This window comes from Mesoplodon bidens (assembly GCF_964165515.1).
Source record: "Mesoplodon bidens genome assembly, chromosome: 13".
In the NCBI taxonomy this organism is placed as follows: Eukaryota; Metazoa; Chordata; class Mammalia; order Artiodactyla; family Ziphiidae; genus Mesoplodon; species Mesoplodon bidens.
Window position 1 is genome coordinate 55,856,986 of NC_138169.1, and position 144,179 is coordinate 56,001,164.

A 144,179-nucleotide genomic window follows, 5' to 3' on the forward strand; every position below is an offset into this window, starting at 1 on the left:
TCACTTTAACTGCAGATCCCTCTACTCTCTGGGCCTTGCCAAGCTTGAAGCCTCCCTGAAGTCAGGGACAATGGTCTAGCACTCTCTGACATAAAGATAAGAAAGAGGGAGCTCAACAGCCTAGATCATAAGGAAGAAATCTGCCATTCCTCTTTAGAATGTCATTTAAGACAATTTGACCTTAACTGCCTTCTCCATATTCTTTAGCACTCTAGTTTGGTAATATTTTGACCAACTGGGAAATAGCCATGATTTTCACTATTCCTTTGCTAATTTTTAAATCTTGTCCTTTTCTGATAGTGGCCAATTTGTTAGTTATCTTTGAAGCTGGAAATGCCCCATCTAATATGAAGTCAACAATATATCTTGGGAATTTCACACATTGGTTATAGCAGTCACTCACTTAGCAGATGTGTAGTGGGAAGTGATGGAGTTTGGTCCGGCTGCCTGCAATTGAGAAATTAGTGATAGCCCTGAGCTTTTGGCTCATGCACAGTGATGTGATATGAGATGATGTTTTTGTTTGTTTTGTTTAATTTTTACTTTTTATTTTGAACTTTTAATCTTGCAGAAGAGTTACAAAAGTAGTATAGAGCTTCACCTTATACCTTTCACCTAGCCTCTCCTAATGTTAACATGACCATGGTACATTAGTAAAACCTAAGATTTTAATATTGCTGCAGTACTATTATTAACTATAGACTTTATTTGAATTTCACCAGATAGTTTACTATTTTTTTTTCTGTTCCAGATTGAAACCAGGATCCCAATTTCCATAGTTACTATGACTCTGTAGTCTCCTCCCATGTGTCAGTTTTTCCATCTTTCCTTGTTTTATGCCACTTTGACACTTTTATAAAGTACTAGTCAAGGATTTTGTATAATGTTTCTCAATTTTGGTTTGTCTGATGCTTATTGTATTTAGACTGTGGTTATGGATTTTAGGGAAGCATACCAGAGAGCTGAAGTGCCCTTCCATCATACAATATCAGTGGGTATGTACTAACATGACTTAGAACTGGTGATGCTAACTTTGTAATTTGGCTGACGTGATGTCTATTAAGTTTCACCATGTAAAGTTATTATTTTTTCTTTCTGGACTTAATTTGTTGTAAATCAGTCACTAAGTTCAGCCCACATTTAAGAGAAAAGAAATTAAGATGAATTAATCTCTATTTTCTGGAAGGAGGAGTATCAAAAAATTGGGGGATATAGGTTAAAAACATGACAGTATTTAACAGTATTGTGGGGAATAATTTGAGGCTATGGAAAATATCCTATTACTCCTTAATATTTTCTACTTTAGCTGAAGCCAATCTGAGAGATGGACATCCTCAAACCAGAAGGATATAAGCTAGTAGATCTTTTTCCTTCCATTTCCAGTTTTTTTGAGAGTTAATTATTCTCTTATGTTTCCTCTGTTTTGAAATGCTTTCTAGTGTCTTAACTAGTTTTTATAATATAGTCTATTGAAATTTTTATAATTATTATCTGTGGGAATGCATGTATACACTTTACCTTGCTGTCATTACTAGAGGTTTCAAGGCTCAATTAATTTGATTGGTTTGCTTGATCTATTTATAATGATGATGTTCAATCCCCCCAAAATAAATTTAAACATATTTCATATAATATGTTAACTAAGGTACAAAATGACCTTAACCATTTCATGACATTAAATGATTAAAAAATATTTCAATGATGACAGATGCAGTCATTCCTAACACACCATTTCTTAGCTAATTCAGAAAACTGAGATGTTATTATATTTCCCACACTTTATTAATATAATACTGCAAGTGCTAATTCAGTGAAATTAGCATTTGCAGTGTTTATATGTTGTAAATATAAACAACATACTGGTTTTCTTAGCTTTTGTTTCATTTTGAATTTTCATGTCTCTTTTAGTATAAAATTCATTGTTACACTAACATGAATGCTCAGGGCTCTTTCATTTCCCAATATGCTGTGATTATGGACATTTTCAGCCTTTGTTGTTGGTGTGGATTTCAAAACTGATCACTGTAAACAGAAAATCTAGGAATGATTTTCCAGAGGTTAATGTGATTCTTTGGCTTGAAATAACCGAAGTTACCAGATTGCAAAGCAAGGTGCTTAAGTACTTTTGGCTTCCTTTACAAACAACTAGATTAAATAACAGGTACAGTGATTCAGCTGACTGTTGGTGAGTACCTATGGTAAATTCTTGTGCACTCATGCATGTGTAAGTCTCTGTTAGCAGACAGTCGTGTGTACATATGTACCTGTGTATGTGTGTTTGATGGGGCTTAAAGAAGGACAGTTCAAGGAATAGAAAAGGAGAAAAGATGGGGTGGGAAGGAGATGGTAAAGAAAGAGTTAAATCAAACCAGTCAAAAAACCATTGAGTGGCTACCCTGTACAAGAAAATAAACCAGCAAGTGTGGTGAATATAAATCTCAGGCCAGAAGGCCTCTTTTTTCAATGGGTAATGTTCAGGTAACTAATTTGAGCAGTCTTTTCAAGACACAGAGCAGCAATTTTCAAATTGTGGTAATATTACATTCACAGGTCTTAGAGGATGGTTGGGAGCCAAATGGGGCCTTGAGCCTAACTCCTTCTTCAAGAAGAAGAGCTGAGCTTTATTTTCATCTGTTTTGTACAGTTGACATCTGAGTAAAATGCTTTGAATAAAGAGTTCCTTTAAGAAAAACTTGAAAATGATTCATAATTTTGACCTCATAGAAAGCAGGGATACACCCTGGTGGTGCAGTGGTTAAGAATCTGCCCGCCAATGCAGGGACACGGGTTCCATCCCTGGTCCGGGAAGATCTCACATGCCCAGGAGCAACTAAGCCCATGTGCCACAACTACTTAAGCCCCCGTGCCTAGAGCCCATGCTCTGCAATAAGAGAAGCCACCACAATGAGAAGCCAATGCACTGCAACGTAGAGTAGCCCCCACTCGCTGCAACTAGAGAAAGCTCATGCACAGCAACGATGGCCCAATGCAGCCAAAGATAAATAAAATAAAGTAAATTAATTTTTAAAAAGTTAAAAAAAAAAGAGAGAGAGAGAGTGTCCTCACAATTCCATGGAGCACACAAAAGGAATTCTTAAAATAGTCAGTGGATGTAGCAAGTTTAGAATACAAGTGAGGAAATAAAATGTATGTTATGCAAATGAAATCAGAACATGATGGTATCATATTTCATCTCTTATAAGTAAGTAGCAAAGTCAGGGATTGGTTATGCAAATTTAAATATTCCAATGGTTTTGAAAGATTCTGAAGCTTTATGGAAAAGGAGATATTTGGATTATTCCTGGTTCACAGGTTGAAAAGGTAATGATAGGATACAGGTTGATATATTCATACATTAATTTACATTGCCTTATAATTATAAACTTCTTTTCTTGTATATAAACATGCAGTGTGAAACTTCCTAAATAAAGACCATATTTTCCAAAGGATTTTTCATCATACTGGTATTAGATCCCATTAATATAATTTAACTTTTGAAAAAGCATTCAAAATACTGGCAACATTACATATTTGTCCTTTACATAATGCATGATACTATGTGTTGCTAGAGAATAAGATAGAATCGTATGAAAATTACAAGAATTACACCTTTTGTTTCAGAAATCAAACTTAGGAAAGGAAGCCTGAGAATCAAGTAGCCCAGTTTTATGAGTTTATATGTCAAAGCTTCATTTATTCCTAATGCAGCCATCAACGCTTTTTGTGATCTCAGTAACTAAGAAGCCTGTTTGATTCCTCTGATTATGGACTTCCTAAAAGCTGTCTGCTAAGTCATAAAGGAAATAGAAAGATGCTTTGGAGAACTAATGGCTGCCCACATGTGCTGAGTCAGTCATGAATTTTATGGGAAGCTATGCTGACTTATGCAGGACTGCTTTATGTCTCTGAGATGATCTATTTTAACATGTTGATTGCTTCATGCTGGGCATCATTTTCCTATAGAGACATGGGCAATTTATATAGTTTTACAAAATTAATTCTATATGGGAGATGAGCGGAATCTTAGGTAGAGCAAGAAAGGAAATTCTAAAGTGAAACTATGTATGTGGAGATTTATATTAAACAAAATAATGTAGAAGTGGGAGGATTTCTGTGATATTTTAATTGAAGAGGGTAGACTGGTGACTCCATTATGGACATCATCAGTATAGTCACGTTTATTGGAAAAGAGTAGAATGATATGAGGACTCTTCATGGAAATACTATTTTATCCCACTCATTACCTTCCCACCCATCTCCAATTTTGTTTATGTCTTTCTTAATGAATGCCATAGAGCAGAGAAAACAAGAAAAGAGGATCAGATGGGTCAAAACAGTAAAGAAACATGAATCACCATGATGGATTTCATTAATTAGAAATTGAAATTAAATACACTGACATGTGAAAAATTGTACCTCTGGAGGTTGTTCCAGGACAGTGTCTGTTCTAATTTCAGAAGTTAATTTGACAGAAATGTTTAAAGTATTGTGTGTAAGAGAAATATGGTGACCCAGAATAAAAATCACAGTGAGAGAAAAAGAAGTTTTATATCATTTTCCTTTCCAGTGTATGCTTTGATTAAACAAGCACCAGAAAGCCATATTTGGCACACTGCTGAAGGTCCTTGTATATAAAAAGCTAAGAAGGTTTTCTGTTCATTTTTCTGCCTAGGAGTCATATGTAGATATTCAACTGATTTTTTTTATTTGTGGAAGTTTCCTTCTGAATAAGCTCTTCTGAATCATGAGACTCACTGATGAGCAAATAAAAAGAGGGGAGAAGGTGGGAATAGAGGGGCAGAGGAATGAGGAACAAGGAGGAAAATCTTAATTGTTCTCTAAGTGCATATTAAATACTATGTGCTCAATTAAAAGAAGTGCAATCACAATTAACCAGAGTTCAATTACTTAGAAATTCAAATAAACTGAAACTATTTTTTTAATACAGTATAGTTCCTCAGATAAAGTGAGGATAAGTGGAAACAATAATAATAATTATATTAACAAAAGAGTAGGACCAGCAACAAGATGCTGGTTATTCTTTACTGCCATCTTCCTTGACACCTCCATTTTCTCCCCTGTTCTTTGCCCTGGGAAGTTGACCCAGTTGACTATATCTCTCAGACTTCCTTGTTCTCTTAGCATGAATAAGGTTCTGCCAATAGAAGTTGCTAACAGGAGATTAAATGGCAAGAAGAGAGTGAGGTTAGGGTATTTTTCCCCCTGGTTCCTTCCCTACATCACAGTGATTGTTGCATTTTTTGCCTCTTCTATGACACCGTTTCTGCCAGGCAGCTTCTCTTCTTTTGTCCAGCTCTACAGAAACTATTAGCTTTCTTCTGCAGTGTCTTAACTCTATTGTCAGAAATATAAGTATGATTTTTATCAGGTTTCTGGTAAATAAGTTATTTATCATATCTATTAGATGTCTTTATAGAAACAAAATCAGATAAGGGTGAAGGAAGTCCTAATTCTATGTTTAGCACTTCAAGGATTCCAAGTAATTCCACTAAAATAACATTTTCTCAGTCTTCCTGCTACAAATGGAGACGAATCAATGTGTCCCAGCCCCTGTCATGAGATAGAGAGTCTCAAAAATGGCCAAACTCTCTACCCTGCTCTGTATGTATACGCAGCTCCTCTCATGTTGGAATCTAAACCATGTCTGTAACTGCTATGACTGATAGAATGTGGAAAAAGTGACCTTCTGAGACTTCTGAGTAAGGTAATAAAAAAGTTCTTCTCCTCACTATGGATAAATTACAGACTTTCCTGGTGAAGAGAAAAACCAAGTAGAGAAGCCCTAGAAAGTGAAACATGCCATAAAAAAAGAAGCCACCCAAAGGAGTTCTGAGGTACCAGATGTCCAGCCATCTGACAGCATCTGCCATTTTGCTGTAAATGCATGAGAGACCTTGAGAAAGATTAACAGAGGAACCTCCAACCTGGGCCCCAGCTGACATACAAGTTTGTGAGATATAATAAAATATGGTTTAAACTACTACATTTTGGGGTGATTCATACTGCAGCATTAGATAACAACAGCAATAGATATTCTACTTACTAGCAGTGTGACTGTGAAAGGTACTTCCACCTCCTGAGGCTCAATTTTCTCATTTTCAGAATGTGAATGACAATAGTTAACTATACTATAGGTTACTTTGAGATCTAAACTAAAAATGAGATAAAATTTTAAAGTAATCATTCAACATAGAGTTTGAAACACAGGAAGTATTCATTTTGTTCTTATTGATATCATTATTATTACGTTTTTTTAAAAAATCTTCACCTCCTCTAGGAGGTTCTAGGATTAGTAAGAAAGTACTAAAAAGATTAAGATACTCTCAGCAAGAGGCTGTAGGGACAGGACAAAGGGAGTAACTAAATCTAAGGCAGAAGGAAAAAAGAAAAAAAAAACTCTAAAAATGATAGAAGCTACTTAAAATGAGAGTTGAATGATGAGAGTTTGCTTGGGACGGACAGGTCTAGAAAAAAGCAATCTTAACAAATGTAGGAATCAGAAGCTATGGATACCAAAACATGAGAGATTTTGAATGTTAAAGGAAATGGCCTTCATTGAGGACTGGGAAAAGTTGTATATAGCTGGAGGAAAGACATGAGGGATGAGGGGTATGGGTGTTGGTGTGAGACCAGGTCATAAAGAAGTTTAGGGGTGATTTTGAGACTTGTATATTTTGCTCTGGATATTGGAACATATCCTGAAAGCACAGAGCCTTGGCAATGTAGGTCAAAACTCTCAGTTGTGTGAACAATGGATTGGATAGAAAGAGGTTAGTGACGTGGAGGTAAGGGTGACAAGTAGAGAAAGGCTGGCAGTAAAGCAGCAGAAAAACAAATGGACAGTGATTCTTGATAATCAGAGATATTTTGAGGTAACATCAATACAATCTGGTAACCACTCATTGAAGGAAATAAGCAAAAAGGGGAAGGCAAAAGTGGGTCTCAGGTTTCTATCCTGTGTTATTTGGTAAATGATAGTGACCTTTGCTAAGACAGGAAATACAAAGGATGAGAAAATAATATTTCTCCACTATAGAAGAACGGTATCGGTAGGAAGGGTGAAATCATCATTCTTTACTGGATACTTAATATGGGCTAGATACTTATACAAAGACTTTTAAATACAAGTTTTTCTAATTATCTAAAATATAAGTGTAACTATACCCATTATATAGATAATGACACCGAGTTTCTTAGTTTAAGTTACTTGCACAAGACATATATGGCTTGAATGACAAGGTTTTATAACTTGAAAGTCCATACACGTTTCACTTTTAGAAGTTGTATATAAAGCTCAGAATAAGAATGGAGAGGCAGATAGATATTGATAATGCTGTTGATGCTGTCTTGGGAATAGATGAGAATGGGTAGAGTAAGAAATGAGGAAATAAAAGACAGAATCCTCTAAAGTATCAGCAGTTAAAAATCCAGAAGAAGGTGAGTTATTGTGTAAATGGAGGCAATACTGATGCAGAGGAAGAGGTCAGCAGAGAATAAAGCCTAGAGCAGGGGGAGGGGCATGGAAGAGGGCAAACCAGAAGAAGGGAGCAGACGCACAAATGATACAATACAGAGTGCTAAGGAGGTTGAGGAATGAAAAGTGACCATTAGGTTGACAGCTAGGAGATATAAATAGTTGAAACAGTCTGGTAAATCTTAGTGACCCAGCTAGGATTGTGACTGCCCGCCCCTTAATTAGCTAGTCTCTACATAGCAGGGAGGAAGGAAAAGGACACTCTACTCTTGGGGTGTGACATTAATAAAGTGGCAATAATGGGAAAGCAGGAAGAGTATAAGGAGTTGTGTTATTACAAATTCATCTTCTAGGCAAATGATTTTTCACAATTCTGATTCCTGTTTCTATGTATTTTTTCATAACCAAGTTTTTGCATTAAATCTGATGACCTTGGCCTGCATGACGAGAGACCATATGTGTCCACAGAAATTATTTGAGTGTGGTTATACAGGGTTAAGCCAGGTCAAGAACTGTGAAGGGTCTGAGACTTTACCCTACTTGTAAACTAACAATTTGATTGCAACTTTCATGTATATGTTGGCAGGAGACATGAGATTCCTGGGTCAAAGGCAAAGGATTTTCTTAAACATGACAATAGCAATACTCAGAATACCAGCATTTTCTTGCACTAGTTCCCTGAGCCCCAGATACCATAGGACATTGCAAAGAGGACCAGGTGACACCTGTACATGCAGTGGGTGGCGTTTCAATAGAGAAGTTCTGAGTTCAGGGAATCCAGATGTTTTATAACAAGTAGTATGTACCTATCTTTTGTTCCCAAGGGCAGATGTTAATTCCTTGTATTGAGCAGTTGGCCTCCAGAAAGAGACACTGTATCTTCCAAGGCAATAAGCAAACCTTTCTTTTCTCTGGAGTGGCACACTCCGTCTTCTAAAGCTGTTAAACAGATAGCCTGTAAAAAAGGCACTCAGCCCCTCTCCTTGTAATGCAGAAACATGAGAAACCCATGGAGAACTGTCTCCCATTAAGCTGACCTAAGCCTCTAATGGTGAGTTCTTGGTTGTCCCAAGAAAAGAAAATGACAATCACCACAATTTTTATATATAAAATTCATATGGGCCCAGAGATTCAATATCGTTCATATACCAGCACATCTACTCTTAGCATACAAATTAATTTGTATAATTTGTTTACAAAACCCCACACTTCTGTGTTTTAAACATTTTTGCATGTATATGTGTTTAACATTTCACTTGATGGTCCAAACAATTTTTGAGGTATATATGGAGAGGTATCATAAAATCATTACAAGGAGAAACACTGATAATAAGAAGGATTATATTCTTCTCCAAGTCACAAAAATAAAGAGCAACTGAGCTTTAAACCCAATGGTTCTTCCTCCCAGTTTGCTGTTTTCTATCTCCATACATTTTCAAGGGTGTACCCTGCTATAGCTAAGTTGAATGGAGTGCTTTTGTTTCCCCTACTCACTGGACCCATTTAATGTACTATGTGAACTTGGGCCTGGCACCTTCATTTTCTCTGCCTTGGTTTAAGCTAGAAAATGGTAGCAAGCACATATATTTTGCATCACTGCACCACTGGGGCGAGAATTATATAAGGTAATAGGCATGAGTGTTCATCACAGTATCAATCACTCAGTCATTCCTTTAGCAACATCCTCTTTCCCATCTCACTCCATTGTCTCCAGAACACAGTCCCAAATCTCATCTAGCCTGGCAGACATTCCTTGACCTGGTCTTTCTCTCCCTTCCAAGGCTTATTCTGGTAGCATACGCACTCCAGTATATCTGCAAAACCTTCCTTGTTTTGTTTCAAATTTCTCTCCTTTGAAATTGCATATCTTCAACGAAGAACTCCAGTGGGACTTTTCTATTGAGCATCCCTCTCTTCCTCTGTTAGGAAGTATGACCAGCCATCTGTGGGCCTCTGTTGGCATCTTCTTTATCTTGTAATACATATTGTGGTATGCTATCATTACATATGGTTATACCTTGTGTTCAATAGACACCGCACATTTCTTGAGGGAAAACCACGTCTTCCCACTTATGGTTGTGTCTTTATCCCATATGCAATGTCATACTTACCTAAATATGAGGTGTTTTTTTGTATAGTGATTAAGACTGCAGGCTTTAGAGTTAGGTGCTCCTGGAATACACTCTCAGTTGTACCATTTATTAGTTGTGAAAGCTTGGGCAACTTTGTTAAATGTTCCAAGCCTCAGTTTCCTCATGTGTAAAATGGTAATGATTATGTATTTATCAAAGGTTTGGGGAAGTAGTATTTTTAATATTCTTTAGCAAAATATAACCACTCAATAAAAGTTATTATCTTATGAATTTAAATTTTATTCTTATTTTAAATTTTAACACTTTTGACTTTAGGCTCATCATGGAGAAATGACATTCCAGAAAATTCAGTTTATTTTCACTGTTCTCCACCTTCCAAACACATTCTTTATGTTCCTATTTCTAGAGATGACTTGTTGAAATATTTTTAAATGTGACTTTAAAGTATTTCCATTTTTAATATTTCATATAAGACCAATTCATGTTTTATTACTCAAAAGTTACAGAGATTTTGAGGTCTCTTTACAATTCAAATTCTTAAAAACCTAACTGAAGTGCCTTTGTTCTTTCAGTAATACCATCTGCAAATAAAGAAATTGTAGCTATCCTCCACATCATGAAGTATAGCTGTCATCCGAATCCTTAGACAGGTATGTATGCAGCCACCAATATAGGAATCCATATTTGGAGACCACTGGCTCGTGAACTGGACTTTTTCTAAAATGAGTATTATTTAAGCTTCTAGGGAGATGGCTGCATCACTGCAAGCCTCCTTCCTCCCTACTTCATTTCCTATGACATATAGCTTCCCATCTGATGGTCCTAAGATGCCCGTTGCCTCAAGCCATCATCCTGCCTTCCACTTGTCAGTAGTTCATCGTTGCTTAACTAATAAACTCAAGTGCCCCAGCTTCAAAGTCATTCCCATCACAATCAGCACACAACACAATCTTATCCTGCTTGACTTTATAACCCTGTGCCTTCTTCTCCATGGTGTGGCTCCACTTACAACACATAAACTCTCATGTGATGTTTACTCAAACATCCATCTTTCTTTTTGCGCATAGGAATGCCATCACTAGTATTCTTCATTTACAGGGATTTCAACATTGTGATAAATTCTTCTCTCCCCCAGAGGGTCCTCCCCAGCATACATTGACATCTCTTCTCTCTGACCTGCGTTTACTAGCTGTCTACAATATTCTTAAAAATAATACTTTATCAGTTTATGTATATATTTTTTTGGTTTTAAAACTATTTCATGTGTAACTAATTTTCACAGCTGAAGTCATTATCACTCATTAAACACTGAGTTGAAAATAGCTTTCTAGCTTAATTAGGCAGACATCTAACAGTCTTCTGAGAACTTTTTATTTTACTTTTTTTGTTTTTCAATGTTTATTTATTTTAATTTTATTTTTTAATTTATTATTATTTATTTTTGGCTGCATTGGGCAATGCTTATTAAAGTTAACTAAACATATTTAAATTACACATGTTACAAATGTTATATCAAAGTTTTCTTTGTCACAAATGAGCACACCCAGATAACCAATTCCTAAGATACAGAACATTATCAGCACTTCAGAAATCCTTTTTGCATTCTCTTCCAGCACACTTTATTTCCAACATTTCAAGCATATGCATCTAAAAATTACAGTAGGATGATTTAAATATGAAGCATTACATTGCTTTGTGAGGAGAAACTACAGGCCTTTGTCCCATACCTGTTGACCAAATAAGCTACTTCCAGAAGGAGCCACCTTTAAAATGTTTAATGATTTCTCCTGAAAGCTTTCTCTATTTCTCTAAGGTATACACTCCAGCCACTATCTCTTGATATATGAAGTTTAGACATTACCTATGAATTCAGTTGTGAATGATGAGGATTAGTTCATTTATATACCCACATCCCTCCTTCATCCTCCAATTTTTATTGTCCTCAATTGTTAGTCATTGTAAGTGTATGGAATATTATTTTTTGGTTTAAGAACAATGGGTAGTACCTTTCAATGTCCCACTTTTAAAGCTGAGGACATTTTCACCTCAAGCTTCCCTTTACCAATTCATCCTTTCTACTTTCCTACACCTGTCACTATACTGATGACATTTCCTATAATTATTTTATGTTTGGTTTATAGCCACATTTCTCAAACCCAACTGCACATCAGAGTCACCCGGGACTGTTGACAAATAGTAGTGCCCAAGTCTGATCCTCAGAGTTCTGATTTAATACATCTGAAGGAGTTTGGTATTGTTACTATCAAAGCTCCACAAAGTTTTTAATTTGCAGCCAAGATTGAGAAACACTGTCTAGAGGGTGATTCAATAAGTTAAAAATCAATAAATTGATTTTACATGAGCATGGTTACATTAATGTTGTTCATGTCAGCATCACTATTGTAACATGACTGCATATTTTACTTTGACACACAATTTTCTTTTGAAAGTTTTAATTCCTCTTTATTATTCCACCATTTGGTTTATTTTTTCCACAAACTCTTCACCATTTATTTTATTGGATTTACTCTTATTGTCAGAGGTCTTCTTCCTAGAACCCTCTGTCCTCTTGTCTTAGTCGGGTATGGAGATGTTTTCCTGGGATTTTCTTTCACTTCTTTCCAAATTTAAATCCTTTTTTTCTGATATCTCATGTCAACCTCTCTATAGGTGGACACTCCAGGTCTCACTGCAGCTCATAAATGAGTTAACTGTTAAGAAACGGCAACCGGAATTCTTGCTTATTTCACAATATCTTTGTTCTGCTCATAAAATTGGTAAAAAGATTAAGAAATATAATTTGAAAATATTTTTCTCAGTACTTTGGTATTATTACTACATCATGTTTTGGGATCCATCTTGCTGATAAAAATTTAATTACAGAATTGTTTTCATTCCTTTTACTCAATAAAAGAAAGTGGGATATTTTATATCCAATTTTTATGAGGACACATTTAGGTAATTAATGATCATTTTTCTATTTATTGTGTTGAGCCACTGTGATTCATTTCAAATTGAATACTAGGAAGTCCTCTTATATTTTTCCTTCAAAATTTTCTTTACTTAGTTTTCTGTGTTTTCTTTCTTTCTGTAATTCATATAGAAGTGCAATTATTTTTTGCCTCAACTTTTCTATTATATTGGAAATTCTTGTCTTTTTTTTAAACTTTGGAGAATATTTTTTTAACATTATCTCTTACATTTTATTACACTTTGCTTTAAAATTAGCAATCATATTTTTACTTCAAATATCTTTTACTTGTTCTCTCGTTCTTCTATTACATCCTGTTCTTTTTTATTTAATGGATTCCATATACACTGAAATCATCTGAGAATATTAAAAGATATATATTTTTTATTATTTTCAGTTCGTTTTTTCCCCTCATAGATTTATTTTTCTTTAAAGGGCCATTTTTCTATTGTTTTACTCATTCTTTTTCCCACAAACATCTCTTAAGTGTTGCTTAATTATATTTAAGTAAAAAAATAAACAGTAGAAATGCTGTGATTTAGACCAAAATTTGTTAAATAATTGGTTTTCTTTCAGGATGCATAGACTAGGAAATAATATTTATCATTTCAGACTCTTAATTGCTAGAAATTTATAAATATCTTTGCATCTGAATGCCAATCACCTGTTATTTTTTTTTTTTATGATTTGATGTACAAAATAGTTCCAGTAGTTTTCTGGTGGCATTCTGAGGATTTTCTATGTATAGTATCATGTCATCTGAAAACAGTGACAGTTTTACTTCTTTTTTTCCCAATTTGTATTCCTTTTATTTCTTTTTCTTCTCTGATTGCCATGGCTAGGACTTCTGAAAATATGTTGAATAAGAGTGGTGAGAGGGGACATCCTTGTCTTATTCCTGATCTTCGTGGTAATGCTTTCAGTTTTTCACCATTGAGTATGATGTTTGCTGTGGGTTTGTCATATATGGCCTTTATTATGTTTAGGTATGTTCCCTCTGTGCCCATTTTCTGGAGAGTTTTTATCATGAATGTGTGTTGAATTTTATCAAAAGTTTTTTTCTGCATCTAGTGAGATGATCATATGGTTTTTATTCCTTAATTTGTTAATGTGGTGTATGTATCATATTGATTAATTTGCACATATTGAAGAATCCCTGCATTGCTGGGATAAATCCCACTTGATCATGGTGTATGATCTTTTTAATGTGCTGTTGGATTCTGTTTGCTAGTATTTTGTTGAGGATTTTTGCATCTATGTTCATCAGTGATATTGGTCTGTAATTTTCTTTTCTTGTGATACCTTTTTCTGGTTTTTGTATCAGGGTGATGATGGCTTTGTAGAATGAATTTGGGAGTGCTTCCCCCTCTGCAATTTTTTGGAAGAGTTTGAGAATGATCAGTGTTAGCTCTTCTCTAAATGTTTGATAGAATTTTCCTGTGAAGCCACCTGGTGCTGAAGGTCTGTTGGAAGATTTTTAATTATGGTTTCAATTACATTATTTGTAATAGGTCTGTTTATATATTTTTTAAATTTTTTCTAGATCAGTCTGGGAAAATTGTACCATTTCAAGAATTTGGAAATTCACAGGATTCTAATTCTGATTAGAATTCTAATTCTAATCAGAATTAGAATTAGAATTAGGATTCACAAAAGTAGAACAAAAAAATTTACAATTCTTATGGAACCACAAAAGACCTTGAATAGCCAAAGCAATCTTGAGAAAGAAAAATGGAGTTGGAGGAAATAGGCTTCCTGACTTCAAATTATACCACAAAGCTACAGTAATCAGGAGAGTATGGCACTGGCAGCAAAACAGAAATGTAGATCAATGGTACAGGATAGAATGCCCAGAGATAAATGTAAGCACATATGGGTGCCTGCTTTATGACAAAGGAGGCAAGAACATACAACAGAGAAATGAAAACCTCCTCAATAAGTGGTGCTGGGAAAACCAGACAGCTACATGTCAAAGAATGAAATAATAACACTACCTAACACCATACATAAAAATAAACTCAAAATGGATTAAAGACTTAAATATAAGACCAGACACTATAAAACTCTTAGAGGAAAACATAGAAAAAACACTCTTTGACATAAACCACAACAAGATCTTTCTTGACCCACCTCCTAGAGTAACAGAAATGAAAACAAAATTAAACAAATGGGACTGAGTTAAAGTTAAAAGTTTTGTGCAGCAAAAGAAACCATAAACAAGACAAAAAGACAACCCTCAGAATGGGAGAAAATATTTTCAAATGAAGCAACTGACAAAGGTTTAATCTCCAAAATATACAAACAGCTCACAGAACTCAAAATCAAAAAGACAAAGAATCCAGTTAAAAAATGGGCAGAAGACCTAGGTAGACATTTCACCAAGGAAGACATAGAGATGGCCAAGAGGCACATGAAAAGATGCTCAACATCACTAATTATTAGAGAAATGCAAATGAAAACTACAATGAGGTATCGCCTCACGCTGGTCAGAATGACCATTTTCCAAAAATCTAGAAACAATAAATGCTGGAAAAGGTGTGCTGAAAATGGAACCCTCCTGCACTGTTGGTGGCAATGTAAATTGATATAACTACTATGGAAAACAGTATGGAGGTTCCTTAAAAAACTAAAAATAGAAATACCATATGACCCAGCAATCCCACTACTGGGCATACACTTTGAGAAAACCATAATTCAAAAAGAGATATGTACCAAAATGTTCATTGCAGCACTATTTACATTAGCTAGGACATGGAGCCAACCTAAATGTCCATCGACAGATGAATGGATAAAGAAGATGTGGCACATATATACAATAGAATATGACTCAGGCATAAAAAGAAATGAAATTGAATTATTTGTAGTGAGGTGGACAGACCTAGAATCTGTCATACAGAAAGAAGTAAGTCAGAAAGAGAAAAACAAATACCATATGCTAACGCATATATATGGACTCTAAAAACAAAATGGTACTGATGAACCTAGTTACAGGGCAGGAATATAGATGTAGACATAGAGAATGGGCTTGTGGACATGGGGTGGGAGGGGGAAGCTGAGGCAAAATGAGAGTAGCATTGACATATATACACTACTGAATGTAAAATAGTTAGCTAGTGGGAAGCAGCAGCATAGCACAGGGAAATCAGTTTGGTGCTTTGATATGACCTAGAGGGGTAGGATGGGAAGGATGGGAAGGAGGCTCAAGAGGGAGGGGATACAGGTACATATGTATTCATATGGCTGATTCACTTTGTTGTACAACAGAAACTGACACAGTATTATGAAGCAATTATATTCCAATAAAGATCTATTTAAAAAAGAAAAAAAAATCAATCTACTTATGAATAATATGAACATACTTATTGTAGTGGTGATGAGTTTTTTGAATGTTTGTTTATTTGTCTTGTTTTATTTTTCTTGAACAACAACTCCTGATTGCACTTTCTAACTCCCTCAACTCATGAAACTGCATTAATGTGATTCCAGCATCCTGCTGCACCTATGTACCTGGCAGAGGCGAACAAAATTTTCTCTAAAAAATAATTTTAAAAACCCATAATCCTATTCCTCAATTTTTTTTCTATAATTTTGCATTGCAAATTTGTATGGAACTATTCATATAGCCTCAAAAATAAAGAAGCACATATTATAGAACCAGCATTAGAAATAACTTCATGCAATTACTCAGAGTAACTACAGAAAAAATAAATAAAAGATAGAAGTTTGGAAGAGCACAATTAGTATACTCAACCTGTACAACACTGCACTGGACAATTACAGAATAAACACTTTTATCAGGGACATAAAGTAGGTCTTAAAATTCTCAAATAATTTAAATCCCAGCTAAAATCTTAGTAGTTTTTTTTTTCTCTGTGTGTCTCTGTTTTATACAGTTTGTTATATAGTTATTTGTTATATACAGTTCTAAAACTTATATGGAAATGCAAAGGAGCAAGAATTATGGAGACATGTTTGAAGAAGAACAACAAAGTAAGGAAAAGTGCTTATATCTAGAATTATTATAAAACTAAGGTTATTAAGACTCTATGATACTGGTACAACAATAGATGAATAAAAATGGAATAAAATAGAGAGCTTACAAACAGACACAGTTACACAACAGAACAGAAACAGACACACAAACACCTGGTTTAAAGAAAGATGGCACTTTAGGACAACAGGAAAATGCAATAGTTTCATCAAATGGTGCTGGAATAATTAGATATTTCCATGAAAAAATTGTCATGACATTTACTTTTCACCATATACAAAAATCAATTCCAGATTGATATATTTAGATGAGAACACAAAACAATACACCTCTTGGAAGATAATATAGGAGAAAATCTCTAAATCTCCAAGGCTGTGATATAGGAAAACACTTTTTCAACAGGACACACAAAATACTAACCCCCCCCACCCCCCAAAAAAGTTTGATATATGGAACTAAATCAAAAGGGAATGTATCGGGGCTTCCCTGCTGGTGCAGTGGTTGAGAGTCCGCCTGCCGATGCAGGAGACATGGGTTCATGCCACGGTCTGGGAGGATCCCACATGCCGCAGAGCAGCTGGGCCCATAAGCCATGGCTGCTGAGCCTGCACGTCCAGAGCCTGTGCTCCGCAGAAGGAGAGGCCACAACAGTGAGAGGCCCGCGTACTGCAAAAAAAAAAAAAAAAAAAGAGAGAGAGAATGTGTCCATCAAAAAACACCATTAGAAAACAGAAGGACAAAACACAAAATAAAGATTTTTGGGAACACGCTAACCACAAAGGACTCATATCTGAGTAAATAATGTACTCCTACACATTAATAAAATAAGTGCACTAAGAGAAAATAAGCAAGATAATTAAACATACATTTCACAAAATATATTAAAAACATTTAAAAAAGGCCAAAGTTGCTCAACTATATTAGTAATAAGACTTATTCAAACTACACTCTCAATGAGAAAATCCTTTGATGAATATAACATTTATAGCACTTTTCTATAAATATTATATTACTGAATATGAAAACTTTTCATTAAAAGAAAGGAATATACAGAACTACATATAATTGCCTAGAGCTAGAACATTTTCAACATAGGGTGGGAATGATGCAGAACATCAATATGAAATATGAAGACACATGGTAATGGGTAGTTCAAATAATAGCTGGCCTGGAATTATAAGCTCTGGGTTCTACAATGGCTACAAAAATTTCCTCTGCTACTCACCAGCTATATAACAGTGGGCACATCATGTACTCATTGTAACTTTTTTTGTACTATCTTTTTAATTTTTTTATTTTATATTGGAACATAATTGATTAACAATGTTGTATTAGTTTCAGGTGTACAGCAGAGTGTTTCAGTTATACATAAACATGTATCTATTCTTTTTCAAATTCTTTCTATTCTTTTATTTTAAATTTGAGCTCAGCATAGACACTTCTGTGCTTGTGGTAATTGTTAAACAAGATTATTTGCAATGTGTTAAATAAACATGTGGGTGGAAACTTAGGAAAATAGAACAATGCATCAAGACTTTATCTCTTTTCTAATTTTATTTTGTGTTAGCTTTGGATATTTTATGCTGTTGGGAAAAGAGAAAAGGAAGAAGACAGGGCATGAAAAAAGAGTAGATGCAATTCTTTCATGGGTCACAATACTGATAGTTCAGGTTCAGGATACATTCTTTAAAGCCAAATTCTTAAAAATCTTCTAAGTTTTTGGTAAAATAATATTGTCAAAAGTGGCCCTGCAAGTTCATGGATGGCATTTGATGTTAAAAGAGAGTACATCAATAGGAAATCACCAATTATTTAGCTGATGTCTGTTCACTTAAAAAAAATTACATCAATAGAAGTCAAAGTATTACAGAATGAGAAATTTCTTTTGTTTATAAGAACTGGATCCAAATCCATTTGATGAATTGACAAATACAATAGTAACAAAGTCTTTGCACTCCCTCTCACCTCTTATCCCTCTCAGTACATGTTTCTTCTCATAAAAATGTTGAAAACTATTCCCTTAGCTGTGTTGTATCCTAATCATGATCTTTTTCTCTCCTTTGAGATTTATTATATTGAGTTTCTAGAAACAAATGATGATGATAGGACGATAATAATGAAATGTCATATTATTGTTAATGATATAATCAAGAATACCAATAAAAAATAAAACATATATAAAAGTAAAGAATTTCAGATGGTGATGGCTGACTGTTCATTCTGGAATGACCAGAACAGAATTATTGTTTAATACAGCCAAGATGGAACAAAGCCTTCTGAGAAGGAGAGTTTACGGGGTCTTTATTCTGGTTCCTGAGTCTGGCCTTTCTGCAGCTCTATTCTCTGAAGCAGTTCACTCCCACACCCTCTGTGCACACTCTTTATGAGCACCTGATGCACCAATTAAAGTTTACACTTGCAGTGGCCAAACTTCCATCTCATCAAGTGCCACCTTTAACACTCTCCACAGCTTAGGGGAACTTCCGTGCCCAGAGAATCAATACAACATGGCAGCTGCCCCCAGGAGTCTGAATTGCTAAGACAAAAGTACCATTTTGCACAAACAAATTCATCTTCTTCTTCTTGGGGTTACCAGGGCATCCATTGTCACCTTGGGTAAACATGTTCACTTGTGTGGCACTGAGTAGAAGAGTTTCTTTCCCCTCGCAAATGATCAGTGATTGAAAGATGTTAGAACAAGACACACAAGTGACTTGTTTGTGGAAATGGGACATGAATAGGGGAGAGCAGAAGTGGGGCTGTGACTTATTTTTGGAAATGTGACATAAATAGGGGAGAGCAGAAGTGGGGCTGGTAAGTAGATTCTTTTCTATACCTTGCAGGACCAGGACTGTCAGAAAGCTCCTGCTGGATAGTGCCTCTTTTAAAGTCTTGAATTGTAAGTCATGAGAAACAGATCATCTCAACCATTTCAGACCACTGCCTGTACATGTTACTTTGCATTATCAGAAGAACTCAATAGCTCTCACTCTCAAGATGGCAGACCTCCTATTGAAATCATCAAAGTCATGTCTAAGTTACATGAAAAATGGGACTATTTCATTCATTTTATTTATTTATTTATTTATTTATTTATTTATTTATTTATTTTTTTATGGTACATGGGCCTCTCACTGTTGTGGCCTGTCCCATTGTGGAGCACAGGCTCCGGACGTGCTGGCTCAGCGACCATGGCTCACGGGCCTAGCCACTCCATGGCATGTGGGATCTTCCCAGACAGGGGCACGAACCCATGTCCCCTGCATTGGCAGGTGGACGCTCAACCACTGCGCCACCAGGGAAGCCCAAGTTAATTTTTTTAAAGTGAATTATGATAGTGGTTAGTTATGGTCCACAGACTATGGAGATCTTGTGTAAGTTTTCACCTCTAATCAAAGAATGTAGCCTCAGAAATTAAATCCTAAATTGTCAGAATTTCCAAAATTTGATCTGCCACACCAAATTTGCATTGATGTTCACCAAGTTCATTACTTTATTATAACTCTAGGCCCTCCTAACTTTTTCATTTTTTGTAATTTTTTCTTAGTTCACTGAGTTGAGACAAAGCAGGATGCAATAATCAGCAAAAATACTTGAATCATGTTATCATAAACAGTATTTGTTTCTGGAAGAAAATATTTGTATATACAGCCAGACTCCCTGGGTTCTTTTTATTACTATCTGTGACTTTGGGCAAATTTTCTTAATTCCTCTGATTCAGTTGTTTTCAACTGTAAAGTGGGTGTGGGAATAATATCTAACATAAAGGATTTTTATGAGGATCAATGTAAATCACTCAGAGGGGGGCCTGACACATGTACATGTAAGTCATTGTTGTTGTTATTATTATTACCATCACACAGTAGTACTTAGTTATGTTCTACATTCATTATTAACTCAGATCTCCATTCTACATACCCTACATTTCCCAATCCTCTCTCCTTTCTCCTAATGCTCTCAAAGGGGAATCATAAAATCAGATCACTGGATCATAATTGTGTTGAACATGCTTAGTAGGGCCAAATATAAAGAATAATATTATCACTAAAGCAGTATCAACTTAGGATGGTTAAGTAACAAAATGTGGCAAAACGTTGACTGCCAATTTCTTGGTTAGTAGGATTCTGTTTGCTTTTATTTCACTGTATTTTCCTGCATCTCATTTTTTTTCCAGTAGCTGCATTTTATTTTTTAGGAAAATAAGAAAAAAACCCACTATTTTCATAAAAGAAAATGCATGTAATAAATTACATGGAATTTATAACATTACTCAGCTGTTCCTTTGGAAAGTGTAATAAATTTTCCAAGAAGTCAAATTCCAGGAGGAAGGTCAGAGATATACTTAACTGGGGTAAGATAATCAAAAAACACAGTATTCTAGGCAGAATTAACATTCATTTGCAAAAGCATGTCAATTAAACTACTTTTTTTATTTAGAAGGTGAATATTTATTAAGTCAAAGTTTGAGAAATAAACTAAAAGGAAATTTTCACTCCTCAATACTATTTCCAGTTGTCATTGGATGGAAAGTCATCATGCCCCCTGGTTTCTCTCTGGAAACTATATAAAAATATTTGTACTTAATTGAGAGTTGATTTTGTGATGATCACAGTTCAGAAAATTTTATTTCCTCCTGAATAAAATTTATTTTGGATCAGTCTCCATCAGTTTCCTAGTCTTACATCCCACATTTATTTTCTGATTTTATTTTACTGTTTTGATGCCTGCTTCCAAAAGGATTTATGGAAGCAACATTGACTTATGGATTCATTTACATATTGATTACAAAATTATGTATTAAATACTTCTCATACTCCAACTACCATACTCAGATATTGAAGAAAACAATGATGCACAAAATACATTCCCTTTAATCAAAAAATTAATATCAAATGAGTTATAACAACAAATATAAAAGTTACTGAAATAAATCACAATAAGGTTATGACTATGAGGGTAAAACACAGCGGTCTTCTCTGGAAATTCATTTGCAATATTTGTTATGACATTTAGAAGCAAGAGTAGGCCTTTGAGATTTAAAAAAAATCTTTTGATTTGCATTTGTTTAACTTCACCTTACACTTTAGACAATTTATCCAAGGGGCTTAGAGACATAATTTATAAGTCACTAAATAATTTCTCAAAAAATTTTTGTTTTGTATGAATATTTATATGAAGTAATGTTTTTCTGAAAGTAAATAGAATAGGAAATAAATTTGCACAAATGTGAAGTAGGATGAGTCATACATAGGTGTTTTGTTGTTTCCACAAAGTAACTCAGTTCATTTTAATTCAAATATTTCAGTATATCCCCCACCATCTATGTACCCAAAGCTCTGCTAAGTGTTGTAAGTGAAAAATAGTAAAAAAGCACTTAAAATTTAAATGAGGTAAAAAAATTATATCTTAGCTGTTTTGAAAAAAATTGAGACATAAAATACTGCTTAATAGAATATCTCTAAGTGTCAACAATATTAGAGAGATTAGTTACTGGGGTTAAGGAAAGTTACTGGGGGAAAGTTGAGATGAGTTTGGTAAATTAATTCTATTTCTATATATGTTAAAAAGGAATTGTGTCTCTATCTCCATATGCCTCTCTTTAACAAAATGTCATTTGTTTTCCTACATGGCCTTGATTTCTGAAACACTCTGCTTGTACCCAGGAATGATTGGTCATCTGGCCTATCTACTATCATTCTTTGAAAATATTTCACTGTACTCTGTATATCACATGGCTGAGTCAGAAGGTAGGTCAGACTTATAGGAGAGCCTGAATTTCCATTATCATGTTTCTCTTTACGTGAACTTGCAGACAAGCTCTCATTATGAGGAAGGAGAAGTGTTTCCTGCCATAATGTGATGCTGTCTTAATAAAATTTTGTAACCTGCAGTCTTTATATTTTGCTTTTCCCCTTCCTCTCCCTTTACTTATTTGGGAACATTTCATCTAGATCATTGCTAGTTGGACACTCCTTTGTGAATCATAATGTGCTCTGATACCACTATCAGTGAAAATGGTGTTGTCAACATTTATGTCAACAGTGAGGTTGTAATTTTTGATAGTAATGTTCCTTGGGCTTGATCTAAAACTCTCTGTTCAGGTTGACAGATCTGCCTGTCAGTGTCCCTTCTGCCTGACACTTCTAAATGACTAAGAAGTTGGTGGGACTCGCTCTAGGAAAAAAATCTCATTTCGAGTTCTCCCATTAGGTCCAAGTCTCATCTGAAAGCACTGTCCATGTTACTCAGAGAGAAATGAATGTATACGAGCAGGAACTTGGGTCAGCAGAAGGTTGCTGTATAATATTCATATATATCTGTGGAAATAAAATGCACCAGGGGTGATTTTTCCTGAAGGCTGGATCTTGTCAAGACCTAATACATAAATCTGAAACCCCATTAAAGAACATTGGTATTACTTCTTGTTTCAAATAGTATGTTTCAACATAACTTACTTCTTGTTTCAAATTACAAAATTATGCTCTAAAATTTTATGACTTGTATGATTAAAGTGATCCATTTTGAACGTTTCTGCTATACCATACTCATCACTATGCCCCAAATGTGTTGTGTTCTTTCCCTCATCCATTTTTTTCATCAAATATTTCACCTTCCAGAAGTTACTTCGACTTCTCTGTAACTATTGGATTAGTAATTTTTCCTTCTTTCTTTTTTGCTGCACTGCCTGGCAAGTGGAACTTCCCTGACCAGGGATCGAACCCACATCCCCTGAGATGGAAATGCAGAGTCTTAACCCCTGGACCACCAGGGAAATCCCTAGATTAGCAAAATTTAAGGAAGTATAAGATCACAAAAAACTAGAAACTGGTACACTCATATATTACTCCTGACACTGTAAATTGGTATAAGCTTTTCAAAAGCAGTTCATGTTTATATAACAAAAGCTGGGAGGGGGGGATGAGTATATACTATATATACATATTAGTATATACGAAGTGTATGTATATGTATATATACACATCCATATTTTTCCAATAATTCTGCACTTGAAAATACATTCTAACAGGATAATTCAAAATAAGATAAAATCTATATTCACAAAAGCATTCATTGCAACATTATTTATAACAGCTAAAATTGGTTATAAGTAAATGTCCAATAAAAAGTGCTAAGCACATCATATTACTTCAAATTGATGAAATCATGAGAAATATGAAAATGTATTAAACTCCCTTTATTATTTTCTACCTCTGTGACCACACCTCCTCAATCTTTCTTTTGAACTGCTTCTTCTTGTGCAGCCCAAATATAAACATCTAGCTCTATTTATGCACTATTCTGGGTTATACATCAACACTGAGAATCATTCCAGGATACCACACTTCTAACTATATTATGAGTATTACTTAAATAGAAACAAACGTTTTGTGGACAAGAACTGTGCCTTTTATCACTGTATTCTGGAGACTAGAATATTATAGACTATCAATAAGTATCAACTGAATTGCTCCACATTGAAAACAAATGGCTCTAATTCTTTGGTAAGTAACAAAAACAAAATATAAAAGAATATTTACAATATTGTAAAAGATTTAAGTGCATTGATTATAGGAACCAGGAGTCAAGAGGTAAGAAGAACGAAAATATACCAAAATTAGATTGCTGTGATTATGAGTAATTTAAAATTTATTTCTTTCACTGTTGTTATAAATACAAATTAAAAAGTGATACTATGTTCAATACTCAGATGTATATAATAGATCTATAAATTATGAGTCAAATTCTATAAAACAAAGAGGTTATTTCTTTTTTTTTTTCTTACATCTTTACTGGAATATAATGGCTTTTAAATGGTGTGTTAGTTTCTGCTAGATAACAAAGTGAATTAGCTATACATATATCCCCATCTCGCCTCCCTCTTGGGTCTCCCTCCCACCCTCCATATCCCACCCCTATAGGTAGTCACAAAGCACCGAACTGACCTCCGTATTCTATGCGGCTGTTTCCCACTAACTATCTATTTTACATTTGGTAGTGTATATATGTCCATGCCACACTTTCACTTTGTCCCATTTACGCTTCCCACTCCCTGTGTCCTCAAGTCCATTATCTACATCTGCGTCCTTATACCTGTCCGGCCCCTAGGTTCATCAGAACCAGGTTTTTTTTTTTTTTTTTTTTTAGAATCCATATATATGTATTAGCATACAGTATTTGTTTTTCTCTTTCTGACTCACTACATTCTGTATGACAGTCTCGAGGTCCATCCACCTCACTATAAATAGCTTAATTTTGTTTCTTTTTATGGCTGAGTGATATTCCATTGTATATATGTGCCACATCTTCTTTATCCATTCATCTGTTGATGGACACATAGCTTGCTTCCATGTCTAGGCTATTGTAAATAGAGTTGCAATGAACATTGTGGTACATGACTCTTTTTTGAATTATGTTTTTCTCAGGATATATGCCCAGTAGTGGCATTGTTGTGTCATATGGTAGTTCTATTTTAAGATTTTTAAGGAACCTCCATACAGATCTCCATAGTGGCTGTATCAATTTACATTCCCACCAACAGTGCAAGAGAGTTCCCTTTTCTCCACACCCTCTCCAGCATTGTTTGCAGATTTTTTGATGATGGAATCCTGATTGGTGTGAGGTGATACCTCATTGTAGTTTTGATTTGCATTTCTCTAATGATTGGTGATGTTGAGCAACCTTTCATTTGTTTGTTGTCAATCTGTATATCTACTTAGGAGAAATGTCCATTTAGGACTTCTGACCATTTTTGGATTGGGTTGTTTGTTTTTTTGATATTGAGCTGCATGAGCTGCTTGCACATTTTGGAGATTAATCCTTTGTCAGTTTCTTCATTGGCAAATACTTTCTCCCATTCCAAGTGTTTTCTTTTCATCTTCTTTATGGTTTCCTTTTCTGTATAAAAGCTTTTAAATTTCATTAGGTCCCATTTGTTTATTTTTGTTTTTATTTCCATTTCTCTAGGAGGTGGGTCAAAAAAGATCTTGCTGTGATTTATATAATAGAAGGTTCTGCCTGTGTTTTACTCTAAGAGCTTTATAGTGTCTGGCCTTACATTTAGGTCTTTAATCCATTTGGAGTTTATTTTCCTGTATGGTGTTAGGAAGTTCTAATTTCATTCTTTTACATGTAGCTGTCCAGTTTTCCCAACACCACTTATTAAAGAGGCTCTTTTTCTGTACTGTATATTCTTGCCTTCTTTATCAAAATAAGGTGACTATATGTGCGTGTGTTTATCTCTGGGCTTTCTATCCTGTTCCACTGATCTATATTTCTGTTTCTGTGTCTTGATTACTGTAGCTTTTCATTTTTTTCTGTAGCTTTGTAGTATAGTCTGAAGTCAGGGAGACTGATATCTCCAGATCCATTTTTCTTTCTCAATATTGCTTTGGCTATTCGGGGTCTTTTGTGTTTCCATACAAATTGTGAATTTTTTTGTACTAGCTCTGTGAAAAATGCCAGTGGTATTTTGATAGGGATTGCATTGAATGTGTAGATTTCTTTGGGTAGTAGAGTCATTTTCACAATGTTGATTCTTCCAATCCAAGAATATGGTATATCTCTCCATCTGTTTGTATCATCTTTAATTTCTTTCCTCAGTGTCTTATAGTTTTCTGCATACAGGTCATTTGTCTCCTTAGGTTGGTTTATTCCTAGGTATTTTATTCTTTTCATTGCAATGGTAAATGGGAGTGTTTCCTTCATTTCTCTTTCAGATGTTTCATCATTAGTGTATAGGAATGCAAGAGATTTCTGTGCATTAATTTTATTTCCTGCTACCTTACCAAATTTGTTGATTAGGTCTAGTAGTTTTCTGGTAGCATCTTTAGGATTCTCTATGTATAGTATCATGTCATCTGCAAACAGTCACATTTTCACTTATTTTCTGATTTGGATTCCTTTTATTTCTTTTTGTTCTCTGATTGCTGTGGCTAAAACTTCTGAAACTATGTTGAATAATAGTGTAAGATTGGGAAACCTTGTATTGATCCTGATCTTAGTGGAAATGGTTTCAATTTTTCACCATTGAGAACGATGTTGCCCGTGGGTTTGTCATATATGGCCTTTATTATGTTGAAGTAATTTCCCTCTGTGCATACTTTCTGGAGGGTTTTTATCATAAAATGGTTTTGAATTTTGTCAAAGCTTTTTCTGCATCTTATTGAGATGATTATTGGTCTTATCCTTCAATTTATTAATATGATATATCACATTGATTGATTTGTGTATAGTGAAGAATACTTGCATGCCTGGGATAAACTCCACTTGATCATGGTGTATGATCTTTTTAATGTGTTGTTAGTTTCTGATTGCTAGTATTTTGTTGAGGATTTTTGCATCTATGTTCTTCAGTGTTATTGGCCTGTAGTTTTATTTTTTGTGACATCTTTGTCTGGTTTTGGTGTCAGGGTGATTTTGCCCTTGTAGAATGAGTTTGGGAGTGTTTCTCCCTGTGCTATATTTCAGTAGAGTTTTAGAAGGATAGGTGTTAGCTCTTCTGTAAATGTTTTACAGAATTCACCTGTTAAGCCATCTGGTCCTGTGCTTTTGCTTGTTGGAAGATTTTTAGTCACAGTTTCAAATTCAGTGCTTGTGATTGGTCTGCTTATATTTTCTATTTCTTCCTGGTTCAGTGTCAGAAGTTTGTACTTTTCTAAGAATTCATCCATTTCTTCCAGGTTGTCCATTTTATTGACATATAGTTGCTTGTAGTAATCTCTCATGGTCCTTTGTATTTCTGCAGTGTCAGTTGTTACTTCTCCATTTTTATTTCTACTGCTGTTGATTTGAGCCTTCTCCCTTTTTTTCTTGCTGAGTCTGGCTAATGATTTATCAATTTTGTTTACCTTCTCAAAGAATCAGCTTTTACTTTTATTGATCTTTACTATCATTTCCTTCACTTCTTTTTCATTTTTTTTTTCTGGTCTGACCTTTATGATTTATTTCCTTCAGGTAACATTGTGGTTTTTCAGTTCTTTTTTTTCTAATTACTTTAGGTGTAAGGTTAGGTTTTTTACTTGAGATGTTTCTTGTTTCTTGAGGTAGGATTGTATTGTTATAAACTTCCCTCTTAGAACTGCTTTTGCTGCATCCCATAGGTCATCAAAATGATCCATGATCATTTTAGATAATTGTGTTTACATTGTCAACTGTTTCTAGGTATGTTTTGATTTCTTCAGTGATCTCTTGTTTATTTAGTAGTGTATTGTTTAGCCTCCATGTGCTTGTATTGTTTAGCCTCCATGTTTTTGTATTTTTTTAAGTATTTTTCCTGTAATTGATATCTAGTCTCATAGTGTTGTGGTCAGAAAAGGTACTTGATATGATTTCAATTTTCTTAAATTTACCAAGGCTTTACATATAGCCCAAGATATGATATATCCTGGAGAATGTTCCATGAGCACTTGAGAAGAACGGGCATCCTGTTGTTTTTGGATGGAATATCCTATAAATAACAATTAAGTCCATCTTGTTTAATATGACATTTAAAGCTTGTGTTTCCTTATTTATTTTCATTTTGATGATATGTCCATTGGTGAAAGTGGGGTGTTAAATTCCCCTACTATTATTGTGTTCCTGTTGACTTCCCCTTGTATGGCTGTTAGCATTACCCTTATGTATTGAGGTGCTCTTATGTTAGGTGTATAAATATTTCAATTGTTATATCTCCTTCCTGAATTGATCCCTTGATCATTATGTAGTGTCCTACTTTGTCACTTGTAATAGTCATTATTTTAAAGTCTATTTTGTCTGTCCTCAATTCTTTGCATTCTTTTTTTCGTTATTCTGCCCTGTGGTAGTTATTTCCACTCTTTTATCTTCCAGGTCACTTATCCGTCCTTCTGCCTCAGTTATTCTGCTATTGATTTCTTCTAGAGAATTTTTAATTTCATTTATTGTGTTGTCCATCATTGTTTGTTTGCTCTTTAGTTCTTCTAGGTCCTTGTTAAACGTTTCTTATATTTTCTCCATTCTATTTCCAAGATTTGGATCATCTTTGCTATCACTCCTCTGTATTATTTTTCAAGTAGACTGCGTATTTCTCTTCATTTATTTGGTCTGGTGGTGTTTTACCTTGCTCCCTCATCTTCTGTGTACTTTTCTGTTTTCTCATTTGGCTTAACTTACTGGGTTTGGGGTCTCCTTTTCACAGGCTGCAGGTTCTTAGTTCCCATTGTTTTTGGTGTCTGTCCCCAGTGTGTAAGTTTGGTTCAATGTGTTGTTTAGGATTCCTTGTGGAGGGGACTGGTGCCTGTGTTCTGGTGGATGAGGCTGTATCATATCTTTCTGGTCAGCAGGACGGCATCTGGTGGTGTGTTTTTGGGTATCTGTGAACGTAGCATGATTTTAGGCAGCCTCACTGCTAATGGGTGGCGTTGTGTCCTTGTCTTGCTAGTTGTTTGGCATAGGGTATCCAGCACTGTGTCTTGCTGGTCGTTGAGTGGAGCTGGGACTTAGCATTGAGATGGAGATCTCTGGGACAGCTTCTGCCATTTGATATCACATGGGACTGGGAGGTCTTTGGTGGATCAATGTCCTGAACTTGCTTCTCCCACCTCAGAGGCTCAGGCCTGACACTCAGCTGGAGAACTAAGACCCTGTCAGCCACACGGCTCAGAAGAAAATGGAGGAAAAAAAGAATGAAAGAAAGAAGAAAGAAAGAAGGAAAGAAAGGTGAAGATATTAAAATATAATAAAGGTATTAGTATAAAAAATATTATTAAAAAATAAATAAAAAGTAGTAATAAAGAAAGAAAGAAGAGAGCAACCAAACCAAAAAAAACAAATCCTCCAATGAAAATGAGCACTAAAAACTATACTGGAAAAATAAAAATGGACAGACAGAACCCATGGGAAATGGTAAAACCCAGCTATGCAGACAAAGTCTCCCAAAGAAGCATACACATGCACACTCACAAAATGATAAAAGAAAAAAAAATTATATAAAAAAAAATTAGAGAGCAACCAAATCAATAATCAAATCTTCCATTGATAATCAGTTCTAAATATTAAATTAATATAAAAATAAAACTAGAAACAAATTAGATACAAGAAGCAAACCTCCAAGTCTAGTGTTGCTCCCAAAGTCCACCCCCTCAATTTTGGGATGATTCATCATCTATTCAGGTATTCCAGAGATGCAGCGTACATCAAGATGATTGTGGAGATTTAATCCATTGCTCCTGAGGCTGCTGGGAGAAATTTCTCTTTCTCTTCTTTGTTCACACAGCTCCTGTGGTTCAACTTTGAATTTGGCTGCCCCTCTGTTTGTAGGTCACCTGAGGGCGTCTGTTCCCTCATCAGACAGTACTGGGTTAAAGTTGCAGCTGATTAGGGGGCTCTGGCTCACTCAGGCCAAGGGGACAGAGGGATATGGAATACAGGGTGAGCTTGCAGCGGCAGAGGCCGGCATGACATTTCAACAGCCTGAGGCCAGCTGTGTGTTATCCCAGGATAGTTGCCCCTGGATCATGGGATCCTGGCAGTGGTGAGGTGCACAGCCTCCCGGGAGGGGAGGTGTGGGATGTGACCTATGCTTGTACACAGGGTTCTTGGTGGTTGCAGCAGGAACATTAGCATTTCATGCCCATCTTTGGTGTCCAAGCTGATAGCTGAACCTTGTACCCATCTCTGGAGCTGCTTTAGGCAGTACTCTGAATCCCCTCTCCTTGTGTGCCCTGAAACTATGGTCTCTTGCCTCAGGCAATTCCAGACATTTTCGTGGACTTCCTCCTGGCTACCTGTGGCACACTCGTCCACTTCAGGCTGTGTTCACACATCCAACACCTGTCCTCTCCCTGGGATCTGGACTCCTAAGCCTGAGGCTCAGCTCCCAGCCCCACCCACCCTGGCAGGTGGGCAGACAAGCCTCTCAGGCTGGTGAGTGCTGGTCAGCACTGACCCTATGTTCAGAAATCTCTCTGCTTTGCCCTCTGCACCCCTGTTGCTCTGTGGCTCTGAAGATTGCCCCCTGCCCACCCCCTGTCTCCACATGAAGGGGCCTCCTAGTGTGTGGAAACTTTTGCGCCTTCACAGCTCCTTTCCAGATGTCCAGGTCCCTTCCCTATTTTTTTGTCTCTGTTTTTCTTTTTTTTCTTTTGCTCTACCCAGTTATGTGGGAATTTTCTTTCCTTTTGGGAAGTTGAGGTTTTTTGCCAGCATTCAGTAGAAGTTCTGTAGAAGTTGTTCCACATGTAGATGTATTTTTGATGTACTTGTAGGGAGGAAGGTGATCTCCACGTCTTACTCCTCCACCATCTTGAACTTCCACCCTCCAAATCAAAGATGTTATTTCTTAACATTTTTTAAACTTCCATTTTCTGTAAGTCTATGACATATAAGAGTTGGGCCCCTTAAATAAGTCAGTGAGCTCATTTGAGAGCTAGTTTCCTCATCTACATAATGGAGATAATAATATAAAACTGACAATATTTATTACAGTAGCAAAACAATATGTCTACTAAATATGTACCAAATAGCATGGAGGAGCTCTTAAGTACCCAGGAAAGAGGTGACACTATAGAGGAATTCAGTTCAAAGTTCCTAAGAAGGTACCCAAAGTGAGAAATACTTCATATTCCATGTCTGACACAGGAGAACATAATATCTGGTTTAGTTTTAATCCACAAGTAGTTATCTGTCTTGACACACAAAATGGAGAGTCCTCTGCTGGACACCAACTCTTCCTCTCTAAAAGTTGAAAACTGAGGCTGTACTTATCTTGTGCTCACCTGTCTTCAGTTCCTAAGACCACATTTTGTCAATTAAATTTCACTGATGTAATCTCAAATTCTTACTTAATAAAACTTGAAGTGATCACTTCATATTAAAACAATACATAGTAAAATCCAACATTTTTTGTATATATTTCTATGAGTTTTCAGCCATTAGTCTTTACATCTCTCTCTCTCTCTCTTTTTGTTTTTTTAATATACATGTTCTACATGATGAAATATCCACTACCTCCCTGAGACCCACTCCATCATGGGGCTGTTACAAAATGCATCTTAATTTAGATCCATTAAATGTCTGGTTGAGGATCCACTCAATAAATGTCTTATCAATGGGAAGAGGGGATGAAAAATGACTGGGTGAGTCTCACAAAAGTTCATTCCATGCTCCCTAATTTCTATGTTGATCTCGTTCAATGGAGTACCAAGTATGGTAATGGGATCTTGTATTAGTTTCTCAAATAGGGCTCTTTATGATTTTAATGTAATTTCCTTTAAAACCCAAATGTAAAAACTGTGATTAACAAACCAGAAAATGATTAAGAAGCTATTTGTTCAGAATAAACATTCTTTTCAAGTACACATGGAACATTCTCCAAGGTAGATCACATGCTAAGCCACAAACAAGTCTCAATAAGTTTAAGAGAACTGAAATCCTATCAAGCATCTTTTCCAGCTACAATGGTATGAGAAAAGAAATCAACTAAAGGGAAAAAATAACTACAAAAGCAAAAACACATGGAGGCTAAAGTGTATACTACTAAACAACCAATGGATCACTAAAGAAAATAAATAGAAAATCAAAAATACCTGGTGACAAATGAAAATGAAAACACAAGGGTCCAAAACTCTATGGGATGCAGCAAAAGCATTTCTAGGAGGGAAGTTTATAATGATGCAAACTCACCTCAAGAAACAAAAAAGAATCTCAAATAAACAGCCTAATCTTACACTTAAAGTAACTGAAAAAAGAACAAACAAAACCCAAAGTTAGTAGAAGGAAAGAAATAATAAAGATCAGAACAGAAATAAATGAAATAGAGACTAAAAAAATAATAGAAAAAGTCAAAGAAACTAAGAACTTATTCCTTGAAAAGATAAAAAAAAAATGTATATAAACCTGAACAAGACTCATAAAAAAAGAAGCTCAAATAAATAAAATAGAAATAAAAAAGAACAATTACAATGGACATCACAGAAATGCAAATGATCATAATAGATTACTATGAACAATTATATGCCAATAAAATGGATAACAGAAGAAATGGATAAATTCCTGGAGTACCAAGACTGAATCAGGAAGAAATACAAAATGTTAACAATTTCATTGCCTGTAGTGAAACTAAATCAGTAATATAAATAAAACAAACAAATAAAACGAACCAAAAATACAAACAAAAACTCCCAACAAGGAAAAGTCCAGGACCAGATGGCTTCACTAGTGAATTCTACCAAAGATTTCAAGAAGCATTAACTACTATCTTTCTCAAAGTATTCCGAAAGCTGAAGTGGAAGAAATGTTTCTGAACTCATTCTAAAAGGCCATTATTACCCTGATACAAAAAACCAGACAAAGACACCCCCAAAAGAGAAAATTACAGACCAATATATTTGATGAATATAGACACAAAATCTTCAGCAAAATATTAGCAAATCTAATTCAATGATACACTAAAAGGATCATACACCATAATCAAGTGTGATTAATTTCAGGGATGCAAAAATAGTTCAGTATCTGCAAATCAAAAATTTGAAGAAAAAAAACCTTTGATCATCTTCAACAGATGCAGAAAAACCTTTTGATAAAATTCAGCATTTATTTCTGATAAAGACTCTCAAAAAATTGAGTATAGAAAGAACATGCCTCAACATAATAAATGTCATGACAAACCTACAACCAACATCATGTTCAATGGTAAAAAGCTGAAAGCATTTCCTCTAAGATCAGGAACAAGACAAGGATGTCCACTCTCACCACTTTTATTCAACATAGTATTGGAATTCCTAGCCACAGCAATAAGACAAGAAAAAGAAATAAAAGGAACACAAATTGGAAAGGAAGAATAAAACTGTCAGTGTTTGCAGATGACATAATACTATATATAGAAAATCCTAAAGATGCTAACAAAAAATGTTAAATCTAATAAATGAATTCAGTAAAGTTGCCGGATACAAAATTGTATACAGAAAGCTGTTTAATTTCTATATACTAACAATAAACTATCAGAAACAATTTTTAAAAATCCCATTTACAATAACATCAAAAAGAGTAAAATAGGAATAAATCTAACCAAAGAGGTAAAAGACTTGTATTCAGAAAACTATGAGACATTGATAAAGAAAATTGAAGAGAGCACACAGAAAAATAGAAAGATATACCATGCTCATGGATTGGAAGGATTAATATTATTAAAAAGGTCATACTACCCAAGGTAATCTACAGATTCAATTAAATTTCTAGCAAAATACCAATGGCATTTGTCTCAGAACTAGAACAAATATTCTAAAATTTGTATAGAAACACAAAAGACTCTGGATAGCCAAACATTCTTGAGACAAAAGAACAAAACTGGAGATACCAGGCTCCCTGATTTCAAACTATCACTACAAAGCTACAGTCAACAAAACAGTATGATATGTTCATAAAAATAGGCCCATAGATCAATGAAACAGAATAGAGAGCCCAGAAATGAAGCCACACTTAAATGGTCAGTTAATCTATGACAGAGTAGGCAAGAATGGGGAAAAGACAGCCTCTTCAATAAATGTCGTTGGGAAAAATGAACAGCTACATGCAAAAGAATCAAACTGGACTAATTTCTCACACCATATACAAAAATAAAGTCAAAATGAATTAAAGACTTAAACATAAGATCTGAAAACATAAAACTCCTAAAAGAAAATGAAGTACACAGTTTTATATCAGTCTTATCAGTAATTTTTTGGCTATGTCTTCTCAGGCAAGGGAAACAAAAGCAGAAATAAGCAAATGGTCATACATCAAATTAAAAAAAACTTTTCCATAGCAAAGGAAACTGTCAATCAAATGAAAAGACTGCCTATTGAATGAGTGAAGATATTTGCAAATGTTATATCCAATAAGAGATTAATATGCCAAATATACAAATAACTCATACAACTCAACATAAAAACACAAACAAGCAAAACAAAAACAACTCAATTAAAAAATGAGCAGAGGACATGAAGAGATATTTTTTTCAAAAAAGACAGCGATGGTCAGCAGGCACACAAAAAGATACTCAACAACACTAATCATTATGGAAATGCAAATCAAAACTACAATGAGACTGGGCTTCCCTGGTGGTGCAGTGGTTGAGAGTCTACTTGCCAATGCAGGGGATGCGGGTGTGTGCCCCGGTCTGGGGGGATCCCACATGCTGCAGAGTGGCTGGACCCGTGAGCCATGGACACTGAGCCTGTGCCTCCAGAGCCTGTGCTCCGCAACAGGAGAGGCCACAGCAGTGAGAGGCCTGAGTACAGAAAAAAAAAAAAAAAAAAAAAAAAAAACCTACATTGAGATATCACCTCACACCTCTTAGAATGACTATTATGAATAAAGACAACAAATAGCAAGTTTTGGCTCAGATGTGGAGACAAAAGTACCTTAGTACACTTTGGTAAGAATGTAATTTGGTTTAGCTTATGGAAAACACTAGGGAGGTTCCTCATAAAATTAAGAAGAAAATTACCACACAATCCAGAAATTCCCCTTTCTGAGGAAAATTTAAAAAACTAATTTCAAGAGATATATGCATACTTATATTCATTGCAGCATTATTTATAAACACCAAGATACAGTAACAACCTAAGTGTCCATCAATAGATGAATGGATAAAGAATGTGTGGTAAATATATATACAATGGAATTAGAAGGTATTATGCTAAGTAAAATAAGTCAGACAATGATAGACAGTTATCCTATAATTTCACATATAAGTGGAATCTGTAAAACGAAACAAGTGAACAAACGTAAGAGTCACAGATACAGATAATGAGCAGGTGATTGCCAGAGGAGAGAGGAATGGGAGAAAATAAATAGGTGAGGGAAATTGAGAGTAGACTTCTAGGTAGAAAATAAGTAAGTCAAGGGGATGAAATGTACAACATAAAGAATATAGTAAATAATAGTGTAATATCTTTACATGGTGTTGGATTGTAACTAGACTAATGATGGTGATCTTTTTACAATGTATCAAAATATCAAATCACTATGTCGTGCACCTGGAACTAAAGTAGAGTTTTAGGTGAATTATACTTAAGATAACTGAAACAAACAAGCTCATAGAAAAAGAGATCAGATTTGTGGTTACTGGAGGTGGAGTGTGGGGGAATTAGATGAAGGTGGTCAAAAGGTGCAAACTTATAAGATATATAAGTACTAGGGGTGTAATATATAACATCACTAATATTATTAACAATGCAGAATATTATATATGAAAGTTGTCAAAAGTGTAAATCCTAAGAGTTCTCATAACAAAATAAGTTATTTATTTCCTCCTCTTATGCTAAGGCTCCATTCACTTTGCAGATAAGTCACTAATACTGGGGACATTACTCTATGCCTAAATGTTTTTTGAAGGTTTACTTTGTAAAGACACTGTGTGAGTTGCTCAATAAATGTTTGTTGAACTGAACTAAGGATAAATATACAGAATTATATATTCTAAATACAATCTATAACTTATGTTAAATAATTTAAATATTTCATATCTAAAAGTCACACTGGGACTTTTTACCAAGTACTAATGGCATGCTAGACATAGTTGATGATTAAAAAGATGAAAAACATAAACCCAGCCTTCAAGGGTTTGTGATTTTCATTGGAAGACATAAATATATGAACCAAAGGATGAAATATGTACTAAAATGTGTTAAGTTACATATTGATGCTTGCACAAATGCAATGATTGAACTGAATATAACCCTGGAAATGGTTTCCCAGCAGAGCTGAACTATAAAGGGGCATGACAGATGGAGATGTTAATAATCATATTTTTTTCTTTTTGAGCCCAAAGCACAATGGGACACAAAAATCAACATGGAAAAGACATTGAAGAAAAGAGTATTAATTAGATCCTGGGGAAAACAAAAAACAAAAAACTATCACCCAGGAGAGGAGAGGAAAGCAATGGGGTTCAAATATGACAGTTATGCCATTCTTCAGGTGAGATACAGATGTAAGTGTCAAGAAAGTTTCCCAGGTAAACAGAACACAGAGGCAGGGAACTAGTGCCAGTGATATTTAGAACAGCAACTGAAGACAGGTAATGTTGAGAAAATCATCCCATGGCCAAAAGAGTGGGCAATAAGATTGAGAGATAGGCATCAATTCTAGAAAAAAAAAAGAAAAAGGTGCAGAGCATAGGAATAAGGAACCATGCAAAAATCTATCTTTGGCTACAAGACTACAGCTCTGGGAAGGGAACTAATTTTGTTTTACGTGGTCATGGTAGGAGGATGAAACTTGAATCAAGCTGCAAGTGGGTTTAGCTGAGGGAAGCTAGAAAATACTAAATTGGGAGAATCTAGACATAATTGACATTAATGAGCATGGCTGCGGTCATGGAAGCAACCTAAATGCCCATCGACAGATGAATGGATAAAGAAGAAGTGGTACATATATACAATGGAATATTACTCAGCCATATAAAGGAATGAAATTGGGTCATTTGTAGAGACGTGGATGCATCTGGAGACACACAGAGTGAAGTAAGTCAGAAAGAGAAAAATAAATATCGTGTATTAACGCATATATGTGGAACCTAGAAAATGGTACAGATGAACTGGCTTGCAGAGCAGAAATTGAGACACAGATGTAGAGAACAAACGTATGGACACCAAAAGGGGAAAGTGGCAGGGGGTGGTGGTGGTGGTGTGATGAATTGGGAGATTGGGATTGACATGTATACACTGATGTGTATAAAATTGATGACTAATAAGAAAATGAATAAATAAATACATAAATAAATAAATAAACATGAAAAAATGAGCATGGCTGTAGGATAAAAAAGTTATAGATAGTTTTGATATATGATATATAGGATATTGGTGAAAATAAGTTGATGGTATCCCTCTTTCGTGTGTATTTTACCTCTACTTAGAATAAAAGATCATATTTTGTTTCACTGGTACAGATCTAGTCATTTTCAACTGGTAATTACATAACTTCTTCCTCCTCCCCAAGGAGAGAGCCCATTTTAGAAATGCAATATACAAATAAATAAAGGCACCAGTGGAGGTAGACCTGAAAGCTTTTAGAGAGCTGATAAAATCTGATTAAATTCTTCTTTTGTTGTTATTATGTTTTCATCACCTTTGTCATTGTGTCTACACTTCTGAACTCCACTTGGGAGCAGCAGTAACAAGGTATCACAAAACTGGCTTTTTTCACTCTAATTCCAACCTGCCAGAAACAGCAAACACAGGAAATCTCAGGAGAAAACACCTTGTCATACAATTTACTGCCCAATTTTACAAACCCGAGAGGTTTAGCTACTAGTAGTTTCCAGTGTTTCAAATAAGCTTACTAGTTTAGGGCTATTTATCCATAATAAACTTCTAAATATTCAAGGTCAAAACTATGGGTTTTCAGCTTAGACTAGATTGATGAATATTCTTTGATTATTTCAGGGAAAGAGAGGAGTTCAATATATAGAAGGTACCATATGGTTCTACTTCTATGTTACTACCTAATATTTATAGTGAAAGCTGTACCATTGCAAAGCTAAAAAGAGACCTTGGAGATGATCTGATTTAATGAGTTCATTTTGCAAAAAGGTATGGAAATGAGTTACCCAAGATCACACAGTTATTTAGGGGAAGAATATAAATAAGAATCTGGGTTTATAACTCTGCACAGGTATATACTCCATTCAGAAATTGAATTGAATTCACTTCAACAGGAGCCCATAGCTGTTCTACAAAAGAAGCAAAAGGCATAATATTCTTCCTCAATAGCCTTACTCTGTCTACAAAACACCCATGTATAAAGCATATGATTTTTTTTCTTTATAACATCTTTATTGGAGTATAATTACTTTACAATGGTGTGTTAGTTTCTGCTTTATATCAAAGTGAATCATCTATAGATGTACATATATCACCATATCTCCTCCCTCTTCTGTCTCCTTCGCATACTCCCCATCCCACCCTTCTAGGTCGTCACAAAGCACTGAGCTGATCTTCCAATGCTATGTGGCTGCTTCTGACTAGCTATCTATTTTATGTTTGGTAGTGTATATACGTCCATGCCATTCTCTCACTTCGTCCCAACTTACCCTTCCCACTCCTCATGTCCTCAAATCCATTCTCTATGTCTGCATCTTTATTCCTGTCCTGTCCCTAGGTTCTTTAGACCTTTTTTTTTTTAGATTCCATATATATGTGTTAGCATTCGATATTTGTTTTTCTCTTTCTGACTTACTTCACTCTCTATGACAGTCTGTAGGTCCATCCAACTCACTACAAATAACTCAATATCATTTCTTTTTATGGCTGAGTAATATTCCATTGTATATATGTGCCACATCTTCTTTACCCATTCATCCAATGATGGATACTTAGGTTGCTTCCATGTACTGGCTACTGTAAATAGAGCTGCAATGAACATTGTGGTACATGACTCTTTTTGAATTATGGTTTTCTCAGGGTACATGCCCTGTAGTGGGATTGCTGGGTCATATGGTAGCTCTATTTTTAGTTTAAGGAACCTCCATACTGTTCTCCATAGTGGCTGTAACCAATTACATTCCCACCAACGGTGCAAAAGTGTTCCTTTTTCTCCACACCCTATTCAGTATTTATTGTTTGTAGATTTTTTGTTGATGGCCATTCTGACTGGTGTGAGGTGATACCTCATTGTGGTTTTGATTTTCATTTATCTAATGAGTACTGATGTTGAGCATCCTTTCATGTTTTTGTTGGCAATCTGAATATCTTCTTTGGAGAAATGTCTGTTTAGGTCTTTTGCACATTTTTGGATTGGGTTGTTTGTTTTTTTTATATTGAGCTGCATGAGCTGCTTATGCATTTTGTAGATTAATCTTTTGTCAGTTGCTTCATTTGCAAATATTTTCTCCCATATGTGAAAATATGCTAAATATCATTAGTCATTAGGGAAATCTAATGATACCACTGCACACCTATTAAGATAACTAAAATTAAAAACATCAACAATGCAAAGTGTTGGTAATGATATAGAATGACTGCTTTGGAAAACAGGCCCTGTTTTTTTCTTTTTTGAAAAGCTAAACACACACCTACCATAATATCCAAACATCCTACTCATTCCTGAATATTTATGCCTCCACACAGGGGACAGAAATCCTATACTAAGACTTGTATAGGGATGTTCATAGTGACTCTGTTTGTAATAGAGAAAATCTAGGAACAATCCAAATAAGTAAATGGATAAATAAATTATATAGATATAATGTAATATTATTTAACAATAAAATATGAGGTAGTATTGATCCATACCACATGGGTAAATATAAAAATAGATATGCTATTTTGAATGTACACTATATAACTCCACTCATAAATATTAAGATATAGTAAATGCAAACTGATCTATAGTGACAGAAAGCAGATTCATGGTTGCCTGGAGATAATTAGGAGGCAGTACAAAGAAGGGAAATTAATCTTTGGGAGATTATGGATGTGTTCACGATATTGATCATGGTGTTTTCACTGGTGTGTACATATCTCGAAACTAAATAAATTGTGCTCTTTAAATATGTACATCCTATGGTGTGTCAATTAGATCTCATTTATATATAAATAAATATTCCATATTCAAGTTTCTTAATTGTTTTGCTCTTTTTCATTTTACCACTCTATTTTATATTCCAATTTTTCAGCCCTTCTACTGATATAAAAAGGCTTGCATCTCATAAAATAAGCAAGCAGTAAACTGAGAAGTTTTAATTAAGTACTAATACATAAAGCTAGGTATAATTAAACAACAACAAAATCTCTCAACTGTACCTGACTATAGTGTTAAAATCATCAGTCTTTTTTTTCCCCTCTCCTCTAGCAGACTGTATTATCTCTGAGTGTCTTATTAAGCTTTTTAGTATAATTCTGACAAGGTCATCTTTCAACATATAATTTTAAATGAATGAATGAGTGAATAAATGCATGAATGATGCCTAATCTTAAAAAATATATAGCAGTTTGGTATTGAAGACAATACATACATTTTTTTTTAACTTATGTAAGAGCTGTAGAAGCTCATATCACATCACATGGGACCAAATAGGCAAGGAATTACCTAGATCTACAACCTGGGGCAGGCAGGTTGAAACAGCATAGGTTACAATTATGGCAACAACAAAATCCCAAAAGGATGAAGGAGCAATGCGTATTTGAGGTGGGTGGAAATCATCTGACTATTTTACTACATAGCCATGTATCCCTTGCCCTTTCTACTCGCCGGACACTCCTCTCTCTTTTAGCCAGTCAGTTGAGTGTTTTTATTATCTACTTAAACGGTTTCCTGTTGCTCCTTTGTGCTCTGCTTGGCTTCTGCCATCTCTCTTTCTCCTTCACATGGCTACCTCAGAAAAGTGGCTTTTATGCCTAAGCAATGGGGTAAACACCAGTGTGAGAGACCACCAATTCCTATTCAGAAAAATGTTATTGAAATTCTAGCTGGTTTCCTGAAGATCTCACTGAAGTGTAGCTACTTCTTCATTCTTTTTGCTCCAGAGGAGAATTTTTTTCTTACGACACTAGCTGGTCTGTTAAAACCTTTTGCTCTTAAGCTGTACCACTGCATGGTTTCCATTATGAGCATGGTTAAATAATTCTTAATGAATCCTCTTTTATCACTAATACTCAGCTCTTGTGTGGAGGGTTTACTACTTTTAATTCTATATGGAACACAAATGGGTCACCAAATTTTTCTGTGCTATTACTGACAAGATATGTTGCCATCAGTTAATTACATTAAATTTTGAATTTTTGAGAGTCTTCTTTAATGTATGTGACTATACATATTGGGTATAAGGGATATGAAAATAAAATTGTATCCAGGGTCCTGAATTGGACTTGGAGAGGCAATTATTTAAAAAAGGGCTGAGCTCTTGCTGGGTTTCTGCCAGACAACATGTGAGTTCAGAGTGAAAGCCTTCAGAGAAACCTAGTGCTTCTCAGAACTGGTAGACAGAAGCATGCATTAAAATGGTCATAAAGTCATAATTATGCAGCATTTAGGGATGTTGTTATTTGAAGACAGATCATTTAGAATTCTAGTTGAGGAAAGGCTCCGAAGACCTACAGTGTACTTAGATGATCTTCCTCTGAAAGTGATTCCGCTTTTTGGCCTGTATAAATCATTTGTTAATTAATCACATAGTATGTTCTATAGGAGACTTGAATTGTAACTAAAATATTTATCCCTGAGAATAAGGATAAGTATGCTTATCCTGTGTTTCCCCAAACAAATTATAAGATTCTTAGGGGTAAAGCCCATATGTGCTTGGCTTAAAAAGGGAGGTTGAACAATCCCTTGCTTATGGCTTGTGCCCAATAAATATGTTAATTGTTTATAAGTTACTGAAACTTTGGATAGTGCTTGTATGACAAATAAGTATAATAGAATTAAAGAGGGTGTTACAAACTCTTGACAAATTTAAGGCACATTAAAAAGAAATCCTGCTTTAAGGATGAAATGTAGAAGGGACATAAAACCTCCTACTTTATGGACATTGAATTAATTCAAAAGATGGGGAAAAATAGCTATTAATGGAAGAAAAGAAAACCCAAGTATTTAGGAGGCTTTTCAAACTTCTGAAGTTAAAAGAATGTAACAATAAGTACAACATCAAAAATCCATGGATTTTACTAACTTTCCTAGATCTCATGAGAACTTGCATCTTGGGCTTTAGACTGGTGTATTCTTATGATCTTGTTAGACTGATAAAATTGGGCAGATAATAGATGACAGATGTCTTTATTTCCTGTGGCTGCTGTAACAAATAGCCAAAAAGTTGCTGGCTTAAAACAGCAGAGTTTTTTTTTTTTTTTTTCCCCTTTTACTATTCTAGAGGCCAGAAGCCTGAAATCAGTATCATTGTACAAAATCAAGGTGTAAGCAGAGTCACTGGCGTTTTTAGGAGAGAATCTTTTTCTTGCCTCTTCCAGCCTTTGGTGGCTACTGGATTTCCATGCTTGTGCCTGGGTACTAGGTAAAGTAGTCACATTGCCTTCTCCCCTTCTGTCTGTGTATCAAACCTCTCTTGTGCCTCTCTCTTATGAGGACACTTGTGGTTGCATTTAGGGTACACCCAGATAAACCAGCATGATCTCTTGATCTCAAGATCTTTCATTGAATCACATATGTAAAGATTTTTTTTTTTCCAGAAAAGGTAACATTTAGAGGTTGCAGAGATTAGGTCCTGATATCATTGGAAGTAATTATCAGTCTATCATAACAGCTGTCTTTGCTTTTGCTGTTATTAAAAGTAACATCATGGGGCTTCCCTGGTGGCACAGTGGTTGAGAATCTGCCTGCTAATGCAGGGGACACGGGTTCGAGCCCTGGTCTGGGAGGATCCCACATGCCGCGGAGCAACTAAGCCCGTGAGCCACAACTACTGAGCCTGAGCGTCTGGAGCCTGTGCTCCACAACAAGAGAGGCCATGATAGTGAGAGGCCCACACACAGCAATGAAGAGTGGCCCCCACTTGCCACAACTCGAAAAAGCTCTCACATGAAAACGAAGGCCCAACACAGCAAAAATAAATAAGAAAAAATAATAAATTAATAAACTCCTACCACAACACCTTCTGTAAAAAAAAAAAAAAGTAGCATCACCTTTATAACTTTGACTTTGTGGTTAGACAGAACTTAGCTCACATCCCTGTACAATCAAAGTCACATTGAAGAAATTACGTACCTTCATGTTTCAATTTCCCCATCTGTTAAATGGGATAGGCATGAGTAGTGTCTCACAATATTGTTGTAATGATTCAATAGAACAGTGTATATAAAACAGTCCAAAACAGTTTGGACTTAGTAAGTCCTCAACGAATTATAGCTTTAATTATTTTTTTTAATTAATAAACACTCTGATTTATTCAAAACAAACTGCCGGTTAATCTAAGGCTTACAAAAAGTCATTAAGCTTGGCTGCCATTTGCAGAAGCTTACAATCTAATTGGTGAGTTAAAATTTACATGGATAAAAGAATAACAGAAACGTAAGAAGTGCATGCTGGAAAGCATAAATGTTAGAATTGTTCAAAATAAGTACTAATCAAGGGCATGACAGGTTTTTATATAAAGGGTTTGGATTGGTGGGGGTGACATGTAGGCAATGCAAGGTCCCATGGGAATAGGGTTTATGTAGTGGTAGGGAAAGATAGGGAAGGTTAGTAGGCACAGACTAGAACACAGAGGGTGCATGAAAGGCAGTAGTAAAGTATTAGAATGGTAGGTTAAAGACATATATTATGGTCAGTACACTGGCCCAGAAGCTCCATGAAGTCAATGGCCATTCCACCCTTCCTCCTCTTCTCTTTCTCTCTCTCACAGACAAATGCATGCACACAAAAATATTTTATCTCCTGGTTTAGTACTTAGCTCCTAAGAGTTATTCAAACAACATTTGCTTCATGATTGAATGAGAAGGTAAATGAAGAATAGAACAGAGATAAAAAAAAAAAAAATAGTGTCTTCCTGAAGCTGGGAATACCTGGACAACTAGGGTAAACTAGCATTTCTAAACCATGGCACTATTGACATTTTGGGCTGGATATCTTTGTTGAGGTGGGGAGATGCTGTCCTGTATATTGTTCAATGTAGGATTTTAACCATCCTTAGCCTCTATCCACTAGACGCCAGTTTCATTTTTCCTCAACATGTGCCAATGAAAAATGTCCCTGGATATTGCCAAATGCCCTTAAGGGGATAAGGGCAAAATCACACCAGGTTAAGAGCTATTGAATTAAACCAAGAGAAGCTTTATGGGAATTAATGTAAAAGTTGAGAAGAATTTCAAATAAAACAAATTGGAGTAAAATCAACCAAATATACTAATTGCAGAAGACATGTACTCTACTGATTTTACCTAGTGAAATCTAGAACTTAATTCCCCTAGTCATATAATAAAATAATTTTCTAAAATTCCAAATAATTAAAAAAAAATCTGAAGACCACAGCTGAAATGTTTCTTTAGGTATTGTTATAGCTATTACATTTGGAGAGGAGGATCTCCATGAAAAAGGAGGTCCCAGTCAGCCAGGGTTGCTTTGAGGGCTGTATCCTGCAGTTCTACACATCTTGATTGCCCTACAGAGGATGCAAGCATACCCCGGGGTGTCAGTGCACATCCGGTAATCAGAACTAGACAAGATTTAAAAGGAACAAAGAAAACACACATACTGATTTCTGCTGCATGAAATATATTTGTGCATCAAAGGAAAAGAACACAGAAATGTTTCAATTTGAGTTACATACTTAAAATTCCATTATTAAAAAAATTCCACGTTCTCCAGCAAATTTGGTTATATTTTTATACTTTCATAACCAAATGGTTTCTTTTTTGTGGGCTGTGTTTTCTGGAATACAATGAAACTGGTCATGGCCTTTGGAAAACAAAATATGTAATTGCCTGTTTAGCATAACAATACAAAGGAATGCATTTTGAAACACTCCATAAAAATTTGATATTAGGAACTTCAGATAGAGTTACTTTTTATTAACTCACAGTAATAGAACAAAATGTGAACCTGGGAAAATTAGGTTTGCAGATATACAAGGATCCCTGTGTTTTAAGCATTATTTAAATAAATTCTAACTCCAGGTAAAATTATAAAGTTGCTAATATCTGGAGGGTACAGCCTCCATTTCTCCTTCAATAACTTCTTTTCTTTCTTGAATGTGCCAATCCCTGGACATCTAATTATTTGATGCTTTTATGTGGTAATTTATTTATTTACTTATCAAACAATTATTTATTTAATATTTATGGTGTACCATAAATATTATTCGACAGTGATATTATCAGAATGGATAACTAACAGAACTCCTGTTCTCCCTGACCTTGCTTTTCTACTTAATTAAAGTTTTCTTGCCCATTTTTATTTCTTCCAAAAGTAGTTTTCGTTTTACCCACAGTGTTATTCTATTTTAAAGATGATATGGTGAATGAATTATTACTAGCATATTTCTTGATATATGACCCCTCTTTGACAACAAAATCATAGGATATTTTAAAATGACAAATAATAAAAAGTAGAACATTTTTAGCATTATGACTTGAGTGGGGCCAGCATTATTTGGGAATAAGGCTTATTATAGCATCCCTCTAATCACGTGTCCTAGAGAGACTATATTTCTGATTACTTGGAGTATATGCTTCCCAATTTCACCTTGTTTAGGAGCCCATAACCTACTTTTCTCGTCTTTTGAGGGGAAAAGCATTGGAGTATTTGATTGCTTGGCCAAAAAGACTTAACAAATGATGGGAAAATAAACAAACAAAGAGAAAGCAGATAAATGAACTGATTAATCATCTCTGTTTCTGATACACACTTGATTTTTTTTAGGTCAAAACACTAACTTCCCAGTGGCCCAATCTTATTGAATTCTTGATAACCCAATGAAGAACAATCTGTAGTTAAAAGTATCAGGGGATGGCAATATAAGTGAGGAAATGACTGAACAGTGACTATTTCCAGAACTGTTCTAGGCCCTGTGGAAGTGCAGAAACCATGTCATAACTCATTTCTCTTAGTGATGTAAGCATGAAATACTCCAGAGTGTCAAAGTGGTTGTGGAAAAACATGAGTCGCCATGCTCAGGGATGACTCCACGGTGAGCTTTGATATATCCTTTAGCTGTCTATATGCCATAAAGAAAGGAATTATGTGAAAATAAGCTTTAAATGATTAAATCACTCCAATTTGCTTTTATTTACAGTTGTATAATTCCTGAGGACAGTGTTTGAACTGAATACATTCTGACAGCACAGCAATACAATTCCAATGTTCAGTGTAAAATTACACACTGCTATACAGATCTCTTACCTGCTTTGCTGTCTTTTCCTCTATCTGGTTATCTATGATTCACCTTTCAGTAGATAATTACCATCTTATTATATTTCTATCTTAAGATGGAACAAGCTAAATAAAACAAGGGAATATGAACAGAATCAAGATGATTCCATTTCATAGCACCACAATGAAATGTAATTTGTATTTTTCAAGATTTTGAATCATTGTTTGTATTCAAGAACACTTGGATCTCAGTGTTAGTAGAAGGCAAGTAAAATAATAAAGTATTATTTTGCTGTACTCAAAAAATTTGGTTCATATTGCCCTCTCCCCAGATTTACTCCAGGTATTCTTAAAGTTCTTGGGAATTTGTTTAAAAAAAAGAAGTTCTAAGATCTCAGACTGTCCACAAAAGGGCTGTAGTACTATGAATGACAGGTAGGTAGTTTTTGCAAACTTGATTTCAAATATCTGAATCTTTGTATTTTGAGATGGTAAGAGGTCATACTTTTCTACCATGAGTAATGACATGAGCTGGTATCTCTACTTGATGGACTTGTGACCAGAAAAATACATCAAATAAAAAGTGCTCCCTGGGCTTCCCTGGTGGCACAGTGGTTGAGAATCTGCCTGCTAATGAAGGGGACATGGGTTCAAGCCCTGGTGTGGGAGGATCCCACATGCCGTGGAGCAACTAGACCCATGAGCCACAACTACTGAGCCTGCATGTCTGGAGCCTGTGGTCCGCAACAAGAGAGGCCACGATAGTGAGAGGCCCACACACCACGATGACGAGTGGCCCCCGTTTGCCACATCTAGAGAAATACCTCACAGAGAAACGAAGACCCAATACAGCAAAAATAAATAAATTAATTAATAAACTCCTACCCCCAATATCTTCTTAAAAAAAAAAGTGCTCCCTTATTAATCATATATTGCATAGAGTCAGACGTCTCTAAGAGTTCCTGGAACAATTTTTTTTTTTCCTTATGACTCATGCTTAGTCAGGTAGGGTCATAATTTGAGAGTATTCAGATGATTCTCTGTTTGAATACATTTCTTTTACTAGTATGCCAAAATTATAGAATGTCTATCATTAGACATCCTCTTTAGTTAAGGCATTAATGTTTCTTATTAAAATGAAAATATATTATTAGACATTAATATCTTATTATTAATTAGTTAATCAATTTTATCCTGACTAAAAGAAGGACAATGAGACAAAGGGATATAGGACCAGGGTAAGAATATTTATGAGGTTAAAAATCAGTAAAGGCCTGAACCATGGGGCGTTGTTGGGAGGGAGGTTCAGATGAGTCAACACAGAGGAGGGATTCTAGGAAGGCACATCATATTCTGGGAGCACTGAGAATTTCAGATCTTTCTCAAATCTTGATACCAGGGTAATCGCATATGCTAACTGAGCCAGTGACCTAACCTGAAATGTGTGTGTGTACTGGAAGGAGTCAATATCTACATGGCTCATATGGATTTGCATTCTGAAAATTTAAATTTACTTTGGAGGAAAGATGTGAGACAGATTTTATGACTTTTTATGTGCATATAGAGTACCTAAATTTCAGCAAATAACATGGCCACAATTTGGAGCATATGTGTTTTTGAGAGATACTGAGAAAATAAAGTAAAACAAAAAAAAATAATGATAATAATAATGATGATAATGTTTATATAACAGCCAGTGCACAGAATGAGACCCTGTAAAGATCGATGACAGCGAAATGTGAAAGAGAGTAGAGGAAAGGCAGTTGATGGTCATGAAAGTTGTCCCAGGGTGTGTCACTCTTGTCCTTCCCACACACATCCCCAGAGAACAGTCCTCTCTAGGTAGTAAATCCTAGTTCCTGTGGTCCCTACAAATAGAATATTAATTGGCATGAGGGAAATCATGGTCTACATTAATAACAGCTAAATATTTTATATGTAAAGTAATATAAAATCAGGGACTCTTCCATGAATTTTTTATGGAAGGGCCATTTCGGGCTGGTTTAAAAAGCCAGGACAGAAAATAAATTACAGTTATCTAGAGAGACCATCTCCAAAAGTGGAAGGGTAATTAAAGGTGGAGAGTCCAGTGCTTCAGCCTGACTTTCCAGACATCATGATAGAAAGACACTCCTCTGTCTCACATTCTAAATAATAATAACTAATACTTTATTATCATATCACATTACCAATTCACTCACTATTAATATTTCGCTTCCTAGAATATTTATATGCTTAAAACTTTAAATTTCTTATTAGTTCTCAAAATAACTTTGGAATTAATGATAAGAAAACCGAGACAGAAATGAGTAAGGCAATTTTCCCAAGTCACACAGGAATAAATTATTGGAGCCAGGTTTAAACCCAGGCAAGAGGGAGAACTCCTTATTACAAGACATAGTGAATGAGTTTATGGGCCTTTGCTTGGTGTGACCTCAGTAAGTCTCTTAACTCTCATTGGTCAAGTCTGTAAAATGAAAAATGTGGCATTGGAATTCTAAAGTCCTTTGTAACTATTAAATTCTATGACTTAGTCCTAGTTAATCACTCTCATATCTCACTAGAGGGTCAAAACATAGATTGCCATAAAGCAGAAACTTGCCTCTGTATTATTTCACTTTTAGGAATTCAATCCAAGATAATATAAAGAAAAGATGAGAATACTTCTCTGAGATTTATATATACTAGCACACAACTTGGGAACAGCTTCAATATCTAATAGAAGGGGATCATTTACATTTTGTTACAAGGTCATACTCATTAAAATCATATTTTCAAAGAATAATTAATGATATTGAAAGACTCACAATACAATAGTAGGCAAAAAATAAATAGAAATAAAATTATTAATATAGGGCTATCTGGTCTTGATTTATATTTATGTATGCATTTATGCAAGCATTAGTTTTTACTCTGGTAACATAATTATACATGATTTCTATTTTCGAAATTTTGTCAACAGGCATTTATTTTTATGATCAGAAAAATAAAATATTTTTGAAACAAAATGTATTTAACGACCTATATCAAATTTCATGAAAAATTTTCTTCTCTCTTTTCCACATCTGATCATCTTAGAGAATCAATGAAGATCTAAGACTGACTTTCCCTGGATACCCTAGGAACCTGTGACATTCTTATTGCAATCACTTGTGTAAATCCTTGAAACGGCCATATACTTTTGGAGTGACCATATACATTTGGAATGATCATACAGATTTCCTTCCTGGAGGGTACGTTGATGGCACCAAGTTATCCATGGCCTGAGACTCTTTCATGAAAGTATGTGTAATTCTGTTAAACCCATGGTCATCTGATGCTTCCTCTAATAGTATGTAGCACATTGCTTGCACTCAATAAATTTTGTCATAGTAATCAATGATAATGAGGTGATAAAATAACTGAATTTAGTAGCACTGATACAGTAGCTCTTTATGAGCTGCTGGTAGGGAAAACAAGTTGTGAGCAAAAACAGGAAGGCCTTGGTGTTCAGCATGATAGACCTTACAGAACAACAACCTGTGGAGCGGAACCAATCTCAAGTGTGCAAATATGTTGGCCTGCAGTAGTATCTGTTTGCAATTCTCAGAACTAGGGCTGATTAAGTAATATACAGAGAACTAGAAAATTTTTCTTGACTCCAATTATCTCTGAATTATATCTACGCTATTATGACAATAGGATTTAAAATATCTGAAAATGTCATGGACTTGGTTATGTTATATAGGCAGATTCAGTGTGAATTTGTTCCATTGCAATTCATATCTTTCCCAAGGAATCTGTCCCAATCACTCCAATTTTAGTGTTCTTTCCCCTTTCCTACTGTTGTTAGCACTTATCACCTTATTGGTGCATTCAGATATTTTATTTTGTACCTTGGATTACTTATGCAATTCTCCCTCTATATCCTCTTTGTGAATTTGTAAATTAGAGGATCATAGGCTTGATTTTTTTCTTTTTTTCTTTCTCACCAAAAGGTGATGTTAGAAAGTTATGGCTCTTATGAGCAAGGCCCTGGTCCACTCCTAGGAAGTAACAGTGGCCTGGGGATTTGATATGTAATTATTTATCTCTTTTATTACTTTCTTCTCTCTTCACTACAATTTAAGTTGTAGGAGGGTACAGTTTTGTTTTTATTCATAATGTAACCCCACAACTGAAAAATTATCTGGAACATAGGGAGCATTCAATAAATATTTTTGAGTGAATGAAAGAGTATTTAGAAACAATTGCTCTTCCAGAAAACATACATCACTTATGAGAGTTTACCTCATCATTTCTCAAAAAAGGCCTTTCAAATCCATGGGGCTTGACTAGGCTGGCTGGGGTGGAGTAGGCTGATTTGAGAACATTCAGCCTAAATGTTACACAATTTCCTTTGCATTTATCAGAGAACTGTGCTAAATTCATTCATTTTTCCCAGCCCCTGACATTAACCTGATTACTTCCTGACAGTCAATTGTGACAGACGAAGTATTTCTCGTACCCACCTTTCATCATGCTCTTTAATCCAAGTTTAAACTTGTTTAATCCAAAACAATCACAGTTGACTGCCCCACCCCCCAAAAAAAGAAAAAAAATCATGGGATTGGCTACAAAGGGGATACTCACTAAATACCTGTTGTGTAAAATGGCATACTCTACTTGGACACCAGCCATAACAGCAAAGAAATTCCTATGTGTATAAGACACAAAGTAAAAGACTTATAATAATGATAATTGTTATTATTCAATAATCTGTCTTTGCTTTCAGTTAATACACAGAGGAAGTGGATTATGCATTTTTGGTGAGCTTTCAGTTATATAGTTGTAGATAGTAAATATGAGATATGCATATGCTTAAGAATTAAGACTATTCTGACTTCCCCCAACACCTATTTTTAGGTTTTACTGAAAGTCTCTGTGTGACCAAGGAATTGAATAATAAAATACATAATCAAACAAAACTTAAAGAGGTTGTTTTCTATTGTTGAAATTATACTCCATGAAGAGCCAGCTTACTCATATATTCTAATGCCGTGTGTGTGTGTGTGTGTACTTTTTTACTGAAGATACCATGTCTCTCAGAATGTAAGTTGTTTTGGTTGAAATGCCTCAAAGTGTAACCCAGAGCTAGGCATAGGACTAGGTACTAGAAATGTCTCCGGATTGCTAGGCTACTGTTTGAAGATGTTTTATGTTTGTGATCCCTATATTGAACAAGGAGAGTTACTGTTCATCTACTCCAAAAGATTTACCGTCATCATCCTCAAAATTAATCATAGAGTTCCTCATTTGAAAATGTCCTTAGGGATCATTTTTGCCAACTCCTGGTTTTGAAACATGAAATTAATTTACCCCATGCTGAATGGGTGATCATCTAACAAATTCTGGAATGAGGACATGTAAAAAGTAGAAATTCAAGGCTTGCATGTTAAATATGAAATAGCAGCAAAAGCAAAGAGGCACCAGAATTCAGGAAGAATAAAGGACAATTGACTTTTAGAAAATTTGAAAAAGAGAAATGATACCAAGTCTGATACTAAGTAGATCAGTGTCAGGAAACATCACCCTTTACGTGAAAGTAAATCGACAAAACCCCTTCCTTTCCACCTGTGTCTTTTTCACAGTCCAATTAAAATCACGTTTTCTTTGAACACACAGAAAAAAGAAAGAAGCGTCTGGGCACGTAAGGGACATCAGTCGTCTGGCTCTGCCGACAGGTGCACTTGTCATGCCCTGGGGAGCAATGACAGTGCTTTCAGCTTATTAATTGAGAAGATTATACACCTATGATATCGATATTTTCTCATTCCCTTTCTTGGATAGGGAGATGGAGGAGAAAAATGGACATTCTACAGTTAAGAAGAAAAAAGAAAACCTCTTTTTTGGTTTTATTGCATTCTAATTAAGCATGAAATAAGTGAGAGGTCTTACAGCAATGCAGCAGGCTTGAAACACTGACAAGGTCAATTATCTCTTGATAAGCCCTGCACCAACAAGGATTAATAATATGACTAATATTAATTGAATGTGAGTTCATTGAGTTTTATTTCTTATTTTAAAGTCTCTTGGCTGGTGTGCACGCCATGGTGTGTGGAGAATGATGGATGGAAGTGATAGAGTCACTAATAAACCCTTAGATCCCTGTGGCCTGCTGGGCACACAGAGGATGCAGGTTTGATTTTCTTGTTTGGTTTCTGGCCACCACCATCCTGGCAGGAACTGAAAAAGGGCTAGTTTTATAATGTAATTTGTTCCATGAATGAAGAAAGTGCAAAAGACTTCAGACCTATGAATTCAGAATTTCCCAAATGAAACTGAAGTGCAACTAACCAATGATGTCATTTAAGGTGAAGTAGGTCTACTGGATTTGTATAGAAAAAAAGATAGCAGGTACTACTATCTGTAATTGCCTCCATCATCACAGATGACTTGGTTATTATGAATAAATATGTATAATGTTTGCTTTAATTTTGTGCACCACTGTTATGAATTTAGGAATGTATGCCACAGACAAGACTTGTTTTGAATGAATTGAAAAATGGAGGCTAAACTTGTACTGGGCATTGAGATCTTTTAAGTGATTTTCCTGACTTGGTGATTGAGATGCTACTATTTTCATCCAATTTCTTCGCCACACATGACCTTTCTTTTATATATAGAGATAGCTAACCTCCACTCACTGATCACATGAATTCACATCTCTCCTTTGCAGAGTTGAGAGAGAATGTAAGAGGTTGCAGCACCAAGAATATACTAATTCCTTGTTTTTGAAACATTGGGTCTATAAAATGATATAGCACTTTATTTTACTAATCTTTTGTGTTTGAAATTCATTTTGCATTTTTTTAAGAATATAGTTAAAAATGAATGTTACTCATAGAAATGAAAGTGAGAGAACCAATGAAAATAACTGTAAGTTCAACAAAAGTCACAAAGGGCTGAAAACTGATTTGAGTTCAGCTTATTGAAGCTTCAGAGACATTAACTGCACATGAGATTTTAAACATAGTGTCAACCTCCAATTTAACTCATCTTTAAATTATTCCTATCTGCCTCAGCTAAATGTTAAACCTCCCTCCTCTGAACTGATAGTCCAAAATTTACTAACCTTAATTTGGCCAGCAGAAACTAGCTTTACTATTTGTATCTATGTCATATTGCAATTCAACCCATATGTCAGTGTGTTTGATCTTTCATGTGTGTGGTCTTATCTCCTCAACAGATAAATTCCATTTCTTTAACAGTTTCATATCTTGCAGAGTATCAGGCAAGGCAGAGGATGCACTAGGTGCTAAATGTTTAATTGAGTAAATAATGCTCCCACTTTTTCAGGACTAAGTCTGTGATGGGAAATCAGTGACAGGTATATGCAAGGTGCATGTGGAGTTGTTTTTCCCCACGTTATCCTGATATCTCTAGAGAATCATCTGGATTTAGCAAATACTGATCATACTGGGGTAAGAAGTAGGAATCACAGGACATGGTAACTACTATTCAAAACTATCACACCATAGCATGAAGTGGGAATAAGGGGATGAGCGAAAAAACAACTTTTACTGAAAAGAAGAAAGGAGAGGAGGCTCATTAGTGGCAAAACAAAGCCATAAGCCAGACTCCTCCAGAGGCACCAGAAGTTCAGAGCAATGAAAAAGGCGCTGGAGACGTTAGTGCCATCTGTAAGTTTACATGTTGATAGCTTAGGGGGGAAACAATTACAGTTATTCAGAAATACTGTTGAGAAAGTCCATAATTAAGCAAAGCAAGATTTAAATAGAATATAAATAGTTGGAGGTATTGTTCTCTGTTTTGATTATTTCCTGATTTTTCTTGGGATCTACCATTTAGCATTGTCCAGGAAGAGTGTGAGATCCAGGGCCTGATGATACAGTTTCTGATACACAATCTGCTCAGTGATTTTGTCTGCACATTTTCCCTCCTCTGTGAATGGGGTTGGCAACTACATCTGCCAAGAAATGACAGCAGTCGAGGGCTAGAATATTAAAGTCTGATACGTGTGACTGGGGTTCAATGAAAATACATGAGGGAAGATGAAACCCTTCCAATTCAGTTGCACATATTGCTCTGCAATTTTCAAAACCAAAGTACCTGGAATCTTATTGAAACACATTGCAATGTCCCATCACCCTTGTCTTTCAAAATATGATCTGACATTGCCTTCTCCGTTTCCCATTTTCTCAGTTAAATGCAAAGCATATTTGTAAATGATATTTATTTTACTGTGAATAAGGTTTGGATTCCTTTCTACTTCATGGCTGTGTGCTTTACCTCTGCCCTCTTAATGCATTTCTGTGAAGTACATAAAAGTGGTGCTCATCATCCAGACAAGCATCTTCCTAGTTACTATGATGAAGAGAGTGACATGGTAGGTTCAGAGTCATACTTTGTGCTTATATTTGGAAATATACATTGCAAAAATGACCTTTAACATTTTTTTTACATAATAATCTCTATTTGTCCTTACAGAATTGTCTATATCCCTACTTTTTCTAATTCTGTTAGATGATAAGAATCTAGTTGGGTTGTAGAAGGTACACTTGATGTAAGAAGCAGACAGTTCTACATTTTTGTCTGATGGTTGAAGAAATATGACAGATTTCTCCTGCCCATGGCTAAATATTGAAGCCTGTATTTTCTGTTGGTACCTGAAAACCATACTACTCATTTTGAAGCCTGTCTCCTCAGAAAGGGGAAGAGGCAAAGTTTTCCTGTCCATTATCCATTGTTCTAGCACATTCTCTTTGTGTTTCTCCCCTCCATAGTCCTGAAAATGAGATCCTTGGGCAGTATGAAGTGAAAGACTCTTCATGTGGTGGTAGGTGGAGCATAGTCAACTTTGAATGGTACATAAAGCATTAACTTTGAAAAATAAGTCTGCAGCTTAAGATCTATGTGTTTTGAGGTAAGTTAAACGCACCTTCTGAGCCTCAATTACCATCCTTAAAATGAGAATATTATCATGTATTTTAGAATGTGAGAATTAAGGGAATTATGGGAAAAATCCATGCAGAGCAACCATTTCTAAGAAAGGTAAGAAACAGATAGGGGTTACTTAAGTCATCTGGAATCCAAATTCCTTCATTTGAAAATGAAAGTATTCAAATAATTAGTACTGCACACTTTAATGGGCCTGGCATTAACCTTGTGCTTCATCAATAGTAGCTCATGGAACATTCATTTCAATTCTATGAGGTTACATCATAATTGTTTCTGAGAGATTAGGAAACTAAGGCTTAAAGAAGAAATTAGGTGCCCTAAGTTGCACAGCTGGTTGATAGGGCTGAAACTATCTGACTTCAGAGGGCTACTATCACTCACTGCAGCATGTTTTATAGGTATTATTATTCCATTGAATAGATAAATAAGATGTATTTTGGTGAAACACTGTTTAGGATGAGGGAGATAGACCCATGCCATATAAACACTGAAATGCTTAAAAAAATATCATTGGGAAATTTATCTCAAAGATAACCCATAGATGTAAGAAACTATCTTATGCAAAAGTGAAAGTTTACTTTCCATGAAAATATGAAAATATAGAAGATTTTCTTAACTGATGCTGTTATGAGTTGAAACTTTTTTTCAGAATGCATTTTTTTTGCATCTGGCTTGTTTTAGATATGACATGATAACATATACAAAAGTCCTTTGAAAAGTAGAAAGGCTTATGTTTGTATCAGCTAAATCAATGTCTCACTTGCCAGTAAGTTACTTGAAGCAACTTCAGGTCTTCTGTATTTCCATTCCTGAAGAAAAAAGGCTGTAGGAAGGGATATTTTTTTTCCCAGCAAATGTTCTTAGCAGGAAGGAAAACAATTTCTATGCCTTTAATTCTGCAGAAGGGAAATAACATAGTCTCCTCAGGCCCTTACTTGGACAATTCTTTATAAGATAAGGTAGCAGATTAGAAACAGAGAAGATATGCTGATAAAGGTGAAAATTTACTAGTGATAACAAACAGCAGAGGAAGGTGGTAGAACTACTAACATGAAATAGAAGTGCCATGGAATTCAAAATACAGGACCACTACCAGAAGAAGAGGTAAACAGGCTTGGACCACCTAGAACCATGATTTTTGTTCATGAAGATGACTGAGACAGCAAGAAAGCATGAAGCTCTCCTCATAGTCATATATTTAAAAAGGCAGATGCTTACTAAAAATTGTTCTTTCCCAAATTTTATCATAAATAATGTTTTTCTTTTTACTTTGTATAAAGAAGTAATCTTAATTGTCTGAAAAAATAATATCATGGATGAAACCTGTGTTATTATAGCTTGGAAAGCAAATGACTTTGAGTCTGTATGACAAATGATTGACTTACTGCCTGAGATCAAATATTGCAGCATGAAGACACCTTTCAATACAGTGATTGAATGTATCTACAAATAGTAATCCATGTTGGGGGACAGGAAGAAAAGTTGTTGATTAGTAAGTATTCTCTTCAACAGGGAAGTCTTGACCAAAACTGTCACCACACGGCATGGGTTCATATAACTCAGTTGCCTGCTCCTTCAGTCATAACATTTGTTGACTCCATTAGAGAAAATATCAAATTATCTGGCATTATTTAAACCAGGCAACTGGTATATCGTATGATCGTGTGTCCTTCAAAAGTGGTGACTAGTCTAAAACTATTGAGAACCCTGACTGTAGATAAGAAATAGAGGAATCACAGGTATCATGGGGTTTGATTAAGAGCCTATTTCAGTCTGGTGATCTTAACCAGGCTCATTATTTCAAATATCACCCACACGCTGACAACTTGTTTTTCTACCCCATTTTTTCTCCTGAATTCTAGCCTTATGCCTCCAACCACCTAATTAACATTCTTTTTTAGGTATGCACTAGACTCATGAATAAAATGGGAATGGATGTGGTGTGAGTTGCTCTTTAAGGATGGTTAAAATTCGACAAAGAAGAGAGAAGGAAATGCACACACATGCAGCAACACAGAGTTGTACAAAAGCATAGCATAGACCAACTAGGAGAAAAGGGAAAGTCACAGCACAATTATGATAATGGGAAACTTATTTTACAGTGGACAAAATAGTACATTGTATCTCTAAATATGATAGAAGAAAATGAATGAGAAATTCTCCAACGTCTCTATGAAAAGTACAGATTAGATGCAAAAACAGAGGAGCTAAATATTTTAGCTTAATGGCTTTTGTAATTTTAACATTTCAAGTGTCCCCACAATTCTAATTGATAAATAACCTTCTGGAATTCCTTCAGATTTCCAAGTAAATCTCCAGTCTTCAATAGAAGGAGACAAGAAATCAAAATGTGTCTTCAGAATTTGGGGGGCATTTTGTACAATTTCTATGCTAAGTCAAGGTCCAGTTCAAGAATCAATCAGGGTCTAACACCATCCCCTACCCCCTACCTTGGCATATTCCTCATTATATTCAAGTGGCTACAGTTTTATTGTTGAAGCCCAAATTATCTTCACCTAACTCTTTCCCAGCAGCTATGAGCTTAGAAGCAATAGGATAGAAGGAATTTTCTTTTATGTCTCCTCTTTACCCCTAATATTTATTGCCTGTGCATTGCAAGAACAAGCATGAAAAAAATAAGACAATTTCCAAAGACAGTCTAAAATCCCAAAAGGTAAGATATAACCATCTGGAGTACAACAAGTACATCATATTTTCTTTCTTTAGCAAGACAGTTCCGAGTTTTAAGGAAGGCATCCCAGTAGGCAAAGACCTACTAGCTGTTTATAACTCCCTAAAAAAATTAAAAAATAAATAAAACCACAGTGTTTCTTTAATGTCACAGTCTGAATTATAAGCAAAGAGTTGGCACATCTCTCATTTTACTCATTCTAATTACAATTGCCTTGTCACTGAGATGCCAACCTGATGAAGAACAAATCAGGTAGCAAATCCCCAGGGGCCGCTTAGTAACAGGAAGGCTGTTTCCAGTGGAATCAACGTGACAATTTCTTCTTTCCCTCTTCAAAGTCGAGAGTCCCTCTGGACATATTCACATTTGATTATTTTCACTAGGCTCTCTGTCTTCAACTGCTTGATTAGCATCTCACTCACCGAAGAAATTAGACTAAAGTTTGTGACCATTAAAAGGAAACCAAAGCATGTGCATGGGTGTCTGCTCATGCATGGGTCACACCTATGAAAACCATTTTCTTAAGTGGGCACCAAGAGTTGGCACTGATGTTAGTGTTCAAGGGCCACTCTGTGTGTGTGAGTGTGTGTGTATGTTGCCGTTTATGGTTTTAGAAGGTGAACTTTTTACACATCTGAGTCTAGAAATATGAAGTCAGAAGTTTGAAAACTTTAGGCAAAGGTGTGCGAATTGGTTCTATAGGTACCTGATTTTCCTCTTTCTAACTTTAGAGCAGTTGTGCTTAGAGATAAGATCATTGTGCCTACTTCTACGAAAATGTTTCATATCAAACAGAATTCTCTCTGGTAAAACACTTTCTATAGACTGCTGCAATTAACATTAAAGAGAAATTAATATATCAAATTAAAACTATTCTGAGAATAATACCAGGATAGTCTTCTCTTAGTCCATCCCCAGCCCTTGCTTGTGATTGATCAGTGGCCCAGGGAATAGGATAGAAAACAGACATAAGGAGCCACAATTCTACCTTAAGAATCATTTCTCCTACATCTTCTTTGACATTTTCCTTAAACATTAACTTGGTCAACAGGACAATGATTCTTAAACTTTGGTATATATAAAGAGCAGGTAACTGGGCACCTGGTCCAGACATCCCACTCTACTACAGGTGAAGTATAGCCCCAAAATCTGCATTTTTAGCAAGAAACAGGGGTGATTATATTAGAAACACTACTGTAGTTATTCTCCCAGTTCCCAAGTTCCATAATGATAATATCTCTATCATAAAATTGTCTACAGCTCAACTAGAGTGCACTTTTAATTAAGACGTATGCCAGCCCCTCCCAAGTAATTTCTAACAAAGGACTGGGTATTAACATTTTCTTTTTGCTACATAACATCCCTTACATAATAAGTGCTCAGTAAATACCTGCTGGTATGAGTTGATTTAATGTAGAAACCAAAGTCATTTTGTTTAAGTGTCTTCTTCCTAGAAGCTAAGGTTTCTTCTGCCAACCCATAGACCATAGTGCTTTGAATTGTAAATTATTCCAGAAGAACATTAGTCTCTTCAAGGAGGTTGGTAATGGAGGACTAGCTATCCCATGGGACTGCAGATTTCTTGTCTACATCTCAAGCTCACACTAGGAGAAATGATTCAGTGTTTCTGTCCAATGCATGGTTGATGGTGTGGCTCCTTCACTCATGGCCACCTGAGCTGCCCAAGCTGAAAAAATACACCTTTTCCTAGGACTAGAAGGTCAGCCAACAAGAACAGAATTATATCAGCCAGGATATAGATTAAATACTGGAGTTTTGGACTTCATGTCAAAAACTAAGTTTCATATTCTCCTTCATGCTCAGAGATCAGCAAATTGAATTCTCAGCATTTCATGTGACAACTCTGTGTCTGATGCCTTAGTGTTTCAGGGAATGAAGACAAGTGAGTCATTGTCTTTGCCCTCAAAAAGCTTGCAGCTTAATTTGGGAGACAGATGATACATATGGATAAAATAAAATAGGAATAAATATTTAAATAACACTTGATGATGGAAGGGCACTAAGCATGTCATTATTTGCCAAAGAATAAAATTGTTCTAGAAATGTTTAGGGAAGAGAGAAACAATCTTCAAATGGAGTGATCTGAAAAACCTTCAAGGTGGAGGTGACTCTGGGTGACTGAAGCAAATAGTTGGGTCTGAGTACAAAGGAGATTTATCAGCCTGAGTAGAAATGAGCCCAGCCAGAAAGTGGGGAGGAAGGCAAAGACGGCCTTCTTTGTTCCTTTGTCTCTACTATAAATTGGCATTCATTTAAAGATCTGCCAGCTAACCCATCACATTAGAGCTACCCTCTCTGACCCCACCAACCAATAGCTTTGCAACTCATATGTTCATGTATTTCCTAACTCTTACAGAATATATTTTTATATACCAATATTGTACTTGACTATTACATTGCATACTATGCATTTTTTATGTCTGTACATCCCTCTCTTCTCATTGAAGCTTCTCTCAGTATTTCATTTTCATGATGTCAACTAGCAATCAATTAATTAATCTTTACATAAATAACAAATGAGAAACTTAAGGGAAGACCTGGATAAAAAGGCAAAAAGGGGTACACTTTTCAGAGAGACTGGTCTCTCTCTCTCTCTCTCTCTCTCTTTTTTTTTTTTTTTTTTTTTAGTAGAACAAAAAGTTTATTATTCCCACTCAGTAGTTCCTGGGGGCTTTGATGTTAAGTCATACATAATTCAAGAAATACCAGGGATCTTCTTAATCTCAGTGACCATCTTTAACACCACCTCTACAGGATCTCAGTGCCAGGGGTTGCAGGTATGCCAGTCATGAAATCACTAGTAATAAAGGTTTGAATAAGCACGGATCTCTGGCATGAAGGCTGCTTCTGAAGTGGGTTCCGATCAAAATGTAAAGGTATCAAAATCACCGGCATCTGGCTGATTTTCCCAGCATATCCAGACTCCCTCAGAATGTTATGGGCCTCAAAATCAGCTTGGCGTAAAGTACTGAGCACCCCTGTTGTCAAGAAAGTGGGAGTAACATCTGTAGGAGGTTCTTTAACTGGTGAACCAAATATATAGACAACTCTGTTAATGTTGTGACACATGCGAGGTATAAGCCTAGCCAGGAAAATAAGAGATTCCTAGTCAGGCTCATCCTTCCTGGAGATTCCGCACACATAACTATAAGAACGACAGTCACCCTGCACACCCACAGTTTTAATTGGTAGCAGAAAGGTATTCAGTGAATGCAGACTTGTAATTTGCATCAGCTTCTCCTGATCCTCTTCTGTTGTGCAGGCTTTGACTCTCTGTAATATTGTATGTGGCTTTTTAACGCTTGCAGAAAAATCAGCTACTATTTTCAAAATATTGTTGGTTTCAGGAAAATCCTTACAAATATAAGGTTCCTCAGCACATATTACTCTGATTGCCAGGCCTGGACCTGGGAATGGATGCCTGGAAACTAACTCTTCTGGAAGTCCAAGTTCTCTGCCTAAGATTCTTACTTCATCTATATGAAAATTTTTCAAAGTTTCTCTCAGAGAGAAAAGTCTCAAGTCACATCGGGAGGGCTGTGACTTAGGTAAAGTAAGTCCATATCATCAGGAGATGTTCACTCAAGTCTAAGCAGGGTAGATGTTCTATTGTTCGTATCACCAAATTTCTTGATTTGTCAGTATTCTACCAACACCTGATCACAGAAACAGTGCACCTTAGTCCCACTCTATCCAAAATGACTATAGCTTCCCATTACTTATGAAGGAATGAGCCTCTATAACAAGATTCCTCCATATCCCTCCAAACTCCAATGCCATTGGTCAGTTGTCCATGATGTTAACTTAGCATTTGGCTCAAATGCTCCATCCAGCAGGTAAGGTCTTTTGTTCTTCTCTTTGATCTGCCCAAAGCTATCCCTCCTGACCCAGACAGAGCTCAGAAGTTTTTCTAGACATTGTTGATTCTTCTCATTTCCACACCCTTGGGTGTATAGGCACAGGCATTAAGTACATGTGACTGATTTGATTGTGTGTGTACCATATATGTGAATGACTGCAGATCATTAGATGAGCCATTATTTACCTAAGTGTGTGTTATTTGAAAAGGGTAGACTTTTGGACATAGGAGCTGGAATCAGTTTCCTGTGAAACCCTTAGTCTCAGTGGCTGGAGGGGTGCTGACCTCAGTGGGGCATCCAATGTGTTTTTATAAGTCCACACAAGAGTTAGTGGAGGCTACAAAGGAGGTTTCCTATCAAGCCTGCCTAATCTACTTGATCCTCCCCAAATAGAGACTTTTCCACAGTAAGAGTAAAACATATCTCAGATGTCCTTCTCCCCTGTCAGAATAAAGTGAGTTGCATACATTTGGGCAGTTTAGGTGGTATGTAAAATGCAAACAAACATTTACAAAACCACTGCCCTTTGCAGAGATATGATGGACACTGTACATTCCTATAAGGAGGGGGTGATTGTACGTAAATGAGCCTCAAACTTTTAGGAACCATTGACAAAAAACTTCTATTTTTCAAATCATTGCTTCCAGCTTCAGTTTAATAGCAGATGAAGCAGTTCAGTCTGCCTGGGCCTGAGCTGATAAAACTCATTAGTGGATGACTCTTGTGATCAGAGATGGTTGCAATGCCACCTTTTCCCTCAGGTAACCATTCAAATACCAGAAATGTGTTCCAACTATGAACAGCATGTTTAAAAGAGAAACTCAAGTGTGACTCAAAGTTAATATAAATCAATCACTATTAAAACCTTTTGGAATACAGCTCTCTTTTCCTCAGCTCTTCATGTCAAATACCAATGAGCATGTCATATATTATTATTCCCTAGAACCTTAAAAAATGAAGAAATCAACAGACATTTAGATAGGCACCAGGAATAGCAACAATACTAAAGTGAGTGAAAACAAACCTAATGAAAGGACAGTTTTGTCTTTTCAGGACATCCATGTCCCAGAGTTGCATCATACAATCAATCAGTTAAATAATAAATACACTTATAGCTGAGGAGGGAATAGGGAAGATTAAATGAGGAGGGAGGTGTGAAGGAATGGAATGTTTTCCATGCTTAGAATGGTACCCTTGAAAATCAATAAGTTTAGGGAAAAAACTGGAAGGGAGTTCTAGATACAGGCACCTGAAGAACAACTGACTTAATCTCAAACTAGAGATGACAATGAAAGAGTGGGAAGTTTTCTCATATGGAAGGAAATCATGTAAAATAAAGTTTAACTGAGACCTAGAAAATGGACCTCATATGGGAATGATTCCCTGATAATGCAGAAATGACAGAAAATGTGTTAAAATAATTTAAAGGGTCCAGTTGTACTTGATCAAATGATTAACGGTATTCCATCTGCTTTCTAAATATCCCTACCTTCAACTAATTCCTCTGAAATTTTGCCATTTCAGCCAAGCTGAAATTTATTAGCACCCACTTACTGTGATTTACATGCTGAATGATTTGCACACGTCTTTCCCGGGCTATTTGCATACCTTTATTAGGAATGCAGTTTATTTGGGGGCACATTTGATTTATAAGCATTTGGCAAGCTTGCCCTTCTATTCCTTTTTCTTTTCAATTTATGCAAGGGCAGAGTTATATTCCTGGGGCTCATTCATTCCCTAGGAAATTAATTTTTTTAACTGAAATCTTCCATTTGGTAAAACATTTGTGGCGAATTAGCTTCAATCTCCTTTGCTTGGCTACAACAAAAAAACAGTAGTTAGAATCAGGATTTCCCTTTTGTAACATTTTGAACTAGATTAAGTTTGTATACAGTGATTGTGGGCTTAACATTCTATGCCTATGTTCTCTTCCTTATATTTTATCTCAAATTACAGAGATATCACTTAAAAAATATTCCCATATGTAAATCCACCCCCACGACCACCCCCCAACCCCAGTTTTGTCTCTCTCCTCCTTTTCCACCTTTAGAGGACCATATTTCACTGCATGCTCTTAGTTGTCAAGAGGAAAATGATCTAATAAAATTATACCACTAGAGTGAGAATGATGTCCGCCTCCATAAAGCAGGTGGGATTTGAAATGGAATGGTTAGAGAAACAATGTCTTAATTATAACTTCATAATTTATAATGAGCCATTCATATACATTATGTAATTTGATTCTTGAAACATTTTTCAAGATAATTATTATTCATGTTTCAGTTTTACATGTGGAAAAGCTATAACTCTGTATAGATAAAAAAAAGTAATTTAGGAGAAAATTGGGGGTATTGGGTGTCCCAAGTCTGGTCACCTATCACTGAATTCCCTAAGTTCCCACCCAGGTGCTGGCTCCTTAGTGAATGCTAAGAGACAATGAATGAATAGTGGAGTTTTGTTTCTGGAGCAGACTCTGAGATGCATTTTCTCCTGGGCAGGGCAGTTTTCTTTTGTCTTTCAAATCCAATTACCTGGGTGGCTTCCTCTTCTGCCTAAAAGTAAGTGAGGAAGAGGAGAAAAAACTGCGTTAGAAAAAGGTTGAGTGCAACTACTGGGGAATCTAATTTAGGAGGTGATCTCACGAGGCCTCATACCCACACAAAAGTCCACAGCTGGTCATTCTTGTCAGCTGCTCCAATCAAACTATTTCCATTTTTAGTCTATGGCTGTTCAGTGACCTTGTCCTGTGGCACAGCCAGATAATATTACTAGAGAAATAGGAGCTGCAATAGCCTAATTATACAATTGCACATTCATTTAACCCCTAGAGAGTTTAAGATTTTTCTGAGAACCAAAGAAGTGGTTGGCTGGAAACTCGTTTTGAAAGATTGTCTCACCCCAAGATACAGAACCTTGTCCATATAAGGAACATAAAATTATTACCTAAGTCACACTGGTGGACATCATGAGAAAAATAAAATTAGTGAAGACATTGAAACTTCATAGTAATGTAGCCAGATTTTGAAATTTATAATCAAGTTTGCATTACTTAACAAGGTAAATTTTAGCAGTGTTATACATTTTGCAATCGGATTGTGTCCAAACATTTTCTTATTTGAACAATTCATAGTAGGATTGTTATCTATTCTCTACCTGTATTTCTTTGCTCTTGTTTAATATCAGGAATACGAGATGCTAAGAAATAGTAGTGGCTTCTGAAAAAGTAAAAAAGATTAAAAAAAGAGGAAGAAATATCAAATTCTAGAAAACAGTCCCTTCCTGCTTTTATCTATCTTAAAATTGATGAATTCATGGTTAGTTGCCAAATTGTCTTTCTAAATAGTACTGGCATGTGCTGACATCAACAGCAGGATGGGAAAACTTTTTCTGTAAAGAGTCAGATAGTAAATATCATAGGTTTTGCAGACCATGTGTGCTGTCTCAATTCTTAACTCATTTCTGCTGTTGTAGTACAAAATCAGCCTTGGAAATTATGTAAATGTATGGATATGGTTGTGTTCCAATAAAACTTTGTTTACAAAAAAAATTGCAGCAGGCTACATGTGACCCATGGACTATAGTTTGCTATCTCCTGTTCTATAGAGTCCACGGGGTATTGAAAGGTATGATAATATATGTTAGGGGGAGATAGGCCATTGTTTCTTTTCTTTTGTCTCTATTTTCAAAGTGGTTACAATAAACTAAAGGAGTTTAATGAGTATACTATTTTTCACAGTAAAACTGAAATTAAGTATAAAAATGCCTCATCAGAGTAATGAAAAAACAAACAAATATGTAATTTTACTGAGCAAATCACAAACATCTTTAACAACTTCAAGGAAAAAGCCCTTTTTTTTTTTTTTTTTTTTGCATTCTGTGTCATTTCAGTTGATAAAAATTTGGACACCGTAATGTATTTCTGAGATTACTCTGCTACAAGCAAACACAAATCTCTACCTCTACAAAATTATCTTTCTTGTTGTACCCTGCTTTCTCATGGCTTTTGCTCATGTCATGCTTCTGTCCATTGGTAATCTTCCTTACTTAGACTGTACCTTCCTCTTTCTGCTAGATCCATTTTAAAATTTCAGAAGGAATCTATGTCCCATATTTCCCCATAATGCACAGTTGGCTACCTAAACTGGCCATTCCATTTTTATCTTCCCTCCTCTGTCTTCAAGTCTAGTTCCAGCCTCCTGTTTCCATGGTCTCAAGGTGCACATCAGTGTCTTTACATAGTTTCAAAAGTAGATTTTTGTACAGAGAGAAGGCATTAGCATTTAACTCATATTTTCCCCTGTCTGGAAGGTGGATTCTGCAGAGTAGTCCTGCTACCTATTGTATTTCATGTAACAATGAACATCTGTGAGATGACTGGACAGAATATAAGACTAAATTTGGAGCTCAAGATACTGGTAATTTTTGCTACAGTGCTGTTTGCAACTTTTTACATCAGTTGACTCACATGGAGGTCCAAAAACTATAATTTCCATCTCATTATACAAGGTTCTAATCATTTCAGCTAATCTGCCATATTCTTGGAAGTGATTTTGGATATATAACTCAGCTTAATATCATCTATACCTTACAATTACAGAAATAAAAGCTAAGAAATTTCAGGGAACTAACCCCAAATGGCATAGGTGTCACTTTTATTGTAGACTGCCTATAATGCTATATGGTCAAGCAAGTGTTCCTTCTGGTGTACAGGTTGCCACTTTGAGGATAAATGTGATCCTTATTACCAGAATTAAATGATCAAGGATAAAATTGCCTCCTAGAAATAAATTGACATAGGAAAAGTCAAACATACAGAAACATCAAAACATTATTGCCGTAATGAGTGTAACCAGAACAGGTGCTTCCTCTTGGGCACTTTGCAAAAACACAGCCTATTTGAAAATGCTCGTTACATTACCTTAATTTCTCTACCCTCATTCCTTAATAATTAAGGAATCAGATTCATGGTGAAGATAACAGGGCCCCATGCCTTAATTGACCATTTGCATCTACTCCTCATTCCTCACCTGAAGCTATCATCTTCCTTTTAGGCCATCGCCTGGGACAGCTGGAATGCTGAGCAAAATCTCATAAATATGAGGTTTCAAAATGCAGCCAGACAGTTGCAAAAACTGTAATGGACTGGGGTTTTCTAACTCCTGGGGTATAGGCTTCCTTTACTTTTGTGGAGACATGTTTTCATATTTGGTGCCCCTACCACATCTTCAAAAGTCTGCAATCAGTTTCCCTTTTGAGGACAAAAAGATGTCAGATTTTCTCATATTTTCGTATCTCTCCTAAGCCTGATTAATAAAGAAAGCCTTGGGTCTCTATCCATTTTAGCTTGTTGGCAATATATATATATATATATATATATATATATATATATATATATATATATATATACACACACACACACACACACACACACATATATGCATTGTAGAATGATCCTTTTACATCCTTTTGTATGGTTAATAACTAAGATCAGGTGGATAAATGAAAAATCCCACAATGTTTGCTGCTAAAAATGGGGGGAGGAAAGGAAATTTTGTTATATTTCTAAGTATGGTAGCAAGGAGGTATGGGGGTGGGGCCAGTTGGAGGGTGTTCAGAGGGGACATCCTGGCATAAAATACAAAAGGAAAAGAGAAAGACATATAAAAGGGAAAGCATTGTGACAGGAGAAAAGCAAGCTAATAGAAGCCATCTATGTATAACTTTAGGAGAAAGGCATCCTTAACTGAGCAGACAGTGCCTCTAATTACACATCCTTAACCAACAAGCTATGCAGACTTCAGTATTTTAAAAAGTTCTGTAGTTTGCTATATTTATCTATCACCTAGGCATAGAAATAATAACCCATGTGTGAGCATCAGAGATGGTTCTGTGCCACATACTCCATCTCCTTCCTCTGTAATGATCTCAAACCTTGTTTAAGTTTTGGATGACCATGGCACTTTCTACTATCCTGGGTTGAAAGCTTATTATGAGCAATTATGATAATTCATTCTGCGAACCTGCTCTGAGTTCACTCAATGGCATATGACACAGCCAAACCTGGCCAGAGATATTGGAGGAGACATCTACTGGGAAGTTTCTGGGAAAGCAACCTGCCCAAGGCAACATAGTTGTAAGTGGCTAAGCCAAGATTCTAACCCAGGAAGTCTGACTGTCTTCTTTTGAGAAATGAAGAAGGAGCACCAAGAAGTTATTTCTCTCTGACTCCACAGCAGACATTCTCAAATTGTAACGTCAGAAAGAATACCTCAGAAAGCTTATTAAATGAAGACTTCCAAAGCCCCAATGTATTTTATTATTTTCTTATTAAACACTCTGGTCATGTTGTGGTGCAGGCAAACTTGAAATTGTACCATGAGATGAACCCCCGGAGAGGATTCACTAATTCTAGCTCTGTGAATGGAGCTGAAGAATAGGCAGTTCCTTAACCCTGTTATATATAGTGGCTTATTTAGTCTGGGGAATTATATTGTTTATTCTATAGTCCCATGGAGGTAAGTGTATGGTTTTTAAATGGTTTGTGTTTGGTGAGTAATGCTAGATTTCTGTCCCTTGTTTAGACAGAATATGTACCAACTGCTTATTATTTATATTGGTATGTGCTTGATGTAAGTACTACATACTCATTAAGAATGCTAAATTAATTTGCTTTTTCTTCTAAAACAGTGTTTCCCAGTAGAATTTTGTGAAACGTTAGAAACCTTCTATATCTATGGTGTCCAACACTAGTAGAAGTTAGTTACATGTGGCTGCTGTGCCCAGGAAATATGCTTATTTCAGCTGAGGAAATAAATTTATAGATTTTATTTAATTGTTATTTATATTTATCCACTGTAACTAGTGGCAATAATATGCAGCTTTAGAGTAGTGTGTATATATGTACATGCAGGTAATTTAGAAACTTGGAAAATTATTTTATCTCACTGAGAAGTCTAATTTGTAGAATGGTCTATGCCATGAATTTCATTTATCTTGAGAATCTAATACATGATTCTAAGGCAGGGGTACTCAACCCCCAGGCCACTCAGTGGTACCGGTCCATGGTCTGTTAGACACTGGGCAGCACAGCAGGTGGTGAGCAGCAGGCAAGCAAGCGGAGCTTCATCTGTATTTACAGCTGCTCCCCATCACTCACATTACCGCCTGAGCTCTGCCTCCTGTCAGATCAGTGGCGGCATTAAATTCTCACAGGGGTATGAACCCTACTGTGAACTGCGCATGTGAGTGATCTAGGTTGCGTGCTCCTTATGAGAATCTAATGCCTGATGATCTGAAGTGAAGCTAAGGCAGTGATGATAGTTCTGGGGAGCGGCTGCAAATACAGACTATCATTAGCAGAGAGGTTTGACTGCACAGAAACCATAATAAATAATTTGCTTGCAGACTCATCAAAACCCTATCAGTGAGTTGCAAGTGCAAACAAGCTCAGGGCTCCCACTGATTCTGCGTTATGGTGAGTTGTATAATTAGTTCATTATATATTACAATGTAATTATAATAGAAATAAAGTGCACAATAAATATAATGTGCTTGAATAATCCCAAAACCATGTCCGCCCCCACCCACCCCCGGTCTGTGGAAAAAGTGTCTTCCGCGAAACCGGTCCCTGATGCCAAAAAGGTTGGGGACCGCTGTTCTAAGCTATTAAGTTCATCAGGGTGAGGGGATTGTCTTCACAGCCTTGCCATCCCCAGGCTGCCTCATCTCTGGGAGGCACTGTAATTTCAATGTCAGACACATTCATGGAATCCAGCCTCATAGAATCCTGACAAACAATACTCTAGCATCCCAATGAGACACCACAGTGCTTCCAGGACAGGAACCACCTTCACAAAGAGACGGACTTATTCATTATTCTGAAAGATTAAGTACCAAATACCTCATTAGAGAAAGTACAAGCTGAAAAATGGATAATAGCTGCAGAAAAGGAAAAAAGCCATTTGCAGATGAGAAAGTGGGGAGGGTAGGAACTATTTGGTTCTGCACTGAATTGGTCTGGCTTTCTTTCCAAATCACCCAGGGCCACATTTTATCCAGAACTGGTGCTCATGAGCTTCCAGATTCTTGCTGCAGTAGCCAGGTAGTACTCACCATTAAAGCCCTAATGGAATTAGTAGAAATGACAGACTTCTCAATAAATCACATGGTCTCTTCCATTTGAACGAGAATTGACTGGCACAAATGATTGATTAACATTGACAAAGCCATATGGTTTCCAATCATATTCCTTTTGTTCATACTTTCAAATATCAGGAAGTGGAAACAAGGTAATACATGATTTGCCTATGACAGAAAACAAAATGAGAATGACAGCATGATGGAAAAGTTGGATCTTAAACCAAATTAAACCAAACTTTTTACCCATTGGTGACCAGATTCCTAAGAGCTTGTGTATTATGGACTTATTACAGTCCATAATATATAACCCATTGCTTTGAGTAGAAGGGTGGAAAAAACACTTATTCCAAAATAAACAAGAAACCAAAGAAACTTAGATGATAATACTGTGGGTTTCAGTGAAAATTATTTCATTTCAGTGAAACAGTGTTTTGTTACTTCCTTTGCTTTTTACACACCAAACTCCAGCCAGATTGCCACGTGTTCTCCCAGCTGAGTTCCTTATATCCTGCCTTTGCCCTGTCTCATAAACTCAGCCAGACTAATTTCCTCAAGATTCTACTCAAAGCCCTGAGGAGTCTTCCTCATTTTTTTCATCTTAATATCCATAGTGTTTGGCTGGAAAATTGCTGGGCAACGTTTCTTCTCGCTTCCATTTCTGAGCAGGCTATGCAGCTTTTACATGGGCCATTTCCATTCCTCTCTCTCACATTCTGCGTTTTCTTTCCTGTTTGCGCAGTGACACAAACTCATGCCTCCTTTTTCTGGGCTAGCCCTTCCTCTCCATCTTTGTTAAAGTCTTCTCTCCTTACTCCATCTCTTGAGCTCATAGAACTTTTGACACCTGATCTCAAAGACTGACTTCTTGTTCTTAAAAAGATAGCGCTCTTCTCCTATTTCTTGTGTTGTAGTAGTTTTTGTTTTAACCAATTGCATCTGAGAAGTATCTGAGAGCAGAGACTGTGTTGCACAAATCCTCTGTTCCTACAGCCCAGTAACGCCAGCTAGGAGAGACTTTAAAGATAATTTGAGTGGTTTCCCAGTATTTTAAAACTGCAGTCTTTGGGTTCAAACATAGAAGTCTACAGTTAGAACATACCAGATGTGAGTAAACTGCCCATATTAACCTATTATTTTTATCTTGTTTGCCCATGTCTCTAGAGAATCCCCAAAACTCTGAGAAACAGAATTTGAAAGCCACTGATGGGCAATTTCATTTCATAAATGAGGAGTCAAGAGCTCTGAGAGGAATGCAGCGTACCTGCCCAAAGACACAGAGCTGCCATCTTGCACAGGATGACATGTCATCTAACCCAGAATAGGTTCTAGTTAAACTGAATGTGTTGGTTGATTGCCAGCTGTCATGCAGCAATTACCTAAGCTTAACTTCAAGGACCACAAAATGAGAGGGAATACCAATTTACATTAGGAGAAAATGTGTACTACAATACTTAAGAGAACTTAGTGATATATATCTGTGTCTGCTAAGATTTTGAGAGGTTTGGAATATGAGACATATTGCCCACAAGCACGTAGGGAAGTCAGGCACCTCCATGAACCAAGGGCATCTCAGAGTCTTCCTTACTTGCTTCTATGGTTCTGAATGCTCTCTATTTAACATCACTCTTCCAAAGAGTTGGTTAACCAAAGAAAATGAACAATGACCTTAAAAGTGAAATTCTTATTTCTCAGGGATCAACAAACTTCTTGATAGGGTCCTCTACTCTCAACCAGGTAGAACTGCAGTGGGAATATTCCTCCTCCTGTCTGCTATGACTCTGAAGGAATTAAAGATATGTAGCCCCACTGTGTTCATTATTATTAACTCAATCCTTAAATAAACTGAGTAGTTTGCAGCAGAATTCCTATTACATAGAATAAGATTGTAGTTTTTCCTTTGCTCATTTATGTATTTAGCCAAGGGCTACTTTATATTCAGAAGGTAGTTTGCCCTATTTAGCGATCTCCTTTGTAACCTGTAAGCCTGGTGGGTGTAAGAGGCTTGTATTGTGGCTCCTGAGTAGCTGTTGATTTTCCTTCTCTGTGAACTAGTAATTGATACACAAAATTTAACAACCTCTTAATTACTACCCTGGAGCCAATTGTCAGGTGGATGTAGAACTCAGGAAATTCTATTCTGAAGATGACTCAGGACTCCACACTGCAAGCCATAATCTGGATTTCTCTAGTATCTATTTTACAGTCTATCACCTCTCTTATTCTGACTTGCAAAGGGAAAATGTCAGTATGACATGTGTGAGGCAATGTGCCTTCAGGACAAATGTGTATCTACATGATCTACATCCATGGAGTACAATAGTAACATGGGCAATCCACAAAGCTGACTACGCTAATGTGGAATGAAATTTTGCATTTGGATGCAATATATACCTTTTAAATAATATTTTCTCTAATATTTCCTTGCTTGATTCTTTCCCTAGTGTTGTTCTAGTTCTTCTGTGACCTTTAGTTTTTCCTCAACATAAACACATCCCTTAATAACCTCTATTTATTGACTCAACTTCATTGAAAAACTATAAAAATACACAGAATCTGTCCCTTTGAGTACATGCTCTAACTACCATTTGGTCTTTAAATTGACAAAGATGTGAAACTTTGGGTTTCACTTACAAGTTGGGTTTTACATACAAGTCAAATTTGATCTAATCTTTATATATATATATATATATATATATATATATATATATATATATACATTTTTTAATGGTTAATATGGAATAACAGCAATGGGCTGGCCCAAATTTTATTTTATTTTTATTTATTTTTTGGTACACGGACCTGTCACTGTTGTGGCCTCTCCCATTGCAGAGAACAGACTCCGGACGCGCAGGCTCAGTGGCCATGGCTCACAGGCCCAGCCGCTCTGTGGCATGTGGGATCTTCCCGGACCAGGGCACGAACCCGCGTCCCCTGCATCAGCAGGCGGACTCTCAACAACTGTGCCACCAGGGAAGCCCCTGGCCCAAATTTCAGAGTGATATAGGTGAATATAACAGTTTTCTAGGATTGTCTTCTTTTATTGGAAACAAAGATTAAGGGGGTATTGGAGCTATTTAACAAACCATCCATCCCTGACAGTTTGTGAGTTCCTGATCAGCCAGGCGGTTATCCTTTGATGCAGTTGCCACAGATGTGGGTACTCTCAGCCAATCAGGATTTAGCACAAGCTCATTTCCCAAGGTCCACTGATTCAGGACATGTTCTTTTCATTCCCATTTGTTCCTCTCTTGCTTCCCTATGCCCACTGTTCACACCCTCATCTTCCATCTCACTTTATTATATGTGAATTCTAGAACTTCTGATCTTGCTAGATTGTCCAATTGTCCCTTCATGTTGACTTACTCTTGTCCTATATGTGTGGATACCCCTCCTGGAGACTTGAGATATTTATTTTCCTGAAACCCATTGAGGCTTCTCTATACCTGGTGAATCCATTGAACTCCATGACACCTAACACAAGATTGAGAATTACCTTTAAATATTTGGGTATTAAAAATAATCAAAATGATCAACTGCTTAGCTAAGCCAGACAATTTAATGTGAGCCTTTTGTTTCAATTTTAGAATTCCAGTCTTATTTTTCTTGGTATTAGTTAGATTTTTTTTAAAATGTAACCACATTGCATCACTGCAATGCAGTTCAATGTTTTTATATGTTAAAACTTTCTGTGAATGACTTACAATTCCATTTCATTTACTCGGGCTGAAATTAAAGAAAAGAAACATGAAATACATGTCAAAAATGTGGTAAATTTATAATAGCAGAATAGCAAGAGCCATGACCACCCATATAATGATACTTCATTTTGCTGAAAATGTGGCTCAACACATGTGTCAGTGTCAACCCAAGGCTGAGATCTAATTAGGGAACATTCAGCAAGTCTGATTATGTGTTTCTTGTTTGATGACAAATTCGTTCATTTTGCAATAAGATTTCTGTGAACATCCAACAATTTGTTTCTGAGCCTGAAGCATATTTTAAAAATATATAACTCTATGGGGTAGTGAATAAGAGTGTTCTTCAGTAAATAAACATTAACACACACTCTGCTCATCTGACCCTTTAGATGAAGTTGCCAAGTGTGTTTAGTGAATCAACAAATTCAATCAATTAATAGTTTTGGGTGCTAATTTGGCTGTTTTGTTTACTGAAGACAATTGGTTAGTAGAACATCTAGCTGATTTGATTTAAATGAGTAGATCAGTTGTGTTTGTAGATAGCATTCAAATTTCAAAGACCAGACATGTCAGGGAAACCACTTTGAATAGGAGAAATAAAGACACTGCAGGTTTGATCTGGTTTTTATCACAAACTAGTTGTATGACCCTGGGAAAGTCAACTGATATGTTAGGCTTCTATTTCCTTGTTCATATCATATCCTTCATACATTCATCACTGGGAGAGCAAACTGAAATAATGGCTTTGGCTTTGCTTAGAAATGTGTATAATCACACATATGGAATGGAGAGGAAATTATTTTAGTTTACCAGCTAGCACTAGGATTTTCTTAGGAAAGAAACTATCTTTTTGAAAGGAAATATGTTGATAAGACCTTGGTTCCAGAGACAGACATATAAATAAATAATAAAATGATCCTGAAATGTTTAGAGAAAAGGCTAAGAAGGAGAGTATAGAAAGAGGAGGAAGTTCCTGATGGTGAGACAGACAAATAACATTTCACAAATAAAGATGCCTCATATGATTTAATTTGAAGTTATTTGCATTGTGACACAAACTATTCCTCCTCCCTCCTTCCTTCACTCTACTGCAAACACATACTCCATCAAGGACAGTGCTGGCAAATTTGAATTTAACAATAACTTAATATATTGTAGGATGAGAACAGCTAATACAGAAACAGTGTCCTAGAGGTTATGGTTTTGAAAATGCTCTACAATCTTAAGACAGGTTTTGGTTGTCCATAGGCTGTGTGGAGCTGAGCATTTTAAAACCTACTTAGAAATCCCAACAACTCTATGAGATAGGTAAATGATGATCACCATTTTTCAGATAAGGACAACGAGGTACAGAGTTTAAGTTACTTGCCTTAGGCCACATAGGGACAGAGCCAGAATCCAAACCCGGACATCTGGACATGAAAGTTATGATCTGTATTATATTGTCTCTCTTAGTTTCCAATTGTATTATCTGGAAAACATTTCAAAGAGCTGAAGGACTAAGGTCCGTAATTGAGTGGTACATAATTATAAACCCATCAGGTGATCAGTTCAACTGGGAGACAACTTTGAGGTCACTAAATTCTATTCCGGCTCCAGAGTCCTGCCTCTGTTGTCCTGCTACTTTGTGCAGCATCTCCAGGACTGAATGGGGTGGAGTGTGTGTTTCACTAATTGAAGGTTTGTAAAATCAGACCCACATAAGGGGAGCTAGACAGGAAGCCAGGAGTTTCAGAGTTCCAGTCTCAGCTTTATCCACTCAGGGTCTGCTTTTTCTCATATATAAAATAAAGAGTTTGTATTAATGGGTTCCAGGGTTAGAAAACCAAACTGTTATACTTCTCTCCCATAAGCCATCAATTTTTCCATGTTGTATCTTGGTCGGTGGCATCATAAAGCTCTCTTGACCCTTAAAAGAATGTCTCAGAATGGGGTCCTTTTCCCTTGAGTGATTGTAAAATAAACACATTTCTATGAGTGACTTTCCATACTGTTTTTTACGTGGGGTAAGAATGGTTTTGTTCTATATTGAGGATGAAGGATGCTCCTTACTGTACTCAAAATACTGGTTCTGAACAGTCCCTAAAACTTCTTGTGTTTGCGTTTTTTTTTTTTTTTTTTTTTTTGTGGAGTGATGTGTATGAGTGTGTATATGGGATAGGTGTCATGCACAATATTTAACAGAACTTCGGGGAACTTGCTCTAAAGTGAAGTTTTTATACACACACACACACACACACAATTTAAATATTTTGTTTACAATGTAAACTCATGTAAATGGATATATTATTTACAGATATGTATTTTTATTTTTTCTGAAGCTGTATGTGTATTTTGTGTGATTCTTTTTTTTTTTTTTTTTTTTTTTTTGCGGTACACGGGCCTCTCACTGTTGTGGCCTCTTCCGTTGTGGAGCACAGGCTCCGGACGCACAGGCTCAGCAACCATGGCTCACGGGACCAGCCGCTCCATGGCATGTGGGATCTTCCCAGACCGGGGCACGAACCCGTGTCCCCTGCATCGGCAGGTGGACTTTCAACCACTGTGCCACCAGGGAAGCCCTTGTGTGATTCTTATACTCTGTTTCTTTTAATATATATAACATTGTCCAGGACTGAAGTCTTCTTTTTCTGTGTAATATTTATACTTATACAGCCTTGACATAGAGACTTAACCATCAGAGTAAGATTTGTCACTGAAGTTGCTAGGCAGAAGAAACTTTACTATTGTAAAGGCTCCCAGTAAATTACCAATTATAAGAAGTGAAGCCATACCTCTTGGTTTATAACATTAAGATGTCCAAAAGGAAACAGAACAGTCAGTAAAACTCGGTGTGAAATTCAGTGTTGGGGATATGTGAATTTGAGTACTTTATAACAGTTTTTTTTTTTTTTTCTCTTTAACAAAGACATGGCTTGGAGGTTATTTGTTCCTGATGAATATGTCTATACATTAGCTACTGAATTTAAGTGTATTTATTGTTTTTACTGGCATTTCTAACTTATTTAATTGGATTTGTATTATTTTCCTGTCCTTGCTAGCACTTGCAACACCTTCCAATTTATTGTTGCTTCCTGTTTTCATTAGTGTGTGGTTCCCTCCTTCTTCAGGCCGTTAATAAAGGTATTGAATAAAGGCAACGCTCCCAGCTGCTGGTGCCCTCCCCCTAGTGCCTCCCTCAAGATGGACACATTCCCATTCATCATCTCTCTCGGTTTACTGTGGTCCATAGAGGGAATGTAACCACATTCTTTTTCAAGTCTATTTTTACTATATTCTGCAATTGCATTCTCATTGCATGTTGGACCTGATATTTTTTCTCTAGCCCATATGAATAATTACTAAAATCAAACCTAGTGGAAACCAGGAGAAAATCAGGGAAAGAAACCTACCAGCTTAAAAAATGTTGGTATAATTGATCTTTTTTGCAATGATTAGGGAAATCTGAAACCAACAAGACTGATATAATTTGCATCTCAGACAGAGTAGATAATCTGTGGGGCTGGAACAATCACTTCTGATTCCTAAAGGCTGGAAAAATGCATCAATGGTTAGACAGAGATGTTTATTATTCCCAATAAATGCTCTGGGTCTGACAATTTTTCTTAGTTTAATATATGAATTTCATTTCATAACAGCAATAAGACACTCCAGGCTGTGCATTTGTTAGGGATTATTGCACTTCTTGGGTGGTTTAAGTCATTCTGCCTTTAGTCTTATGCCATATAACATGACCCAAGGCACCTTATAAATAGCAGAGAAATGAACTGCCTGTCATGTGTTCCAGTTTGAATAGCTTTGTAAAGGGACATGGATTATAGAGGTATGATAATAACTATAAAACAGGAGTGGTAATTTAAGTGCCTGTGTTGGATAATCTGTATGATTTGTTTTTTTTTTTATTTTTCTCTTTTGTGTTTCATTCTACTTAGAATTCTCATTTACTGAAATCACTGCTCAGCAATACAATGTGCTAATGGGGTTGAAGGCAATTCAAGTTCTAATTTAATATTTAAACCTTCTCATTGTTTTGTTTGCCAATTAGCTGCCAGAGGTTAGGCTGGAATTAGCTGACATACATGGCAGACTCATGGGCTCAGAGATTGCAGGTTACCACCATATGTTATAGCAAATATTCTCAGGGCTGAATTTTGAAACTTCATGGAAAGTAATACCACAAAAGAACACCTTAATGTTTCAATACTACAAATGAAAGAGCAAATGAGCACTACATGTGTTTCAAAGTTAAAATTATAAATGTATGATATGTAACATTAGACCATATGGGGATTTGGCATTTTGTAAACCAGCATCTTATTATGTCAGGTGAACATTTTTTAAAGTTTTTTTGTTGTTGTTGTTGTTGTATCCAGATGTTTGACATAATGGTATTGAAATTTATCCACAGTTTGTTTGTTTTCAGTCATTTATCTATTTTTAAATTAATTTTAATGGAATATAGTTGCTTTACAATGTTGTGTTAGTTACTATGTACAGCAAAGTGAATCAGCTATACATATACATATATGCCCTGTTTTTTGTATTTCCTTCCCATTTAGGTCACCACAGAGCATTGAGTAGAGTTCCCTGAGCTATACAGTAGGTTCTCATTAGTTATCTATTTTATACATAGTATCAGTAGTATATATACATCAATCTCAATCTCCCAATTCATCCCCCCCTCTTTCCCCCTCTTGATGTCCATATGTTTGTTCTCTACATCTGTGTCTCTATTTCTTATAAAGGAAATAATGTAGAAATGTTTACTGTTAAGAGGCTGACAAGGGTTAATGAGGGAAAAATGAGATTAATCAATATGTGGGATCAGGTCCCTGAGTTTCTAGTTCTTCCTCCTTAGCTGACTTGGGCATCGCGCTGACTGCTGTTTGGCTACAACATTTTCTTCCTCACTTAGATGGAAAAAAATATGAAGTTGGTTTGTATAATACTTAGAAGGAAGGCAATAGATGTATATATTTATGATGCATTTCAAGTCTATATATCTACCTATCTATCGACCTACCTTATTACTTATCTAACCATGATAGGTGAATGATTATGGAAGATAATCCACCATCACACACCCCAAAGTCCCCTCGCCCCCATGATACTTAACCATCATTCCATGTCAGGACAGATATTCATTTTCACATCTTCTCCTCATCTTGCATGAAATGCTATGACTATAGCATAGACTTTGTGAATTACAGCAGTAGAAGTCCTAAGAGCTTTCCAAAACAAGCTTTCATTCATGTAGGAATTCTAACTACCACATGCTGGATGGATTTTCATTCTCTCCTATAATGGACAGCTATGGTTAGAATTTTCTCCTTATATAAAAATATACCTCTTTATAATCTGCCCACATTGGACAAGGTCTGGCCTTTTATACCAACATGAAAAAATGTTGTTCAGCTTCTGATTCTAAGGTCCTATGAAGACTAAACTCAATATTTCACTTTTCTTTCGTTACTTTTAACTCAAGACAGGAGGTTCTGCAAAGCACATTGCTAATTGTAGCATGTATGCTTAATGATGAAATTCTCTAGCAACTACAGAATGTTCTGCAAAGCATTTTATAGATTAAAGTTTTCCATGTTTCATTCAGTGGAAGGAGAAGAAAGACTGATAACATTGACAATAACTTCCATTTAAATTCATGTAATAGATCTAATACGGTACTTTGTAGCATTTTGCAGAGCTGTTCATTTTATTTTATCAGGATAAGAGTGGTTATTTTTTAACAAAAGAATAGGATTGAAAGAGTGTATTAAAAAGAGAGTAAGTACCTTGGTATTGATTTTTATAATATTTCACCCTATTAATATAAAGACTATCATGTACATTATTAGCTCAAAATTCTTAATTTTTAAAAAATTTTACTGCTCTTAGAAATTGCAAGCCTGTTGAGGGCTAAAGCCAGGCCTAATCACTTATCACTTGTAATATGTCTGCCAACAAAAAAAGATATATCCCATCAATGCTAGATAAATTTACTTATCGATTAATAAACTTTTCTCCCATAGTATTCTCAATACACAGCTTAAATAAAATTCCCACTCTACCTTCTGGCCATACCACCTTCACACCAAAGATGTATCCCCTTATTATAGCCCAGAGTCATTTTTTTTTCTCTATTTTTGTGTTTTGTTATAATCAATGGTCAGGCCATTGTCACCAATTTTTCATATGTTGCATTGTGCAATTAACTGCATTGTCACATTGAAGTATTTTTTATGCTTTATATGATTAGTTAATTTTTTATTGTTTGTCTTCATTGACAAACTGGAACTTTATGCCAACAGTAGTAAGATTGCTCTTATAGGTCCTTGCTTTTCCTCAGCCCCTTGCATTGGGTTAGTCAAGTGGCAAAAATACAAGCTACATTTGCACACTGTGACCAGATATTTAGGTTGCTCCTTTAATTATTTCCAGCATCCAGGCCATCTGACCTGTGGGGCAAGCAAATTTAGAAGCATTGGGATTCACACACAGCATCTTGTGTGCTTAGAACTGTGTATCAGTGAGGTGAAGTGGAAGGTACTGCATCAATAAAGTCTCCTTTCAGAAACTGCACAGTGACAGCCAAAAGTTGTTTTTATTTCTTTTCCCACATATATATTTGAATGCTCAGAAAAGATTTTTTAAAAGCCTGAGGAAGAACAGATGTGTTAGAAGTGTGAAATGGATTAACATCAAAGCCCCCTGGGAAAAATCCGAAACATGAAATGCAGACTCCTGACTGACAAGAGTTATTCAGAGCAAACAAAGCCCGGCAGCGCATTTCAGGCTGTGTCTCTCCCTGAGCTGTGAGAGGCTTGTGTGGCACGTAGAGGTTCAGAGAAGGAACCCTCTCTGAACTTTGAGGAAATGTAGCCTCCGTGTGTGCTGATGTGCAGGAGGTGGGAACAGCAAGGCATACTTTTTTTTTAAACCATGAAAATACAGGTTTGTTTTGTATATAGGCAGAGAAAGAAGCCACTGGTGTATTTGATATGAAGGGCAGGGGGAAGAACCCCTTGTAGAAAATTATATTTATGCATAAAAATGACTCAAATGTTCAGTATTAATGACTAATTCTTCTGATATCTATAGGCTGGAAATGGTGAATCCCCAATGTCTCTTGTAGTTCTACCATGACCTCACAGAATTTAAAGATTTGCTTATTCATCTTCATAATTTAACAGTACGAGACAGAGACTAGAAACTACATTATCTTTCTCAACAGTTTCAACCAAGTTCTTTTTGAATAACAATATTTTTGTAATTAGTTCATTTTGTTTTAAAAGCATGAACTTGAGCAATTTACAAAATCAACAGGCAAAATCATTAAAAGCTTAGATCTGGAAATTTTGAGTATAGTTTGAGTCTTAAAATAAGACAGCAAGTGGAAGGGATGACTTTAGAATTAGAGAGGATTCTGGTTAAAGGATGTTCCACCCTTTCTTGAACTATCACCTCACTTTATGACTATCCTTTAAGTAGTAACTTCAGAAACCTTTACGATGTATTTGCAAAGTAATTAGCCCTTTGATTCTTCTTTTCAAAACTTTTTCAAATGTATATAAAACAAAATCATCCCCTGGAATTTGATCGTGTTGCCCATACAATGATATATTCAGAGTTGTGACAAGCCCTCCTTTATGAAGGCTTGATCTTTGAGAGGAATCAAAGTGGGAATCACACCTGTCAGTTGAGATGATTCTGCCTTTCCAACAACTGGGGCCATTTGTCTTTCAGAACTTTGGAAGATGGTGGATAGTGCCTATCTACTTTTAACCAAGAATCATGGGTATCCCAACTCATCTCCTACCAGACCTCACATCCACAATGGAAAAAAAAAGAAAAAGCTCTGCTCCAATATTTTATATAAAATTTACAATACTAAATAATGAATTGAGTGAAAAAATATTTATTAGGAGTCTGTGATGTTTCAGGAAATGTTGTAAAAAAAGAGAGGATAAAAAGTTTAATCATGACTGATGAAGTTCAAGCCACAAATTATCCAAATTGATCATGGTGCATTTATCATACTCTGCTTTGTTAACTGCCTTTTTCCTTTGCATATGACCTGTTTCCCACCAAATTTTAATTACATTGAGGTAAATATGGTGTGGTAGTTAACAGCCAGTTTGCAGAGCCAGGTACATATGGATTCAAATCCTAGGTTTTCCATTTAATGGCTTTGGCAATCTTTAACAGTGCCTCCATCACTCTATTGCTAGTGTCTCTGATTTTCACTTTCCTTTATTGTAAAAGGTAAAGAAAAAAAGATTGCTTTATTGATATTATAAATCAAGGTAACAGACATGAAGAACTTAGCACAGTGCTTGGCAGAGACCTGCTAAATAGCAGTATTGCTGGAGGTACACATTAGAGCTCATCCCTCCACTCAGTCCACCAGAAGGACTTGCACAGTGTCTACAATGGGGTTGATACCGAATGCTGGTACACTGATTAATTTTAATGTGTCTGCAACTAATTTTTTGAATGCATTGTTAAAGGAAAAAATAACTACATAGTCACTTATAAAATATATAAAGCTGGCTCTACCAGTGGTTGTCAAGTAATGCAACTTGAGATGCATGAAGAGGTCCAGGAGCCTACTTCCTGGAAGTCTGAAAATTTCTTACTCTGCATTTGTTTCCTGGAAGTGTGAAAATTTCATACTCTTTCAAGATAAGCATTTGCAATCTACTTTTTAAAATACCGATATCATTGAGATGGGTAGCTTATTCATTTATTAACTTTTTCTACAACTTAGTTTATCCAAATATTTGAATTTTTAAAAGTCATTCATGAAATCCCTTGGATACAAAACTATTTTATTCATCTTTGCAAGCAGGGTATATAGAAGAATATACAGTAGGCACTTAGTATTTATTTAAATGGATAAATCAATGCATGGATAAGAAAGTCCTTTTTAAGCATGCTAGTGTGTAAGTTTCAAGTTTGTGTTGGTGGTGGGTGATTGGTGGGTAAAGGGCTACTGAGTTATTAATGGCATCAGAATTCAAGTGAATGAAGCAGAAAACATTTAAAAATATTTTTCCTGCATCATTATTTTCCCCCTAGACCTCTCCCTGGTGTTATGACATCAAACAGCCATATGGGCAGACTGTAACTAAGGTTTGTCACAACCTACAGAGAAAAATCATAGCCTTATTTATGTTGGAGATGGGGAGAATTCCTCTCTTGGTCCAGAGTGGTTCTTTTCCACTAGAGAGACTATTGTGCCATGGAGAAACTACCTAGGAAGTTTCAATTGCTTCTTTCCTCTGGGGAAAAAAAAGAGAGAAACATAAGAATCGAATAGAGGTGAGTTATTAGTTAAGTATAAATATTATCTGAAGGTAAAATTTCAAGTTGTAGAGAATATTTGATCTTAAAATTATTTATCTCAAAACTTTTGAAGGAAAAGAAAGGAAATCAAAAGAGCTTTGGTGCTTATTTCTCCATGAAAAATCTGTTTTCTGTTTTTTGGTTTTTTTGTGTGAGAAGATTACAATAAAAACATTTCTCCCTTTACTAGACTTGGGTGCCTGCTTGAGGTTACTGTATGGTCTTTACCTAGTATCTTCTGAATTGTTCATGAGTTTTCCACCCACTTCTTCTTTATGAGGGAAGTTACCTTTTACAGAAACAAAAGCTTGGATTACAGATGTATGTTTTTCTCTGCATGGCTGGGGGTAGGCTGTGTAGTGAGGTGAAATGTCTTTGTCTCTAACTATGGAGACAAGAATGCTGAGATGAGGAAGAAGAGCACAATGAGAATCTCTAAGAATTTAAACCATGGTAGTTTCTTATGTTACAGCATTCACATAGCAAGAATTTACCACTGACATTTGAATATATCAAATCAGAAGAAAAATACAACTATCAATATTCTGTCTATTAAATTTTTAGTGTTGCATTGATGAAAGCAAGGACAGAAGGAAGGAAGAAACATTTCTGGATATTAGTTGGTGACTTGGGCCAGAAATTGACTAAGAACATCTGCCAGGATAGAAGCTCAGAAATAAGAAAGGTGTCAACAAGCCAATAAAAGGAAACTCAAGCAATTAGGCAGCAACATCAGACAGCTATAAGTCAACCAATGAGAAAATATTTCAAAATATAAATGGAGAAAATAATTTGGAAAAAATTGGTGAGTGGAGTTAAGTAGACATTTAAATAGATGTATAATCAGGACCAGAGAGGTCCACTAGTGGAAAGAGAACGTGGAACCCAACCATGCACTCAATCTTTTGGAAAACACTGATGGCACTTAAGCCATGGGGTTCAAAGTGTGGTCCAAACCTTAAGTGAGTACCAAAGAAGGAACACACTGAGTTATTAAAATTGGACACACAATGGGAGTTGTTATGAGGCATAAGACAAGGAATCAAGGGCTCAACTGGTGCAGCAGGACTAACAACACATTGATTCAATAATAAGCCACTAGGTTGTGGATCCAGCTATTGGATATATTATTTTCCTATAGACCAACAAATCCCACTCTTTGCAATGGATTCAGCCTATAGATATGGATTTGAGGTTTTCTGAGGTAGATTTCCATGTGAGTCATGAAAGCTCTTATGTCAAAGAGAGATGTCTCACAATAAAATCTTCTGAGAGAGCAGGAATTATGATGCGGCCATCAAACAGGCTCTAAGTGCATGAAGTAATTGGCAAGAAGCTCATGCATGAAAGCCATAACTTTTTGTTTAAAAATGTTTTTCTATATGTAAACTATATATAAATAATAAAAACATTATACACACAATCAATTATATATATCTATATACATACATAGTCAAGTTTTTCATTCAACTTAAGAATAAACCCACAAAACAAATAGAATGGTTCTCTGTGAGAAGAGTGAGTGGACAGAAATAAAGGGGATGTTGTTAAAGGATGTGCTGACAAATGTGGCAACTGACAGCTATCAAGTGCCCTAGACAGAAGACTATACTGTTGCAAGAACAATAGTGAACAATATTGATTTTGTTCTCTTCTGTTCAGTTTGCTTTAAAAAGCAGGGAAGCTTATAAAACTATTTAGAAAGTTTCCTAGACAACATGGTTACATGTTGGGAGATGTCATGTGCAAGCTTCAATTATCTGACAAAGCCACTTGGACACAACACATCATTTGCAGGAGGTTCTGGATATATGAGAGGCAAAAAGAGCTCTAGAGATAAATATCACAGTGAATGAGAAATCAAGTCTTAACATTGTTGGGAAAACACAGAAGTAACATACCTTAGCAGTATTCCTCAACATGGCCTTTCTGAACTAAGAATGAATAATAAAAGGGGGCCTGACAATTCCTGATCCTGCTCTCTTCCTTCAGTTTCCAGCTGAATGGTTGAAAGGCTAGAAGTCTCCTACTTTGTAGAGTTTGCTGCTCAACAGACATTCACTTAAGTCTTAGATACTGGAGGTTTTATCTGCTTATTTGATGATTGGAATTTTCTGCCTATTATTGATCTCTGCCACTCTTACGAACAACTTAAGTGTCTGACACAAGAGAGTTTATAAAGTAGACCATATTTTTTATCCATTAACTAGCACTTTATGTACTATCCAAAATCTGTAATGAGCTTTGCAACATTTCCTCAGCAATAGCACTGCCCAGTAAGGAATCATGTATCAAGGTACTTTCAGTCCATCTGCCGTAAAAGAAATTGACTGTTGATTATATTCTCCCCACCTCCAATTATCAGACAGTTACCCCTTCTCCCTAATTTTGAAAAGTGGGACATAGTTACAGGGTATTTTTCTTTAATACTTCTGTATCTAACAAAAAGGTGTGTTTTGTGATTTTTGATATTTGTTAGATTACACACATTCACCTGCTTGAGGAAACATACTAGGAAAATTGTAAAACTTCATAGAGAAAGCTCAGTAAAGTTATCCTAAAATCTTCAAGGCATTTAAAAAAAATCATCCCTGTATCTAAAGTACAGGAAGAAAAGATGATCAAATTTTTCAATGTCAATGAATTACCAGATGTTTTCCTATGTGCTTATGTACATTATCTCATTTAATACTCACAGGAAACCCTGTGAGATGCACATGATTTTGCTATTTACAGTTGAGGAAGCTGCATTGCACTGGTGTTATATTAATTTGATGCCAATTCCTGGGTCTCTAAAGCCCAGTATTTTTCAGTTATATTAATGTTATGTCTATAGTCATGGCATATATTTGTTTGGAAATGTATAGTAATAATGACAGCAATAATAGCGCAAAAACCAAACAGCTAACATTTATCAAAATGTAACATGTCATAGGACCTTTTCAATATGGTTTCATTTAATCATCAAAACAACTCTGAAAAAATGGATTATCATTATATTTTAAAGGAAAAAGTTGAAACGAAGAGAAGGTAAATAATTTGCTCACATTTGCACAAATGCTAGTGATGGGCAGGTATTTAACCCCAAGTCTGATTCCAAAGTTCATGGTCATAATAACTGTGGTAAGTGCTTAACTATGGTAAGTGCTTCCAAGTTCATTATTTTATCTGAACCTATAAAACTTTACGAGAGTGGTAGAGTAAGCATCCATTCACTTTACAGGCAATGAAATGGAAGGTCTGACTTACAGGGAGCCAGTGAGTAGCAGGGCAATGTCTCAAGCTCAGGCCTTCTGATTCCAGCCAACACACCTGCTACATGAAGTCACATGATGCTTGTGTAATGGAGATAATATAGCATGTGCTTTCTGTGAAAGAAGACAGAGTTCTATCCTCTATCCCACAGCTTGCATATGTGAGTCATACTGAGCATCATTAAAAAAGGTAGAGCAAGATTGAAGTAAGTCTCTTCATCTTCTTGAGCCTGATTTCTCAGCCAGCCAAGTCAACCTAAAAAAGCTACCTCACAAATGTATTGCTAAGAGTGAAAGAGCTAAGGTATGTGAATGTCCACTTCCAACCTAGGTTTCACAAATTTTGAGGGCTTAACACTATTTTACAATAAACAAAATACAGTTCTTGTCCTCAAACAACGTGTAATCTGGTTGTGAGGTAAGAGTAGCCCTCATGCAGTAATAGCAAATAATGAAAAGTGTATGATGTCTGTGCAGAAGTTTAACAAAAATGAATACGAGTGAGGGATGGTATCGTCAGGCTGACTTTAGGAAGAGATACTGAACTGATTCTTCAGGGCTCAGATCTGCAGTAGACAAGTGGGGTTCCCAGTGAAGGGAATGATTTGACTCTCTGTGATCCTTGTGGTTTTCCCAATGGGCTACCTTGGAAAAAGGTCCCACATTCTTCTATGACTCTTCAAAAGTGTTTTAGGTGTAGACAGAGTAGATGGTACCTTCAAACTTTGTGTCTTAATTTTCTGAGTTTATTCTTCAGACCTCTGCTAAACCACTGTAAAAATTCACAGACTTCTGGAAAGAGAAATACCACAAATTCTTACCTAGCACTAACATCTTTGCATGTATAAATTTCTCATTTTGTTTTTCCTTCTATAAGTTAACTGAAAGCCAAAGACTAAGGGATGTAAATGTTTAAAAGAAATAATGAGGGAACACAGCAGAGGGAGATAACACTGGTTGACAGTTCTAGTAAAGTATTAATATTTCTGACAGTTGGGGATCTTAAGAAGGCATTGGGTATCCACAGGAAAGGGAACCTAAAGGTCTGTTGGTGGCAATGTGGTATCTCATTTCCCAGCTTATTATTTTAGTCTCATCTACTGTGTTTCTTAGGAAACACAGTAATTGCTCAAGAAATACCTAGAATATGAGGGACAAGAAACAACAGATACAATCCTCATGAGCCCAGGATTCCCGTCCGTTTATCAATGTAATTTTCACTTTTCCTAACCCTAGCAATCACCATTTATATAGTCCTTCTTTGATTTGACCTATATAAAGACAAATTACATATGGATGAGATTGTTAACACCTTGAAAGCAGAGAGCTCAGTTTCTCGTAAGTGATCATGGCCATAGAGGATGTTGGTACCTAAGGCTCCCATCACCTCAACCCTTGACATTTTCCAAGCAAGCTGACCATATGTGAACTAGAAGCACCAGCAACTATTTGCTTCAGGGTTTTCTTTGCCGGTAAGTGCCCACTCAGTCCTGTGAGCAAGGCATAGGTGAGTTAATGCTTCTTGTGAGAGGTCCTAGAGCAAGGGTTGATGGGAATACATGGATAAATACCTTGGTTATCACCTTGCATGGAATACGTCTGATATACACTCTTTTAACTGACTCCCAGGGTATCCAGTCAGATGAAGTGCCAGCTGCCCAAAGTAATAACATGGGGTTTTTTTCTGTTTTCTTTTTTTTGTTTTTTTCAATTGAAGTATAGTTGATTTACAATGTTGTGATAATTTCTACTGTATAGCAAAATGATTCATTTATATATATGGATATATATATATATATATACACATACATATATATATATGTATATGTGTGTATATATATATATATATGTATGTATGTGTGTGTGTGTGTGTGTATATATATATATATATATATATATATATATATATATATATACATATATATATCTTCTTTTATATTCTTTTCCATTATGGTTTATCCCAGGATATTGAATATAGTTCCCTGTGTTATACAGTAGGACTGTGTTGTTTATCCATTCTATATGTAATAGTTTGCATCTACTAACCCCAAACTCCCAGTCCATCACTCAAACATGCTTAATACCACACTGGTTTCCTCTCTGTTCCTGCCTTACTTCATTCCCTTAACAGTTTCCTAGGATCATCTCCCAATTAAGCTATTTGTACTGGAATCATCATGTCAGAAAAGAATCCTACTCCTGGTAGAATTTCACATGATGTAGATGAAATGTGCATCACTGGATCCTCTTTAAGACCTGTCAGTTATATTGTAAAACGTACTAACATGACTTCATAGCATTTCATAGTTAAAAAAATCTTTAAAGCCACTTTAAATAAGACTTCATTTCTACCCAAAGAAGCCAAGTAAGAAGCCCATTAATAGTAATGTTTTGCTCTTGTGAATAATTTTGCACTTTTTAAAGCACTTTCCCATATTTAATCATATTTGATCCTCATGACAACCCTGTACAAAATGTAGGGCAAAAGTTAGCTTGAGGGACAATGTGGAGTGGTGAAAAGAGTTCTCTGAACTGGGAGTCTAGAGACCCAATTCTGTCAGTAATTAGCAGCCCATCCACAGGCAAGGCCTTAACTCTCTCTGGTCCTCGGTGTCCTCATCATGGTGCAGGGATGGTTGGCAGGATTTCTAAGATTACTGCAAGTATAAACATTCTATGACAACCAAAATACAGAGATGGAGGGTAGGGTATGTAAGTGTGGGTTACCTTCCTTAGGGGCCAACAGTGGTCAGCAGCAGAACCAGGACTAAAACCAAGATCTAATAACATTAGAGAAAGGGCACATTAAGTAGCAAATGCTATCAAGTATTGACAAAGAGCCTTTCATATCAGTCTCTGAGAGCACAAGATGTACTACACATCGTCATAAATCCTGAAAAAAATCCTGCAAGATACGTTTTATTCCCAATATGCAGATTAGGAACCCTAGATTCTAAGTGTTTATGTCACTTGGCCTAGGTCACAAGCTTTCATTGGAGCTCCTGATATTTGAACCCCATTTATATGATTCCAAAAATGTCCTCTTCTGTTAAACAAGTATTTTTGGTTTTGTTTTACCCAGCACATCTCCCAAAAGCATGAAGAATATTCTGACAAATTAGGAGATTGATATGTATGGTTTCAAATCACCTGCATCTCTAATTATATTTCCTCATCTTTAAAATGGACATAATTATTCCCTTAGGGTATCTGAGAGGATTAAAAGTGATGAAGGTTTCAAAGTCTTTGGAATATGATTTCTGCTGAGTATATGTCACTATTCTTTCCTACTCCCTATCAATTTTTCCACCAAAACAGCAAATGCAGCTTTCTACAAAGGTCACAATGGCAGCTTCATACAGCTGAGATATGCCTCTCTCCTGTGTTTACACATGGGTAAGGCTGGGAGGTTGAGTGCTACATGAGAAACATGAATATCTTGTGATTTGATTTTTTTGTCCTGTCTCTGTTCTGATTCCAGCCATTTGATTTGTGAAAAAGTCAACGTCTATCTATGGTTCCAAGATTCATATTGTATTTAACTGGTGCACATTGCCTACTCTTCTCAACATTTTACCCATGAGCTTGTGTGTGCCCACACACATGTATGTATGTATAGGAAGTGGGTATGAAGAAGATGATTTCACTCCTCAGAATTTTCAGACTCTGCTAGTAAATGCCTCATAATTAGTGGACTATGACTGTACCATAAGGCTAGTAGGACATGTTGCATATGTTAGGGAAATTGCATAATAATTATGCTTTAGCGTAAATAACATCAGAAAAAAGTTTAAGACTTTTAATTAATAGTTGAAAGATTAATCAATCAATAATTATAGCAATGGTTATAGGGTATAACTGAGCTTAATTGGAGGGGGCTGGTTAAAGATCAGAACAAACTTTTTAGATTCCTTGTCTTGAAAATATTTTTAAAATGATGGATTTTAGCTCATAGAATTAAAAAGAAATGCCAGGATTGTAGATTATGGGTCCTTGGTAACTCGGCCATGAAAAGGAAAACACATGATTGAAGTAAAATAAATTATTCTATTGTTCAGCCTGTACATCATTATATTGATAATCTGTACAAGTTTGAGATTAATAGAGGAAAATATACATCTGAGGAAGTCTATAGAAAAAGGGAAAAAAAAAGGAATTGCTTGAGACAGCTTTCTTTGGAAGCTAATTTCTCAGGGGTGCTCTTTCCATCTCCAAGGGCCAAATGGTTGTATGAATTCAAATGACATTCTTATCAGAGCATCATAGGAATAGATTCAGTAGAGATCAGACATCTCAAGGAGAAAGTCCCTGTTTATAGGGTGGAGATGACCCCTCTCACTTACCTGATCTTTTCTAATCAAATCCAAATGACAATTGGGACCCATATCAATTCTACCTGAAGATGGTTCATTTCTCTTTGGAGAACAGGTAGGTGATCTCATTTCAGGGTCATCTAATTGATGAGGATGAATCCCACAATGCACGGCACAGATGGAGATTTACATGCTCAGGTTGGCATGAGTGGTGGTTTTTCAGAGTAGACAGAACCACATTATTGATCTTGCACATGATTCTCAGGAAACATGCCAAATATAGTCTCAAAATCTCAATACAAGCAAGATTAGTCATACAGGAAGACAACCTCACAGAGTATTTTCAAAAGTCTTTCAGCCCACTAGAAAATCTATTTTGACTACCAATTGGGGATTGGTTACTTCCACACTTACCAATGACTTATACCCATTTCCTCTTGTTCCCTGTTCAACTTACTGTGTTCTCTCAACTTAAATGCAATCCCAGTCATGGCAAGGATTTTGCATGTGAAAACATTTAACTAAGAAGCTCATGAGCTTAATCAATAAAAATGCTTATATTTATTATTTACTGCATTTGTCCAAACACATACTGGTCACTGTGGCAGAAGCAAGTAAAGGAAAAGATTGTATATCCCCGCCCTTAACTTCTATAAAGTTAACATACATTATTGACTGAGAGCATAATGTAGTGATAGAGCAGTGGAATTAAAGTCTAGCACTAATTTACCTATATTTTCTGTTTGGTTTTGGGTAAGTTACCTAGACTATCCTGTCTTCAGTTATCGTATGTCTAAGAAAATCTTATTCTGATTTTTCCATAGTTCATCAATGCATTGCAATTTTGACACTAACTATTTGGAGTTAGTCCAGGCTTCACAAGTTAAGGGCACAGACCCTCAATAAGTCTGGTCACAAGTTCTGGGGTTCCTAGGCCACCCACACTTTTGACCAACTGGTTACAAATTTGGCAGTCCCCACTACCACAATGGGTTTGATAATTCACTAGACCAACTCATAGAATTCAGCAAAATACTATTACTTATGATAACAATTCTAATATAAAGGATAAATATAAGAACGTGTCAAAAGAATACACCCATACAAGGAGGTATAGAATGGACTTGAATATGGGGCTCTCATGTCCTCTCCCCATGGAATCAGGGCACATCACCCTCCAGCATATCTCTGTGTTCACAAATCAGGAAGCCCACCTGAGCTTTACTGTCCAGAGTTTTTATTGACCTTTCCTCACATGGGCATCATTGATTTAATTATTGGCCATGTGATTGAACTCAATCTTCAACTATATTTCCCTCTTCAGAGGTTGAAAATTTGGGTTAATATCACATAGCTTAAAGCCTCAACCCTCTAATAACATGGCTGGCTTTTCCAGTATGGCCTGTCTCCATCCTGAAACTATGTAGGGACCTATCATGAGTTACCTTTTGAACATAAACTAAGGTGTGGCCACAGGGTCACACCACGGATAGCAAAGACACTACTATCACTTACAAAATTCCAAGGAATTCCTGCCCAGGGACCTGGGAAAATGACCAGATAAATTAAATTATTTATTATACAACACCTATAGATTGTGTTCAGTAAACAATATAATATATGCAATTATGTTTCTTTTACTTTAAATTACTAAGCAAAAGTAACATGTCCTGATTTCATTGTTAGAAAATATGAGAACAATGCAATTTTTATTTTGTTTTTTTAAATAAATTTGTTCATTTTATTTATTTATTTTTGGCTGCACTTGGTCTTCATTGCTGCACGCAGGCTTTCTCTAGCTGTGGAGAGCAGGGGCTACTCTTCATTTCAGTGCATGGGCTCCTCATTTTGGTGGCTTCTGTTGTTGCAGAACACGGACTCTAGGCACACAGGCTTCTGTAGTTGTGGTGCACAGGTTTAACTGCTCTGCTGCATGTGGGATCTTCCTGAACCAAGGCTTGAACCCATGTCCCCTGCATTGGCAGGCAGATTCTTAACCACTGCACCACCAGGGAAGCCCACAATTTTTAATTTTATTCACTGTGATACTATCACTGTGATATACCACTTAAAATTTCAGAAGAGAGAAATGTCAATGCTGGCTTCAGCAGTCAGAAGAATTTTCATAGCTGAGATAGAACTTAAGCTGGGTTTTGAAGGATAGATATAAATTGTTAGAAAGAAATGATCCCTTATATTCCATGTAAGCTGTTGATGCAGTCAAAATAATTTAACAAATGATAAATGTAGTCTTGCTGACTGATCTTTTCACCTTTTGATTTATTGCTTTAATGTTTTGAGAACACACAGCTCACAAGAATCCAAGTGTTTTCCTATATATGCCCATGAAAACAAACTTATAAGGGAAATAGAGGAACAACAGCCTTTCTACCAAGTGTCCCTTTCCTCCCTCTGTGTATATTTGGGCCCACAGAACACCGATCTCTCTGGTACCTGAATTATGGGGCAAGCCTGGTTCCATTCTAATCTCTATCAATTTCTAGCTTGATAAGTTTATACAAGATACTTTTCCTCTCAGAAACTTGGTTTCTTCACCTGTTAAGTGAAAATAGTACCTGCATGTCTACCTCACAAGACTATTTTATGATCTAAAAGTGCTTTATAAGTTTAACAAAACATCTTATTTTAGAATTGAGTTCAAAGGTAGAAATTAGGAAAAGTTGAAAACAGGCAATTCATCTTTAATAGTATTGCTGCCCCTTTCTGCTACCCCTCTTACCTTTCAGCAGATATTCCTTCACCTACCCCCTTAGGAGAATTCTATTATTTCAGCTTATTTTCAGGAAGTTCTAAGAATTATATTGTTCTACATATGAAGGAGGAGAATAAATATGTATAATTCTATAAACAGGAAACATCATCTGCCAGACAGAGAGTGAGTGACCCTGTACAGATAGGACAACATCTCTATCATTCTGATCTGGAAGTCACAGTAGAGAGAGAAGGCAACAGTATAAACAAATAACCATAGTGCATTTCCTACTGCAGTAAGTGCTATAAGAATGTATACTAAAAGTGCTGTGTAAGTTTAAATACAAGAAAAATTAATTCTGACTCAGTGGAGGGTCAGGGCATGATTGGAAAAAGTGATGCTGTGTTTGATCTTGAAAGACAGCTTGAGTTTGAGAGTCAAAGAAAGGGCTGTGGAAGCATTTAAAATGTAAGTTCTAGCATAAGTGAAGTGCCAAGGGTGGAAGACCAGGGCACGTTCTATGAGTAGTGGGTGGAGTGTCAAAGCTAGAATGTGAGAAATTTGGGATAAAACACTGAGAAGATCCATCACATGGAGAAATGCACAGCAGGCATGTGTACAGGGAGGAGGCTGCTGATTACATCTTTGTTTTAGAACTACCACCCTAACTCTGGTGGAAGAGTTGATTGGTTGCACAGGAGAAACTCAAGTTATGGAGTCTAAGAAACATTTCAGGGAGTGACTGGTAACATGATTTTTACTGTGGGATTCCTATGTGACATGCTATGCTCAAAGCCTACTAAATGTGTTATTACCTTAAATTGCTGAAACAACATTCTAAAGTAAATACTCTTGTTATCTGTGTTTCGTAGACAAGGAAGATGGGAGCCCAGGGACTTATGTAAATTGAGCAAAGTGGTACCAGGACATTTGGCTCCAGATTTATGTTTCTTAAACACCACAAGTTGACCAGGGTCCAAGCAAACAAAAAAATAGAGAAGGGAGAGATCTGTGCTTGACTGAGAGAAATTTCAGAACTATGATCCCCTGTATTTTTGAGATCAAGTGAATGGTGTTGCTAAAGGAATAAGAGTAGAAGGGAAGATAAAGAGTATGGCTTTAGCTTGGTGAATTTTTTACCTATGTAGAATGTGTATAGATATTTAAGTCATTAACTTTCAATGAGAGTTGAAAGCATGGAAATTTCTGAACTTGCCAAGAAAGAGAATGTATCACAAAAGAAGAAGAGAAGTCAGTTACCTGAAAAATTTTACATCAGTGAGGAATGTGTGGAGCCAATAGTTTGGACATCCCCTATAATGATGAGTGTAATTTCTTTCCCAATGACTTTGCATTGGTTAAAAGTTGATTGACATCTGCTTTCACCAAAGTCCAGAGTTTTGACAGCCACTTCTCACAGAACTCACCACTACTAATGAGATTAAGAGTCCATGGCCAAAAGCCTAGGACTGTTGGGAGAAAATTACCTTAAAATCTCTATAGCCTGGGGAACATAATGGTTAATGGGGTAATCAGATGGAAGGTGTGGAATTTTAAATAGTAAACTGTGTCACTTAGAGTAGGTTGTTTCTCCACTGGAGATGATAAAACGCTACTGCATAAATGGTGACTGGAGCATATCTTCAGCATTCATAAATCAATAATTGATAAAATGTACTCATGTATAGCTAAGTAGATTCTGTCTGGTAGGTTAAATAAACTGATAATTGTATACTGCAGGGCTCAGGGGAATTATAGGTAGGGTTTTATTCATCAAAAAGAACTAGAGCTGGGTATTTCTTTATAAAAACCTGCCTGAATTGTGGGTACCCCTAAGATTTTTATGGCTGTGAGCTACATACGTTAGGTGTAAATTGGAAAGATGCTAAGGCTGCTTCCCAGGTGGAAGTATTAATTAGGCTGAGGAATTTTCTTCAGCTTCCTTAGAATCAAGCAGTTTTTCAAAGTTGAGGGTCTTCTGGTCTTCAGAGAACACTGCCATATTTCCTGGCAAGAAAAAAAAAAAGGAAAGAGGAGCACTTAGAAGACTGGCCTAAAGTAGCAGATTGACCAGGAGCAAAGTTGTGATTTTGGAAACCCTGAAATAAAGGAGACTACCAGAACTGTGAACCCAGTAAGGGACTTTCTGATCATACTTCCTGGTACCTTCTCTACCTGGTGCCCTCTGCGGCACCCTGGATAAAATATTGGGTCATTATTGACATGTTGGCAAGTGTCACAATAGAAATGTTACATGAGACAACCATAGGAAGGCTCTGACAGTTCAAGGGAAAGTGTCAAGTTACAGTGTCACCACTTCTTATCTTTTGTAGTGTGTGAAGATCATTTCTAGACTATATTAAAATCGCTTTTGAAAAATAAAGTAAACATGTGACACATTTCCTGATTTATTCTTTCACTGTCTATGTTTATTTTTTATATGAAATCTTCCCCAACTAACCACACCAATGGATAAAAATGTCCCGTGTGCTGAATCCTTGTAATTGCCACAATTTTCATCACAGGGTCCTTGAATATTTGTGTGTGAAGAACTCTTAAAGATCATATAAATAAATACCATTTCCCAGGTTCAAAAGCTGAAAACAAGACACTTGAAAGAGATTCCACCAACTCAAATAGTCTGTTAGTCTGAAGATCCAGCTCTGTTATTAGCATAGACAAATCAGAAGAATGAAATGGTGTGACTTGGGCAGAGAACAATGGGTGGTGTGAGATGGTTAAGCAGGAGAGCAGGAAGCATGGGAGGACATGGGCTGTAGCAAGCAGAGTCTGAAAGGATTGGCAAGCACACTAAAGAACTGGGCTTAGTAGGTTCGGGAGAACATGCACAAATACTAATTGGGTAAAAGTTGGTCAGATACAAATTTCAGAAACATAATTCTGGAGACACTGGGAAAGATGGGATCAGAGGTCTTAGTTATGAAGATAATTAGATATTCTTGGTGAGTAATAATAAGTTCTGAACTAAGAAAAATATCTCATACTTCTCACTATTGAGTCCCTTAGATTATGTCTACTGTAAATATGTTTGTTTTCTTGAGTTAGACTCTAAATTCATTCAGGATGAAGGCAAGGTCTTCAATTTAGCACAAAATTTATCATAAGATGGGAGTTAGCAGAAGATCATTCAATGTGTTTTGAATGAAATGTGTGAGCACATGTTAGCTTTGGGGTGGTCATATGATAAAACGTACTCAAATCTTATTCTAACACACATCCATGTTCCAATATATACTAAATTCAAAATATTATGTAAGTCACTTAAATTGGGGGAGCTTCAATTTCTTAAATTATAAAATATGAGAACTGTATTTGATATACTCTAAATTCCTTTCCAACTTTAATGTTCTATCATTTTGGTTTTCACAAACTCAGCAAGTAGTTATATTTACTGTCTCCATATGCCTGCTTAAAAACTTCACACTGGTTCACTGCTGTGATATCATCAACCATGGCTTCTACTCCCTTGCCAATTTTATAATTCTGATAAAGGAGATTCATGTTGTTCAGAGGCCTTAAGATTCAAAGTGATTCATATTTTCTAGATATTTCACTGTACTGTAGAGTCCGAAATGACCTCCTCATATTCTAAAATAATGTATCTGCACAAAGAACACACCTTTCATCCTTTAATTGCATACACCTTGAGAAGAAAATCATGCAATTATCATTTAATTTTTGTAGTCTTTAAACTTTACATTCAATATATTTTGAGTTCTTCAGACTATCTGCAATGAGGGAAAAGTTAGTTAAAACAAAGTGTCTATTTCTATGCAAGATTTGTAGATTTTGTAATTAATGTGATTTGTCAGAATCAACAATGTTTCTTCCTGAATACTAGAGTCAAAAGACAGCTAGTAAAAGGGGGACTTCAGAGGAAAAGAAAGAATATTTTCTTGTTACTGTGAATGGGCAAGATTAAAATGCTTTGAGCATCTCCTGCTGTTCATACTTCCTTCTTATTATGCAGTCATAGAAAAAGAATGGATCAATCTAGAAATATCCCCCCTTTTTTTTTTCTGTGGCATGTTTGCTTTTATGATTGAAAACTGCTCAGGTGGGAGACCAATAGAACTGGGATGTTCTTATTAGTGGGAGGTTGCCCATTTCTGCTGAGAATTTATAAACAGATAACCATTTTTGATAGTCATGTATCTTAGGATCATGTTTTGTAGAATACTCCTGATTTTGACTTACTTTTGAATTACTTTCTATTTTCTTTTTTTTGGGACATTTTAAAAATTATCAGTGTGAATATCAGGCATTAGACAACATGATAGCTATGTGTTTATAAATGATAGAAATTGAAAACAATCATAGCTGCAGTTGGATATTTGTATATGACAGATGAGATTCTGCTGTTGAAGAGGCTGGAAAATAAACAGTGACCTAAGTGAGAGCTCCCAGGGAAAATATTTAATGGGGGTGGGCGACATCAAGGAGGACAGGATTGGGCAAGTCACTTTCAATCTCTCAGGCTTAGTTTTTTTCATAAATGTATAAATTTGGGCAAATTTATTTCTAGCTTTAAAAAGAAAATATATACTTTGATGTATGTTTAATGTTTGTGGTAGGCAGAAAAAGACATGTCCATATCGTAATCCCTGGAACCTGAAATTATTATTATTAGATTACATGACAAAGGGAATTACAGTTGCATAGAATTATGTTTGCTAATCAGCTGATTTTGAGATTGGAAGATTTTCCTGGATTATCAGAGTAGGCCCACTGTAATCCCAAGGGTCCTTACATGAGGAAGGGGAATGCAGGAAACAGAGCCAGAAGGATGGCAGCCTGAGGACTTGACTTGCGGTCACTGGCTTTGGAGATGAAGAGAGAGAACCGTAAGCCAAGGGATGTGAGCAGTCTTTAGAAGCTGAAAAATGAAAGGAAACATCCTTCTCTAGAGCCTCCAGAAAGAAACACAGCCCTCCTGACACTTTGATTTTAGACCAGTGAGACCCATTTCAGACTTCTGACCTCCAAAAACCAAAGTTATTAAAACCATGCTGTTTTTAAGTCATGAAATTAGTGGTAATTTGCTACAGAATCACCAGGAAATGAATACAATGTTAAAGCATCCATCATTCCAAATATGTTGAAGCAGGTTATTTCAAAAGCTAAATAAAGGAACTTGAAATGATTAATAACAATTTTGCTTACAAAAATATGTTTTATCACATGATTAGATAATTATATAATTAAATATCATTTTATCTGAAATTTTCTTTTTATTCATCAACATACAAAATAAACAATTCTTAAAAGTGTCAACACAGGTATACTGGGGAAAAATAGGCATAAAAATCATCCCCCAAATCAGTGGGCTCACTTCTAAAGAAGATGCAATTAATTCATTTGCAGATAAGTTAGTTAGCTTTTTTAAAATTTTTTTAAATATATTTCTAACCTCCAAACTTTCTACAGGTCACTCAACAACCAAGGAATGATGCAAATAAATTTTTAAGACATACTAAATAAGTCTCTTCTTTCCATGGTTATCATATTTGAGACATAGTTACTATGAATGAAGACAAATTCATTTCCCCTCACCAAGCCATATTCACTTCTCTGACAAGTCTTTACAAAATCAATTGTCCATGCTCTTGCTTTCATCCTAATATTGAGATAAACATCTACAGTATCAACTGGTTCTGCTGTATGAAATAAAAAATGTCAGAAAGAATGAGAAGGGACAGCAGCCTTGAGACTTTCCAAAGAGCTCCCAAAGGAGTCTCCAAATTTGACATGCTTACCAGATTCATGAAGTTAGGAGTAAAGGAATTCCTGTCTCCATTTCATGGTGGTTAGAGATCTGGTGCACTTTATGGACCAAGCCTGAAATTAGAATCAGAATCTTACAAATTAGCCCTCAAATTTTACTTGTATATCCTCATCTGTCTTAATATGAGGACAAAAATGACTCCTCACTCACAGAAGTATTGTTAATATCAACTGAAATGTCATAAAAGCAGTTTTTTTTAATTTATGATAGCATCAAAATGAATAAAATACTTAGAAAAAGTTTTAACCAAAGAGGCTAAGCTTGTATACTGAAAACTATAAAATGCCACTGATAGAAATTAAAGCATAAATAAATGGGAAAATATACTACATTTAGAATTGGATGACTTAATAATGTTAAGATGACAATTCTACCCAAAATGATCTACAGATTTAATGCAATCCCTATCAAAACTCTAACAGCCTTTTTTGGTAGGTTAAAAAAAGAAACTGATCCTGAAGTTCATATGGAGTCTCAAGGCCTTGATTCTAAATAGCCAAAACCATCTTGAAAAAGTAGAAAAACTTGGAGACAACACACTTCCTGCATTCAAAGTTACTGCAAAGTTATAGTAATCAAAATAGTGTGTAACTGGCATCAGGAATGACATAGACACCAGTGGAGTAGAATTAAGGGCCGGGAAAGAAACTCAGATGTATGGTCAACTGATTTTTGGCTTGGGTGCCAAAACCTTTCAATGGGGAAAGGACTGTCTTTTCAATTTATGGTGCTGGAATAACTGGATGTTCAAATAAGCAAAAGAATGAAATTGGACCCTCACCTACATCATATACAAAAATTAACTCAAAATGGATTGAAGACCTAAATGTAAGATGTAAAACTGAAAAACTCTTAGGAGAAAACAGGGGAAACAATTCATGACATTGGGTTTGGCAATGATTTCTTGTATAGGATATCAAAGGCACAGGCAACAAAAGGGGAAATCATTGGATTTCAATAAAATTAATAATTTGTGCATCAAAGGACATTATCAAGAGTGAAAAGACAACCCACTGAATGGAATACAATATTTACAAGTCATATATGATAAAGCATTAACATTGAATATAAAAAGAATTTGTACAGCTCAATAACAATGACAACAACAACAACAAACAAACTAATTCACAAATGGACAAAGACTTAAACAGGCATTTATCCAAAGAAGGTATGAAAATGTCTAGTAAGAACCTGAAAAGATATTCAACTTTTACAGTCATCAGGGAAATGCAAATCAAAACCACGATAAGATATCACTTCATACACATTGGGATGGTCATTATCTTAAAAAATGGAAAATATTATTTTAAAAATTGTTAATATGGATATGGAAAAATTGGAATACTCATGTATTGCTGGTGAGGATGTAAAATGAGGTAGCTGCTGTGAAAAATAGTTTGATGGTTCCTCAGAAAGTTAAGCGTAGAATTATTATATGATCTAACAATTCCACTCCTAGGTACATACACAAAATAATTGAAAGAGAGAGCCAAAATGATACCTTATAACAATTTTTCACAAAAGCCAAAAGGTAGAAACAACCTAGGTGTCCATTGTATACACACAATAAACATTATTCAGCCATATAAATGAATGAAATGCTGATACATGCTACAACGTGAGTGAATTTTGAAAACGTTATACAAAATAAAGTAAGCCAGACACAAAGGGAAAAATATTATATGATATAACTTATATGGGCTACTTAGAATAAGCAAATGCATAGAGACACAAAGTAAAACAGAGGTTATGTGTTGTTAGTGGAAGGGGAAAATTGGGAGTTACTGTTTAATGGGTATAGCATTTCTGTTTGGGATAATGAAAAAGTTTTGGAAATGTATAGTGGTGACGGTTGCACAAAACTGAATTTACTTAATGTCATTGAATTATACACTTAAAAATGGTGAATTTTATGTTATATATATTTTGCAACAATAAAAAAAGGCAAAATAAAACCCAGCTTGAAACCCAGCTTGAACAATAATATAATAACAGAATTAGCTAAAATTTACTATGCATTTAATTTATACCCTGTATATTCTGACTGTTTTACCTGTATTAATTATTTTACCTTTACAATACCAGTATATGGAAAATTTTCTTCTTATTATACCCATTTTCAATAAGTTGAAACAGAGGTTTAATAACTTGTCTAAGGTCACATAATAAGTGTGTGCGGTCGGCAGGAAGACTCAGATTTGAATCCACAGAATATGGCTCTAGATCCACGTTCTTATGTTGCCTCTTGAATCATCCTGATGCTTCCCAAATTAGTGCTTAATTGTAAAAAAAAATCCAAATAACTGTCTCACAATTTATTCTGAATAAAATATTTTCAGAACCAATAGGGTTTTAGCTATATTTAGTAGAGACATTAGGATTTGGGTCTCAATTCAGGAGTAACTGACTAGGAAAACTTGGCTATGGATCTCCAGCACTAGCTTTTCCCCCTGCTGTCAGGCAAGGTCTTTATTGGGGGCAGTAAAATAGTACAGGTGAGACCAATGCTTGGGGAGTAAGGAAATGGGTGATTTTTCCTTCCACCTCCCCTTTACTCCTAGCAATCCTGGGGGCCTTGTCTGTAGCCCTAGGACCTTCCAAACCTGTCTTCTACAAAGGATGTCTCTGTGGAGTTTTTGGATGAATTGGAGACCAAGTTTATAAGTATTTATGACTAGTTCAGTCAGAGCTTCTAGAAAAATGGTTCCTGAAGGCAACTGTCTACATGACTCTGCATTTGATAAGCGAATCTCGGCAAAGTAACTTTCCTCCTGGGGGAGTCACTTCTTTATCTTTTTTTTTTTTTTTTTTTAAATATATATATAAATTTATTTATTTATTTTTGGCTGTGTTGGGTCTTCGTTTCTGTGGGAGGGCTTTCTCTACTTGCGGCGAGTGGGGGCCACTCTTCATCGCGGTGCGCGGGCCTCTCACTCTCTCGGCCTCTCTTGTTGCAGAGCACAGGCTCCATATGCGCAGGCTCAGTAGCCGTGGCTCACGGGCACAGTTGCTCCGTGGCATGTGGGATCTTCCCAGACCAGGGCTCGAACCTCTGTCCCCTGCATTGACAGGCAGACTCTCAACCACTGCGCCACCAGGGAAGCCCCACTTCTTTATCTTGTAGTAAGAAATTTAATTTTAGAAATCAAATTTTTCTAATCCCCGAACCCTTGATTCAGGATTCCTCACAGGACTTCAGAGGACTTCTTGAGAACAGACATGTGCCATATCTGTCTTACAGATGGCTCCTGCATCCTGTGTAATTTGATATTTCTTTCTGTTCTGCAGTTAGGTGGCTCAGATTCTTAATTAAAAGATTCATTTCGATGACAGCTTTTTATAAAGCAAATATCTGCACATGAAGGAAGAGGAGAGAGAACAGAAGGAGGAGGGAACATTGTCTGCTTTCCACCAGATACTGAAACGTTCCACTAATCTTTTTTGCACCTTGTGGAGATTCAATTTTCCCTTTAAAATGTGGATTAAACAAAGTTGCCAAAAAACATATGCTTTTGTGTCAAACATTTCACTTATTTGGGAGGCTGAAAGCAGCTTGAGAATGCTCACTGCCTCTGCCTGAGGAAATGGAGCAGTGTGGTTTGGGCTTTTAATTCGAATGTTCTGGAACCTGAGGTGTGGACACTGGGGGTGTGGCATGGGATAGACCATGGGTGGGCTGCAAAGACATCTCAGGTGGTTTCTCCCAGAGGGGAGAGGAATCAGAGCCAGTTGCCAACTTGGATACTGGCCCATACCTCTTTGGGCTCTGATCTTATTAAGTTTCACAGCTAATCATGGTTGGGATGAGTCATTACTTGATTAGAGGAAACCTCAAGGCAAATCCATCTGCTGTAGGCAAACTGCTAAGACAGTGGCCAGCTTTCTGTCACTTGCCTGCAGGCCTGACCTTCAGCCTACCTTCTAAGTAAGACCTAAATCATGCAATTTCATGGAGGTAGACTTCTAAATGTGGTACTTAGGAAGTGGAAAGGCAAAGAGTTGTGGGTCTTGACACAGATGTTCCAGAAACTTAACTGTTATAGACTGTCCTAACTGGCCAGTAACACCAAGGGTGACTGTCAAATTACTTGGGTTTGTGGGCAAAGTTACAGTTTAACAAAAGATAAGAAAAATAATGGCTTTGACCCATATTGCAGAGACATAAAGTAGTAATTCTTCTCAAACTACTAGTTTTGGGACTTTGAGATATTAATTTAATATCCCTGAACCTCAATTGCCTCATTTATCAAATAATATGCCTACCCTACGTTTTGACCAGGGATTTTTTGATGGTAAAATAAAATGTGTATGAATATATGATTATACTCTGACCAATTACATTTTATTTCTCTTATTTCTTGATTAGGTTAATGTGGATGATATAATAACAGGCATTTATAGGAATTTTTTTAATTCCTAAGCTATGAGGTATGAGTGAGAATTTTTAAATAAATCATGTCACATAGTCTTCTCTCACCTGTGAATTAGGCAATATTGTTTCCATTTTGGAGATGCATAAATCAAGGCTCTCTGAGACTTCGACTAATTTGCTCCACATTATTCCACTAATACTTGGTTAAAAAAAGAAAGAAATCAACACTTAGCTGGTTGAATTCCAAGCTAATACTTTCCTCTATGTTGTCCTCTGTCATTGACAGTGAAGTACTGTTTCACTCAGTTCTTACTGTCTCACTTTATTTATCATGATATATTTGCAAGTTATTTGAATATAGTGAATATTGAAATTTCTTCTCCTCACCCCCCGATGTCAAAATGTCTTTAATGGGGCCTCCCTGGTGGTGCAGTGGTTGAGAGTCCGCCTGCCGATGCAGGGGATATGGGTTCGTGCCCTGGTCTGGGAGGATCCCATATGCCGTGGAGCGGCTGGGCCCGTGAGCCGTGGCCGCTGAGCCTGCGCATCCAGAGCCTGTGCTCTGCAACAGGAGAGGCCACAACAGTGAGAGGCCCACATACCGCAAAAAAAAAAAAAAAAAAAAAAAAAAAAAAGTCTTTAATGAATTCATGAACCAAAAGTACAATTATTAAATGATTTGCAGGTTAAGAAACACTGAGTTAGCTCCTCTATCTTTGCTATATAACACTACTTACTTTAGTAAATGATATTAATTAATTACTTCATTCATTTTTTAGAAACAATTAGAGACAGAATGTGGAGTTAGACTCTCCAGGGTTGAGTTGTGGCTCCTACACTTGCAAATTGTGTCCAACTCAGTTTGGTGTGACTCAGTATCCTCATCTGTAAGTTGGAAAAGTAGACTATCTAAGGGCTTTTGTGATTATGAAATGACTAGAACAGTTTCTAGCATATAGTGAGTACTGTTCACACTCACTAGCTATTCCTCTTATGCATCAGTGATTTTATCTGTCTTTGCAGTGTAATTATGATGGGCCTATTCCCCGTCCAGATTCCATCCTTGGCTTTCTATAAATAGCAGCTATTATTGCCCACATTAAGCTGCAAGGGAACTAAATTCTTTCATGAAGTTATATCATTGGAGCTTTATTTTCTTATTTTCTGGAATACTTTTCAATCTTCCAGGGTCCTAAAGGGAGATAGACAGGGAGCTGAATTACATATGAGCTTTCTAATAGTCTTAGTTCAGAAAAAGATGCATTAGGAAGAGTAAGTGGATGGGAGATGGGGTGGGAGTGGGGACAGGAGTAAGAGGCTAGGGTCAGAAGGAAGCACGGTATGTGCTGGGATTCCACCAAAACACACCCTGCTTTCTCCAGAAATTTATCTCTGATTAGTCTTGGGGCAGAGCCAGTGTCATGGTGATTCAGTGTGTCATCATCTGCATATGGAAGGCACAGATGTCTATTTTTCCAGCCTTGTGCTTTTCCTGAGTTCCAGGTTCTGACATCCATCCTCTTCCTGGAAGCGTCTAATGGGCACATCAAAGCCCATAAGTTCAAAATACACTAATGACATCTATCCTCAAACTTGCTCCTCTTTCTGTGTTTCTCTCCACCACCATTCACTGTAACACAAACTAGTCCCTCAGTACTTTCTGTTTTATAAAATTTTTGGTTTGATAAACTTTTGGCATTTTATCCCCTTATCTCCATTTCACTGATTTAGAAATTCATATTATCTCATTTGGATTGCCGTAAGAAATTGCAAATTCTTCTCCTTTTCTTCTGTGGAGCCCATATCTACTTTAAAGAGCAATCAAAATGGAGGCCACAGTTTGAATATTTCCTTAGACCAAATAATCATAGTCATGTATCCCAAACCTAAAACTATCATGATTTCCCCCAAATGCTGACTCTGATTTTAAAGAAACCTTCAGTTCTCCTCATGTCAGCATGACCTTATAGCTTCCTGTCCAATAAGCTACTAATAAGTAAGCTTATGCAGTGAAAAGAAATATGTTTCTAGTAACCAATAACAGTAAAAAAAAAATGTACACCCTCATTCATGTTTTGTAAACTAAGCTGTTACTGCTTAAGGCTGAACTTAAAATTGCTTTCAGGGGCTTCCCTGGTGGCGCAGTGGTTGAAAGTCTGCTTGCCGATGCAGGACATACGGGATCGTGCCCCGGTCCAGGAAAATCCCACATGCCGCAGAGCGACTGGGCCCGTGAGCCATGGTCGCTAAGCCTGTGCGTCCAGAGCCTGTGCTCCGCAACGGGGAGGCCACAACAGTGAGAGGCCCGCATACCGCAAAACAAAACAAAACAAAACAAAAAACACTACTTTCAGTTTGAAGTCTCCCTATTTGTGAACAGTTTGTATCTCACTAAATAAAATATTCATATCAGTTAAAGCTCTCTGGATTTTCTTTTGATACTACCTTCATCTGCACTGACATTAAAATCTTTCTTAATATGAATATAATTACATCACTGCTCTGTTTCCATACTGTATAATTTTAAGGTTAAAATGACATGATATTGACCATAAAGCTTCCCAAGGCCTGTTCCCTGCCTCTGTACTCAATCTTGTCTCCCAGGCTAGTACATGAACTAACTAAATTCACTTCCAAGTTCTCAGACCACTCCTTTTAACCTCTGGCTATTTGCATGTGCTGAGTCCTCTCTGAGGAATGCTAAACCTCCAGTCTCTGCTTCTAGTAATTACTTGGCCCAGGAGACATTACTTCTACTTAAATATCCTTTCCATGATCTTCACAGAAGTCTAGGCATATGATTCACATTTCTCCTTGGCCCACTTCCTACTGGACCACAAATCTTCTTGAGGGCAGAGATGGCTGTCACTTTTGCTTAGTATCCTACATACCGAACAGAGTATCTGGTTTAAAACAAATTTTGAGTAATCAATAAATGAGTATCATATGAGAGTAAGATGCCTTTGGTTACATTATCAGTTAGAGAGATACTTCAAGCCAAAGTATCCTCTGCTTCCTTACCAGGGAAGTTTAAAACAGGTAAGGATATATATCCTAAGGGGTAAATAGACAAATATTGTATATATACATTGAATGTAATAGAACATTTATAGGGCAACCTATAGATAACAGTATGCCATGGAGGCAAGCAGTCGGACATTGGAGTAGGATCCTTGAGGGAGACTCAAGGAGACTGTTTTCTGTTCTAACATCCATATGTGAACTTAGGGCACCTCACTCTGCATTATGACCTTCACTTTAAAAGAGAGGTAGGTTTAGGGTGGTTGACATCCCACATTCTTTCTAGCTCTACAGTTCTAGTTGGCAAAAATTATATAATCTTATCATGGTTTGAATTTCACCCTGATTTACTATATCTCTATAACTTGAGTCTTTGAGTTTACAACATGCATTAAAATATAATTTCAAGACATGCTGTGATGCTGGGGAACATAGATTTTGGTATTAAAATATCAGTCAGTACATTGAAATTTTTATTGGGTACTCAGTAGAAGCACCACAGTGTTTTAGGTATGGTGAACATTGCAAAAAGTAGGATGAAACCCAAGTCCTAAATGACTCTAAAATCTAAGGAAGTAAAACCAAAAAACAAGAAAGAGAAGAGAAGGTATTCTAGGACTCTGACCTTGCTCAGTGGCTATAGAAATAGCCTAAAACACATGAGACATCAGGGTTATTGAGGAAGGCCTGATAGCAAAATCATGAATTTAGTTGGACCTTCAAATCTTTCAAGGTGGTGACAAGGGAGAATAGTATGTAATCAAGCACAAAGCCAAAAATTGACACTATTGGATATGTGTAGGGAACTTGAAGACAAAGGGGAGATGGGATTTGGATCATGGTGTAGAGTCAGACCTTACTAGAGGGAGAACTGAACCCCACAGGGAGACTGGGATGGAAAGAAGAGACTAGACTTGCAGGCAGCTGGGAATTGATCAGGGATAGCAAACAACACAACACAGAGACACTCCAGAGTGTGAGCAGATCTGTGTGTGGCAACCAGAATGCTGCCTTAAGAGGAATGGATATAAGGAAGGGACTCTTCAGGGTGGTATCCACAACATTGTGTGGGTTAATTCAGAATGGTAACCTCCCTCCTTGGAAACCACAAATCTGGAAAAAGCAGACATTTAAATCATATGAATCAGCCTTGCATTTATAATCATGTTTGATGCTTCATCTCTCATTAACTCCCTCATTGTCTTGGGTCTATGTTTATACATCAATAAATAGGAGTTCCACCTCTCTGTCCAGTTGTCTGTTTGTTCTAGAACCAATGCCCTTTAAAATACAAACACTGGCATCTTACCCTTCATAGTCATGAGCATATCCTATTCCCAAACCGAGGACCCTCTTTTCCTTCTTGCTTTATTCTGGTAGCTACATCATTGAGAAGACACTCAGTGAGCAATATCTTCTTCCAGGCAGGGGACTATATGGGTGCATATATTTTGTTTCCTTGCAGTCCAAATATCTGGGTTCTGGCTGAAAATCTCAAAGCAAATGGAGCACTCATCTTATCTGTCTATGGTTACAATGATTTACTCACCCAATAAAACTTACATTTATCTAAATTAGATTCATTTAAATTTGCTTGTCTGTCATCTCTGTTAGAAAACATGAAGGTTTTCTTACTTGTTGATGAAGGAGGTGAGACTTAATTTGCAGCCTGTTTATTCTCCTTCTGTCTCTGTCTCTGCCAGTTCTGTACACACTCCTGACACTCATGGATGTTCTCACAGGGAGATGGTGCAGCCCCAGCTGATGCAGAGCTTGGAGGAAGGGATAAGCAGCCTTGGCTTCAGATTAATGAGCTGTTTGATTGGGACATGACGTTGCTTTAACAGCAGTTTTCCTTAAATGTGGCACGATCAAGAATTTGCAGAAGTTTATTCTTAGCTCTTTCTTTTGGCTTCTGTAACATGTTAACAGCTTGTGCATTTTGTAATGCCTTTTTTCATTGCCATGGTAACCATTAAAACTTAAGGTGTAAGTGACTAGAGATCTGGTCAAGCTATTGGTTGCTAGCACACTGGAAAACAGTGCAAATGAAACCACATCTAGTCGGCGGCAGCTTTTTACAGGTGTGCCTCACCTTAATTAAGCTGGCATGTGAGATTACATAGCAAAACGACAACTATTAGGATAATAAAATATTAGGAAATGATTATCCGCATCAGAGAGCGCTGACAATAGCATCCCTTTATACAGTGAATTCCTTAGTTGATTTTAAATTATATTATTATGTTGACCACAAGCTGATTTACAGGAAATTTTAAGGAGTAATTATGCAAACCCTGAGTAACTAAGTCTTAGAGAAGAGTCAAGAGTTTGATTTCAGAGCCAAATTAAGTTGGTAGGCATATATTCTACCTAGATCTCACCACATCTTTATTTTTGTTTTTAAATATTATGGTGATCAGTTCTGTCAAAAATGGTATGGTAATTATTGAACTATTATCAAACTTACTTCGAGTTGCCAATGCTAAGCAAATCCAGCCATGTATGTCAAGCAAAGCAAAAAACAAACAGACAAGTTAATAAATCCCAAACAACAACAACAACAACAACAACAAAAATAACAAAACTGACAATCTCAATGATGACCAGGTCAATGGCTACAATACATATAATTTATTTATATTACTTTTATTTTATTTTCCAATTCTACAAGTCTTAATTCCATTCAGCTCTATGCTGGGAACTGTAGGAGGTACTAAGAACTTGTGAGGCAAAGTTCCTATTTTCAGTGAATTTGGCAATCTATTTGAGAATAAATTTACATGAAGAAAACAAATATAAAACAAAAAACATTTTTTACATGTTAAAACAAATACTCCTAGAAATATGCTCTGTGAGTTCAGAAAGTGGAAGAATCACCATGAACTTGATAGTCAGGAGAAATTTTATATAAAAGGTGAAATCTGAACTTCTTATTGAAAGATCAGGTGAGATTTGGCTAACCAGACAATAGGATTTGGAGGATGGCATTTCTGAAATATTTTTCAGAAGAAATATTTCTCACTACAGTGAAATCAAAATGGTTGCTTGAAAATATAAGGTAGTGTGAATGCTGGATGAGTAAATGGTTCATCCTCAGTTTAAGGTAACATTTTGTTTAACATATTGGCATTCCTTAGGAAATATGAGAATATTTCTTCATAGCTCAAATGAAGATGACAGCCTTTCCCTGTCTAATATGATGACAAATTCATGCTGAACACATAACAAAGTTTGATGCACTCTTATCTTAAGGCTATGATATATTTTAGGCAGAAGAAAATATATATTTAAGGAAATAATTGGATGAAATTTACAGGCATCTTAACAGTACCACCCGAATCAGAGAAGTATGTTTCTTAATAAGATTTTTAGGTACAGTGTTTCTTCTTATTCTCATCCAATTAAACTACAATGATTAAAATGTGGATTGTGATCTTAGTTGAAATAAGACACAAACATCCAATGTCCACCTGTTTAATGAAAATACATCTTGAGAAAGTCCATCTTCAGTGCTGCCTTCTACAAAGGTAACCTCTAACATTGTCTGCTTCCAATCTCAATCACTGGTAGGTGCTTGTTTAATCAAGAATCTCATTCATTACAGGCAACTAAAGTGAGAACGTTGTGTGAGAGTCTGTCTTGATGTTGAAACTGGGAGGGTCACCCTAGATTTTATTACCTTTAGTAAAAATAGGATAGATTTCACATTTTATTTGTAGACTCCAAGATTCTCTTACTAGAACAAAGTAGTTCCTTCCTGCATTGAGGGTCACTGCCTTTGTGGTTGTTCATAACAATAGAGCCTTAATGAACCATACCCCCAAATTGGTAGTTATCCATTAAACAATTATAAGAGCTTGAGGAAATGGAAAACCCCACTGTATGATTAAATGAGCAAGATTTTTTTTTTTTTACTTTTCCATTTTCATTCATACTCATTAGATAATTGACCCCAAACAGGCAATAATCTACTTTCCTGTTGGAAACAACAGGACAAGTCACTATGTGCACAGGAATGCACAGACACACACTCACACTCTCCCACCTCTCCCTCTGTCTCTTTCTAACATGAGATTCTATCTTATGAGTACCATTTATCTTTTTAAATTTTGTATTTATTTCTGTGAAAACACTACTACCATTGTAATTAGAAAAAATGCCATCAGTCACTGGTACCTCAGTGTAAGTATATTATCATTCAAAAGAAGCAGTTTTGTTGGGTAAAAATGCCCAAAGATCTGGGGCCACTTTGGAATCTATAGAAGCATAAGTACTGTAAAGTGGGCAAAGACCCTGGTGGTGAGTTAAAGGCAAATGCATAATTTATTTAGGAGTCTGGAGAACTATATTCTCATCCTGGTTTTAAATGACAGAGCCAATTTAGTCACACTAGTTAATTTTGTTGAGTATTGCTTTCTTTAACTGCCACACAAAACGATTGAACAAGATGACCTCTAATTTCCATTCTAAAATTTTATTTATATAGTTATAATTGCAAATTTGCCAAGGATCTGTCCTTCCCTAGTGGACAATTGCTAATAGATATAGCAGAATAGATTAATGACTAGTCCCATCTAATAATTTTTAAAAATCCTTAAAGAGTCAGCCAAATTAAGTAACCCTACACTATTAATATTGATCTTTCCTCTTTTCATTAGAGCCCTGTCTTAGAATTCTAAAATGATCCCTGAATTTCCACTCACTGCTGTACACACTTTGTGTAATTCCTTCCTCTTGAGGGAGGGAAGAACCTGGGAATATGACAAAATATATCTCTCCTGGCCAATTACAGAAGGAGGAGAAGTCAAAGTGATTACTCTACTGGCCTGTTGTGAGCTGCCTATGCAGGCCATGTAGCAAGGAACCATGGGTGAGCTCTAGGAGCTGAGCAGACTCCTCAACCAGCAAACAGCCAGCAAGAAAACAGAGACCTCAATCATACCACTGCAAGAAAATGTATTTTGTAATGTCCAGTGAGCTTAGAAGAGGACCACAGGGCTCAGGTAAGAACCACAGTCCCAGCTGACACCTTGATTTCCACCTGGTGAGACCCTGAGGAGAGGATCCAGCGAGTGATCCACAGAAACAGTGAAATAATAGATTTGTGTTCTTCTCAGCTGCTAAGTGTGTAGTGATTGGTTATACAGGAATAAAATACTCATACCAGGCCCTTAGACTATCACTTATTTCTGAAGATTGAGTTCACATAAGCAAATGTGAACATCTGATGAGAGAAGGTACTGGAAAAATACCCACCAGTACATTTGACAGAGTCAAGAAGAAAAGGATCTATGGGCAAAGCAGACTATATGAAAGTGGGTTTCCTTTGGCCCATTATGATCTCATCTAACACTTGGGCATACAGACCAGCACTCACTTCCATGCCTATCTGGTTTTTTATGTGCACATACTTGTGCATAAGTGTGAGTACATGTTGTATGTTTGTACTTGTTTGATAATGAACCATATCAGATATTTTAGGACTAGTTGTTAAGTTACTTATAATAGATATAACTGTGCAAGTCTGCCATTGGGGAAATTTTCTCCTGACCTCAGCTTGTGATCAGCTTATGTCCTGAAGCATAAGAATTGATAGGCCCTATAATTTTATCCAAGCTAATGTAACAGCATCTGCTGTCCTTGGTGCTTGCTATCTGATTAAATTCTTAAATTAGGGATTGCTTTTGGTAACCTGAATTCTATCATCGTGGTAAAATCTGACAATATCTGCTCTTATTTTTGATTCTCCCATCATGGAGTGTTTCTTCAATAACACATGGACCATCTCAGACCATCACATATTCCTCTGGCACTTTATTAGAATTTGGCATTTTGTAATCCAACTGAAAATGAGATTGCATGCTTTCTAATGTAAGAAAGGAGAGAGGGAGCCCAATTCAGCTCTAAAACTGCAATTGTTTGCCTACCTCCAGGGACACATCTCACAGATTGCCATGAAAATAAATTGGAAGGCCTACAATTCCAAATCACTGCCTACCATGTATTACATCCCAGACAAAAACAAACACTACCACAACCATCATCACCATCAGGAATATACAAAAACATATCCAAGAACTTTCATCCCTTCATGAGGGAAAATGCACAATTAGATTAGACTATAACCATTCAGAAATTGTGTTTGTTTTCTGCTGCTTTAAAAATGATTTTTTTTTTACTATTTTTTTCAAGATTATCTTCTTTATTTTTTCAGAAAAAGAGTAGTTTGGCTCTCTGTGTTATTACCAGAGGAGAGCGAAAGCCTTCAACTACAGACGGCTGCAATTTCCACCATAACAGTCAACCCAGCAATTAGAACTGTTTGTTACAGTGACAGCAAAGAGAACCATTTTCAAGCAACAAGGCAGAAGAGTAGGAGCTGGAGGAAGCAAGAGCATGTTCATTCGAAGGGGACTAACGCCACACAGCAGCTAATCCTGGAATAGCAGGCAGTTTTGGGAACTGAGGTTACAAGGGCTGAGATATTCACATAAATTCTTGAACTTCAGCGAAAGGTCTGATCTTGCCTTCTCTGAGAATGAAATTGGATCAGAAATGTTGGCCTTTAGGGAGAGACAAAGGATTTTTATTCAGTTCACTTTCTAAATTAACTTCTTTTAATATTAAAAATGAAAATAAAAGATGGACATTCCCATTATTAATTCTGTATTTGAGATAGTATTTCAGGTTCAGAAAACACCTCACAACAGAAACTTTGCCAATGAAGCCATATTTATTTTACAGCAAAGACATTTGAAATATAACTTCAACATCTTAAATCTGTTGCCACTTAGTCATTTCCCTTGATTTTCATGTATTTAAATTATGTTTAAAGTTTCATTGATAGCTTGAGAGAAAATGCTATGTTTGAGCTCTTTTTTTTCCCTTCCATCATTCTTCTCCTTGTTCTTCTCCTTTTTTTAAATATAGTCTTCTTACCTTTGGGTCTGGTTCTCTATTCCCGCAATGACAAACTGCATAACTCTGGGACCTGCCAGTTTCTCTTGGATGTTTATTTTTCCCTGTCTCTAATAAAGCAAGAATGTAACTTGCTCACCTCAAAGAAACCATCTGAGAATTAAAGAAATAATGTGAAATGTTTGGTTTTCTCAGGACCAGGCACTTTTCCCTTCTTTGTTCAAGAGCTATTAGTATATAGGGATTCAATAAATAGCCAACCACAGAACATTCTTAGACATTGAGTAGGCATCTTGTTAGATATTTTAGTGGCAGATATTTGAATATATCAACTTCTCTATCCCACAATGAAAAGAGCCAGGTTAACACACCTAGGAATTCCTCTCTTTTTAAAGAGGAGGTGGTTTGCCGGGACTGTTTCAGCTACTGTTTTCCAGTCTGCTTTTCAAGAAGCAGGTATTGTTAATGCAGAAAAAAATGTTGGTAGTTTTTCTCTTCTGCTTTGTTTTAGGGAGGATGAGGATTTGTTTTTTTCCTTTTATTTGTTTTGCAACAGTGCAACTACTGCTTTGGCACCGAGGCAGCTTCTGCCAGAGTCAGAGGTGAGGTTACGCTTGACTGAAGAAATCTAAGATCAATTTGTTGTCTCATACTTCAATATTAAATGCAGCTTGAAATATAATTGTTAGTCTGTACACTCTCTGTTTTAAAGGAAGTGTTCCAGCATCTCAGAACAGGGAGTGTGGTTATCGGTGATAAACCAAGACATGTACACTAAACCAAGGCTAACCAGAAATTTCCAGGCTGAGAGAGAGAGAGAGAGAGAGAGAGAGAGAGAGAGAGAGAGAAAGAGAGAGCGTGCAAGTGTAAGGAAAATAGAGAAGGGAGAAGGAAAAGGCAAAAACAACAGAGCTTGTAGTAGTCAAAACATTGTGTGCCTTGAAAAATACTCAGTCAAATTTGGAAATCTGCAAATAAATTTGCAAAGAAGATGTATTATTTAAACATTGTTTTCATTATTTTTCTTATGTAAAAGGTCTCTACTTGTACAGCTTCATAACTCCTGCTTTGGAGGAAAGGTGTCACCCTGGGCAAGTGACTTTCCCCTTTTGGGAGTATTTACATGTTAAAAGGGAGCTTCTGAGAAGACACAGTGTGTGCTGGAGGAGGTGGAGGTCGGCAGGTGGTTTCCAACTAGGTGGTAAGGGCTTTTGAGATGCCCTTGGATTCAAGATCTGTAAGGCTTGATGTTCTGGACTTGCGTTCAACTGGACAAAAGAGAAAAAGGAGTGATCACCAAATCCCAGTTTTGAGGCTCCACAAATTGAGATGCACATTGAATCAGGAGGTTATGGTGTTGATTCCAGGTCTGATGCATCCTGAAGTGGCCTCTCCATCATGCTGGGCTGAGTGACAAGGGCAAACATGTGTGTCATGTCTGACCAGGAGAGTAAGACACAGTGTCTTGAACTTACTGGCTGATAAGAAGTGTTTCCCTCCCTGAAAGTCAGCACAGGGTCCTGGAAAGGGCAGGGTTCTATTATCAGACAGGTGAAGGTGTGTGTCCCCACCCCATCATTTACTACTTGTGTAATTTTAGTCAATTTACACAAACTCAAGGACCCTTCATTTTCTCATTAGTACAGGGACATCATTATATTTACATAGAAGGATATGGGGAAAATTCAAATAAGGTGATGACCATGATAATTATCCATTCATGTGTACCTGTTTGTGTCAAACTCAGCAAAAGCTTACATATAACTTTGTATTTAATCTTTGCAGTCTTGAATGATAAGTGTTATTACCATTTTGAGGGTAAGGAACCTCAGAGTTTCAATGTAGCTCTCAAGGCCACAACCATTAAGTGAGAGAAATACATTCAAAGTCAAGTTGACTCCAAAACCTTTGTTCTCCTGTAGAGTCAATGAAATCTCAGTTTCTCTGTACGATCTGCTTTGCTGACTTGATACATCTTTGGTGACATCCTGCTCTATTTAGGTCCTGTGCCAGTCCTTGGGTCACAGCAGAAAATGGGGCCGATGAAGTGAGGCAAGAGAGACTGCTCAACAAAGTACCAATATCTGTTCTGTGTTTTGTATTCTTGAAAAACACTGACATCCTTTCCTCCATTTGAAATCCATTAAAAAATTTGAAGATGACACTCAGGTTCCCCCAAGACTTCTCTTTTCCTAACTAAACACCTACAATTCCCTGAAGCATTTGTATAAGCATTTGGCTTCTACAATTCTCAAAACCCTAGTTATTATTTAACTATTTATTTCCTCTATCCACATGAGATAAAACAGTTATACTATTAATAACAGAAAGAGATAGTATAATCCAGTCTCTTGGGAGAATTTTTAAACAATGCTATTTTTATTAAAAAAAAAACTATTTTAGGTTTATTTTTTTGAATTTTATTTATTTTATTTTTTTATACAGCAGATTCTTATTAGTTATCTATTTTTATACAAATTAGTGTAGACATGTCAATCTCAATCTCCCAATTCATCCCACAACCCCCCCCTCCACCTTCCACCCCCTTGGTGTCCATACATTTGTTCTCTACATCTGTGTCTCTATTTCTGCCTTGCAAACCAGTTCATCTGTACCATTTTTCTAGATTCCATATATATGCATTAATATACGATACTTGTTTTTCTCTTTCTGACTTACTTCACTCTGTATGACAGTCTCTAGGTCTATCCATGTCTCTACAAACGACCCAGTTTCATTCCTTTTTATGGCTGAGTAATATTCCATTGTATACATGTACTACTTCTTCTTTATCCATTCATCTGTCGATGGGCATTTAGGTTGCTTCCATGACCTGGCTATTGTAAATAGTGCTGCAATGAACATTGGGGTGCATGTGTCCCTTTGAATTATGTGTTTTGCTGGGTGTATGTCCAGCAGTGGGATTGCTGGGTCATATGGTAATTCTATTTTTAGTTTTTTAAGGAAGATCCATACTGTTCTCCATAGTGGCTGTATCCATTTACCTTCCCACCAACAGTGCAAGAGGGTTCCCTTTTCTCCACACCCTCTCCAGCATTTGCTGTTTGTAGATTTTCTGATGATGCCCATTCTAACCAGTGTGAGGTAATACGTCATTGTAGTTTGGATTTGCATTTCTCTAATAGTTAGTGATATTGAGCAGCTTTTCATGTGCTTCTTGGCCATGTGTATGTCTTCTTTGGAGAAATGCCTATTTAGATCTTCTGCCCATTTTTTGATTGGGTTTTTTTGTTTTTTTTAATATTGAGCTGCATGAGATTAATCCTTTGTCTGTTGATTTGTTTGCAAATATTTTCTCCCATTCTGAGGGTTGTCTTTTCGTCTTGTTTATAGTTTCTTTTGCTGTACAAAAACTTTTGTTTCATTAGGTCCCATTTTTTTTAATTTTTGTTTTTATTTCCATTACTCTTAGAGGTGGTTCAAAGAAGATCCTGCTGTGTTTTATGTCAAAGAGTGTTCTTCCTATGTTTTCCTCAAAGAGTTTTATTGTGTCCGGTCTTACATTTAGGTCTTTAATACATTTTAAGTTTATTTTTGTGTGTGGTGTTAGGAAGTGCTCTAATTTCATTCTTTTACGTGTAGCTGACCAGTTTTCCCAACACCACTTAGTGAAGAGACTGTCTTTTCTCCATTGTATATCTTTGCCTCCTTTGTCATAGATTAGTTGACCATAGGTGCGTGGGTTTATCTCTGGGCTTTCTATCCTGTTACATTGATCTATATTACTGTTTTGGTGTCAATACTATATTGTCTTTGTTACTGTAGCTTTGTAAAAACTGTTTTAGGTTTATTTTACTCTTCAATTTTTCTCTTTAAGATTCCTCCAGCAAGGATCTGCAAGCCATGCAAGGCTTCATGGTTATCGACCTCCACTGTGACCACCAAGGGAAGAATGGCATTGGTCCTGGGTTTCAGCCATCAGTTTGCCATTGTTTAACTGTCCAACCTCACTGAATAGATTGGAATACAAAGCCCAGAGAGGCTGAGGGCTTTTCCAAGGTCACTGATTTCATGTAGGAGAATTAGAATTAATGCCTATGCTTCCTGCCCTCCTGTTGAGGGTCATCACTTCTGTGATCCTCATCAGACCATTTCTACAAGTGTGATCCAACATCAAGCAACCCACTTTCCAACCCCACAGGCTGCTCACCTTCTAGTGCAATCACCATCTCATCACTGCAACCATCTCCTCCCATTATGACATACACAAATATGTACTCACATGTACATACACTCACGTGCACTCATATACATGCATGGAAACACACATCTCACCCAAGTACACACCCAGACATGCACATATGCATACCCTCACATGCAGACATACACATACTCATACACAGGGACACACAATTCCTATTGGTCAGCATAGAACAGATTTTTCCATTCTTGGACCTGAAAAATTCATATTCATCCTTAAAAATCTGATTCAGGGGCAGCCCTCTTCTATGACCATTCCCCAGAGATGAACCATGCCCCCTCTGTATTACCCAGGAGGGGGTAATACTATGCACTATCCTCCACTATTTTTGTACATTTCTTTATCTGTTGCACTGTGTACATTGTAACTGCCTTCTGGAAAGAACCATATTTTGCTTTCTTTTGTATTCCCATAACCTACCAGAGAGCTTGTCATAATAAGTGTTTCCTGAACAGAAACAAACTGCTGATACTGTAGTTAAAAATAGTAGAGAAGGAGGTATCCTAGGGGAGGAAGTAATAAATAATACTCTGCTGCTCAAGCATTTTCCCCTCACCTTGCATTGATTACTAACTTTGTACTAGAATTACTATGATTCATTCATTCACTTAAAGAATGTTTCAACCTACTGTGTGATAGACAATGTGCTAAATGCACTGAAGGTAACAAATATGGGTGTCAAATACCCTGTCTTCAAAGAAGGTATCATCCAGGTTTGAAACAGCTAAGTGGCATTTTGGGGGGCTCCAAGGAGCTCCGGTTCTTTATGTCTCAGCACAGAAAGAATCCAGTGAGAGACAAAGTGATAGATAAAAATGATTTATTAGAATAAGACGCTTGTGAGGCTTACAAGTGGGCAGGCAAGTGAGCGCTGTGCTGCCCGAGTACTTAGTGGGTTACATTTTCATCATCAAAGGAAAAGAGGGGAGGGTGAGAAGACCACCTTCTTCCTCATTCTTTGAGTCTTCCATCATTAACTCCTCCTATGTGTCAGGCAAGGGAGTTTTTGACCCTATATGGTTCATCAAGGACTGTCGTGCTGCTACAGAAAAATTATTTCAGATCTCAGTACAATGAGGGTCTTTCTCTTTGAAATGTCACCTTTCCTTAAATTATTATTATTATTATTATTATTAATTATTATTATTATTATTATTATTATTTTATGTGTGCAGAGAGCATGCCCTAGGGGTCATTAACTTGTGGACATCGCTGGGCAGAATGTAGGCCTTATTTTTCTACTATTGTTTTATTGTCCTAAGGCATGACTTGTGCTTCCATTGTATGGTTTTGTTGCTAAGCAAGTTAGCTTGGTTTTGTTGTTAGGCAAGCCTGTCTGGCTTTGATGCCAAGCAACTTGCTCTGAGTCAAGCAAATTGCTCTGAGTCAAGCAAGCCCACATGGTTTCAGAATTTTTCCATCATATTCTTGAGTGATCATTAACTTACTACAGTCTCCCAAAGCCCCCTAAAGTTCCCTCTCTATCTACAGTCCCCTCGTGGGAACTTTGAACTATTGGATCATCCTACTTTATCCCTATCAGGTTGAGTTGGGGGTGTTGTGGTGGGGCAGAAGAGTATAGACATCCATGAACACTGCCATAATGAGAGAGTACTAAGAAAAGTTAAAAAGAAGTGCTATGGAAATTCAGAAAAAAGGCAAGAGTAATTTGAGAAAGCTCTATGCCAGTCTCTGGTCTCTGTACCTGGTGCTTGCCAGCTTCCACTCCTGGTATATGGTCTTTAATTCGGTCTTACAGGACAGACGTCTCCCTAAATCCCAAGCCATAGAGAACCTTTCACTTACATAAGATTAACTTTATCTGTCCATTAACACTGGGTCCTGATATATGTAATCCCATTTCAATCCTGAGGCAGTTTTACATTACAGCTTACAGATCAGGTTCAAATAAATTCAAACACTGGCTCACTTGTAAAATATTCCAAGAAAAACCAATGCCAAAAGAAAGACCAGAATGCCAGAGATACTGGAATATCCAAGTAGCTCAAGTATTTTTTTTTTTTTTTAAGTTTTAGATGGATTCAAGATTGATAGCCTGGGAGAAAGAGAGGAGAATGCCATGAAGAAATGAAAATAATATTTTTGACAGGAAGGAATAGAAAATGTGGGTTGAGCCAACTCCTATGAAGGCATAGAGGAAAACAAGAACAAGGAAAAGCTTTAGAGGATTCTCCCACCACTTCCCCTCTTGTCTTCAGGGCCTGCAGGGGCAGTGGGGGCTGGGTTTGTTTCGTTTCATTTTGTTTTATATCCACAGAATGAGTAATTTCTCCCATCTTCATTCTCTCCACAGGACTCTCTGCCACCTTAAAGACAAGAGTGGCTGCACTTTAGACAAAGGAAAGCAGGTTTATATGTATGTAAGACACATGGGAAAAATGCTCATTTCCTCTTCAAGTCCTTCCACCATTTCCTATCCCTCCACACAGACCCAGGCCAACCTCTATTGCCTGATCTATGGTACCATGGACCATGGACAAAAGCTTGTTATTCAGGAAAGGACGCCCACACAAGAAACAAAGGAGAAGGAGCACAGTATTCTAACAACACTATGAAAGGCAAATGCCTGACAGCAAACGTGCCAGGGAGCAGGGTTTGGTAAAAGAAAAGAGAGAACTAAAGAGGGACAGGCCACTATGACAGTATTTATTGTGGAGGATTTGGGGGCAATAAAGAGCTACCAAGATAGGAGATCAATCTTCTCTGTACCCTGAAAGTCAACTCCCCTTTCCTCCACCAAACTCTTCTCCCCATAATGTCTCTATGTCTCCTCACATTTTCCAATGATTAGAATTCTTTCTTCAGAGATACTTATGCTACTGAATACAGAATGGTGACCCTTGTTTTTTATATGCATTATTATGACTCTTTATTCTCTCGTTGGTGCCTATGTTTATGTGCATGCACACACATTTGCCTTGTGGATTGACAATACTAGATTAAGGGAATACTTATTATTTTGGGGACTTCTAAGCATTTTCATGAAAAACATGTTTATGAAAATCTCACAAAAATCCAACAACCTGGGCATTGTTATTATTGTCACTGTTTCACAGATAAGGAAACGGTGTCATGGAAGAAAGACAAGTTAATCAATAATAATACACCACCTAGTAAGTGAAAGAGCTTGAATTCAGTCCTTTAATAGTGTATTTTATTAATAGCGTATTTTATTTGTTCCAACACATCAGTTTGCCTTTGCTATCATTATCTTACCTGGTTTCCATGGCCCTAGTTCAAATCTTTTTTCTCCATGATGTCTTTTTCTGAACACATAAATCTACACAATTATCTTCCTTGAAGTTTGTTATAATAAAAATAATAATAATGGAACTTACACATTCTGATAGTGTTTTGCAGTATATAGCATGGTGCTATTATATACCATGCTTATTATATATAAGAACAAATGTTATAAAATCTTACCTAAAAATGCTTATTGAGTGTTTACTATGTACAAGGTATGCTTATAAAGAACTCCCCTTATTTTCCAACTAATCCAAATAAATATTTGCACTAATTATATCATAAGCTTTGTAAGGCATAGCATCCTTTATATTTTCTCTTTGTTTCCATAGCGTCTACCACTTCCTCATCCGTGTAAAGCCTGTACACATAGTATGTGTGAAATTAAATCTAACTACACGATTCATAACAAGTAAAATATAAGTTCATAGTTTTATTAATGTCTTCTGTTGTTGTTGCTTTTGTGATTACTGAATGCCCATTTCAGGGTGTTTCTATGTCTAAAATGCTTAGAAAATACCAAACCTTTCTAACTCCAAGGGTTTGGCAGATCTCATTTTTGCCAGCCTTTAAGGGCAGCTGTAAAAGCCTATTTTGACACATAAAATTTAGTTTTAGGTTTTTTTGTTTTTTTTTTTTCAGCTGCTAATGTTTCATGTTGAGCCAAAATATGGACAGCACCCTTCCAGCCATATTATATTACATTATGAAACTGCAAATTGCATTAACAAGATAATCTAATAGCTTTTTCTGAGACAGGAAAAATGTGCACCATCATTTTCTAAAGGGCAGGGAGAAAATGGCATCCTTTTGGACAGCAGTAGATGTGGAGAAAAGAATTCAGCCCAAGTGAGACTTTGGGCTTCTTTCTGTGACAGACATCACCCTCCGAGTCATTCTACCAGTCGTCCAGCAGCATACGGTATAATCTGGGAGACGTGATTTCTCATCATCACCTTGTTACCTCTCTGCAGCATGAAAATGAAATTACTAATTGCAGGTAAGTATAAAATCTCCCTGGAAGAGCTTTCCTTTGACATAAGATGACAGCTTTAAATTTTTGTACTTAATAAGATGGACCAAGTTTAAGAAAGTTTCTCTTTCTTGGCATGAGGAGTTGTAGACAGTAAGGTATCTTCAACTTTATAAAAGAAAAAAAAAAAGATTGTAATCCCTCAAGCAATCTACTCTAGTATTTCTTGTCTTAAAAATATCCAAGTGTTCTAAGAAAGCAGAATTCAGCTCCTAACTCTCCCCCCAGAACCTTACTCAAGTCACCAAAGGGATGGTAGAGTGAGAAAAGATATTTATCAATGCTGAATCTGAATCCTGGTGTGTGTCATGTGATGTAACTAAGTCAAAGGAAGGTGGTGGGGTAGACACAAGAGCCATGCAAGAGCTATTCATGATGAGTGGGCTTTAGTACTGAAGAGCAGAGGGTAAGGGCTGATGGTCCAGGTAGACAATGGGAGACATGAGTCTGCCCATTGGGTAACCCACCCACCCCACATGTACTCTTCCACCTTTTTCATGTCCATGTTGATTAATAACATCTGAAACTTAGTGAAGAGCAAGCTATGAGAAAGTCTAGAACTGCAATAATAGGAGACAATTTCAGCCCCGTATTCCAATAGGAGCAGAGGCACCTCACACAAATTTAAAAGCAGTAGAAATATTTTCAAACTTGACCATTCACCATAATGCATTCTAGCACCAGCTAGAACTCTGTATTCCCCTCACACAGATTAGGAAAAATAAATATATTTTTGACATAAGGTCAGAAAATACACATATTGCAGAGCAGTTAAATGGGTGGGAATAACAATTATGTTAGGAAAGAAGATATATTTATAAATAGCAACTGCTTTTTTCTTTAAAAAAAGTTGAAAACTGGGATGATAAAATAATTGATTCATGACAAAGTCAGTGGCTGACTTGAAGAAAGAACTAATGCAAGCACATAATCACAATGTAGATTCTGAAAAAGCACACTGAGCAGTCACGATCAGAATTGAAATGACAGAAAACCAAGTAAATTATGTGGAGAACAGGCTTAAGGACACTCAAATTACAGAATAAATGAACATAAAAGGGAAAGGAAGAAAGGTAAAGAAAGAGGGAAGGAAGGAAGGAAGGAAGGAAGGAAGGAAGGAAGGAAGGAAGGAAGGAAAGAAGAAAGGAAGGAAGGAAAGAAGGAAGGAAGGAAGGGAGGAAGGAGAAAGAATAAAAGGAAGAAATTAAGAAAGAAGAAATGAGAGATGTCAGTGGAGATCATCTTGTGAAATCCTGTGCTCCTAAAGAAGAGAACAAGATCAAAGAAACAAAAAATAACCACAAAGACTGTAGAAGAACTAATTCATTTATCTGACAGAAGACTTGCTCCTGAAGATGGAAGGTATTCAATGTACACAAGTTAAAATGAACTCATATCTAAACAATATGCTAGTGAAATAATGGAATTTAAAGAATAAAAATAAAATTTTAATGTATCTTCACAGAACAAAATATCACATATGTACAATTATAGGAAGATTGGTGATGACTCTGAATATAAACCTGTCTTGCATTTTCTCAATGAAGACTTTGAAAAAATGGAACCACCTTGAAAACATATTACAAGTTCTAATAAAAATAATTAATTTATTAAATTACTTGCCCAGGCATGTTTAAATTCACATGTTATAAAACTGGTAGTTGAGAATTATATTTTTTACTCCAACTTAGATCATGAAACAATTTTGTCCAAACTCTTAGCATGGACCTTTGGTGTCAATCTCTTCATCATTATCAGAATCACTTTAAGATCATTTAAGCTACTAGGTTACACCATTAGAGGCTGCAAAGTTTCAACTTGTTGTTGACTTACAGAAGAACGATTGCCTGTGGCTAGGTCTAAAAGTCTTATCAAACTCAGTATCTTCCATATAAGTTTGATGAGTTATGGCTGTTTTGAATATGTGTTAAAATACAACCAATAGAAATTTAATATACAGCTACAAGTTTTCATTTTAATAACATTAAGACAGTTTAAAAATCATAAAGATGTATATTGTCAACAATGTATCTATGTGGCCTACGCTTTTAAAAAAAAAACGTTTTCAATGGTTAATTTACAATGCAGCCCAACACTTGCCATCATGAAGTAGTACCCCCAGGAATAATGAAGACAATTCAGTTAAACTCTTTGCCTTCTGGTTCTATTGGATAGTTTTGTGAACCCTTAAAACCCGCACTGATCGAGGTGGTTTCAAGCTAACGTGTCTCCGCAACCAATTCTGTGTTCCTTGTAAGAGAGATGCTGAAAGGACTAGGTAAATCAACTCTCTCTATGCTGAGGCTGGATTCAGATTTCTCTTTTGTGTCATGAACAACCAGATTCCAACTGAAGAAAGAGTTAGAGTTCTCAAATTCTATATCTAGCTAAGAAGAAGTGATCCACATGTGAAGACCAAAAGACCACATCAATCATAAAAGAACTTGAGAAAAGTAACACCTATGTACACTTTCTTTTTTGTTTGTTTGTTTTTTGGAGTATATATATATATATATATACTTTCTAAAACAAACTTAGAAGGCATATACTTTTTTATAAATTCAGATTATATATAGTATATGTTTTTGGAAATATACTTCATATAAGAATAAAATAATTTAATTATAATAGACTTTAATCAAAAACAGAAGCTCAAACTTGGAGGAAGGAACTGCAGATATTTAACTTTCTTAATTTATTCATAAAAGCTAATATGGTAAAGAAATTAAAAACTGAGTTTAATTAATTTCAATACTTCCTAATTCTGTGAGTCTGTGTTGATTACTAACATCTCTGTGAGTGGATCTCCTCATTTATAACACTGGATAATTCCTGAATCTTCCGCATGTGGTTGTCATGAAGATGATACACATTCTCACATGTGAAGTACTGACAACATGGTCAGGTCACAGTAAGTCATTAATAAAATGTCACTGTGATTATTGTTACCACTGAACATACTAGGAAATCAACAGATGTTATTCCATTCTCAAAGATTATAATTTAAAAAATATTGGCTCGGCAGTGAGATTTGGTGTAATTTTTATTTTAAATATTTTTTCTCATCTATATTTTAATTCATTTCTTTCTGAAATGATTACCTATTACTTGGACAATTTTAACTATATAATAATTAAAATAAATGACAACAACTATGAAATTCATTTTAAAAATAAATGCAAATTTGTCATAATTCAGTTTGTAATAGAACAGTAAATCAATATTCTCCATCCCAATAATTGTGTGTGGCAAAATCGTATAAATGTCCTGAGTTCTAGATTATTACATGCCAAGAAATTAGAAAAAAACCTTCTCCCCATCAACAGACATATTACATAAAATAAAAGTTAATTAATAAACTATGCAGACCTCCATAGATTGAAATGTTATAGATTTTATATTTGTTATTTGCCCACTACTCTTTTATTGTAATTTAATGGTAGTGAAGTGGTTTTACTTGGTATGTGGTACGTCTATGGAAACAGCATATCTCCATAAAGCAGTAGTGCTAGTTACCACAGAATGCAGGGCACACCTTGCTGCTGCTTTTTTTGGTATTCAGTCAGGATGTGGGCATGAGCATGGTAATGTAACTGCCTGCAATAGTAGCATACATTGAGTCTATCCTTCAAATTCTTCATGGAAACATGGTGAAAATTAGATTATTAAAAAACTTTATTACGTCTTCTGTGCAGGTGGAAATAGCCAGACTTGAGAGACCAAGAATAAATACTAAAATTAGCTGGAATACTTCAGTGTTCACATCAATTAAACTGGGTGAATGCTAGGGGTAATAATAAAAGAGAGTCTTAACAAAACTTTATATGTTTAATAGAGGTGCCAAAGTTTGAAGGTCACATATTAGTATGTCTCCAATTGTATGAGTGGAATCCCAAACCTCAAATGAACCTGAGTATTATATGTTAAACATCCTAATTAGATCAAAACTGCCTTATAGCATTTGTTTCTCTGTTCTCTACTGAAGTAGCATTTGATAAGGAGTAGCTTTTCTTGATGGTGATGAAAATGACTATGAAATGTCAAAAGGTATGATGTCACTGTGCCTTCCTCACACCATGGTCCTTGCTAATGGGAAGGAGAGAGTATGAGCAGATATGACACAGGAATGACCTTGGAGAAGACCTAAAAGTAACCTTAAAGATCTGTAAAGCTGCATTTTGATAAAATCAGTGAGTAGAGTAATAATGCTATATTTCCAAACACACTTAGGAATCAAAATGAGTAGACTGAAAGGCAGAGATTCTCCCCCCAGCTGTGTAGGGATCATCAGACCATTATGTTTATCCTCAGCAAAATTGTTTGGGTTGAAATTATTTTTTTAAGGGCATCATTTCTCATAGAAAAACTTCATCACTAATTTGCCAGTTGGATATCCCGTAAGATATTGAAAGGTGTTAGTGAATATAGAGTGAGTATTTTGATTTAAAAAACATGTGCATTCCCCATTGTTCAATAATAATAGGGATGAATAACATCTACTTTAGGTTTTCAGATGTAATTTATGGTGATAAGACTTTAAGAGAGAGGATGGATGAGCTGATGGATGATATACATATAGTTGAAACACAGGTAATGATTGTGACAGGTTTTGCATTAGGTTATGAGAATCTGAAAACAAAGTAGTTAAAAAAAACTGCTGTAAAAGAGAGTGAATTAATAAACTCTGTTAAAACAAGTGCTCAGATTCCTATACTGTACATCTTAATTTCTGTTTTAAGAGGTTCCCTGCCAAACAAAACATGATCAGTCAAATCTTCAGTGGGGAAGGGGAGGGGTGGTTTCTGGAAACTTTTAGGATTTGACATTGAATAACCCATATATCATCTCTATAAAAAGCAATGATGACAAAAAACATGAAGAAGGCAGAGAAATTAACTCCTGGTTTATCCACTGATGTATTTCTATTAGTCCTTCAAATGAAAAGATACTTCAGCACAGTTCTTTAGTGATATACTCTCTTAATACCCTTAATTTATTTCTCTTCATAGATTCTCTTTACCACAACCGTCATTAATCATTACATACTTATGTGCTTGATAATGTGTATATTTTTGTCTGTTTCCCCCACACTTCTGTAGGAAATAATTGTGGTAGCTATCCCATCACTCCCATCATGGCAAGAAAACATAGACTAAGCTCAGGAAAGATTCTATAAGTCCTTGCAGAGAGCAAGTATCATAGGCATGTCATGCACAGTACCTGGTAAGCTCAGAGCATGATATGGTGTTTCCATCATCATGGCTGTTAAGGAAGGGGATCAGGTCACCAACTAAGAAATCCTGCTTCCTGGAATGAGGTCAAAGTGAGTAGAAACTGACCCAGCTAGGTGTTGTTCTAGATAGCAATCAAGTAGCCAAGGGCACAGTGTTCAAAAGGTATACTTATCTAAGGTATGCTTCTGGCTATGTTTGTTCCAGATGATTCCAACTGGTGGAGAGCATATAGGAGATGAAATGGAGAATTTAGTGAAAAGAAGAAGGGCCAGAGAGTCTTAGCATGGTACCAGGGGCCCCATATTCCAAGTAGAGTTCAGGGCCTGGCTTTGGCTCTAGGAGTAGTTTAGACAGGGAATCAGATGGAATGTAAAAAGCAGAGTTCTTAGTGGATGTTGAGTGCTACACACTGGAAAAGCAGTGTGTAGAGAAACATGAGCTGGAGAGAAGCTTCTATTTATTAAAACTCCTCTCTGTGCTTTTCATATGAGAATGTAGGAGTCTAATGTGATCACTGAACTCCCTCCTGTCTCAATGAAGCCTTGAATCTAGGTAGCACTTTTGTCTTTATTAGGGGAAGAATTGTCCCACACCATGACCTTTCAAAGCCTGAGCAATATTTCTTTCCAGCACTGACATGCTTAGGGTCACATAAGAAAATGCTCCATAGAGCTCTACTGTTTTTCAGCAATGCTGCAGTCACTGGCTCAAAATTGGGCATAGTAATCGCCCTTCTCCTGCAAATACCACCTTTGGAATGTGGAGAGAAAAGAATGCTCATTAACATTCTTTGATTGTAGTCCCCTTGACTGTGGATGTTTGGTAAAGGATAATGTTTTGAAAAAGTTAGATATCAAAACGTTCTTTTCCATGAAACAACCACCACTATATTAATTTATAAATGTTAATCAGTAATGAGTTGGATAGTGGTTCAACTTCATTATTGATATAGTGAGTTCATGGGGTTGCTAGGAATCTAACCTCCTTGAGGCTTTCAATGGAAACATGAGTTCTGTGTTCCAAACATGTGACTTCAAAAGAGTCTTGCAGAATTATTTGTGTTTATGTCAGTGTTACTTTTACTAATGTTAGTTTCTGGTTTTTATTAGGCTTAATATGATAGTCCTCACAATAGTTCATTAAACAACTAAAACAAAGAAAAAAAAAAAAAACCTCTCTTACCTCACACTTATTTCTCCAAAGACCTCCACAAGACCTGTTAGTCCGCTGAAAAAAAGCAAAAGTCCAAGGGCACATGTTGTCAACCACTGTCATTCCCACATACTTGTACCTTAGAGTCAGCAAAAGCAGCCTCTCCTCTCTCACTCCTAAACTCATGAGACTAAAAAGAAAAGGGAAAGCAAGGCATCGTCTGAGATATTTTATTCAACCCTATGACCTATGATAACATAAAGAAATCAATTATCTGTTTAGTAAGACCTCATTTCCTAAAAGATAAGCCTCCTATATATTGAAATGTCCTCTATCCCCCCAGGGCATAGGAACACCACACTTGAGAGTGTTATTGCTGTCTTTCCTTAGTATATGCTCTTCAGAAAGTCTCTTAACATTTCCATGCCTGCCTTTGCCCTTCTGCAAATTAATCTTGTAATACCCATTTCAAAAGAATGATAGGGAGCTTTTGACATGTGTAACAAGGACTTTGAGATCCTCAGATGAAAGAAGCTTCGGATGTACAAAAGCATTATCCTTGTTGGTTGTGCATTTTTTGCTATGGTCTAACTGAGGGGAGGGATTAAGGGAGATTAATTGTGCATATGATCTGTCTAATCAGTTAAAGAGAGCACAGGATGCTCATGACCTTCAAGAATACCAAATAAAACTATGTACCAAGGCAGTTTCCTGAGTTTAGTTTATTGTTTCAGCAGAGGTTGAGCTAGGAAAGAAATGGAAGTGCTTGGGTTTTGAGACAATACAACTGAGAAGGAGTATAAAGGCAGAAATGCATGCATATAACGTGAGTAAATATTGTGAGCAAAAAGGTTGGGCCTTAAAACAAAGATTTTTAAATCCCATTTTTTTTCTCCTTATATTAGTGTGCTTTGTGGTGTCGGAAATGTGATAGTTCTCATTTCACTGCCTAAAAAATGGGTTGAGGAGAGAAACCACATGACTTAATCTCCTCAATCCTCTGTATTCCTCAGTAAAAATAAGATTCAATAATAGGTGCTCCGTTCCTCTAATCTATTGAGAGGGAAATATTAACCGAATAGAAAGAATGCCCCTTGGAGAGAAAGCCATGATTATTGTTACAGAGGTCAATAAAGTTCAAAATTTTTAATCACAAAGACTCTGAATCGCATTGTGAGTCCTGCCCTTCAGCTTTACAAGCTCCTTTTAAGTCCATCAACCAATCCTAAGGAGGGAAGTCTGGTACTTTCTTTGGCTTGGTAAGTATTGCAAATGTAATTGCTTTCCTCTATCATCTAATAACCTCATTGTCCTTTTAACTTTTTCTTTTCTTTTTGAAGAGTTTATTATTTTAATTTTATTTTGTTTTTATTTTTTAGTTTCAATTAACTGTAGATTCACAGGAAGTTGCAAAGATACAGTATTATGGAGAGCTCCCCTGCTCTCTTTATCCATCTTCCCCCAATAGGTACATCTTACATCACTATAATACGATATCAGAAACAAGAATTATATAGGCACTATGTGTGTTTAAAGTTCTATTCCAATTTATCTCATGATTGTGTAAACACCACTGCAATCAGGATTTAGAAATATTCTGTCCCCACAAAGATCTCCTTGATGCTCTTTTTACCCTGCAACATATGCACAAACCATATCCTTTAACTTTCTGTTAAGTTAAAGTTAAACCATATCTGTGTCATAAATTCTATATGATATATAAAATTGTACATACAGCTTATAGTTACAAAGTGCTTTTACATATTATATATAACACTTCCAAGATGTGGAAAAGTAAAAATCCTTAGTTTATGGACAAGTTTTAAGAAATTACAGAACTACTAAGATACAGAAGCTGAACTTACAACCTCATGCTGTTTCTCAATATTGATACTAACAATGCAATAGAATTTTCTGGAAAAATGGAAATTGAATACAGACAATCACCTAGGGTTTTTTAGGCTCCAAACTGTCCTTGTGTAATAGAGTTAGGGACTGTCACTGTTCTTGAAATTAAGGGGAACCAAGAGCAAATCCTTCTCCTCCCCGTAAATTACCAGAGTTATAGAGACCTAGACATGTGGTGAAGATCTAAAGAGATAACGACAATGGAAGCATATTCATAAGCTTTCACCTATAAATAAAAATATGGGTCATTATCATAATTATGATATTAACTAGATTATAAAATGGATATAACCATACTACTGACTCTAGAGAGGTGCTGTGAGGATTAACACAGATAAGACACATCAAATTCTCATCACACTCTCTGACTCGTAAACTCTGAATACATGTTCTATCCTAGGAGCATCACCAGCTTCATCATTGTTTTACTTGAGGGTTTCTAAAATTTGAAGTGTAAGGACATAGACATCAAACGTTATTTTTAAAAGCTTATTCTGGATCAGAGGTGCTCATCTAGAAATGAGAGAAACAATGATGCCATATTATTGAGTAAGCTCAGAAATATTGAAAATCCAGGGCCCTAGAGAAAAAAAAAAAAAGAAGAAAAAATATTAAGACTAAGACTGAGGTAATAAGGCCCTGAAAGAAGTCCATAGGGTATAATTCAATCTGATTTATGGATTAACTACAACTTGCCCAACTAGCAAATACCCTCATTGAGTGTTACTATATTCATCAGCATAAAGTCAGAATGATGGTTTTAGGGATGAGGAATTCTGACTGTACTTTCGTCAGATTGGACATTTTAACAGTTCTCATCCAGTTTGCTCTCTATGTCTAGGAGACAGAAGAATTTTCTAGTATGGCTGTCTGCTATGGCATCTCTCTCATACCTCATAGACACCAGGAGAACAGTGTAGAGGAGATTTCCCCTCCTCCAGGGTGATCAATGTCGAGGCACTGCAGTGGTTTTTCTGCTCAGTATGAGCTGAGTATTATTGTCATGGCGGCCTTCCAGCTGGAAAACATTGCTACTCTATGCCTGCAGTCCCACTATTAATGTTTTATTTATCTGTGTTAAGTGTTGCCCTCTCCCCACTGTCTTCATTAGAATGCAAATTATACTGAAACAAATATTACATTAAATAAGCTCAAATACATTTATCAGAGCAATTTCCTTTTATGAGAGAAAACAGGCAAAAGAGAGTGCTTAGTGCCTAGGATAGAAGGAAGACATTGAACCTGGGTCAAGGGCTTAAAAGAGGGGTTTGCTTAACCTCGATGCCAGAGCAAAGGTAATTTTAAAAAGTTAGCATAGTCATCCTAAGTCACTGTGTCTGCGGTTCAGTTTTTGTTTTTTATACCTCTAGGCACCATGGTCTTATTTCATTCCTTAATGTTACAGATCCATTTCAGAGTCCAATGAATAAATGTCACACTCTTTGTTTCTGGTTATAGAACTGACTCCAGTGCCCTCTGAAGGTACGATAATCAGTTAGCTCCCAGCATTTATAGGAGTGAAGTATGTATTAATGAATATTAAATAATAAGATAAATTGGCAAGTACTAAGGTGTTTTGATTCATGCAAGCTATAATGTTTTATATATGCATGTATATGTTTATATTTTAAGGTACATGAATCAGAATGCATAAGAATGCTTGTAATTTATATTTATTAATGTATAATACTAATAAATTTTAGTTTATACACTTGTAAAATTTTAATATATATATATGTTCTGAGGGTGAGTAAAATGAGTAAATATTAGAAATAAAAAGAGCAGAATGATAAATGCAACTTCTTCTACACACTAGCTAAAGTTTGTTTTCTGAATGTCACAACATCGCTGTGTCAAATTAGCTTTTAAACTCTTTTATCTTTCCATTCCTGTCCTGTTTTTCTGTTGAAGTCATGGAAACTACCATTTTTCCAATAGAGAGGCAGAGACTGAGGGGTAAATTAATCCACACCTTGACATTTTAGGAGCAGCTCTCTACGGGTTTGCAATTTGGTTTATGTAAAAAGGAACAGAAGGCAAATCATGTTGTGATCATAGGCTTGGTGTCCTACTTTTCTACCTCTTTCTTCCAGTGGCCCTCTCACTGAACCCAAGTCTTACATAGAGTCTAAAGAATGTTATTGCCACTATGGGACAGATAAAAGAGAGAAGAACCAAGGATATTTATGTTTTATTCAGGGACAAAGCGATGAGAGGACATTGGGTAGAATTTTAGCCCAACTGGGTTGTATGTGTTTGGTGGAGTAGGTGTCTCTGAAGCAGGAAAGGAAGTGAATGGCTCAGGATTAGAGATGCCGTATTGAGGCACCAGTGTGACAAATAAATGATGCTCTCCACCCTGCATTGTAGACAGAATTTTGTAAAGTTAGCTCCTAAATCTAAACTTACTGTACATAAGAAAAACTGGAGTAAGTGTTTTAAAATGCAGGTTTAGATCTCACTCCCAGAAATTAGCTACATTCGGTACCTTGGGTGAAGTCCAGAATACTGCATTCTGCTGATTGTTATGTGGTGATCCACCAGAGGCTCTGAGGTACACCTTCCTTGAAGGCAGGGAATCTGTCCTGTTCACCTTTGTATCTCTAGTCAGTGGCAGAGAAGCCAACACACATTGGTGCTGAATAAAGGATGTGCTGAATGATTACTAATGGATAACTTTTTGATTGCCCATTTTGAGTCGGGTTCTTTGCAAAGACTTTTTATATACATGATATCATTTCATCCTCCCAGCACTAATATAACCTCCATTTCCTACCATTATTGTTAGAGATGAGAAAATGCATTTAGAGAGGGTAAGTGATTGAGTGAGTACATGAACTCATGTATATTAATTCCCAGATCTGCTTTTAGGTTTGTCAGGTAAGTGGACAGATGGATGAATGGATGTCAGAGTGGAAATCAAGATGACAATTATAAAGTAAATAATAAGAGGACTAAACTATTTAGGTTCAAGTTTGAAAATCACATATGTGTGGAATATTTATTAAAAACTATATTATATTTATGATTAAACACTATATTGATAGTTTCACGCTATACATAGGGGCATATCCTACTTGACTGTATCAACATACACTGACTCAGTAAACAATTCAGCATTCACTATGTATCTACTTTGGGCCACTCATTTCACTAGACATGGAACATAGAACAATTAACATACAAACATGGTGTCCACCTTCATGTTAGTAATTATAATAATAACAGACACAACAACATCAACAGCAATATGCACATCCCATTCTAGATCCCAAAACACTTTCACATGCATTGTCACATTTGATCCTCATGGCAACTAAATAGAGAGAAGGTCATTATCACCCCTGTTTTACATGTAAGAAAACAAGAGACACTTTACCAAAGCTTAAAATATAAGTAAGCCATAGAACTAAAAAATACTCAAGATATTTAAATGTTTATCTTGATTATCATCACCAGGCCACTCAGCATTTCTATATCAATAGCTGTAGCATTCTATGTTGATCAAGAGGAAAAAAAACACATGAAAGGAAAAGTAAACCACATTTAACTGATTCATTGATCTGTCTAAACTAATTCTTTAAACTCTTTTTTCTAGTTTTGCTTTGAATGATTAACTGATATTATATTCTTTACCATCAAAATGATAAATTATTCTATAAGATTGATGGAGGATGAGGCTTTGATGGATATCTAAGATCCTCAAACATGTACATATTTGTAAATTTTAGCTCTGATCTCTTTGCATAGGAAGAAACATAATTTGAGAAAGGGCATACATTTTAAAAGCCAAATATTATCTCTTATTTTTATAGATATTGGCCAGAATACACACACATGCACAGACACAAGCACATGACCACATATATGTGTACACATATATACACAATCTTAAAATGCACAGAGGAGCCTATAGTTTTTATAACTCTCATAGAACTACCTTCTCATTTGTTTGCAGACTGGAATCCCCTAGAAGGTGACAAAAGAGTTGCTGTATAGTTATTCTAGTTTGAACCTATAGCTTGGAATTGCTTAGAGTGACCTTGTGCTAGCTCTTAACTAGCTTTGCCTGGCCAGCCAGCCAGCCATTCTAGACTTCACTATGGTCATAAGGGTCTAATGCCTCCTTAATGATAACCTTCTCTCATTCCTGGCATGTTACTGGCCTCACCTCAGGATTCTGCTTCACATCTTGCCTGAAACACAAGCTCCCTTAGCTTAAAAGATTAACCAGAAGCCTGTGGCTAACAATAAACTGCCCATCCCACTCCCATTTTAGTGCCTGGAAATTAGAACAGGTTGATATGTGTTATTATTGAGTCATAGACTTGGCATCATCCTCCGAAGGTCATTTATCTCCTCACCATCCTTCAAGCATGGCTGCAGATAAGCCACCCCTATAACTAACCATTTACTCACAGTTGATTTTGAAATATCTCTGTGTCCTAGCTAGTCACCATTGCTTTCCTTTTTCCACAAGCCAAAGGAGAAGGAAGAAACAAGGTTTAGAAGTATGAATGGTAGTGATACCTCGGTGTTTCCTTTCTTCTTTACAGGCATTTTAATGGCAAAAAGGGTACCTATTCGCCTTGACTGCAGAAGGCTTATTGGTAAATACCAATTCCCTGAGAATAGAACTATGAGTCTTGAGAGCTGCAAGTGGTGTATTACCAAATATCTTCCCCTCAACTTATAAATGAGCAAAGAAAGGCAGAAATGCAACCACAGTCTCAGAGACGAGGAATTTTAGCATATAATTCTGAAGTTTCACAGGAAGGAATCTACAAATAAGAATAAGTATGTATTAAAAAGTTAAGTCTTCTTGATTTTAAACAAAAACAAATGTAGGCAACAAAATATTTTGAGATATAATTTTGTTGTAAGGGTGAAAATAGAGTGGACTTAGCTTAAGTTGATGTCAACTTCTCTAACTTCTCTTATACCTGCCCTAGAAATAATAATAGCCAGCAAATCAGTCACATGTATATAATAAAATGTTTGTCTTTCATTGTTCATAGCTATTCATGTAGGTGTATCACATCCTTATGTGTTGGTAGTGGTGGGAGGTGGGTGGGAATCTCTTCTGTTCTCTTTAAGTATAAAAGTGGGAAGGCAAAAAAAGATCCATTCTCTTTCTCAGAGATTTCCATTGAGGGCAGCGTAAATTGTCCCGAAAGAGAAATTCTTAGATTCATTAAACATATATAACCTTTTGTTCTTGTGTGGCAATGAAGATATCTGATCTTCTCAGCAAATGTCAGAGTTCAACAACTCCCCTACTACCCTATCTTTGGATTGTAGAATGTGCCACTAACTGCCCCTGAACTCAGTTCTATAATGGAATGGAATTAAAAACAATATAGTAAAATGAAACACCTCAGAGCACTTCATTAACTCTAAAATATGACAATATTTGTAGTTAATATTAATATTTGTTATAAGTTGTTATGAGTGTCTCCTCAAAATTCATATTTTGAAGTTCTAACCTGCAGTACCTCATAGTATGACCTTATTTGGAACTGGGTCTTTACAAAGAAAATCAAGTAAAAATGAGGTTATTATGGTGAGCCTTAATCCAATATGACTGGTGGTATCCTTATAAAAAGGAGAAATGTGGATACATAGACATGCATAGAGGGAAGACATTGTGAAGAGACATAGGGAGAAGGCGGCCATATATAAGCCAAATAGATAGGCCTGGAACAGAAACTTTCCTCACAGTCCTCAGACAGAACCAACCCTACTGATGTCTTGATTTTGGATTTCTAATGAGACAATAAATATCTTTTATTTAAGCCACTTTGTGGTGCTTTGTTATAGTAAACCTAGAAAGCTAATACAATATGCTTGTCATTAAAAAAAAATATTCCAGAGTGAATAAATATCAGTGCCAATCCAAACATGGGAGTATTTTCCATTTTTCATTATCACTAATTTCACTAGGTCCTAAGTCTGTCTACTAGGGACATGGGGCCAGGAGTTCTGAATGATTTTTTCATGCATCTAATCATATGTCCCTCATTACCCATCCCACAAGAGTGATTAGATACAAAACCATAGATCCATGCTTCTCTTTATATGACAAAGGCAAAGTATCACTCGCTCTTTTATTCCACATACACTTAGTCAGGAGATTCCCCAAGGAAGGACTACATAGAGCCTACAAGGAGAGTCCAGAATGCATATTGTGCCTTGAACAATGGAGATTAAAGGAACATAGACAATCTCATCTTTAGTAGGACTATCTGATTCTCCTCTGTGTATTTTACATCAGACTTTAAAATGTTATTATGGGATTGTTATTTGAAATATTTACATCTAAAGCTCTGTTGAGTCCTTATAAATCATCATACAGAGAGTAGGAGCTAATAGTTGTCATTGCTCTAGATTTACCCCAGAAAACATTGCCTGTTAAGAGCAAAGCCAAGCTTATTTTATTTTTATTATTTATTTATTATTATTATTATTATTATTATTATTATTATTATTATTATTATTATTTGCAGTACACGGGCCTCTCACTGTTGTGGCCTCCCCTGTTGCGGAGCACAGGCTCTGGATATGCAGACTCAGTGGCCATGGCTCACGGGCCTAGCCGGGGCACAAACCCGTGTCCGCTGCATCGGCAGGTGGACTCTCAACCACTGTGTCACCAGGGAAGCCCAAGCCAAGCTTATTTTAAACTAAATCCAAGTAATGGTCTTCTAAGAAAAAGAAAAGACACAGTTGAACTTTGGCATATCAGCAACCTCATGGCTGTGTGAGTTTGGGTGCACTCTGAGAAGAGGATTAGTGTCTAAGGGATTTCTGTAGAGAGTAGAAGAGTGAGGAAAGAAGTGGGAAGAAGCCCAGTAGAGGTAAAACCACATCCTTAGGCTGAACACGTATGGGAGATTCTGAGTTTATATCCTAAGTGAAGGCATGGGTGCTGGAATTTCATAGCCCAGCAACAGTCAGACATTAGCTTAAGGGCCTTGCAATGGAGACGCTTCCTGCTTGCATGCAAAGTGACTTCCTCACAATAAGAGGCAACCTTGCAAATATAGTCACAGATGTGGGCCATTAGAAAATGAGCTATGGTTGTGGGTGAGGGGAAGCTGTAGTTTCCTAGAAATGGAAAAAAGTGATCTGAGGGGATGGGGTGGAATGGCAATAGCTACAATGGTTACCACAGTGGGTTATATTTTTCAGAATATCTCTATCCATTTCCTGATGAGATAAATAGTGACTACCAATAAATAGGGACCAATACATGGCAGTCTTTGAGACTTCTATCCAGAAATTTCATAGGCAATGGATTCCTACTTGTTTCACCTAAAAATTATTTTCATTTGGGGGTTTGTTTTCATTTTATTTTCATTAGTTATCAGGCTTGCAGAGAAGTAAATAAAATATATGTTTACTGCTTTAAAGACAATTATCAAACAAAATGCTTGTGTATTTACAACTCAGATTAAGAAACAGATCATTGTCAGTAGCTTAGTCACCGTGTCTTTCTTTGATTATATCCTGCTCCTTCTCAGGAGAGAATCTGCTAGTCTTACTTTCTTGTTCATTAGCCTATCATTTTCTTTAGTGTTTTTATCTTTGTTTGTATTCCAAAATGATACATTGTTTAATTTGTTTTTTTTTTCTTTTAAATGATTTTATTTTGTCTGCCTGGTTAATGTAGTATCACTCAGTGATTTTTTCCACTCTAAGGTTACTATTGTCCCCTTGTTAATTTGCTGGGAGTAGATGGTAAGTAATTTGTGGGGAGATACTGGGAAGCTATGGAATATCCTGTATCTCATCCATATATTAAGGGTGCATGTTCCATCACTATATTTTGGGCTCAACTTTTTTTATATATATATTTTATTGAACTATAATTTGCATTTGACTCCTTTTTGAAACTGATATATTTTTTATTTAGACACTGTATATTCTCCCAGAACATACTTCTTTTTCTAATGTTGTGTTTTTTAGATCCACTTATGCTGACAACAGTAAATCTGTTTAATTCTACAGCTGACGTGCACATGGATTGTTTCTGGCTTTTGCCATTACCAAAAGTGTCCCTGTTCTGAATATCCTTTTGCCCTTCTCTGGGTACAGCTATGCAAGGTGATATCTATGGAAATGTAGATGTCCATGATGGTCCCATCAATTCATGTCTCTGCAAATACTAGAAATGGCCAGACTTTGTCCTATCAGCTATTCTGTTGGGTTTAAATCTGCATTTTCCTGATACTAATTAGGTGGAGCATACTTTTATGTTTATTGGCCCTTTAGATTTCCTCTTCCCTGAAGTGCCTGTTCCAGGTTTGTTGACAATATCTGTTAAGGTTGTTTTCTAGGAGTTCTTTATATATTTGAAAACTTACACTTGGTCAGTTTTATATGATACAAATGTCTTCTCCCAGTTGGAAACTTGTTTGTTTACCCTCTTTATGGTGTTTTTTGTTGTTGTTGTTGTTATTTTAAAATGAAAGTTCTTTATTGTACTGTAGCTGACTTTATCTTTTCCTCTATGATCTCTTTTTGTGTAAGTCTAGAAAATGATTTTCTTTCCTGAGCTCAGAGAAGTAGTCTCTATATCATCTTTTAAGAATATTATGGTTTTGTTTTTCACATTTAGTTCTTCAATTGACCTGTAAATATTTTTTTAAATGACTCCTTATTTCTTTAAATAGTTAAAGAAGACCTGATGGCTTGTAAACTTAAATTGTATAATATACCAAGATCTTCATTACACTAAATCTCACAAAATGAAGCTATGTTTAAAATATCTTATCCTTCCAAAATGATGAATTATACCTCTATTTACTTACCTAAAATAAAAGAAATGCCAATGCTTGTCTGCACTTTACATATTTAGTAAGTTAAGCAGTCGGTTAATTATTCTGTCCTCTATCCAGAGATCATTTATGGAGGTTTTCCTCTAGTTGTATTCTTGATAGAAAAGGAAATGGAGGTTTCTATAAGGTGAAGGAGATTTAGAAGTGAGGAAAATTATTAAGGGCAATGCATAATCTAATATATATCTTCATAGAGATGAATGACTTTCAGAAGCCATTTTGACTTTTCTTTTATAAATGTGCACACATACACACACACACACACACACACAATCAAAAAAGGATAGTCCATTTTTATGTTATATAAGTTTCCAACCGTCCAGTGTATATAGGTAAAGTAATGAGAAATAATTATTTTCCCTCTATTCTGGACTTCTTTAGTAATTGGTATCATACATATTAACTGACTGCTACTTACCTTTTTGGAAACAAGTAGAATTGATATAATGAATAATTTCCAGTTGATATTAGTGGATTCCAAAGTATTAATCAGTAATATAATTGAGAACTAAAGTCACTGAATTCAGTTTTAGAGACTTAAACCATGCCAAATCTTTGTCCCTCAAAAGTATTAAATGAATGATAATGAATGCATAAATGAATGAAAGGATGAATGCTAAATACCTATATAAAAGTGGGTCAACAGTTTTATGAAATAAAATGTGTCTGTGAAAAAGATGGTTTACCTGCTACAAATGTTACTACTATTACTAAATATTTAAGAGATAGAACTTTGCTTTTCAAAGATCTTGTTGTGGCATTTTTATCAGTAAAGGCTACATTATTTTAAAGTAATTTATAGTGAGCCTTGGTATTTTGAAACAGAAGTTTTATTTGATCCTAGAGATGAGAAATAGGTTTTTCATAGAAAGATGGAAAAGAGAACATCTTAACCCACCGCCTCTTCATTTATTTTTGTTTCTTTAGATCCCAGAGTATCGAAATGTTTATTATTATTATTACTTGTTTCATCTACAGTATGCTTATCAAAGTAAGTTTCTCTGTCACAGCTGGAACAATCAAGATTTCTTTTGTTGCTTATAATAAATAAATACTCAATTGTGAGAATGTCCTCAGGGAAAGTTCATTAAAGAAGAAATGAAAATGCTGAGAAATAAATGGCTATTGTGACTGCACTTGTCTTGATATAATATGCAAAAATGTAATTTGTCTCTGGAATGTCTGGAATGTAACAGAAAAATTTAAGATGAGAAATGGAAAAGATGTTGTATTTATTACATTATTTCAATTATCATTTGTTTCTGAGAGTGGGAGAATTTAGATTCAAAACAGTATTTTGGAATAAAATGTGAATGTAGCTAACAGGGGAAAAGGGCAAAGTACACAAATGGGAATATTAAGTGATAACTAGATAAAATGTGGCACATCTCTAGCATTTCTTGACAGATGCTATTTTAGATTTAATGCCTAGATGTTTGGATTTTTTTCTTCATTTTGTATAAAGTCTCTACTGACAGCCTTATTCAGCAGTTTCCCAGGTTACTTTGCCTTCTCCTTGTTTTGGCTCAATGACAAGTAACAATTAACCAGTCAGGGAATATTGTAATATAGATATGAATGGCTTGAGGTAAGTGCCTGATATCAGAAAACAGTTCTCTAGGTAAAACAATCCCTTTCAGGGATTCAGGATAGGGGAATGGAAATTAATTTTTCTTTTCTTCATATTTAATTTTCCTTACTTGTCCTCATTCCTCAAGTTATTTTCTTTTTTATGTCTCCAATGTGGATTTGCATGGTAGTTTTGTTTTTCTCAAATTGTAAGGGAGGATAGAATTAAACAAAGTAAACAATTAAGACAAATAGATGACATGAGCCAATGTGCTAGAGAGTAGAGGAAGAGGAAAGAGAGAAGGCAGAGAAAAGGCAAGATGGATCATTGCATTCAGAGGCAATAGAGGCTACTAAAGGGCAAGTAGCTAGAAGAGGAACTGAAATTAAGGCCATTGTTGTTATCCCTGTCCTAAGCTCTCTAAGATTCCTTCACCATTTGCATTTAACTATCATAGTCAGCCACTTGGTGAAATTTCTTAAATCTGACCCTTATTCATTGTCACCAAATTTCCAGTTCAGTGTAATATGTATATGCAGGCAGTACTCACTGACAGGATGATACTACATTTTAAAAACTTCACACACACACACACACACACACACACACACACAATACAAATGCTAAGAATACCTCAGTGAGAGGGAAGTAGGGAAATATGTGATTATCTAGTGACTCTGGGTGCAATTTTGACCAGTAGTTTGAAATCTTTAAAAAAATTTTCTGGAGACATATAGTCTTAAAAAATATACAAAGAGCCACCCAAGGTGAAGGAATAGAAGGGGGCAACTTGATGAAAATGACAGGACTTAAAGAGAGAGGAGGAAATGAAACTAGAACAAATGAATATATAAAATACCTATTCTGTATTTAATACTGAGTAAGGCACAGGATATGTGGACACTGCAGAAGAGAATTCTATGCATTCTCTGGTCCCCAAGAGATCATACATTGTAATGTAATTTACTCCATTAATAATGAAAAGTTATCAACTCTAGAGGGCAAAAGTGATTGAGAGGAACTACAAGGAGATTAGAGGAGAAGATTCTTGAGTAGATAAAGAAGGGAGAGAAGATGAAACATTCTGGGGGTGGGTAATGAGAAAATAGAATAATGGGAAAGTAAAAAAAAATGTAATGTACATTGTTCTGGAAATAATGCAAGCAAAAATTTGGATAGGTACAGGAGCTAATTTGAACCTTCCAAAGGAGTGATATAAATAGAACACATCTATATCATAGAGGACAGCTGTATTGGAAAATAGTTAGCATGAAAGTTGAAAATTGTTGATGGAAAATCAACCATAAAATTTTAAGTAACCAATGAATTGTTTTGTGTACAACATTATCTCATTGAAAATGAGAAGCATCATAAAAACTGTCCATCACTGATGCTCAACAATTGAGTGATTAAATCAAATAAATCAATGAATGAATTAAAAAAAAAACAAGTAAATGCACATAGTGCATTAAAGGAAAATTAGCTTGGTGACAGTATGAAAGTACAGAAGTGACCTGGAGAAAAGGAGGAGGCCATTTCAGGAAACAAGATGAGAGGAAAGTATGGTGACAAGGGAGAAAGGAAGAAGGAGCTGAAAAGGAATGCAGGGGTCAAATGATACTCCCTAGGGTGTAGAATAACACCTGACTATTGGGAGAAAGAAATAGTTTAAAAGGAATTGTAAGTTTGGTACCAGAGACATCAACATTTGCTGACACTGAAAATGTGTAGGTGGCAGTGAGATACAGGACTGGACCTTTGTACAAACTCTAACATGGGATATCATAGTAAGCACAAATATAGAAGTTGATGGAGACCATGAGAATGCATGATGTCTTATTGAAAAGAAAATAGAGAAAGAAGAACTGAGACTTAGGAATATACTTACAACTTGTTAAACATACACTGATATGCCCTTATCTAAAAGATGGAAACCCTCTGTTGACTAGGCAAAACACGCTGGCATGGATTTGTTGTTTGCTCTGTTTGAGTGTTTAGGTGTCTGAAAATGAAACAATTTCAAAATTGATATTGATCAATAAAGGTCAGTCCTACCATTTGCATTTGAGTAAATTCAGGGTAGTTAAGTTGGTTACTCAGTTTACATTGTAGAGAGATCCCTGACACCACTGTAAACATTCCCTTTGGGATTCCTTGGTGAGGCTCAACTGTTTTCGTTTAGCTGTCTGTATTTCTGTTCTTGGTATAATCTCTCCTCACATTTCTAAAGCAAATGAATCAACTTCCATTTCTTAAGCACACATACAACTAGAGGAAGGGCAATTTATTTTATTTTTTGGAAATAATTTTTTTAAAAGTCCAAATAAGCAGAGTTACTTTTTATTTTGTTGAAGCATTTCCTATACAAAATTCTTCAAACTTAAAGCTACAGTGAAAACCTGTATTTGTAGTCAAATTAACTATTTAGAATTATAAACCAAAAGAAGTAATGACAGTATCATTTTTATAATCTGAGGTAGTAGGGCAGTGGCAGTAGGATGGAGTGTAGGATAAAATTCTAAGAGTTCAATAGTTATTTTAAAATTTGCAAATATAACCAAAAACAAGCAATGGAAGAGATAATATTTAAATTTGAGTAATCACAAAATTTAGGGATTAGCAGTAGTATTTTCAAGTATTTTTGAAGCCTCACTTTTCCTTATTAATTCCCCTTCCAAAGTTACTCTTCCTCATATGTTACTACTGAATAAAATGGTTTAGGTTGTACTCCACTATGTCACTTAATCATGTGTGCCAATTAAACAGAACTGTCTGTTAATTACTAGGAGAGCTACATAGAAAAAAAATTGCCTGGAGGTTTTGGATTGTTTGTTTCCTTTTTTCCACGTTATATTTAGCTGTCTGGACTAAGTATATTTAGTTGGGGTTTATTATTATAAGTCAGAAAGTCACCATGAGCTAATTATTTTCAGTTCATTTATGTGATTAATGTTGAAAACTTGGAAATTTGTGCATACCTTGAGTTGGCTCCAATTAATCAATCTGAAAAAAAGAAATTCAAGGTGCCCCCAGTCCTACTGAAAGCAGTGAAGTGCTACTGGATTTCAAACATGTTATTAGTTATTCTGGCTGGAATAAGCACGTTGACACTGCAGACCCCTCTCATCTGACTCACAGCGGAAAGCCAAGGCACTTCAAATGTAGAGAATAGATATTTTTAGTAGATTATTCTCAGATGTACAACTCGGATGTGCAGCTCAGACTTTACAATGAGAAGCAGAATTGATAGAATGTCTACATGGTCACGAAGGCACATTTCTTCAACCACAGGATCCAAAGACATTGACTTCATTGGGACTTCTCTGGTGGCACAGTGGTTAAGAATCTGCCTGGCAACGCAGGAGGCACAGGTTCAATCCCTCGTCCAGGAAGATCCCACATACCACAAAGCAACTAAGCCCGTGTGTCACAACTACTGAGCCTGTGCTCTAGATCCCATGAGCCACAGCTACTGAGTCCATGTGCCACAACTCCTGAAACCTGCATGTTAGAGCCCATGCTCCACAACAAAAGAAGCCACCACAGTAAGAAGC